This window comes from Lycorma delicatula, chromosome 1 (genome assembly GCF_047948215.1).
Source record: "Lycorma delicatula isolate Av1 chromosome 1, ASM4794821v1, whole genome shotgun sequence".
Lineage (NCBI taxonomy): Eukaryota > Metazoa > Arthropoda > Insecta > Hemiptera > Fulgoridae > Lycorma > Lycorma delicatula.
In genome coordinates, this window is record NC_134455.1 from 45,785,173 (window position 1) to 45,929,351 (window position 144,179).

At 32.6% G+C, this 144,179-nt stretch overlaps 2 protein-coding genes across 2 annotated transcripts; one reads left to right on the forward strand and one right to left on the reverse strand.

The window, feature by feature from the left end:
• Window positions 1–2,529: 2,529 nt before the first annotated feature.
• Window positions 2,530–41,384, forward strand: Chpf (Chondroitin polymerizing factor). The gene is made up of 9 exons (XM_075354405.1): window positions 2,530–3,316; window positions 7,357–7,508; window positions 8,059–8,211; window positions 11,640–11,882; window positions 20,225–20,391; window positions 22,276–22,456; window positions 28,359–28,643; window positions 36,425–36,611; window positions 40,773–41,384. The coding sequence occupies exons 1-9, from the start codon at window positions 2,662–2,664 to the stop codon at window positions 41,108–41,110; spliced, it is 2,361 nt and encodes a 786-aa protein (XP_075210520.1). The 5' UTR covers window positions 2,530–2,661; the 3' UTR covers window positions 41,111–41,384.
• Window positions 41,385–46,684: 5,300 nt separating this feature from the next.
• On the reverse strand, window positions 46,685–98,699 carry ND-49 (NADH dehydrogenase (ubiquinone) 49 kDa subunit). Its single transcript, XM_075354412.1, has 10 exons — window positions 98,561–98,699; window positions 88,995–89,232; window positions 88,286–88,487; window positions 84,277–84,464; window positions 75,815–75,978; window positions 63,688–63,807; window positions 58,189–58,318; window positions 52,914–53,010; window positions 50,010–50,150; window positions 46,685–46,990 (listed from the first exon to the last, which is right to left on the reverse strand). Exons 1-10 carry the CDS (start codon window positions 98,659–98,661, stop codon window positions 46,953–46,955), a joined length of 1,419 nt encoding a protein of 472 aa, XP_075210527.1. The 5' UTR covers window positions 98,662–98,699; the 3' UTR covers window positions 46,685–46,952.
• Between the last annotated feature and the right edge of the window lie 45,480 nt (window positions 98,700–144,179).

Here is a 144,179-nt window from a genome sequence, read left to right on the forward strand (position 1 = left end):
ATGAAAAAATAAACATTTTTAATATGTTTTAAAGAATGTATTTAAAAGTTATTTTTATAAGTTTTAGAATTTGTATGTAAATTGTTTGTTTAAAATCATCACTTTTCCAGACCAGTTTGTGTTTTGTTTCTAATTACAGTTTAACTTCTCAAATTTGTGTTTAATTTTAATAGACGTTATTTACATCAATTTTCTCAGAATTAAATTTTCTACAAAGTTAAGAAGAAATTTTTATCTGTTAAATGGTTTGGTAAATTAACAAAATTATTTTATTCCAAATCTTATTAGAAGTGAGTAGAAATCTGGGATCACTTTTATTCAATTTCTTAGATCAAAAACCCTAAGGAAGCACCAAATTTAATTTACTCCTTGATTTGTATTGCAAGAATGTTAGTATGGTTTAATTTCACAGAGGGAACAGAAAGCTAAATGTTTTGTGAGCTGAAACTTGCTAAAAAACTGTTCTCTGACCTATGCTTATACAACTTTTTTAGTTATTTTTTCAATAGAATCACCTCATGAGAGATTGTTATGCAATTTGAAATCATTCTACATACATGATTTAAAGATTATCCTTTACTTGTCCACTGACATCATTTCTAGGTATTACAATAATTTAGTGTCATATGCATAATGTCATTCCTGTATTAAATATTCAAATATATTCGCAAGAAAATTCATTGGAAAACATAAGAAAAAGAGCATGTATTCCTGTGTTCTTGTATCTTTTTTTTTGTAGAAGTGGAGGAACCTTATTTAGGGGTGTCGAAGCAGTGTTGGACTCGCCAACAGGGTCCGTAAGCTGTTACAGAAAATCCATATGTATTCCTGCGGACTACCAAGTAAACCTCCACCCCTGGCAACCCCAACTCCTGAGAAACCACTAATAAAGCACTACTTCAGGAGGGAGGTAAGTGCCCACACATATTCAGTCTCCATGTAAGCAAACATCATCCATACCAAACCACTACACACACACACAATATACACCACAAATACCTAAAGGAGGAAAACATCCAGGAACATAGCACACTTACAGATAGTAAGATGTAAGACGTACCAAACACATTCATACATTCATACAATCAAGCCAACACAAGACATGCACACAACAATCATGAAAACATAGACACAAGACATAACTTATCCACCAAAGCACACTCAACAGTTAATTTAATTTCCACAATCTTACACAAAGTGCAGAAACTCATACCCACCGTCTAACATACACACAACTCAAGTACTTAACCACATGACCGTCAGCCATAATTGTAAAAATGTGAGCAACACCATCAGGCACTGGGAGCAGAGTGTCCATGGCCTCACCACAACAAAGTGACCTCCATCATGCTTGAGAGGGCTCCCAAGTCACTTAGCCGCAGACTTGTCTAAACCAGCACCCTCTGATGCCTAAGTCCCTTGCAGGCCGCACCAATGCTTGCTGTCTCCTATGAGTTTTCTGTGTTTCTAAGTTGTTCTAAAACTTTTCTATTATAATTTGCAATAATAGTCCGCTGCTTCACACCCTGAAGCATTATCTGCTGAAAATCCTTAGGTCTGAACATGTCCACCCGACCCAGGGCATCCAGCATGCACCTCTGCGAATCCTGAAACCTTGTACAACAGAAGAAGACATGCTCTTGTGATACCTAGCACATGCTTAATACCAATTTATGTAAGTTTTTCTGAAGGCGTTATTTTACATAAAAGTAGAATAAAATATTTTTAAAAAAAACTTCAATAAGTAAAACTATATGGCTCTCCAAATCTTTATTGCCAGTTAAAAAGTAGTTTGTTTATGAAAAGCAATTTTATAAAACCTGTTTTTTTTTTTAAATATTACGATACTACAAACGATGTATAGAAAATGACAATGTTTTAAGTTTGTTTGTAACAGAGGCCAATGCATGCAAAATGCTGGTACACAGGCTTTTAATCCCTGCGCCAACATTATGTGCCGATACATTTGTTTTTAATTTAATACCGAGTTCAAACTGTTTATATTCAAAAAAAGAATTGGAAAAGTATCATTATCTAGCCCTTTGGTACGCTTTTTGAAGTTGGTTCTACATTTTCCTAAAGCTTGTTGTGATTTATTACAGAAAATGCGCTTTAAGAAATTTCAGATTGATGTTTTTTGCCTCATGTAGTTACGGTTTAGTAAAATCGATCCATTGGGTAATCACAAATTAATGATCCTCAAACTTGAGGATTGATTTTACTAAAAGTTTTTAATAATCACATATTATAATATACTTTTAACGATATTTTCTTAGGGAGTATATCTGGACTTTCGTCATGATTCTATTCTGGGTAACACGTAAGATATGATACTCAGAAGCGTAAGAACGCCAGATAATTCAGCTACAGAAAAAGTTATTTCTTAACTGAAAAACACGGTTTACTTCCAGTTTCTAGTAAAAATACAATCTAACTTTCAACATCCATATTCTAGAGTCCAAAGAGGTATGTAGATTCTTCAGAACTCTCATCGACTGAAAGAAAATTTGTTTTTCTTTGTGGTAACACTGCTAGGTATAAACAAAATACCTTGAATTGTTCTCAGGTTACATGTTATGATTCGTAATAATTTATTGTTTGAAATGGTATACTATTGTTAGGCTTAAAACTCATGTAGTGATTTAGTGTTCTGTTAAAATAATGTGTCGTTTTCTGTGGTCATTATTTCGACAAAACATTTATTTTGTAATCGGTGTTGTGTTAGGTTTAGGATTAAGTTTACTGTTAACTCCAGTTGTCGATAACGATTGTTTTTTCTCTGTTCATTTTAATAACGAGGAAAGTAGGATTTTAACATCTCATAAAGATGACGATTACGAACCAAGGATTAATTTGGCTGGTAAACCGCAAAAAGCTCAAAAGACTCCTCAAACTTTGATCAGACCACGATATTTTTCTACCGAACTCGGAATCAAAGATAAATTATTTATTGGGATTTTAACCAAAGCTGATACGTTAGTAGAGTACGCAGTAGCATTAAACAAAACTGTTGCCCATTTGGTTGATAAAATAATGTATTTTATTGATGCTCCAAGTGCCCAAAGGTTAAATGTGTCCTCTCTAAGGTTACCGGGAATAGTTGGATTTACTGATACCAGAGAGATATTGAAACCATTTCACGTACTAAAATATATCATTGACAATTTTCTTGAGGAGTTTGACTTCTTTTTTATTGTAAAAGATACCACTTACATTCGTGCAAGGGAGTTGTATAGTTTTGTTAAAAAAGTCAGTGTTAGCCAGGATGTGCACTTAGGTTCTCCTGCTGTAGGCCAGTCCGAATTTTGTTCTTTGGGTAAGTTAGTGTAGTGACAGAAATTGTTTGTGTTTTATGAAAATTAAATTTGTTATCATTAGTAATATTGAAATTGAATAGAATTTAATCAATTCCAGAAGATTAGTAGAATGAGCATCATCTTTATTAGATTACTGTGTCTACTGGCCAGCAAGATTACCAATGTCATAACACCTTGTAATGTTAAACATTTTTAGTGACTTCCAAATCAAATTACATGGAAATTATTACTAGCTGATAAAAATCAAAATCTTAGCACATCTTATTATCCAATGTGTATGTTGCAACCTGTTCATCTAGTCAACAGTAAGCAAATCCCCCTCCCCCTCCCCGGCAACCACAAAGTGATGTGGGTGATACATATGACATGTAAATGAGGTATAATCTTGTACAGACCCAAGCTAGCCATTCGTGAGACATGGTTAATTGAACCCCAACTACCAAAGTACACTGGTACTGTATTCAAATTTGTTTAAAAGGCAATTAAGTTGTGTACTAAATTTGAACTCAGATTCTTCAACTTTGAGAATCACTGTTAAACAACTGATATGTAACAAGTTAATCATCAGTGGTGGGCTTTAGTACATTTGAAAAAAGATGCCAAATTAAAAAAAATATTAATTTTACAGTTTCACTTAATGGATAAAACTAATATTAAACAAACAGTGATGATTGAATATACTGTTTAATTACATGTTAAAAAGGCTTTCTGTAATGGGTGGCATTAACATGAATGGTATTTGTGTTTACAGTGAAGGTTATGAGTGCTTATTAACTCAGAAATGCTGTTTGCAAGAACAAATTCCATAATATTTGAACGCAGTCATTTATAATTTTAAGGACTACTGTAATTATTAAATTTATAAAAATTAATGTGCTCTTGTCTTAACTACTTCAAAGGTTATGATTTACTTACAAGAATTCATAAATGACTAATCAAGGTTTTGTAAACTGAGTGCCATAAAGTAAATCAAAATAAAATTCATTGGTTAGATTAATAAACTACCTTTATTTATTTAACTTTGATGGAGTTTGTTAATCTTTGTTTCAAGACCATATTTTGTTAGGTTCATTAACAAACATTAGAAATTGGCAGTATTGTTAATTTATTTGCCAAAATTAGTGCATTTATAGAAATGCACAAGCGATTTGTTAAAATTACACCTATTGATTAAGTGTTTAAATTGCTTTATTTTCCTTGAGGCAAATAACATTTAATCTTATTTATCAACTACTACTATTTCTAAATTATAGTTATTGACCAAATTTCGAATTAAAAAAGTTGTTACTTTTCTTTTAATGATACACTTTATAAATTACTCTAACAAATAACCTATTTTTTTAAATTTTTATAACAACCCAAAAATTACTTTTTATGTGTTAATGACAGCTTTAATCTATCAGAAGAAACAGTTTGATTGGTGTTGAATGTATCTCTCTTTATCAACCTTTATTTGAATCAAAATAAACCTTCCATAAATAAAACATGTTGCAACTTTTCATCTATAAATGTAACAGGTGGCTGGAAACGACCCTGTTGCATAAGATGGTGCATACCATCTTATGTAACCATGTTACATACTATGCTATGCAACATATGCTATGAAGTGTGTAGACTTCGTAAGCTTAAGGATTAGTACAGTAAACCTCTTATTTTCTGGTGCTAGTTTCTTCTTTTCTCATGACTTTTATCCTTGTTATTGTATGTTTGGTGTGTGAAGAGCATTTGTTGTTAGTTGATTATTCAAAATATCTGTGGATTACAGTAGATTGCACGAGACCCTTATAAAGGGTCTAGAAGGGTCTGAAGGTAGCTCAGGAATAATCTGCACATATTGAAGGCAGTCAATGGAAGTTCAACTAAGGGGTCTTTAGTCAAAGTCCTTATCACGTTGCTAATCAATTGAAGAGTAAGCCTTTCCTGTATAGTAATATTTATGTTCATTAAAAAAAAAAAGAAAAAAAAGATTGTTTTTAAATGAAAGTTGAAAAAAATTGGTTGTCTGAGATTTGCTTCATTCTCAGTTACATGTGCTAGTAGCTTCATGTGCTATGTAATCAGGAAAGGAAAAATGGATTAGGAACTGGATTCTTGCTGTATGTAGTTTTATTTTTCAAACTGACAAATTTTGTGCTTGTGGAACAGTTAAATTATCATCTCTTGCTCAGTGATTCTGAGCCTTAAACACCTGTGAAAAGATGAATGTATTATTAGAAAATTGGATAAAGCACAAGAAAGCTTCCCTCCTGATGGTTATTTTATTTACATGAACTGAACTGTTCATATAGACTAGACAAAAGCTAAAAGGAGGAAAGGCAATTTTCAGAAGATAGTTTGATTGACAATTTAAATTTTAAGATCAGATTCATAGAGAAGGCATATACATAGACTTTGTAAAATTAAGATTAGGATAGAAAGCTTTATTTCCTATTTCATGATTTTTATTCTCATTATTGAATGTTATACCAAATTATCTAGAACCTTTCACGTCGTCAATTTCAATAATTCCCACCTGCAAGTTTTTGTACTCATCTTCTGCATTTTGTTACTGACACTTTCATTTACTTTGTCTTCTTTAGTATCAAGTTCAGCTTATTGATTCAATTATTTAATGCATTTAGATTAATGGCTACTAACTTGACATTCTCTGCTCAAGTGAAAACTTTTTTCCAGTTTATATATTACCACTAGTCTCCAAGGATCTCATAATTTTATCTAACACAACTTTAAACATTGTGGTAGACAATACATTTTTTAAAGCTATTTCTATTTCCAAAATCATAAGTCAGTCAGTAGTGTTGAGTATTAATGTGAAATTAACAAACAAGATAAAAGATAAGATTTAATGTAAAGGTATATTCAAAGTTCTTGTTAATTTGGTAAATAACAATACCTGGTTGATATTACCCCCTCTCACTATAGCCAAAGCCATGTTATATGTTTTAGTAAAACATTTCTCAGTATAGACATATTTTTTTTACTGAAATTGTTGTGAAAGGTACATAGATATTAACAAAGAAAGCTATTCCCGTGTAGTTATAATTTTTAGTTTAGTTCCATCTTGAATATTGACATATTGCTTTGATTTACTTGTCTTAACATCTTTTCTTTTGACCATATCCAAATTACTGAAGTCTGCTATGCTCCATACTTGAGTAATTAAGTGACTGTTGTGTCCTAGGATCTTTGTTGTTTTTGTTTTAAATGTATTCATTGTTTCTGTGTTTATTTTTACCTTACAAGTATTAAGTTTTGGTTTGAAACCTTTCCTTATATAACCCACTTCCTAATAAAATTTCCTGTCACCATTATATGTAATTGTTCAGCTTTTGTAAAAATACTTTCACATTGAAATTAAGTTTCCTTGTTTGAAAAAATAGTTTTTGTTATTAGGAATAAATCTTAAAAATTTTTGTTTCAAGTGCTTTTTTTCAGTGAAAAGTATCTGGTAGATTACCTGACCATAAAAGGTTAGATCATAAAATGTATAAATAAATTTGAAATGTTGTGTTTTTAAAGCATTTAATAGGTTAATGGGTTGACACAGTTACGAATGAAGACAATTTTAGTGAGAGAATGGAGAATTCTATAAGAAAAGACTTAATTAAAAATTAAGGACAATTCATTTGACTGTCATTAGTTTTAAGTCATTTGTTTTAAGACATTGTAGTATAGGTAGGTGAAAATAATATTAGGACAGAGATTTTTAGAATTATTTTTTTAGAGTTATATGAGTACGTGTTGATGTAAAAACTTCAATGCATAAATAAAATAAAGTAAAATTTTAGAGAAAAACAAAATTTTAAATAAAATTTTATTGGAGAAAAACATAAAAAAAATTTGAAAGTTGCTTTGGCTGTTGTTAACAAGGAGATCCTGGTTTAAAGAAATCTTTTCACTGTTTGTTCTCTTTTAGTATCTTTTTCTATCAAATTCAGAATTTATTTTTCAATTGTATTATATTACTTTTAGTTCGATAATTTATTGTTTTAAATTTGTTAAATGTACATGAAAACAGTTTTATGTTATTTTATTTTAGATGGAGGTATACTTCTCAGTAATTCAGTCCTAAGAAAGATTCAGTCAACTTTAGACTGGTGTGTTAAAAGTGCTTTCTCAGATTCAGATTCTGACAATATTGGACGATGTGTTCTTCACGCCACAAAAATTCCTTGTCAACAGAATATTCAGGTATTTTTTTTTTTTTTTTTTTTACATAAAATAACTTTATATGAGTACATAAAGAAATGCTATTTAGATAAACATTTAATTACATCTTTGAGTTTCACATTTACTAGGTAATGAACATAACATAAATAACATTAATTATGAACTTGAATAAAAAGTAATGTATATCATGTTCTGTATGTATATTTTAAAATTCTGATATTATTTCAGCATTAAAAGTTCTATTTATTATTTTTTTATTGTTAAGTTAAATTGGATGTTACAAATTAAGTAAATGCTAAAAGTCATAACCAGATTGATAAAACATGTTCTACATTTATTACTTTTAATGTGAGTAAATTCTATTTAGTTACAAAGTAATTTGGCTCATTTGCAAGTGCAAGAAAGTATTGCAAATGGGTTGCATACAAATATAACTATAATGTGTAAGTTCTGAGAAATCTTTTTGTGGAGCATTAGTTATGAAGTTCTTATTTTTTTAAATTGTGTTTATAATTAATATTAAACTAAATACTGATCACTGTTTTGACGCTTTCTAAATTTTTGTTTGTAGGGGCAATCATTTTATAGCTTTCATCTGGGCAATACACAGATCACAACTGATAATAAATATTTATTAAAAGATCCTACTTTTGAGAAGGCAGTTACATATTATCCTATAAGAGAACCCTCTGCATTTTATAAGCTACATTTATATTTGTGTAAGGTATGTAAATTATATATGTAAGTACATTTTTTTCTGTTTATTTTGATGTGGAAAGATTATTGGCACAGTGTTGAGATATTGTTTTTGTTTTGCTAAATTAGTTACTGTTAAAAATTTTAAATCAGTAATTTTAGATTTCATGAATGTATATTGATTATCCCTTGGATATACAAGGTCTGTTCAAAAAATAACCAAACTTTATTTTTATAATCTTTATTATTAATTAGCTGCAGTGGCGTGCTGTTGACAGCGACTCGGAATGGGATTATTAGGTGTCCAAAACCACCTAAGACCACCTTTTTTTTTGAATGATAAAAATTGATATAATGAAAGTTAAATTAAAAATTTAACTCTAGAAATTGATACTAATTAATCAGGATTTTCCATCAGTAATGGGTACATTCCGGTGCCTACTTTTTGGTTATTATTCATTATTTTATGAAGAAAAACATTCATGTAAATAAAAAAATATTTTATTAATATATATTTTGCATATATCCGATATATTGATATATAATAATATAACAAGTATACACTTGACTATCACGAGATACGTACTAACGAATCAGGATTTTCCGCTAGTGATTGTACATTCCAGTGTTAAGTTAAGGGGGATGGACACATACAGACCCACATACAAATGCCCTTTAGTAGGGTAGGATTTTACAGATTATTGGTCCTCCTTGTCCTCTTCAAAGTACCCCTTTCCATTATTCACTCACTTTTTCCAGCAGTGTTTCCACTTCGCAAAGCTGTCCAGGCTAGCTCTATCTGAAATGTTCATCAAGGTCCATGACGAATTTGCTTTAATGTCGTAAATAGTTTCAAAATGGCGTCCTTTCTTTATTGATTTTAATTTCAGAAAAAAAAAATCGCAAGGACCAAGGTCTGGCGAGTAGGGAGGATAGTCATCTGATTTTTGAGACAAAACTGATGAATTGACAAAGCTGAGTGTGCAGGCGAATTGTTGTGGTGAAGGAACTATGAGTTGTCTTGCCATAACTCTGGTCTCTTTTTATAGATTTTTTCATGTAACCGTTGTAAAACACCTTGATATTATGCACGGTTCATTGTTTTACCTTGAGGCAAGAATTCAAAATACAGAATTGCATTAAAATCGAAAAAAGAGAGCATCATGTTGAGAGACTGATGTGCTTTCTTGGGGGATGGACATACTTTGCCAATCCATTGTGATGGTTGAACTTTTGTCTCAGTGTTGTAGCCATAAACCCAGCTTTCATCTCCTGTTATGATCCTTTGCATGAATGTTTCATCATCATTGGCTTGTTCAAGAAGTTGCCAACAAACATCCACTTGCTGTTCTTTCTGCTGCTCGGTTGTCAAACAAGGAACAAACTTTGCTGTAACTTGATGCATGTTCAACTTTTCAGTCAAAATGTCATGGCATGATCCATTTGAAATGCTAACCTCTTCTGTAAGTTTTTTGACAGTCAATCTGTGTTTTTTATGCACTAAATTGTTGATGTTCTGAACGTGGATGTCATCAGTTGAAATCAAGGGCCTTCCTGGTTGAGGGTAATCTTCAAATGATGGATGACTACTTTTAATGTCTTTCAGACGTTAAAACCATCTGTAACATTACGTACTACCAAGAGCATCATTTCCATAAGTTTGTTTCATACGTTGAAACACTTCTGTGAGGGTTCCCTAGTTTCACACAAAATTTTACATTGTATCGTTGCTCCTGAAAGTCGCACATTACATGTAAGAACATGTGGTTACAGACGAGGTTATGCGAAACACATTGCTGCCAACTGCATGTCACGAAATATCTCTGCTGGCGCGTAATTAAAAATGTTCAGTTGTTTTCTGAATAAACCACATAAAAATATCAGGTTTATGAATTTCTACTTATGCTGTTTAAAAATTTATCTTCCAAATTGAAGACTGCTCTTGTGAAACATTTGTGTATAAAAATTCCCTAATAGTATCAGCACCAGTGTACTCTACCAGGCTGTTCTAAATTTTTCTGGAATTTTTTAAAATGGTTTCCACACCTTTTATTGTGGATATAGTGATTGAAAATTTAAAGAAAAGCATATATATAAACACTAAGAAGCAGTCTTATGTTTGACTTCATTTACTCATTTTATTTTGCTAGGAATTAATGTTTAAAAGAAAAACAGAAAAAAATATAAATAGTGTTTTGATATTTTTTTTGTTATTAACATTGTTAGGAGTTAAAAATATTTTTTATCCATATGTAGTTGTGTTGTACATTGCATAAAATGTTTTTAGCATATGTTATTTAAAACTCCACTTTCCACTTTTTTCCAAAAGTAACAAATCACAGAGTGATGCAGAAAATGTGTAGAATTTTTAGTTTTATGCACTTCACAAGTATGGAAACTAAATGCTTAATGTATAACTTTATGAAGCATTTTTATGGATGAACATCACACACAATCTTACTTTTACATATATATATAATAAACCTTAAACACCTATAAAATGTTAAGTGCAGGGACATACTATTTCCATTACGTTAGTCCATAACTCTTTGAATCAATTATAGTGATATTTTGTGTAATGGATAGCATTTAAAATTTACTTGCACAAATAAAATTTGCCCTTTTAGATGTGATGATAGTTTTGAAGGTTTCATCGTTGTATTTTTTAGACCACAATTTTTGAAAAATTTTATATATATATGTATATATAGATTTTTTTTAAACTATATTGTTTTGCCAAAAATTTTGTTATACACAAAAAAATTTCTTATGAAGAAATTGAAAAAATTTCAGAATAAGTTCTTTATTTGTGAATTCTGAACATAATGGTGAAATTGAGAGTTAATTAAAAAAAAAAAAATTATTAACAGAAGCGTAGTAGGATTGTTTTAATTGTAATATAATATTTTGTTTTGCTGATATCGTCTAATTTCTATCTTACTTGCTGATTACACTATTGATCTTAATTTTATTTAATTTGTATAATTGTTCTTTTGAATTAGTAAATATTTAAAAAATGATTAACAACTCAATTTCAAAATTATTTAAAAATTATACATTCAAAAGACCTTTTTGGAGTTAGTTATACAGCACCTGCTTCAGTAGAGTTATCAATAATCAGTCTACATTAATAACAGTGGCATTAAGGACAGCTGCCTGAAAGTGATTAGGAAATCCCCTCAGTTTGTAGTCAGAGTATCTGTTTGATCTATGTTGTCTTTATCAAATTTAATGTTTCCAGGTGTTTGTAAATTAGTAATCCCGATCACTTCAAGATTGGTGCTATTATCTGGGTACTATCAGTAACTCTACTGAAGAAGTTGCTATCTAATTAGTTCCCAAAAGAACTTCTGAAAGAATGATATCCTTGCAATTTTGAAAGGTATAATTTTAAATATTTTTATTTAGCGTTATTATATTTCATTGTGTTCATTTGTATATGCATGTTTTTTTTAGGTTGCAATGATGCATAAAAAAATGGATATTGCAAATCTGCGTCATTCTTTATTAAACATGTCCCATTTTGTTCCTGGGGGTAAAAAAAGTGTTTCTTGGCCTGTTGGTAACCAGCCTGGCAACAAACCAAGTAATAGATTTGATGTTCTTCGCTGGGATTACTTTACGGAGATGCATATCTATTTGGCTAATGATTTTACAAATATTAAAATTCTTTCGGGAGCTGAAAAATCTGATGTACAGGTAATTATCAATTTAACTTTAAAGTAGCAAAATACTCTTGTGTAGTTTATTTTCTATTAATGACAATGGTTTTTTTATCTTGATTGCTAGACAAGGTGCTTAAAACTTTGTTCTTGTAACATCTACTAGGTTTTTACCCTTTGAAAGTCTAACATTATGGAATTTGAAGTAGAAGTTGATATATGAAGAAAAAAATGTTAAGTGTAGGAACATTCTATTTCCGTTAAGTCAATCCATAACTCTTTTAGTCAATTATAGCGATATTTTGTAACATTTAAAATTTACTTAAATAAAAATAAATGATAAATTTGATTTAACAAATAAAATTTGCCCTTTTAGATGTGATGATGATTTTGAAGGTTTGATTGTTCTATTTTTTAGACCACAATTTTGGAAAAATTTTCTGTTTGTAATATATATATTTTTTTTTGTATAAAAATATATTTTTTTGTCGAAAATATTGTTATACACAAAAGTATCTCTTATGAAGAAATGGAAACAATTTCAGAATAAGTTCTAAAAATGAAAATTAAGAAAAGAGTTCATATAGACATGGGTAAGGAAACACTTCATTTTTGAGTTTAGCTTGTAAAATATTTTGGCCTGGTTTTTTATTTAAGGGTAAAATGAGGCACACTGAAATTTGTGGATTTAAATTAAGGGATAAATTTAATGGTTTCATAAGGTGATCTGAAAAGTTGAATAAATTAGGTCCAAGAACTATATTTTTATTAATTTTTTTGAAAATTATTGTAAAAAAAAAAGATTGTATTGCCAAACACAATTTTTTAAGTTAATGTACAATAGCTTTGTTAAATTGTTAGTAAATAAATAAAATTTTGGTATAAACTTTGTAGAGAATTTAATTTTGAGAAAATTCTCATAAGTAAAGTTAACATGATAAAGAATTTAAGAAATTTGATTTTTATTAAAAACAAAGCTAACAAATGTGGCAAAAAAATACTGCATTATAGTGTTAAACCAAAACAATAATTATTTCAATACTGAAATATATCTAGAAACAAAATCAATTATTAAAGTTAAATAACCAGACATATTACAAACCTATTTTTACAATTGTTCAAAAGTTCTTCATTGTCTACAAAATATTCTGCTTGATTTAAAATTCCTTGGGTGGTTCTAATTCATCAGTATTGTTTTTTATAATTTCAATTGCATAAATTGTCACTAATTCTTTTTTTCTAGTAATTTTTGTTTGCATATTAATAATTTCATATGACCCCATGCATAGTAGTCTATTGACAATACAATCTGTTGGTGTTAATTGGTTTGCTTAACCAGATCCAGTTATTAGTAAATCTTGTAATTAATTTATAATTTCATGACAAAAATGAGGAGGAACCTGTCATGTTGAAAAACTGTTTCTTGTGTTGTTGATTGTAGAAAATTATTTCCCATTCTTAAAAGAGGTGGAAGATTATTAAGAAATTAATAATCTTCTAAAGTATCCATTTCCCCTAAGGTGATCGTGAAATTCTTTTGAGATTTTTCTGGTACTGAGTCCTGGGACTCATTTGACTTGCTGAATTACATTCTGCTTTTCATTGGTACGACATTCAACTGAAAACTAATATCATGGAAAAGAACCAGTTGTATGTAAACACTGAAATATAGAAGCAAAGGTTTTCAGATTTTGAATGCTATTTGGGAATCTTTCTTGGTATTCACAATGTGCAGCTAGCATAATTCTATTGCAGTACCTGTAAAAAAAAATTATGTCTGCATACTCTTTATTTGAAAACTGAAAGGGTGATTTAGAAAGTGATATTTCAGCTCTAATTTTCTTCAATTTTGAGTGCATACAAAATTATTCAAATACAATTTATGAATTTCATAGCTAATACTATCGCCATAAAAAAATATAAAATTTCTCAATTAATTTTTGAAAACTATTTCTAATTAATGAATTTTCATTTCTTAGTAATTCTAGCATAACAATAAAATTTAAATAATGCAACTAAATTATCATCTTATTTAATTTTCTTTTTATTTATTTTTAATTATTGATTTTTTTTTACTAGATATTTCCCAGTGTTGAAATGATTCTTATTTTGATTTAAAATTATAATAAATTGTGTTTCTGCCATGTTTTGGTCTATTTTATTTTTAATAAAAATCAAATTTCTTTAACAGTTCTTAATGTTAAGTTGACAATAAATAAATTTTCTCAGGATTAAATTCTCTACAAATTTTGTTGGAACTGTTAAACATAGAAAAATGAGATTTAGCAGATCCTCCTTTCTCAAATTGATCTATTTTTCAGTATGAGATCACCATCTCCAAGTACCAAGGAGATCCCAGAGGGGATTACTAAAAGGTTATAATAGAAAGGACGTGATTATGAAGACTATTTTACAGGACATGGAAACAAATCTTGATATAAAAAAATTTGGTTATGACAAGCCAACCAAAATTGCTGTCTGTAGCCCTCTTAAATAACAAACAGTGAAATAGTAAAAAAAATTTAGCAAATATTTGTACCCTACAACAATCTACTTTTCAGTATGAGAGCATTATTTGTGGTGTACTGTAAGCTACTTTTTAAACTAGCTGGGAAACATATTAAGTGTTCCCCATTTTGATTACAGTTGACAGCCTGAAGTTTTTATAGTAAACGTTTCAGTGTCATTTAAAATGATTATCACAATCCTATCCTTTCCATTTAAAGTTCTTGAGTTGCCCCTGGATATTTGTGTTGTGATGGTCTCTTTCAAAAAGTAGATTTTTCTTGAGGTAGAAGCATTTGCTAAATCTCATATTTCTTAACAACTGAAAAATTATTTTTGAGTTTCTCTGTATTATAACATAGTGTGTGTATAGGAAGGTGGGATGAAAAGTTCCTGGCCTCACACAGAGATGGTGTTAGTATGCCTAATTTCTTGACAGCGCTGCATGATTCCATTCTTCATTAGTTTACTATAAGAGTTTCAAGTCGTTGCATCACTTAGTATAGTGTTTAGAACTTATAGCGTTTTTTTAAGGTTGGTAGACTGGAAAATTTAAAAACAGAAATGGATAGGATAAATGTGGATGTAGTAGGAATTAGTGAAGTTCGGTGGGAAGAGGAAGGCGACTTTTGATCAGGTGATTTTAGAATAATAAACTCAGCTTCAAATAATGGGCAGGCAGGAGTAGGTTTCATAATGAACAAGAAGATAGGAAAGAGAGTAGAATATTTTGAAACGCATAGCAATAGAATCATTGTAATAAGGATAAAATCAAAACCTAAACCGACAACGATTGTTATTGTCTATATGCCTACAAGCGGCCATGATGATGATGATGATGATGATGAGGTAGAGTGTGTATACGAAGAGATTGATGAAGCAATTAAACACGTAAAAGGAATTGAAAATTTAATAATAGTTGGAGATTGGAATGCAAGCATTGGAAAGGGCAAGGAAGCAAATATAGTAGGTGAATACGGGCTGGGCAAAAGGAATGAAAGAGGGAACAGACTTACAGACTTTTGCACAAAGTATAATTTAGTAATTGCCAACACCCAATTTAAAAATCATAATAGAAGAATATACACTTGGAAAAAGCCAGGCGATACTGCAAGGTATCAGATAGATTATATCATGGTTAAGCAAAGATTTAGGAATCAACTCGTTGACTGCAAAACTTACCCTGGAGCAGACATTAATAGCGACCATAATTTGGTGATAATGAAATGTAAATTGGGATTTAAAAACCTGAAGAAAAGATGTCAGATGAATCGGTGGAATTTAGAGAAGCTTGAGGAAGAGGAGGTAAAGAAGATTTTTGAGGAGGACATCGCAAGAGGTCTGAGTAAAAAAGATAAGGTAGAAAATGTAGAAGAAGAATGGGAGAATGTTAAAAAGGAAATTATGAAATCAGCAGAAGCGAACTGAGGCGGAACAAAGAGAACTGGTAGAAAACCTTGGGTTTCAGACGATATATTGCAGCTGATGGATGATAGAAAATATAAGAATGCTAGTGATGAAGAAAATAAAAGGAACTACCAACAATTAAGAAATGATATAAACAGGAAGTGCAAACTAGCGAAAGAAGAGTGGATTAAAGAAAAGTGTTCAGAAGTGGAAAGAGAAATGAACATTGGTAAAATAGACGAAGCATACAGGAAAGTTAAGGAAAATTTTGGGGTACATAAATTAAAACCTAATAATGTGTTAAACAAAGATGGTACACCAATATGTAATACGAAAGGTAAAGTCGATAGATGGGTGGAATATATTGAAGAGTTATACGGAGGAAATGAATTAGAAAATAGTGTTATAGAGGAAGAAGAGGAAGTTGAGGAGTATGAAATGGGAGAAACAATACTGAGATTCCACTCCTCTCAATTCTTCTGTATAGAATTCTAGTTCAGATTTTTATGCATGACTAGTTAAACTAATTGTTCTGTATTCTTTGCCTTTCTGCCATTTAAATCTTTTAATGCTCTCTTAAATTCGGATCTCAGTCTCCTGGAATAGACGGAATACCTGTAGAATTACTGCGCAGTGCAGGTGAGGAAGCGATTGATAGATTATACAAGCTGGTGTGTAATATTTATGAAAAAGGGGAAGTTCCGTCAGACTTCAACATACATACTGAAATGAAACGACTAGCACTAGATAGGGAATCTTGGAGAGCTGCATCAAACCAGTCAAATGACTGAAGACAAAAAAAAAGTGTTTTTTTGGAAAATGAAAGACTGGAAATTCATGCAGTGATTAAGTACTTTTTTCTGAAAAGCTTCAGTGCAAAGAAAATTAAAGAAGAACTTGATATGATATTGGGAGACTTCTCCATGACTTCTCAAATACAGCAGTTAAACACTGGGTTGTACAGTTTAAAATGGATCAAACACACACTAGTGATGAACCACGCAGTGGATGTGCTTCTGAAGCAACTGTGCCACACATCATTGAAGAAGTGCATAAATTTGTTGTGACAGATCAACAACTGACAGTGAATGAATCAGGAGAGTCTGCAGGCATGTCAACAGAATGTGTGGGCTATATTTTGCATGAACAAGATGGGAACCATGTTTGCTCAAGCTTGACCAAAAACAGTGCCTGATTGTCTCGAGCTCTTTCAATACAATCCAAAGGAATTTTTTTTTGTGTGGCTGTTGAAAAGACTGATCTGGCTCCTAGTAACTATCATTTGTTTTATCACTTAAAAAAAATGGCTTGGAGGGAAGAGATTCTCCATCAATAATGAAGTAATTGCTGCTATAGATGGTTATTTTAAGGAGTTTGATAAATTGAAGAACCGAATTGTTATAAATGCTTTTGTGGAATGCTGGGCGAAGTGTATAGACCTTAATGGTGTCAATGTTGAAAAATAAATTTACCCAGAAAAATATTGTTTTCTTATCCAGGGCCGGAACCTTTTACCCTATCCTCATACGTATTTATAATCTTATTTTTTAATTTTCTAGTTTTACAGTATTTAATATGTCAAATTTAAGTAACATTATAGTTAAAGGAATAAAGTCATTGTAACTATGTAAAAGAACATATTTTATTGCAATTTTTCACTGTCAAATTATATCAGTGAAATTTTTTATCTGTACCTGTAAAAATTATAGAAGGTCCCCCTTTAAAAAGTAACTTCACCAGATTTGGTGACCTTAGAGGTTACTGAAAACAAGCTCTGTCTGTCATTGGGTCCATATCAACCATTCAGCAATTGAGAAAAATGTAATTTAGTAGATACTGTATAGAGTTATGCCATTGAGGAGGTGTACCATCTTGTTGTGAAATAAAATTTTCTGGTCAATCTTACCGTTGCTTCAATGAAAAAGAATGTCCTGTAAACTTACAATTAGGATATCACACAGAAAAAATTTTGTACTGAAGAGTCCCTTATGCATTATAAGAGTTCATGGGGATTTTCTGACTCCCCCTCAGATTCGGATATTATGCATGTTAACTTTTCCACTAAGATAGAATGTTTACTCTTCATTAAACACAATACGATGAAGAAAGTTGTCATCTTCATGTTGCAATATTTTGATTGCAAAGTCGGCATGCAAGAGTAGTCAGAACTCTTCTTATATCTGTAACAAGGCCGAAAATATGGTGAGGAGTCTCAACATCATAATGTCAACACAGAACGCCCCTAGGGCATCCAAGCGCAGACTGTTAGCATCAACAATAATATCTTCACTCATGTATGCGGTACCTGTATGGCATCAGGCGATGCCATACAGGTTACATTGGTCGTAACAAGGAGAAAATTGTCAGAATACACAGGAGGATACTACTTGGCGTGGTGGCCGCTTATAGGACGGTGTCCTACCAAGCACTCTGTGTGCTTGCGAGGGTGCCACCGATCGATCTTATCACGAAATACAGGGTTGAGAGGTCTAAGGGAAAAATAGAACAAGAGGCCAAAGAGGAAATCAATACTTTGTGGCAAGAAAAATGGACCAATGATGGTGTGGGTAGATGGACGAGGCGGCTCATCCCTGAGATTACACCGTGGGTAAGAAGAGGATACGGTGAAATGGATTATTACTTGACACAATTTTTCTGTGGACACGGCGTATTTAATTATTATTTAAATAAAATAGGCAGAAGGGAAGAAACTACCTGTATGTATTGTGACCAACTTGACGATGCGGAGCACACCTTTTTCATGTGCGACAAGTGGGCCGTCTTGAGATTTAATCAGAACATCAATGGATTAACACCTGACAATATAGTGCAACTTATGACTAGCAGTGAATATAACTAGAACACAGTAGCAGGTTACGTTAGGCAGATTCTAATCCAGAAATATGTTGATGAAAGAAGCCAAGGATATTAGTATAGACTAGGGTAGGGAGGACAGCCTCAGCGGGGAGGGCCGACATGCCGAGGTGTGTCGGTTCCAATGGGCCCAATCGAACCTGTGTCGGTTCCAATGGGCTCTAAGTTAGGAATATTGAAAAGGAAGATCAGTGAAAAGACCCGACACCACGCCACGACAAACCAGGTATGGCGTGGTGTCAGAAATGGGCAAATCTAAATAAGGAACTCACAAAAGAGCTGAACCGGTGGGCCGACCTGTCATGCCGGACATACAGCCGGTAGGTGGGGAGGCCCATTAGAGTCAAAAGACACTCCCCTGGGTGGCGCAGTACCAACAAGTCGGTCCGGCCCAGGGGAGTTGAGAGGAAAAAAAGAAAAAGAGTAGTCAGAAGCCTGTAGTAGCTATAAATAGTATGGACGCTTATGTAAGCATTTCCGTGAAACATTCCCTCCTGTCCATACTGGCGTCACTAGTTTTTGACCATTTTTCTTAATATACTTTCCAGGACTATGCTGGACAGACTCTCTAACACACAATATTTTCTTCAGACACTCTTGGTTGTCCCATACTCTTTCCTTTATACAGACACCTGGTTGTTTCAAACCAATAATACCATCTATGATTGTTTTTTTTTTTTATGGAACAACTAAATTTTCTACGGAATGCATGTTGAACTGTAACTACAGCTTCACATTTAGCAAACTGCAAAACAGGCTTTCTGTTCATGAGTTGCCATCTTTATTAGTGGGGCTGTCAAACAGAAAGATAGGAAATCAATCTATGGTATATGTACAACTAAAACTGCCCTTTTTTTTTTCTTTGATTCTAGCCTTAAATTAATACTGTATACCTCATCCAAGAAATATTATAACAAATTTAAACCCTGATGTTCTTTTTTGTACATCCAGTTTACTGTTGTTGGCAATTATAAATTTTGTTAATTGATTTATTTCTACTAGTCACTCATTGAGTTTGTAATTCTCACATATAGACAAAACTTTTTAAGATATTAAACAGCTTATATTAATAAAAATAGATTTATATATATATATATATATATATATATATATATATATATATATATATATATATATATATATAATACTTTTTCAGCCTCCACAAAGTACAAAAATAATTATATAATAAATAGTTATTACCATACTTTTTCATTCTCTTGCCTGAACAAATATTGGCTCTGACATTTTTAAAATGCTTTAATTTTATTAAACTAGTTTTACAAAATAAAATGTAAAAAGCTAAAATTAATGTGTAAATGTAAACAAAGAAGAATTTATTAAAATAAAAAAAATATTGCTGAAGATGGATTTGGCTCGAAAATGTTTTGATGAACATAAAAAGTAAAGGTAAGAGTGTTCTCTAATTCTGTACTTTTTGGAGGCTGAAAACATATTATTGTATTATATAGTTATTTAACGTACAGAGGAAAAAAGAAAAAATGGACTAAGCTTAAATAAATTTTAAAGTCATTTCAATCTGTATCAGAAAATTACACTATTCCGAATTAATTTTTATGATTTTCTTTGTTTCAGTATGTTCTGAATAAGAGTATATCATTTATGGAGGATAAATATGAGGGTCAGATACAGTACAGAAGGCTAGTTAATGGTTATAGGAAATTTGATCCTTCTAGAGGAATGGATTATATATTAGATCTTGTTTTCAGAGACATGACAAGTGGAAAAGAAGTACACAAGAGGTACTAATTTAAACCCGCTTCTTTGTCATAATGGTGCATAATCAGTTTCTTTTCTTTACCTTCATTATTGTTAAAAGTACTGAGAAGTGTTTGATTTAAATCAGCAAAATTTTATAAATTGATTTTTTCCAGAAGTATATTTTTATAATTGACACTGCACTTCATCTAGTAATATGATTTTTATTAAGACAGGTACATTACTTTCTATTTATCTCCTTATCCAGTCTGAAGTAATATGCTCATTGAACTTCTTTTAAATACTAAACTAATTTTAATAATTAATTGATGATGCATGTGTTTTTCCCCAATTTGTTGTATCCTCTTCTTTTTTGAAGCTGACCCACACTGGTTCCAGTTTTTAAATCTTGAATGTGTTCCACTGCATGACAATTGTTTTTAACTACTTTATGGAAGGTGTACTTTAGAAGACAAAAAGGTGTAGTACTGTACTTTTTTTTAGTTTAAGGTGATTTCACCTTAAACTTCTTTTCTTTTGCTTGTTTCTGAAAATGTAAAAGAATTACTATTCTAACATTTGACTTTAATGCTTCCCAGCAGAAGTTCAGTTTTATAATTTTTGGTTTAACTAATCATTGATAGTATTACATTGAAGTAATGTATAGAATAGAATATAATTTATTTCATCCTGATTTTTCATAGTTTCTTAAATTCACAATTACAGTAATAATATTATAAATATAATACTTTGTGTTAATGCTTAAAATGATAATTACAAAAAATTACATGCATATTTGTAACAAATTAAAAAAAAAAGTCCAGCATGCTTGACATCCATTAGTAATCAGTAACTTGAAGGTGGAACTATGGACCTCACAACAACATAATGGTATGAAAATTTTGTTGCTGTTATGTATTTTTATTTTGAATTTCTGCTATCTATATTAAGTACAAAAAAGTACAATTTTACATAGTACATTGTTGCAGCTGTTAGTTTTATAATATTAACTGCTTATCTCAAACCACTTCATTATTGACACATCAATGTGTAGGATTAGGATTAGAAGAAAGATTCATGATAAAAATCTGTTGCTTTTGGCAAAGTCCCACCTATTATAAAAGGAATTTACTCACACATCCCAGAATTTTCTGTACTTTAATTTGATTTAAGCTGATGAGCTTGTTGTGCTTTAATTTTCAACTAAATATTCAAATGAGTGAACTAAAATGTATTCCTTGGCTCACAGTGACATTTAAGTAGCAAGAGAAAAGCTATTGCTCTATCTAGGTGATAGCAGATTCAGTATGTAAAACGTACTGAATTAGGTATGTGTTTGTGATGTTTTGCATGTATGAAGTATGTGGCCAATGTTCAATCTGTTTCGGAATGCTTCTGGGTATTCTTTGTATATATTTTAATTTTAATTGTCCAATTTAGCAAATTGTGCTGTAGGAGCAGTTTAACTTTTGTAATCCAAGGATATTGTGCTGTGTACCTGCAGTTTTGAATAGTACATCACGTTGAGCTATTTTAATTTGTGAGCTTATTCTGTGAAATTAAATTATTTTTACAAGTGTATGCTAGTATGAATTTTTTATGCTTATTTCCTAGGGTTAGATCAATGAGTATTACAAATTTGTTTGTGCTAGACATTTTTATAATGATATGTTCTATAGTTGTAATCTTTAGATGACATAGGCATGTTGAGTAAGTCTAAGGATCTTACTTCTAAAACCTGTGATTGAGAGTGGATGGTTTAAAATATGAATAAATGTTTGTCATTGTTGATTTTCTGTATATTTTGAAATTGTGCCTTGGTTGGTTTTTAAGATGTGAAAATTTATTTGTTTGAGTTAGTTTTTAAGAATGGCAATTCTTAATAATAATAATTCCCAATTATGGGTTGTAATGTTTTTTTTTTTCAGAATTGAACTTTGTAAGCCATTAGGTAAAGTAGAACTTTTACCTATGCCTTATGTCACTGAAAATACTCGTGTAAATCTAATTCTACCTGTTGATGCTTCTAATCGAAAAGATACTGTTACTTTTATTCAGCAGTATACTAAAGTGTGTATGGAGAAAAAGGATAAGACATTTTTAATGCTGGTAAGCCTTTTTCTGATAAACATATGTTTTTTTTTGTTATGTAGTAAGATGATTTATTATGTGGTACTTGCATGTATGTTTCCTTGCTTGTTTTCCATTTGTAGTGAATATTCTGCAGTTAAAAAAAAAAAAAACTTTATGAATTACCTTTTTAATTTGATTATTTATACATTTTTTTACTATTTTGTAAATTGGATATTAATTGTTTAAACTGTATAAGATTTTAAACTGACTTCAGTCAAACACTTATTTGAAATCTTATTATAAAGAATAGCAAGAAAGCATAAAGTACTTCAGCTTGAAGGCTTATTGTGAATGCCTAAATACTAGACTGACCTATCTATACAGTGTCAGTAAATGTCAGGTCTTTCCACACCTGGTCAGGAATGTCAGTACTCCTAGAAAGACAAGTAGTAAAGTGTGTAAATGTTTCATACTTTAGTATGTGTTGTGCAGCTTCTATGATGTGAGGGCACACTGATAAACTGAAAAATTTAAGTTCATTATGCTTTTAAAAAAAAATGAGTAATATAGAATAACATATTGCCTTGCAATTTTTTTATGGTAGTAAAACTATGTCAGGTACCTTAGAAAAGTCATTGATTAAAGCAAAATTGGAAATATGAGGGTAAATCAAATATAAACGGGATTTTATTTTTAAAAAAATTTGTTTATTTAAAAATATAAGGCAAATATAATTTATTTTTCTATATAGTTTCCTACTTTAGAAATACATTTTTCCTAATGAGAAGGAAGGTTTTTTTTCTATTGCAGCATTGTAGAATGAAGGTGGTTGCATCAGGAGCCAATTATACACGAATCCCTCCATGCCCACATCATCTTCAAATCATTGCCCTCCTAAAGCTTTTTTAAGTGGCCCAAACAAATGAAAATTGCAGAGCAATAGGTCCAGCTGTAGGGAGGATGATCCAAGTTGAATCTAGTGCATTTCTTCTAGTTTTGAGACCGTTAGAGCTGCAGTACGGGGCCTGGCATTGTCGTGGAGGAGGATGGCCTCTCGAATTGGTTTGTCTCGTATTTTGATAAGCCCTCGCCTCGTGATATGCAGCCCTCACCTCGTTCAACATCTCACAGTAGTAAGCAACATTGATTGTGTATTGCTCATGCAAAAAATCGATGTGAAAAATGCCTCGCCAGTTGAAAAAAAACATTTGAAAGAACCTTGCCAGCTGACAGTCAAGTCTTGGCTTTCACACGGGGTTGCCTCCCCTTTTTTTTGCTGCTCCATACTGACTTGTTTTGAGTGAGGAGTGTGGTGGTGGACCTATGTATTGTCGCATGTAAGGATCTGACTCAAAAATGCATCACCTTCTTTTGCAAACCTTGCTGTAAGCCTCTGACAGACTTCCAAATGCCTCAGCTTCTGATCTGCAGTCAAAAGGCGAGGGACCCATCTGGCACACACTTTATGGAACTATAGGTTGTTTGTGATGATCACTTACAGCTCCCATTACTTATTCTGACCTGTTCTGCAATTTTGGGTACTCTCACCCGTCAGTTGTCCTCATAATGTCTCAACCACGTGAATGTTTTTGTCTATAATGTTGGTCCGAGGAAGGCAATCGTGTACCTGATTTTCCACTTGTTCTCGTCCTTCCTTGAACTTTTTATGCCAGAAAACACATGAGTCCTTGACAGTGTTTGGTCCCCGAACTGTGCAGTCAATCTGAAAAATTTCTGTCGCTTGAACTCCTTCACAAGCAAGAAATTTTATAATTATGCGTTGTGCAGTGGAGGGGTGCATCTGTTGTTCCGACTTTGTGAGTGTTACTGACGAATTGATTGGAAGTGTGGAGAACCACAATACCTATTGACCCCACCCAAGCATACTAGAAGCGCGGGCCCACTCCTACCAATTGAAGATGCTCAGGAACAAAAATCCCGTTTATATTTGATTTACCCTTGTATAATACATTAAATTTATTTTTTATCTTCTTAACCTTAAAAGTGATGAATTTTTTCTGAAAAAAAAACAAAACAATTTTTTTGGTAAAAAAGTGAATTGATAATTTTAGATTAAAATTACAGGGTCGTCAAAAAGTTAGCAGCAATTTAAAAATATCATATCAGAAACTCAATTTTTAAAAAAATATTTTTAAAAAAATTTACACAAATTCAAAAAGTTTTTATATATACCTCAGACTGTTTTAATATGAGCTCTGTTGGTCCCTCTGCAAACATCCACCTGATAATTGACTTTTGTCCAGGTCTGCTGGATCATCGCAGGTGTAACTGTGGCAATAGCAGTGGTGATCTGTTGTCGTAAATTTCTACAGCCCTGATTTTTTTCATTGTAGATAATGTTTTTAATATATCCCTATAAAAAAAGGGTAGGGTGTCAAATTTGGGCTTCTTAGAGGCCAAAGCACAGGATCGGGGCCTTACCAATCCAACAATTAGAGAATTTTTTATTGAGAGTGCACTGAGAATGCCTAGGCTAAAGAGTGGAGGTGCACTATCTTGTTGAAACATTACAACAATGTTACTTTCTTGTTCAATTTGGTCAACTTGTGGGAAAATATACAGTTATATCATATCTAAATAAACATTCCCTATGATAGTAAGTTTAGAAAAAAGAATGGGCCAATCACATGATAAAAATGGAACCACATGTCTATGTGGTTATTATTTTTGAGGAATCTCTGACATACTTAATCATTTCATTAGGTTGCTGAGATTCCCATATCCTACAATTATGCCAAAAAATTACCACAATTATGCCTGTGATGATCCAGTTAATCTATACAGAGTTTGACTATTGGCTGGACGTTTGCAGAGTGACCAATGGAGCTCATATTGAAACATTCTAAGGTATGTAAAAAAACTTTTTGAATTGGTGAATTTTTAAAAAAATACTCTGATTATCTCTAGTAGTTTCTGGTCTAAATTTTTTAAATTGCTACAACCTCTTTTGATGGCCTGTATTTTGAGGTCAAGGAATAATATTTAGAATTACAGAGAAAACTGCATTATTCTATTAACAACACTGAACAAGTTTTTTTGTGGGCATTAGATGATTAGATAAAAAAATTAGTAAACATCTGTTTTAAAGAAAAGTATTTTTTGAAGAATTTATTTTTTGACTCGTCATGAATTATGTGCATTTGTTATAAAAATATCAGAGGGATAATGGAAAGATGTTTTGTAACATTGCACATTCTGTTTTTCAGTTATATGTGTAATCTTTATAACTTTTGCAGTTACTGTTTATATTTTATTAAAACTGTTTATATAGAATATATAATAAAGAAATTGAGTTTCACAATATGTTGTACAAATGAAAGTAAAAAAAAAAACTTTATATAAACATCGTCTAAAATGTTTAATTTTTGAATTATAGCTTGTGAACAATTTTTTCCTTGCTGCTCCAAAAGTAAACTGAACTGTACTGAGAGTTTTGCAAAAAAAATCTTGCAATAAAATTTATTGATAATTAGTTGTGAGAAAATATATGTAAGTAAAGTTAACTTTACTTACATTCTTTCAATGTCAATGTTCGTTAATGAAGAACATTAAAAAAAATTGACTTTTATTACAAAACAGACTAAAATTTGGTAGAGAAATTATAATTATAAACCAAGCCTGCATTATAATTCTAAACCAAAACAAGAATCATTTCGATGTTGAGAAATATATAAAAAAAAGTGTTATTAGAAATAAATAAATAAAAGTTTATTACAAACTTAATATTATATTTGTCCCAAAATCCCTCTTTGTTTACAAATATTCTGCTCAATTTAAAATTCCTTGGGTGGATCTTAATGTAACAAGATTGTTCCAAATGTGTTGAAAATTCTTGTCACCAATTCTTTTCTGTTTTCTTTTAGCTTAAATACTTGACATGCTTATAGACTGTGCTAACTTGTTCACTGTTGCTTGTTAATCTGTCAGAACAATTTTATGCTTTTTTTCTATCATTTCTGGTGAAGTCACTTCACAAGGGTGCCACTGCGTGGTTCATCATTAGTGCATGTTTGGTCCATTTTAAACTCTGCGACCCAGTGTTTAGATGGAGAAGTCTTCTAATGTCATATCAAGCTCTTTAATTTCCTTTGCACTTAAGCCTTTCAGAAAAAAGTACTTAATCACTTCATGAATTTCCAGTTTTCCATTTTCCAAAAAAAAACGCCCTAATTCTTCACTTTGACAGACTGTAAATACTATACTAAGCAATGCAGGGACTTGAAACTCATATAGTCAACTAATGTTGAATGGAATCATGTGATGCTGTCAAGAACTTGCACCATCTCTGAGGCTCGGAACTTTTTACCCCTCACTTGTATGCTTTCATGTGTTTGGGTGATTAGACTACTGTGTTGATATCTTTGTAACTCACAGTGTGTGACTTGCAGTGCACACATGGCATACTTACAGATATAAACTTTAGGAAATTTCCTGTAAAACCATGTCAGCAGTATCTCCATATTTGAAAAATAAATTTTTTACAAACCACCTAAAGTGTTTATTTCATTTGTAATCATGCTGTATATTTTTATACTTAATTACTAAACATCATGTTATATGAGGCATGGTTCAAAAGTAAAAGCCAATGAATTATAAATGGCGATTGGCAACACTGATTGGTTTGCGCATGCACAGTAGCTTTAAGTGGTCTGTTGAACAAGTTACTGCCACATTGCCGTCAGTACATTGTTGTTTACCTTTTCGAGATAGTGTGTTAAAAATAAGTGCAGCAATAAATCCTGCCAGTTATGAAGTTTGATTAGTGATTAGATTTTTAAACGCATGGGGATGTAATGCTGCTAAAATTCACGTACGTGTGTAACTTATGGGCCTACCACAACGAGTAGAGGAAAAGTGAGGCAATAGTGTCATGAATTTAAGGAAGGCCGTTCAAATTTTCGCAATGAACAGAGAGGACTAGTGTCCAGACTGAAAATCTTGTTGCACATGAGTGCAAAAGTGAGAGAAAATTGTCGCTTTACAATTAGGAATGTTTCTCTAGAATTTCCAGAAGTTTCAAAGATAACATTATTGAGAATCGTGACTGACACTCTAAGCTGTTATAAACTTGTGAACAATGGGTGCCAAAAATGTTGGCATGTGTTCACAAATATCACAGAATGACATCTGCATGTGCTTTTGACCACTTTAACCATGAAGGAGACAAATTTTTTTCCCAAATTGTCACTGTTGACAATACATGGATTTCATACACCAGTGCTGAGTTGAAACAACAATCCATGCAGTGGCATCATTCCAGTTCACGTAAATCGAAAGAATTCAGATAAGTCCAGTCTCGAAGGAAAATCATTGCAACTGTATTCTGGAACCAAAAGAGTATGCTTTTGATCGATTTCATGGAACCTGAAACATCCATCACATCACAAGTCTATAGTGAAACAGTTTCTAAACTGCATCATGCCATTCAAAACCAACGATGGGGAATGAGAATGAGATCAGGAATTGTTCTTCACGATAATGACTGTATGCATAATAGAAACAATTCAAAAATTGGATTAAAAAAAATAAAGTAAACATGTAAGTATTCAAAACCATTAGATTTTTCATTTTTCAACTATTCTAATCTTGTTACCAATCAGCTCTTACTTTTGAACTGCACCTTGTATCTGTATTTTAACTATATGTCTGTAAATGACTTGATTTATTTATTGATTGTTAGGAGTAGGAGGTCTGGCTTTACTGACTGGAACCTCAGTTACCAGTTGACTTTTTCTGTAATCCCAGGTAGTTACACAGTTCTCGTGTAGTTAACACAGGGTTGCTTCCATGCAATGCTGTAATAAAGAAATTATATAAATATTCAGTATAACACATGGATGATTATAAAATGATTCTAAGCAGTGAAAAAATTTTATTAATTAATTTTGAGTTATGTTATTTGCTTTTTAATTTTAAGGTCTTCTTTTATGATCCACATGCTCCTGGAAAAGGCAAATCTGATGATATATTTAAAGATATTAAAGATACTGCTATATCGCTAAGTAATCGTTTTCATAAAGATGGCAATAAAATAGCGTGGGTTTCAATCAAAGTTCCATCAGCATCTTCTCAATATACGATGGTTCACGAATCTTTATTGGATTTTGCTGCTGCAGATTTAGCTGTTAAGAAGCTGCCACTAGAATCATTGGTTCTCATCTGTCGAACAAACATGGAGATTCGACAAGATTATCTTAACAGGGTATGTTTTAAATTTTGTTTTATTGGTTTGACTTTATTCACATTATTTTTATTGGTTGATTTTTGTTAGTTACAATCTAGTTATTTATGTGTAAATGTGTGTTCAAAAAAAGACCATCTTGCGTAATAAAGACCTTATTAATGCATTTACAACTTTATGCTCGACTCCTTCCAAGTAGTCAAGTCAAGTAGTTCAGGTTTAAAATATTTATGTATTTATAATTTTGAGTCCTTAAAAAGTCATCTGTGATTTGTGGAAAAGCAAATGTAGTGGTGATTTTGCATCACCACTTACAGCAAAACTGTTAAGTTAAATATTACTATTTTGTATGGAAAACAACATTTTCTGGCTACAAAGGTCGTTTCAAAAAAGTAGTGCAGCTCACTGTTTACTGTTCAGCACAGTTCAGGCTTCAGATTCAGTTATGTTTGAAATTATATATAAGAGAGACTAGTACTAATGTTGATTTGTTTTTAATATAGAAATAAATTACAAATATTTGTTATTCTTATTTATTATTGTATTCTTAGCCATAACAAATTTTTGTTATGACTAAGAATGTTAAGTTTTTGACTGTTGTGGTCACTAACCATTTGTAAGCATGAGTAGTGTGCGGGAAATTTCACCTGTTGCTTTTAGAACAAAATGAACACCTTCACTCTCAGAACATATTCACTAAACAAACAGAGTGTTGTAGGATAATAAAGATTAAACTAATCCAACTTCACGTTGTTCTATAATGGGGAACAGAGCTTTAAACAGTAATGCTTGAAAGTTCTCTATAATATTACTAATGACCTCATTACAACAATAAAAAATACATGCAATACTTATCTCTGTGTTCATGCATGCATTGGTATCTCATCCACTAATTAGGCTTTTGAGCAACGCTGGTTACGAAAACAGTGTCTTTGGACAGCCACTCACTAACCTCCAATAAAGAAGTGGCTGCCATAATAACTATTAAAAGGTAATACTATGACTCTACTGATGGAATCATGGCAGTTGACTGAAGTCTTGTGGTTCTGGCTGAAATGAATGCGTAAAGTATAAGGAAAGTGGAGGGAAGAATTAGAGGACATCAACCCACAGAAGGATTGCTTTTTGAAAGCGGGAGGTGGTTTACTATCTTTCCCAGAACCTACAGACTAACTTAATATGATATCATTCATTCTTGCCCACCATTATAATGTCTAAAACATGTTATATCTCACCACATTTTCACCCAAATTTCACAAATCTTCTGTAAATTTTCTTATCTTCAATTTAAGTAATGGTAGACTATTCATGTTTAATATTTACAGAATTATAGTTTATCTCTGCTGGAATTGCAAAGTAATGTATGCAGTCACTAAAGTAATCATATCAAACACAATAATGCATTATGCAACTGCTATACATAATTAAACCTCTTCAGTACTTAATACGAATAATTAATTTCTAAGTTTACTGATGAACTGGCTGATAGAAGTATTATTATTCTTGAAGCTAGAATTGTATTAAAAAATGTATAGCTTAGAAAGACGGTACAACTAGGTACACTTACTTGTCAAACATAGCATTGGAATCTTTCCAAAGACATTAATTGTCTTCCATTTTCCATTACCTTCTGTCTAATAAAATAATTTGCAGAATCTTATGCAAATGTTAATTACATAATTCCATTTCTCTTGCTTAGAAGATATGAATTGATGTATTATCTTTCTGCATTCATTCTCCTCTATAATTATGTTAAATAGTAGAAATAAGTAGACGTTTGACCCTAGTGTTGGTTCATGGCTTAAGACTCTACTCCAGCTTTTTGAAAGTCAGTAAAAGTTAAACTAGCTTAGTTAAAGAGAGATTAGTAGGGAATGCAGACCTCAAGTAAAAAAAAATAATTTTTTAAATTTGTCACAAATACACTTTTATAATATTACTTCTTTTATGCAAAATACATTTTTTTCAGTCATTTACCTAAAGCCATGTTCAGATTTGCAACAAAACAGTTTGATGAATCTATGAATCTATATTACTGCCTTCACATCCTGTGCAAATTGTTGGTGAATACAGTTTTATAACATATGTTGCTGAACTTAGTTCTTGAGTTTTAAATACATACAAACTTGTAACATAATCCTTTGTTGAACAGTTTGTTAACCAGTTCAGCAAATCTATATTGACAAATTTGAAGGTAAATCATGAAATCAATACTCTGTAAATTTTAAATTTCTATCTCTTTGCAATATAAATTATTGAAGCTCCAAATGAGTAATATTTAACAGGGTAAACACTTTTCAGTAATTTCAATTTTTAAAAGAACTTTAGCTGAAGAAAACATGAATAAAACTTAAAAAAAATAGTTTTATATCCTCTACACTGTAAAACATATGTAGTAATATGTACTGTTTTATTAATACAAAATATGGTAGAAATAATTTAGTTATAAAAGTAATAAAGTATCATTACATTGTAATAACATTAGTTTTACGTTAAAAAATTTTTTTTTACACCTTAATATGTTTAAAACACGCAATAGGAGGTAAATGATCAAACATTTTTAAACTATATTAATTTGTAAAAGAATTGTTTACAAAAATGTAACTTTTTTATTATGCTTTTTCATAGCTAGCAATTAGAAGATTAGAAATTATTGCTAGAAGTTATAAATCTATATGATTTAGAAACATGATTTACCCTATTGATTGTTTTAAAATTTGAAATGGATTTGAAGGCTTGAAAAAACCTCCTATAACCAAAAAACTTAATGTACTTATGAGTGCAAATGTATCCTAAATATTTACAGCTTTTCTTACACGTGTATTCTTTTTAACTAATGAAGGCTCAGTGTTATTCATAATAATTTCAGACAGATGTGTTCTTGTAAAATTTTTGTAATATCTCTTAATTTATTAAAAATTGAATCAGTCATACACATTAAAAGTTGAATCAGGCATACACATGTTATATCTCAACATATACAACCTGTACATATACATACACTTGGGGACATTTTTAGTTGAAAAACGTAGGCTATGGATTTCTTATGGCAGCTATCTACTACTATTCATTATGTAAACTTTCTACTATCTTATTTTATATTTGCCATTACAATTAAATTCTACTCCATTTGTTTTTTATAAATTATGCAGAATAATAAATGCTTTATATTCATTTATTAAATTATTATGTTATAATTTTTAATATAATTGTTACATTTATTTTTAGTTCTTAGTGGATTTTAATTACAGTGAGAAAATATTAAAATTATCAAGTTCAAGTAATTTTACATAAATAAAATAATTATTAATAAAATTGTGATCAGTTGCTTACTTGGAATTCTCATTAACATAAAAAAAAAACTACAGATGTATTTTTGTTTGTTTCCAGAGTTTTCTATAAAGTTGTTTAGATTAGATTCTATACTCACAAGTTTACATAAAATAGATAAATACTGTAAAAAAGTTACACTATCTTATATTTTAAAGCCTTTCTTTATTAAATTTATATTCTGATTGTTAACTAGATAATTTTTTAAGTCAGAAACACTGACTAGTAAATGCTCCTCTGGCGATTTGTGTTCATAAGTTCTGAATGCATTTTAAATATATTATGAACCTATTTTAAAAAGATACAGGATTCAATTGTCAGTCCTTATCAAACCGTATTATATTGTTCTGTCCAATTGATTTTGAAGATTTTTTTTACATTTTTAATACATATTAAAAAGTGTATAATTTAATTTTAAACATTTATCAAGCTAAATTATTATCTGCTGTTCTTCTGGGTACTAGCATTTATGTGTTGTTCAGAAGCAAACCTCTGTCAAGCTTCCAAAATGATTTTTATTTCAGAAATCTTTCCAAATCTGATTTGCTTTAATACTTATTCCCTGAAATAAATTACTGCAATACCTCTCAAAGTAAATCAGAAAAAAATGGTTGTGCCAAAAGGAGGATGGAATGATCATTACCAATTTTAAATGATAAAGAAAACTTGTTTAAAATTGTTTTCATTCATTGAGTTGTTTTCTAAAATTAATCATTATATGCGTAAATTAAAAACAAATTTCACCGAAAGGGAACTGAGACTGAATTTTTTTTACTCTACCACTTTTTATTTGTAAAGTACATCTTTACTGAATAAATGCCTCAACCTTTTTTCATAAGAAGACGGCAGCTCACTCACTGGTAATTATTTCAGATGAAAATCTAGCATCAAAGCTAAACTTAAAGTAAACTTCTATAACTGGTTAAAATAAATTTATTTATTTTTAAAACAAGGAATGTTAATAATAAAAGTTTGTTAATTCAGATCTTGTATTTCTTATGTAAACCCATAAAAAATGAAGAGGCACATTGCACATTGAGGTAATGGGTTAATCATTAATCATAATAATGAGAGCAAATTGAAATAACAGACTGAAATTGTAATTTGTGAATTATTGTAGTTTTGAGTAAAATTGAAAGATATGAAAATAGACACACACTTTAAGCAACTTACAGATAAAACATTTTCATCTTTCAGCATTAGATTGTAGACAAAGTGAATTATTTATAATATTAGCAGAGACAGATTGCAATGAAAGATTATGTTCTTATCTTCTTGATAAATATGAAACAATTCAATTTTCTATGTAAATAGAATTTTTCTCTGAAATCTTTGGTAACTCAAGAACAGTTAATCTAATTTTGATAAGTGAAGTAAAAAATAAAATAATTAAGTCTCTCAAATGATTTATAAAAACTTTTAGCCATGTATTAAAGAAAATGATTTATTCAGCGACTCAGAATAATGTTATATGAAAAAGGAAGCTATCAAATATAGCACAGTCAAATATGGCAAAACATTACATTGATCTGGATAAAATTTATCCCTGAAGTCTTGCCTAAGTTCATTGAGTACAGTAGTTAAAGAATCAATCAATCAGATCAACCAAAAAATTCTCAATAAGTATCTACAAGTGTGATTTGATTGATGCAAAATACAGTTTGCATTATAATCTTTTCCAGTGAGTTTGAAGCTTAATAAGACAAAAGATCACGGGCGACCAAATTGTATCCTGTATCTGACTTCTGTTAACTTTTTACTTCTGTTAAAAGTGTTTCTTAAGAATAGAAGAAACACTGAAGAGAAGTACTCTTTTTGCGGTATGTTAACCTCGATGTATGCAAGGGATATGTTGCGCAAATTCTTCATGTAATGTGAAATTCATGTAACTTGGGTTGTTCAGCTTAACCTTAAAACACCTGGTAATTACATAAAAATTGGATGTAATAAATGTACAGTACAGTACTATACTGTACTTTTCAGTACTATAACATGGAAGGAAGGCCCTAATATAAGTGAAATAATCAGTCTTAAAAATATAAAGCAGTAATAGAATAAAAATTTATTTTTAATTGTAAAAGCATGCATCGATGTTAACCTTAATAATACATACTGTACATACTTAATAATATAATAATAAAATTAGTGAAAAAAATAACTTAAAACATCATTATGGTTTAAATAAATAAAAAAATCATTACCACTAGTTTATTGAACTGTTTCTTCTGATAAAATCATTCACAATCTAGATTTAAAGAACATTATTTTTCGCTTAAATTTTCATCATAATAAGCATTCACTTCTTTCATTAACCTTGAAAGTTTTGCACCTCTTTTTACGTTGAGGTAAAAAGAGGTTTCTTCACTATTAAACAACTACAAGATCTTCATTACATAATTCTTGAATGTGGGATTCAATTAGTTCATCAACATTTTCTTGAGGTACATCATCAAACCCAAATGATTGGCTAATCCAACAATTTCATTAACTACTGGATTTGTTATACATTCCCTTGATTAAATTCTTTTCCGAACTCCATTCAAGCAACTCTTTGTTACCTCATCCCAGGATTCTGTTATAATATCAACAGCCATTTTAATGTTAAAAGTTTTGCAGAAATGTATAACATTTTATTTTTCCTTTGAATCGAGTTCTCGGATCATTTTCTTAAATGTTCTACGAAGGTAATAACTTTTGAAGGCTTTTATAACACCCTGATCTGGAGGTTGAATTAGAGATGTAATGTTGAAGGGGCTTAATGTTATTGATATTTTCAAGTGTTTGTGGATGGCCAGGCGCGTTTTCAATTAAAATTAATATTTAGAAGGTATTTGTTCTCTCTCATGGTATGCTTTCAGTTTAAGAATGAGTATATTAGTAAAATAATCTTGAAATAAAACATTAACATTTAAAAAATAACAGTAACATTTTATTAGGTTCTCAGCATTAGAGTCTAATAAAATCGTACACTGATCTGTTGCTGCTTTGAAACCTGAAGCAAATTTCTCTTCGACTGAAACAAGCATATGAGTGGGCATACGTTTCCCAAAGAGCCCAGTTTCAACTAGATTAAACACTTGACTGGGTTTGTAATTTTCTTCATTAATAATTTTCTTAAAATTATCAGAAAATTTTTAGCGGCTGCAACTTCTTCAGTTAATTTAAAACTGTGGAAACCACGACAATTTTAAAATTTTTGGAACCATTTGTTGCCAGCAGTAATCATTTTTCTTCTGCATCACATTTTAACAATTCATAAATGCTAATATCTTTTTCTGTAGAAACGTCCTCGTTTCTCTATAGAAATGGGGACTTTCTGTTGATTTTGATGTTCAATACATGTAACATCCTTTCTATTTTCTCCATAATCACAGGTTGAATCACTGAAACTCTTGCAGTCTTTATTTCCGTAGCACTTTTACAGGCTTCTTTTATTTTTTTTGGAATTGTCCCTAATTGTCTGAAGTGTTGATTCACTAAGCCAGTCATTACATATAGGTCCTTTGTTTTTCATCCCTTTTGCATCTTTTAACAACATCCAAGTTTTCTTCTAGAGTATTCGCTTTCCTTTTTTTAAAAGTTTTATTTGAACTCATTGTACGCACAGTAACAAAAAAACAAGAAATAAAAGACTGGAAAATTATAATTTTGTAGCACAATTAAACTTTATGAAGGAACCTTCCAGTATAAAAATACAGAAGGGAATTGGTTTATTCGAGAGCATTGAATAAGATGGTGTTATGTAAACATCTGTAAGGTAAGCGATAGAAGTAATGATTCTTGGAATCATTGTGTAACATGTATGTGCAGTAATAAACAACCACAATTCCTTTAAGTTTAGTAACTGTACATACATATTAGTGATGGATGTAGTAGAAATAAATTTGGCAATCGTATAGTAGGCCTACAGTACATGTACAAAATCATGTTTATGTGAATTCGCATAAGGTGAGGCCTTACTGAACTTTTCAATGTGATATGAATTTATGCTTGTCTGAAATCTAAAAAAGAAATTCTGAAAATATGACCTTTAACATTTATTAGCTGCTAATGAACTATCTTTTAGATGAAAAAAAAAAGTAATATTCTGATGCGGGATAGATAAAAATAATTGCATTTTTATTAAGGTGTTTTCCTAGACTGTTAAATTATTATTGCTTTATCTGTAAACAGTTCAGATCGAATAATTCTAGTGAGTAGTGAGTGAAGTTCTTTTTTCTTAAAATCTTTTTTTGTAATATCCAAATTTAAATAAGCTTACTGCTGCTCTATTCTTCAAGTAAATGAACTAAAATTTGCATGGGCAATAAATACTAAATAATAATTTTAATAAACCTCAATGATTTTAATGTGTGAACTACTGTCTGTTTATTTTTATTGTGTATATTAATTTCCTACTATTCATGTGCATTGGGTGGAGTTTCTATTGCCACTGAGTGTAAGTAATGCATCAATTTGTCTATTTTTTCTAGGTACGCATGAACACTATACTTCAGTGGCAAGTTTTTAGTCCTATTCCTTTTACAGAGATGAATCCTTCGGTTGTTTACAATTATGAGCTTCCCCAACCATCTGAGCTTGATATCAATAAAAATTATGGCCACTTTGATCCTTTAAATAGTAGACATATATCATTTTATGCTAAGGATTATTGGAAAGGTAATTCAATTTAATATTTTAGTATGATTATTTTTGTCTCAGTCAATGTGTTCTTCTTTTTACATCATTTCTCAAAGAGGTATAGACTATATAACTAGGTCATGATCAGTAAAGGTTGCTAAGTGCACTAAAAATAAGCTGCAACATATGGTAGGAGTAAGAAATGTGTTCATGAAATATCATGTATTTACATGCTTTGCTCAATTGAAATGAGTCTCTTGATTTTCTAATTGTGCTTCTATTAGGGCCCTATTTTAACATTATTGAAATAATTTATAGTAGGTCATTCAAAGAAAGATAAACAAATACTCAAATTATTTCTGACAATTTTGTTTTGGAGACAAAATGTCAGTCTAGACCATATGGCCTGCAAATGTGATTCCATTGCTAGACACAAAAATGTTATCTTTTATTAAAAAATGTTATGTTATTCTGTAATTTGTTTTTTATAATTTATTAAAAATGTTTAATTGTCATTTTAATACTGTACTCACATTATTTTTAGAAGATAAGTAACAAAATATATTCATAGGAATTGAAGTAGTTGCATTTTATAGATTAATAAAATGCTTTAATGTAAAGCCATGTCAAAAAGCAATTTTTCATTTTTGTCTCATTTTATTTGGAGTGTTATAAAATCATAAGAAAAATTTATTTTAGCTAAGCATGTTTAAATGTCAAAAAAGAAAAGACAGTGCATTTAAATTGATACAAAGTGTCTTATGTTTACAAAAAGCAGATCCTAGGAGCTGTTTTTTGAAATATTTAATTAAATGATTACGTTGCAACAGTCATCATTATTACTAATAAAAATTAATCCGATTTTTAGTTGTAAAGAAAATAAGGAATAATGTGCCTTTCCAAAAACAAAATTTATTTATTTAGTAATTGATTGTGCCTTTAGATCTAGTAAATGATAGTTAATCAGCTTACATAATGTATTTTGTCTTATATTTTTGTTTTGTAATGAATGAGCCATGGTATGACAGATGCTGGCAGTGCACCGAAGGTATAGTATACAATAATATGGAATATTTTTTCTTGAATCTGTTCATAAATTACATATCTTTCATTCCAGTATCTGTAGACAGTAAACTTTCAACAGTTTGAATTGGAATTTGTCACCTTGTACCATAAATTCTTTATATATTTATGTTGAGGTTCAGTAGTCTGTAGACTACCTTCTAAGAAGTCATTCGATGCATTTTCATAGATGTTGATAATAGGTGGATTTGTAATTTAGAATTCTTTTCATTGTTACTTTGCTATCACTGTTTTGGTGCTTTAAATTAGTTTATTATTATATATTTTATAGTAAAATATTTTTGTAATTTATTTTTATAGTTTATTTTTCTAATGACTTTTGGTGTATTTAATTAAATCATAAACTTTTTCTCTTTAGTGTTCGATATATTTGCATTTGTATTTCTTTAATTAGAAAAGTAAATGTTGAAAATCTTGTTTACTGGAGTAGATAGTGTTGTTAACAAAGTAGCCCAATCAGAACTCAAAATAAAAAAATTATAAAATGGAATTCAAAAATTGTACTGAAAATCTTTGAGTTTTCAATTTTATTTAATTTTTGTAAAAGATATTTGTCTCAATTTTTTGATGAGAATTGATGTCTCTACAGATATAACAGTTAATACTGTAGTATAGCAAACCTAAAAATACCTAATTTTTGCATAGAGCTTTAGATCTGGACCTGCCTCACAGTATTATATAACCTCATCTATCCTCATAACATAATTACCGTAAACAACACTATCTTTACCAATCTCTCTTTTTGTAGTGTACAGCAGTGATTCTCAACCTTAGCTTCACGACACACAAAAAGTAAAAAGAATATGTAATGAATATTTTATGACCCCCCAACCCAATGAAACCTAATTAAAACTATTTAGCTTTGATAGCTAGTTATGAACATGCACATATGAAGTGTACAGACATGACCAATTTACAGGTTCCAATTTGTTATGTACAACTTGTAGTGTGTTCTGCTGGTATATTATGTTCTGTGAGACTGTCACATTTGAACATGCATATGATAATTGTCGTGCACACTCAACCGTATAAAAGAGACATAAGGGATTGCAGAATGTCAGTTTAGTTTTGAATGCGAAGTGTGCATCTGGTGCCTTTATTTAAGTTTATAAAATTGTAGTTTTATTGAAAATAGTAATAATTGAGGTTTTGGTTGCATTTCTTTAACAAACAAAATTTTTTTTCATGTTTGTCCTCAAATCTTGCATCCTTAATTTAACATACTTCCTAACATTGCCTATTGTTGAAATTTTGCACAGTTACTAAGGTCAGGTGACAATACAATATTCAACCATTACTTTTGCAAACATCCTGTATGGGGGTAAATTAAGAGTGCGGGTGTAAAAATTGCAAAATCTGCAAAACAGCTATGCAGGGTTTTTAGGATTGTAGATGACAATTCCGATAGCCGTTTGACATAAAAATATGACAATTTCAATATATGATGTTTTCTTTCGAAATCCAAATTAACCTACTAATTAAACTTATGCAATTCTTGATAATAATTGGATTAAAGTATGACTAAAAAATATAAAGCAAGTTTTTAAAAATTTTTATATTATTTTTCAATTAAATTCTTATGCAAAATGGATAAATTTGTTAAAAAAACAAAGTGAGATCTCACATTCAGTGAATAGGTTGAAAGCCACAGTATATTGTTTGCTTTCAAGTCCTCTGTGATGAAAGCATGAAGTCATCAGAATTAACATGAAACTAAAAATTTGACCATAAAAGCAGATTTGTAAATCAAGCCATACTGATAAAAGTTTGTTTGAAGTATCATATCTCATAGCATTAAGAGTAGCTTAGATGTCCAAACTCCATACAATTACAGAAAACATCATATTGCCTGCTGCAGTTAATATCGTCTGTGTTTTAATAGGTGTGGTAAAGCAAAAAAATTGTGTTTTCTAATCACAATAACAAGGCAAATCGATGATATGGCTGCTGATGTTCACAATCATATAATTCAGAAAGTGAGTTCAAGTGAATTTTTTACTATTCAGTTTGATGAATCAACAGATATGGCAAACATAGGGACAGATCAGTAAAAAAAAAAAATTGTTTTGCAAATCAATACCTGGTCATGCAACAGGATCATGTCTTTTTGATGTTTTTTATGAAGCTACTGAAAACTGTAACTTTGATTGGAAAATGTATTGCAGTATGTAATATGATGGTACAAAGGTGATAACAGGAAAGAATAGTGATTTCTGAAAAAAAAAAAGATCGTCTTATACCTTTGGTAGAATGGATGCACTGCTTCCTTCACAGACATGCTCTTGCTTCAAAAAGTATGCCGGAAAATCTAAAACATATTTGTAAAACTGGTTAACTTTATTAAAAGCTGACTGTTACATAATGGCCGTTTGCTAAACTATGAGATGAAATGAGTGAAAAAATCTCTTCTTTTTCAAACAGAAGTCAGATATTTATTGTGGGGGAAAGTGTTTGATAGTATTTTTCCATGATAAACAAATGGATACTGAATCCATTTAGAAAAAATATTGCTGCAGCTGCTAAGTTGAGATTCATGACCAGCTCATTGAAATTTCTGCTGATAAAACGCTATCACTACTAGAATTCACATCTGAAAATTTAGATACGTTTTGGCTTGCTTGTCAAAAGTGAATATGGAAATTTAGTCACAGAATTGAAAATATTAATATCTTTTGCCGCATCTTACCTCTCTGAAAAGGGTTGTTTATGGTTGCGCTAAAGACTAATTGTCTTTTATGGCTTGAAAACAATTTGCTTTTTTATGTTTCTAACATAGATTCACGTATGGAGAAAATTTTAAATGAAAAACAAATGCAACCAACTCATTAATTTATTTTCTTTACATGTGCACTTTCATTATTATATACATATAATTTTTTCACATCCCCCTTTCATATCACTGCAACCCTCAGGTTGAGAACTGCTGCTTTTAGTGCTGGTCTATCCCCATGTTTATGTGTAGATGTCTTATTATATTAATAATAAAGTTATTCATATAATAAGAAAAGATGTCATATTTTCATGTTTTGAAAATATTTTGTTAGTTGATAATTGATTGTTAATGATTTTGTTTTTGTTAATTGATTTTAAGTATTGATTGCACTTTTTTCATTTCAGCTCGAAAGTCTATGGAAAGTATAATACCCATAGTAAGAAATGACAAAGACATTTTAAATTTTATTAAAAATCAGGAAGCAAATATAACTAACTTTGCATTGCACACAGTTTACTCAATGTTTGTACGAATGAGTAATTTACATGTGTTAAGAGGCATTGAGCCTGGTTTGAGGTTGAGATATGAAGAAAAATCATGCCAGTATCCAGAAACTGTCAGTGGTCATATTGCAGCTGGTATTTACCACAGTTGTATTGCATCACAAGCTTTCAGTCTTGGGTCAAGGAGTCAACTAGCAAAACTTATTTTGGAATATCAGTCAGCATCGTCTGTTTCATAGCTTTTGGTGTATAATAGAACTATAATTAAACATTTTTGTTGTGTTGTACTCTAATAAATACAATTACAATTTATACATTGTAATCTAATAAATATTCAATAAGTATATTGAAATTAATTCAGACGTTACTGAATTAATGGGTGCAGATTTTCAGTGCCTTTAATGATAGAAGATTATATTTAATAGAAATGCACATTTAATTGAATTTCAGGACTTTTATATATGTTTTTTTATCTTATTTTACAGAATAAAATTATTTATCTACTTTTTTAAATTGTGCTATTTATCTCCACCATTTAATGATACATTTATTTATTTAATGAGTACAATAACATAAGGTCAGCAGTGATTTTTCCTGACTGGGTTATCATTTTAGTGTAAATAAGGTATGACCAAAAGGTAACCAACCGATCTTGGCTCGTAGAAACAAAAATACTTACTAGTTCAGTGACTTGTTGTCCCCTTTAAATTAGGTTCCTTCTGATAATTCAGAATCTTGTCATCGTTTAATACTTTATTATGAAACTAAGTTTATTCAGCTGTTTGTATTACCACTTGTATGCAATAGATGTATTGTTTTCTTCTTTAGGGTACAGTTCCATTGCAGTAAAAAGACCAGACCAGTGCATATGTAATTCTGCTGGCTGTTTTATGGTCTAATGGAGATTGAACATACCCTTGGGCAGACATTAAATAAGATAAGCAGCATCTTATTAAATAAGATTTTATACTACTTTAGTTCACTTCAGGTTTTGATTGATTCAGGGCTTTAGGTTCACTAGTTCTTTTGATGAGTGGGAAGACCCTTATAGGTCCTCATGTTATAACATTGATTATAACTATAAAAGAAACTGAACAAAAATTATACCTACAGTTAAAAGAAGACCCTGAAAATTTTAAAATTTAATTTTTGAAAGATGCTCCCAGTTTCTTTTTGATTTTAATGGCATTGTGCATTTTGAATTCTTGCCTGAAGGTGAAACGGTGAACCATGCATACTACAAGGTGGTTTTATGGTTGCATGGAAAAAATTCGCAAAAAGAGACCGCAGTTGTGGCGAAGACAACTCATCGTTCCTTCAGCACAATAATGTGTCTGCACACTCATCTTGTCAGTTCGTCAGTTCTATGCCAAAATCCTTCCTACTCGCCAGACCTGGCTTCTTGTGATTTTTTCATAGTTTCAAAATCAGTGACGAAAGGATGCCATTTTGTGATTATTGATGACATTAAAGCATATTCGTCACAAACCTTAAAGGTCATTTTAAATAAAGCTATCCAGGACTGCTTTGTGAAGTGTAAACATCACTGGGAAAATTGAGTGAATGCAGGTGGGGACAAGGACCAATATTCTGTAAAATTAAAAAAAAATAAAGTTCAGTTATTTTCTGAACAGATGTACCACTGACTGAAGGTATATTGTTTCTATAGACTTTTGGAACTGATGTCACTACAAATATATGAAGGTGAAGGAAACTAGTCTTGATATAGGCTGTAATTAAAATGAAAATAAAAATAATATAAATAGCTTAAGCATACCTTACACTTATTAGCATTCATTATTTTTAATCTCAAGAGAAGTTTATTCTGGAATAATCTGAATGTATTCACTGAAATATTTCTTCCAAGAATGCTCTGGCAAGCTTCTAAGGTGGTTTCTTAACCACCTAAGTAAAAGTACAAAAATGTATTGCATAACTCATCAGAACATTATGTTTTAATCATTAAAGCAGGGTGTGCTGGTTTACCTTTATATCGTTCGCTGGCAAGAGTTGTGTTAAAAAAAAAATGTTTTATAATCTGGTGATTTGAGCCAGTGGCTTAATTCTAATTCAAGAAACTGCAGATTTTATGATTTTTATTTGCATGTCTAACAAAGTTATACTTTTGAAAATTATGCAGTGGATTTAAATTGCTGTGTAATCATTACAACACTTATAGATCTTCAGTTATTATTACTAAGACTACCTAATTTGTCACGTAGAAGTATATGTTTAATTTATAAACTCATTACTGTAAATCCATGTTCTACACAACTCATTCTTCAGCTCATTTTATTTTGTTACAATTATTGTTTGGATGATTTTTTCCACTGCTTGAGTGTCACGGATGTTTCCAGTAACTTATTCAATGTATGAAGTATTAACATGCTCTCACAAGCCAATAACTTCTTTTTGTGTTCAACTAAAATCGAAAAATGTTATCTCTGCTTCTAAAAAAGATATATAGATTTGTTAAACCAAAAGATGTTTTCAGATTTGTTAACTTCTTATATCTCCCTCTTAATAAGCTTTTTTTCAGGTGGTTTTCATCATGACAAATACCTTGAAAATTAATTGTTGCAAATCTCATCTAAAATTCTTGGTTTTTTTTTTGTACGATCATTAAAATTTAACCACCGTGTGTTTTTAATTATTTTAATATTTTACGCTCTTAAGATTAGGAATAAGATTATCTTCCTGTAACAATATTTTTTACTTTCCAATACTTCTATACTTACTGAAGCAGTAACTAAACTACACTGAAGCCAGTATAGTTAAAAAAAAAAAAAACTATTTCTTTTCCTAAAGAAAAATTCCTCTGTACACATTTATTAACATTATTGGTGTCTATAATTTTTAATTAACTTTAACTATTTCTGGTTTCACTTCTCATAAATCACTGTTTCAAAAAAACTTAAATTTTCACAAAAATGGAAATCTTTTGTAAATAATACAAACGCCAAGAACTACCATACCAAATCAATCCTTGGCAATAAGTAAAATAAATTAATCAATTTGTACGTTTTCATCAATGAAATATTTCAGTCCATTAAATCAAAATTGCCTAGTGTATGTGTGAAGTTTTATTGTTAACTTCATAGAGCATGCCAATTATGTATTAATTTATACATAAGATTGTATGCTGAATATAGTTGGTTGTATCAAATTCTGCCAAAGGCTTCTTAAATGTTAAATTATTCAAGAGTTGTATGACATTGAAAGCATCATAATTTTGACAGCTGGAAGCATAATGACTGCGAAAGCGCAGCTGGTAGCAATTACTAAAAAGGACCAAGGGATTGGTGGGTTTTCCACCAATGAAGGAATGCTGGGAGTTAATTGTATGTTAATTTAATACTTCAGATGAAAAGCCAATAGGTAAGCTATTTTTTTTCATGGTCTATGTTCTTCACATCTTTTTTGAATAGACTTAAGAGTTCTAAGAAGTTTTAAAGCAGTTATTTTAATAGTTGACAAATTCTTATTATATAGAGGAGTTAAAACAAATCCAGTCTTCCAGTGAAAATTCTAGACTATTGGAAAATCGAGACATTTTCAATCAGCACCATTCATCTGTTAATAATTAATTATTTACAATTGATCATTGGTATGATTAAAATCTGTTGTGTTAACAGATTTGCAGCTGCTAAGAATAATGGAATATTTAGTTGAATGGCAAGACCAGGTAGATGATAAGATTCCAAAAAAGGGTTAATTAACTGTATTTTACTTAATTATTCCTGATATAAAGATACTTTAAAATTCATAATAAAGTGATTTACCTAATAGCATTATCCTAACGGCTAACTGCAGTAGTGCAGGAAGGGTTTGCAGACTTCAAAAGAAAACAATTTTTGATCGATTTTGAATTATTTTAAGTTATGAAAGTATGTTATTCAGTCTTATTTACATTATTGCCTATTGAAACCCTTTGGGAAATTGCTAAAACAACCTGTTGTTCCTACTTAATTAAATTAAGTTATTTTCATTGGTTCTGGTAGAATTGCATTTTTTCAACCTTCCTTAGCTCCTCTTTTTCATCCTTTCAATTAGTAATTAAAGCAGTTAGATCAAGACAAAAAGTAAAAGACAGATGGTATCTACTGTATGGACTTTGTGAAAATGTCAAAATCGACTTCATTATTTTGTTCTGTATTTTCCTGTAATAATTACAAATCAAACAGGTTTTATAATTAAATATTACTTTCTTTTCAAGTATAAATGGATTGCAATGAAAAAAGCTTTTGAAGATTAACTAAAAAAGCAGCTGTCTTATTAGTCTAAAGGAAAACTAAGATTGTCATGTTTTAAGATAATAAAATACTTTAAAAATGTTCATTTAGTTTAATTTAATAATGTCTCTGAAAATAATTAACTATAGATTTATGATACAAAGCCTGGTTTGCTAAGTAAAAAAACCCGATACACAACTGCTAAATTTTATTTGCTTTTCTTAATTTCTTATTTTATTGAAACATTTTATTTTATTCTATGTCAATTATAAGGAAACATTAACTAATTTAAATACATTTAATTTTTAAATAAACCTTTGCAGCAAATTTCTTTAGTTTAAAATGTTTGAAAATCAACAAGCAATACAGCTGATATTTTATGAAGATAACATGAGTGCCAATAATTCACACAATTACAGTTTAACAATATTAAAAGTATAAAAAATAACTCATTTTTATTAGTAGGACATGTGCGACTTAACTTGTAGCATTGTGTATTATTCGCCCAGCTTTGGTGCAATTTTATTTTATTAATCATTTAAATTTACTGTTAAATTCATTTTTTTTTCAACTGAAGCTAATGTAAAGTAGAAAGAAGAAACTTAAGGTACGGTAATTTTTTATTCTTATTTAATTATAATGGGAAGAAAATTTACATATTTTATGAAACTGTACGCATAGCACTTCCTCTTAATGACTCCCTATTTGTATTTTAGAAAGAATTAAGTTAATCTACTATAGTTCTTTAGTTATAGATAAAGTTAACTTTTCCCATAATGAAAATGTGTCTAAGGCACGTTTTGTAATAAAATAAGTTTTATTTTTTTTATTCATACTAGGAGGTCTGATAGTAGTGTCAGACTGTCACCAACTAGAAACCCCTCTATGACATGCAAAGGCCAGATCCTTTTAGCAAGGACTAATTAATAATGTGGAGTCAGTCCCCCACAGGCACTGATGGAATATGTTTCTCTGTGTGGACCTAACCTAAGTTAATCAGACCTAACTGACGCAGGATGGATTGCCCACTACCACTGCAGGCTGGTTTCCCTATCCTATTCTTCAGCTTCCTTTTCTGTGATGATGCTCCTCACTACCTTCGAGACATTCCATTTTTAAGCGCTAATGAGCATGATGCCAATTATGTTATTTGCATCTAGCGGACACAATCGCACATACTGCACCCTTCTAATTCATCCACCTATTGCACATGAAAATCACTTGACATCATCATCAAGGGCACCCTTTTACAACAGTAATTTTCACTGTGTCCCCTAGTGTATGATCTAAAGCAGCCATGACCCAACAGGAACTGAGTGAGAAATAATCTACCTCTCCAAATCCCCGACCAACCCACTGCATGACACGTTTAATTAGCTGTGGGTAATTTAATACTATAGTATTAAAAATCGTTATTTGTGTAATAGAAAGGAGAAAGGATTTTAATGTTACAAAGGAGATATTTTCTTACTGATATGCTGATTTGTCAACATCTTGTCTTACAATTTTTTGAGTATTTAGTCAAATATGCTTTAAATTTATGAAGAAAAATTTTTATATTAAATAAAATAGAATTACCAGTTTTATTACTATATTATATTTTAATAATTGAAAGATATCATTAGCTGGTACATAAAAATACATTGAACAGTAAAAACTTGTTTGTAATTTTGCCTGATATCTTGAAAAAAGTTATAATTTTTATTCCAATTATCATTTACAATAGATTACGTAAACAATAACAAAGCTTTAACAACTGAAGATAAATAAGTTATGGAATCCACACTTAAAATAGATGTATATTTGATAATAACTATAATTATACAAATATAACTATAATTATGCTAACTTAACGATCAATTTCTCCAAACACAACATCAAGAGTACCTAAAATCAAACAAAAAAAGAAGAATTAGAAAACAGTAAAAAGCCCTGTTTGTGTTAACATCATAAGTGTGATTGTAGTTGAACATCTGGGCAGTGCGACTACTAATATTTTGAAGGAATTAGCTATTTGCATATATCTCCTATATATTTTCACAAATGGAATGTTTTTTTGTTGCCTACCTTATGTGAAAAATTTAATGTAGCTTTTTCTTTGAAATCCTATTAAGTCAAGAAAAATGGCACAATTAATATTAATACTTATTCTACAATTGTAATTAATGGTGGCTGCATGAGTGGGTGACAAGTGTTTTCTATCATTACTATAGTGTATTACCCCACACTTTATAAAACTTCATAGAAATTATTTGGACGTAATCCAGACATTTTTTTATTTTGTTCAATTTTGGAAACCTGGAAAATTATACCAATCGTGCATTATACATTTACATAATATACATTGTAATCACTTAATCATTCTTGGGTAATGGGTGGGTCAATAAAGGTAGTTCTGTGAAAAACAGAATTTAAAGTTCTAGACATGACTAGGTATTCTAATAATATCTTGCTCTGGCTAGGTGTAGAAACTTTCCTCAGTTTCTATACCTAGCCAGACCAAGATATTATTAGAATAAATTACATGAGAATAAAGGATTTATTTATTAGAATAAAGGACATGGGTGGATATTGCTTCAAGGTTTTTACACAGAAATAAATTTTAAGTGAGATAAATAGCAAATAATATAAATCATCCATTACAATAAACTAATTACCTTCTTTTTCTTCAATATAACAATTACCTTCTTTTTCTTCAATATAACATTTATCATATATATATATATATATAAGAGGGGTATTAAGGTGTATTGCAGTCATTCATAACTTGCAATTGAAAGGAGATAGTCAAATATGGTATAAAAGTAAATTTCATTTGCTACAAAAATTTGCATGTATTTCAACGTGTAGTCAGCATTTACAACTAGACAATTATCCCAATGGTGAAAAAATTTTTTATTTTCCATCAAAGAACTAGTGATCTTTCCCTGATCCAATACCTCATTGTATCTTCAGTTTATCATCCTTCATGAAATAAACACCCTTAATATCCTGCTTTAATGGCAGAAAAAAGTGAAAATCACAGAGTGCCAAATCTCGTAAGTATGTAGGGTGTGGAATAGTATAAAATTTTAACTTTACAAGGGCTTTGGCAGTTGCATATGATGTCCAACATTATTTATTATGTTGTACAATTAAAGAGGGCATGGACTGTTGAACACAACATATATCTCTTAGTATTCTAACATCACTATGTATCACACAAAATTTAAAGTCAATCCAGCTTCCAGGTAGAACTCTGTCAATTTTTTCACACAGTATTTTGATCTTTGTGGTTATAGCAACCTGTAGTACTGTTTTCCATTCTAAGGCATTTTTCTTCTGGGTTGTAATGATTTACCCAAGTTTCATCTTCTGTCACAATATTGAAAAGGAAGTCATCTCCCTTGTCACGATAATGTTTTTGAAGCTGTTCACAACATTACTTTTGTTTGTTTTTTCAGTAAGTTTGCATGGCATCCACCGTAAACAGATTTTACAGTAGCTAATTTGTGCAATAATGTGTTTTACTTCTTTTGATATGCCTGTCTGGTGTGGGGGAGTACACATGATGTGTTATGTGGTGGGGGTTATTTTGAATCAATTCATCTACCTCCTTTTGGTGCTTCTCATCACAGAGAATGGTTAACTACTGCGAGGTTCATTATCAGTATAGTCATAATCAACAGATTCGTCATAATAAACAACTTTTAGATGATGATGATAAATGCCACTACTGTTATGATGATGAATGCCATCACTGTATAACTTGTTGACATAGCAGTGTAAACTTGACTCCATAAGAATGGCAACTAATATAAAATGAAAGGGCATGGATTAGTTTTGGAATATTACTAGAAGGGAAAATAAACTAAAGATACAGCACCTTGTAAAAATGCACATTATGTAACTTTTTTCCCCGGTTTGCATTGTATTTCAGCTGTCTGCTGCCCCCTCGTACTTCATGAAATCTTTTTTTTTATTAAAAAAATTTTTAATAAATTTTCTTTAAATTTTCTATCTTTTCTATAGATTTTTCTTGGCATATAAATCTGCAACAATGTTAAAAACTATAATATCTATAAAAGTTGAAAGTTATAACTGGCTTAAAATAATATTCTTTCTTGTTACAATCTTTCATTATAGTGATTATAAAATCATACTACTATTTTTAATTTCTTATTCAGTACCATTTCTGCTAGTCCCATAATCTGATGTTGCATAAAATAATATGAATCTCTGACTGAAATCTTCCTATTCTTTCAATCTTATTTAATTTTCAGATCTACCTTCTTTAAAGTGCATATCTTACTCCTGTTGATTTAAATTTCTAACATTACATATTCTAATTAAAAAAGTCAAGATTCTTTCTTAGATTAAAAAAAAAGATATTGGTTCCTTCTAAAAATGTAATTTGGGGGACTAGTAGTTGGAGAACCTCTTATCTAAGAGGTGTGAATACAAAGAAAACAGAAATGAGAAAAACATTTACTTAAAAGGTAGATAGATATAGTTTTCCATTGATTTTATCTGTACAATATAAAAAACCATTTGAAATGTGGTAATTCTAGGCGAATGTTCAGGTAATATCATTTCAGAAGAATTAGAATAGAAATTTAAAAAAATTAATTTCAGTAAGTTTGTGTCAATGACAAAAAAAAGGCTAACTCTCTCTTAAAATTATGCCTAGTATATATGAATTATTCCTTGTCTAGCCATTTGCCTATAACCCTCTCATTACAGAAAAATTGTGTAACTTCTGATAACGCATCTATTTCTTCAAAGCTCACAAGTTCCTCCACAGACATCTAAATTGATTGATTACTAAATGTAGTAATGTTAAGAGATTTTAAAGAACCTCCCAACTTCCTGTTGGACTCTGTAACACATTATACTGCGTGTAATTTAAAATAAAAAAAAGAATTACCAATAATTGCAACAACATCAGCTAAGAACGTATGCTTTCCAATCTTTTCTATAGCAGCTAAATGTGCAAATCCAGGAGCTTTTATCTTGCATCGGTATGGCTTGCTGCTTCCATCGGACACCAAGTAAACACCAAATTCACCTGCAATTTAATTTTTCATTGATAAACTGTAAAAAAGTTAAATATATAAAAGTGAAAAAAGTAAACATATTTGGCAATACAGGTGTTTATTTCAATGTTATAATAACCACTCAATGTTTAGAAAATTCAAATTGTAACTGCTGATCACGCTGGACTGTAATATATAAAGAATTATAATGAATGAACTGGAAAATGTGAGATGTATACTGTGCTAACAGTATACACTCTGTGCTGTGAAGAAAATTAAACTTAGGATAAATTTGGCCAACAAATATTGTATGCTATTTTGTATAACGTAAATAAGACTTACTGGGTCCACAATGACTAATTGCTATTCAAATAAATTCATCTTATTTACTTGAATAGAATGTTTTATTTGATTTAAGAGCTAATGATATCACTTTGTTTTTGAGTTGTAGCTTGCAAAAACTTTCAACTTAATTTCTGTTTTAAGGATAAAATGAAGTCATACCGAAATTCTTGAAACTTAATTTAAGGAGTAAATATGTAGCTAACATATGGATTTTGACCTGAAAAGCCGGATAAAACGATCTCAGAACTGTATATATAGATTTTGAGTAAGTGATAGTAAAATACAAATGTTACCAAACAAATTTTTTAGGTCTGACGTGTTAACAGAATTTTATTTTTTTACAGTTAACTGTAATTTCAATTTTATTTTTTTACAGTTAACTGTAAAAAAATAAAATGTTGTACAAAAGTTTCAAAGAATTTAATTTTGAGAAAAATCTGTATAAATGTAAATTGAACATGAAGAAAAGTTTAAGAAGTATAACGTTTACTAAAAACAAAAACTGATCCACGGCAGAAAAATAATTAATGAATATATTTTTAATAATTGATTTTGTTTCTAGATATTGAAATGATTCTTACATTTGGTAAAAATATTATATCTCAATATCTAGAAATAAAATCAATTATTAAAAATAAATAAAAACAGTTGTTAGCAATAGCATTATTTAAATTTCAATGTGTTCTATTAAAAAATATTAAGATACAACAATATATTATTTTGAAATAAGTTAGAAAAAATAAACGAGAAATTGTTATTTTGTAAGCTGGCAATATTAACAACAGATCAACAATGAAATTATGTGTTCCTGCATTTGAATAGTTGTATATGCTTTCAAAGTTGAAGAAAATTACAATGCTCACTTTATAAAAAATGCCTTTTTAGTTTTCAAATTAAGAATATGCAATATGACTATAATAATATAATTTATAATACTAGAGAATAAAAAATAAAAATAAATAGGTGCATGAAATTATAAAATGATACCCATGTAATATGCTAAGCTTTAAAAAGTAAAAGTGAAAAGTATCCTGAGGATAAGTAAGTTATTTACAGTCAGACACTTAGTTTACTTTGTTTTCAATTCAACAATAGTCATAAAAATAATAGCATGGCAAAATCAAATACCCAAACATCAGATTGGAGAATTATACTTCAATAACAGCAGTCCTAATGGAGTTGTATTAAGTTTTTATATTATTAATGAACTAGAAGCCTTAAAATCAACTGGCATGAGAACTTTTAGGAACAGGATAAATTATTTTCATTACATTTAAGAAAGAGGTATATATACTTAATGTAAATCTTCATCGCAGTAAGAAACATCAACAAATGTATATAAAGGGATTTCTCAACAAAAACTTTACCGTCAATAAAAGGATAAATAATAATCCACTTGCCAATAGTTGGATATCATCCCTGTGAAAAAAATCATCAAGCAAAATGGAATTGTTTTTTTTAGATGAATTTTCTCTAGGGATATCACAATCATGGAAATTGGTTCTAACATGTAAGAATGGAATATAGAGAGAGATTTGTTCTATTCATCTATTGCCAGACACCTAGAACCTTTTACTTATTAAAAAATGTGATAACTTGATGTGATTTACCATGAAAAGTGGCAACCATCTGCTGGTTGAAATGAATTGCAACTGGCATAATGATAGTTGGTAATATTGGATGATACAGACACTTTAAACAAGTCTCTTTTATCCTTACTTTACAGCCTTCTATCTTGAGGATATACTTACTACTTGCATCAGTTGTATTCTTGCAGTAATGTATACTCCACTTGTATCACTTGTATACTTTACTACTTAGCGAGGTATTACATGAGTAGTAAAGTGCAAGGGATGCTGTAATACAGTCTTCCTCAGAATCAGGAATTCTTTAAATTATTCTTATACAGTTTTGGTTAATTGACAAATAAAATTTCTTTATTTCAAGAAAAATCTTAAGCATTAATACCCAGGTTTTGTAATAAAACCTGCAAATTTCTGAGAATACAAAAACTGATGCTAACAAGAATTCTGGTAAAAGTAAAATTTTTTCTCATAGTTGCCTTAGTAGATGGATCTAAAATATCACATATCTTATAATTAAGCCAGAATGTAAGTTTAGAAAATTGCAAACTTTTTGAAATTTACCAACTTCACATTTATTAAGGCTATTTCCTAGTTTCAATTATATAGTCATAAAAGAACAGTTGTAGAAAGTTTAGACCATATCTAAGAGCTAATATTTAAAACCTAAAAATCATGAATAATAGATGTGATAGATCAAACTGAATATAACTATTAAACAAAATTATAAAATAGTTTACTGTAACAACTAAGATTAATTAAGCAAAAACAAAAATTTTAAGAACTTAAAATACAATATATATATAATATATATATATATTTTGTAAACATTTGACAAAAAAAATACTGGCTAGTAGATTTATTTACCTTTAGGTGCTTCAACTGCTGTGTAGGTAGAACCAGCAGGGACTTGGTATCCCTGAGTGAATAATTTGAAATGATGAATAAGAGCTTCCATTGATGTCTGTAAGAAAAAGAACATCTCTGCAATTATATGTAAAAAGAGAGAACAATATCTAATTGAAGCTGTATTATATGCAATATTATGTATAGCTATACAAACTCTCATAAATTTAAGTAAGAAAATGACTGACTTATTTATTATAGTAATAAAAAAATTATAATCCAAGTTTAGCATGGAGCAATAAGTATGACTAACGTGTCATTTAGGTTGAAAACTATGCTTTTAATTGATAATCATAAAAGGACAGATAGGAATGGTTTATTTTATGAGTTTATTTAAATTTATATTCTGTGTTAAATAAATTGATGACATAAAAAATATGATTATTCATCCTAGATTTTTTCACATGGACAACCTGAAAGTTCATCCTTCTTATATTTAAACACATCCTGGTTAGTTATATAATTTTAAAGAACTTAAGTCAAGCAACTAGATAACAAGTAAGGTTACATACTTGCACTGACCAAGTAATAACAAATATTAACTCACTTAATTCATGTAGTATTTTTGACTATGCAGCTCAGCCAGTCTGTTTTAGCAGTAATATGTTAAAATTGGACAATAAAATTCTAAGACTAGATTATTTAAAATTTCTATTTTTAAAAAGAGCTTCTTTTTTCAATGAAACTTGGTTGTCTGTTTTGTTGAAATTAAATGGGATATATGTCTACAATATTTTTCAGAGCACTTAAATATAACTTATCTTTTTGTGAACAGAATATATAACTACTTTGCACAATCAAGTAAAGTTAGGTAACCAGCTGATGAGTAAAGCTGAAATAAGATATAAGTGTATAGGTTTATAGAGAATTTAAAGATTTTTAATAGCGAAGGAATATGTTACCAAAAATAAGAACACTGTTAAAAGGTTAAAGCTCCGACTTATGATTAACAATTAGCTAAATCAAGTAATATTAATGAAACATACTGGAGCATTGTTGTTTATGTAAAATCAAGTAATTCAAAAATTACTAAAAATACACCAACAATAAACATATAAATATAGCAAGATTAATAGGCTCTCACCACTTTATGCAGTAAGCCTTTTGAATAGATTTATCACTGTTATGAAATGCACATAAATTACATTACATTTATGTATGGACTCATTCATATTATATATCAGCTGTTTTGAAGATCATAAGTGGTTTTTATTAATTATTACCAGCACACTAAATTAAATAAAAATAATAGTTTTTGTTTGTTTTTTTCGTGCAACAGAACAGCTATACAAAACCTTAGTATGTTACACAATTATACAAAATCATATACAACAATCACAATATCATAATAGTTATAAGTCAACAACTCACATATTAATATTAATATGATATATTAATATAATAATAATAACAATTATAAATTCAAATGCAACAATTAGTTTTAATTATGGTAGTTATGATGGAGTGATAATAAAAACACAGATGAAAATATACAAAATCAAGACCTATTAATACAATACATTTCAAACATAACAATAATTTATAAGTAGTAATCTATTAAAAATAACAAGAATTTCAAAATCATAAAAGTGAATATTACTACCAGGGTTATAATTTCAAAGAAAGTCAAAGAACAGGCTTAAGAAATTTTTAACTATATTTTCATGTTTCGCCTCTACTATTACTCCTAAGAATAATAATCCATTGCTATGTAACCCTCTCAAATTTTTAATGAAGGTCTTATCTTCCCAAAAGCTTAGCTTATCCTGGAACTTCACTGCAATGCTGGTACACTGCTCAATCGGAGACACTATAGAACCAACTAGTGTCACAAATTGTCTAAGACCTCACTGACCTGGCCTGGATATGCAAGACAACTTGGTAATGCGTCGGAAGTTTATTGTGTAGAACTTTATAAAAGAAAACCATATCAAAGTATGTTCTTCTATCAGACAATCTGGAAAGGTCTAATTGTCTCAACATATCTTCTTTACCAGAGTCAACAAAACATCTCTAAACTTAAAACGCATCCAGTTCAAGAATCTATTCTGAACACCCTTAACCAGATCAGAGGTAAAAACTCGTGTATTATTCCACACTACGATTGAGTACTTCGACTCCTCAGCAAAGATTTGTATAGCAGGTTACAAGTGGAAATATTGTTAAACCATCCACAAATCCAAATCCAAAGGACAAGACCACAGTCCCGGCGTGCTTTATTGACAATCTGAGTAACATAATCGTGATAATACAGTTTTGTGTCAAATAAAAACCCGAGATCCTCAACCAATGTTTCAGCGACAACAATGTGTGTACCAATTCTATAGCTGAAAACGGAGTTTGACATTTTATGAGATAAAGTCAAATGTTTGGTCTTCCGAAAATTTAAAGGCATACAATTGCGGTAGCCCATTCAACAACTCTGTTAATATTTAATTGTAGCAACAGGTGATCCATACTATTCCTGATCGGACAATATATTTTGATGTCATCTGGAAACATCTGAAAATTGCATGTCAAAAGATCCCTGATATCATTTATAAAAATAGTAATAAAAAGAAAGGGACCCAAAAGAGCCCTGGGGCACTCCAGATGTAGCCAAGAAAGATTCCTCAGACATCTGTCCACCAAAACGCACCGAAAAACACCTGTTATGAAGATAAGAGGACAGCCAATCATTAAGATGATTGCTGAAACCGAAGTTCTTGGTCTTTGATAACAACAAGTGATGGGGCATCTTGTCAAAAGCTTTGGTAAAATCAAAATATATCACATCTACTTGAACCTAACGTTCAATTACATTAACTGAATCCTGGAAAAAGGCGGTCACAAATTAGAAGCCGATGAGCGATCTTTAATAAATCCATGCTGAAATGACAATAACATCGGGAGAACATGGTTATATAAATATGTCCAAATAGAATACTCTCAAAGATTTGAAAAAGGTACCAAGGACAGAAATAGGTCTGAAATTATCTAGAGAAGGGACACCAGGATTAGCTACAGGAGTAATAACCGCATGCTTCTATAGGGAAGGATAAGAAGATGACAAGCTCCAACTAAACGGGGAAGCCAGGATAGGAGAAACAATCTCATTTAAACCTTTGATAACAAACGCGGGAATCTGCTCCAAGCTGAACGTCAATCTAGCGTTAAGATTGTTTATAGCACTTGATATATCAGAAGATGAAACCATCGGAATGTCAAGAATCTGATAGTTGTTGATACAGGCGTTACTAGATGTAGTTTGCGTAGGAAAATCTTTGTATACTGATTGAAAATATTCACCAAAATGCAGGCAAATCAACCAAGGATCAGAGATAGTCCGTCCATCAACAATAGGGGCTGGAGTCCTCACGGAGTTAGACTTCTGTCGAGAAATTTATTTCCAAAGACTCCTCGGATTAGAAAGGTCAGATTCACATTTCCAAGCCCAAACCACACTGGCATCCGCTATTGCCTACTTAACATCTCTACACAGCCGAGAAAATAAGAAATAATCATCTGACAGACCAGACGATTTAAACCTGCAATGAGCTGCCTTCTTTCTCTTGAGGAGATTAACAATGTTTCTATTGAACCAAGGTGGAAATTTGGTTGACTTAGAACGAAAGGCAGGAACAGTTTATCAATCGCTGCAGTAATTATTTTCTGTAAACCCAAAACCAATTCTCCCAGATCATTGGTGGTTAAGAGAACATTACACCAATCAGCAAACCTCACATCATATAATACACGATAGTCACCACGATCATAGTGAAAAACCAGGCTCGTTTCCACTAATCAACGATTGCGACTTCAAGGAACCCAATTTCAAATGAAGGATGGAACTTATCAGGGTAAACAAGAGAGCCTCAGCATAGGGGTTAGTCTCTGCGTAATAATATCATCATCAACAGCAACAATAAAAAAAAATAATACAGGGTTTCCCCAAAAGTTTTAAAGTGATTTTCCCTGACTTTCACTGAATATTTTCAGAATTTTCCCTGACTCTAAAATAACCATGATATATGAAGTTTGCAACTAGTTTTTTTTGGCAGCCAAAGTGGCAACACTGTAAAGTTACTAGTAAATATACTGTTATATGAACAGCTGATTTGTATTAAGTATTAATATTTTTAGCCTATTGTTGCTACATCAAATGTGAACAAAATTTTTGTGAAACGAGTTTTGGTATTGTGCAATCATGTTTTGTGTTAAACTCATTGAGAATGCTACTGAAACTTTTTAAAAATTGAAAAGGGTGTAATGGGAGATGATGCTCTGTCACTAGCCCAAGTTTAATTGAATTTGAACCGTACCACAGTCCATCAAATTCTGACAAATGAAATGGACATGAAAAAATTTTGTGCAAAATTGGTCCCACAAAACCTCACTGTTGAACAGAAAAACAACAGGGTGGAGTGTGCCGCGATTTTCTAAAAAATGTTATTTCTAGTGATGAATCTTGGATATTTGAGAACAACACAAAAACAAAACACCAGAGCAAGGAATGACACACTTCAAACTCACCATATCCCAAAAAAGCAAAAATGAGCAAAATGGCAATTTGTTTCTTCAATAGTAATGGCATTGTTCATAAGGAGTTTTTGTCTACAGGAAAGACTGTAAAACTGTTTACTGAGAAATTCTTTAAAGGCTGCGTAAAAGAGTTGCCCGCATGATACCAGCCATCAAAGACAACTGGATACTGCATCATGACAATGCACCTTGTCACACTGCACTCTCAATTAATGAGTTTTCACATTTAATGAGAACACTTCTGTAGTTCCTTAACCACCTTATTTACCTGGCTAGAGTCCCTGCAAAGTTGTCTTGTTCCCAACTTTAAAAAAACACCTTTAAAAAGGATACCATTTTGGAACAGTAGAAAACATAAAAATATAATGTAATGACCATCTGAAGGATATTCTGGTTTCTGAGCTCCAGTACTGCTATGAAAAGTGGGAAAACTGTTTGAAGTGTTGCGTGGCTTCACAAAGGAACTATTTCGAAGGCGATACGAGTCCACGTATAATTGGATTGTAAATAAAATCCTAACAATATTTTCCAAACAATGTTCAAAATAGTTCATAATTATGATTTTTCAACTTGCAAATTCAAAAACTGGTGATATTTTCCAATATTATCAATAAAAAATCTCAATGAAATATTATATTAATTAACTTTTAAGCTAAAAGTGTGCCACAAAAACTAAATGAGCAATAGGCTAAGGAAATAACATTGTTTACATTACCTTCATTTCAGCTCTAGATGGATAGGATATTTTATTATCATCTGTTTTAACTTCACCTGCTGGCATGTGATTGATACACTGTTCAATAATTCTCAATGACTGACGCATTTCTTGAACTCTGCATAAGTATCTAAATCCAATAAAGGAATTAATTAAAAAATAATAATACACAATTATTTAAAAAATTTAAAACAACTGAAAATACAACACAGTAGAGTTAAAAATAAACTAATTCTATTAGTTTATTTAACACAGAAATGGCAAGTATAATACAGAAATAAGTTAATTCTCTTCTTTATTAGAGCTGAAATGAGAGCACAAAAAACAATGGACTTTCATATTTTATACTAAAGTTGTGCAACAACAAAATGATACATATTTTATCCCATTTAATAATAATTTGGGAAACTACTTACTCCTACACACTTAAGTTATTATTCAGCTTAGGTGCTTCACACTAGTTCATTACAATCTTTGTACTCTACATTAAAACTGATAACCTCTTTTCCTCTTTTGGAGGAAAAGGAAATAGTCACATAAGCTTGGATCAGGTAAGGTCAATCTGGTTTGGCTCAGAATTTGTGCTCTTTAATAAGTTTTTGTTTGGTTTTTTGGTTATGTGTGGTCTAGTGTGTTGAGAAGTCTGTTAGTGTATATTTAATACAACCATTACCGTAGAACTTATTTATTCCGTTTTTTTCTTATTAGTGACTAGTGTGTGTGATAATATGGGTAAAGTTGTTTTCAACTTTGTCCATTTGTTGTACGAAAACTAACCTCAAAGTTTTTGAGGTTGTTTTAAGTGGAAACACTTTCCCCAGATTTTCCTGTGGCAGCCATTTTTGGTCCACCATCTTTTTGAACTGAAATTAGCTTCCTATAATTGAGGTTAATTTTAAGGCGGGAACTTCTTCCTGTGTTGAGAGCCATGTTGTGTTTATTCCAACACACTTTTGCTTATCCCAACTAAGTTTGCATAAAAATGCGCGTTTGGTCATCCCAAACAACTGTGCGTATTTCGATATATTTTTGCATTAGGGTAGATTTGGGAATATATTAAGTCATGGATGATTCCAATTCTGTTAAGGTGAGTCCGAAGTCGTCTTTGGACGACTTCATTGGAGGTGACCCCAATGAGTTGACTTCTTGATGTGTTACTGGAAACAGGGTGGCAAATCAGGACTTTCGTTGTTGAGGCGAGTGGGATTTCAGACTTAGGTAACAGTTCAGTCCGACTCCGTAGAGAACTGGCAGGCAATTAAACAGCCTGATAGGGTATCTGTATTTGATGGGCTTGTCAGTAGGATTGTGGAAATTGCAAAGATGATCCACAGACATGTGGACAGGAACACCAAACGGGAATTAAAGCAGACCAGAACTGGGTAGGCTTGTTGCAGAGCTTAGCAGTTTAAAAGGCAACAAGTTGGGGGACAGTGATCATGTTATCAAGCTGCGTCAGTCTATGTCTGTGGCAGTTCGACCGAAATGAAGGCTGGTGTAGAGGACTTGGAGCTTTCTCAAAGAGGGGGTTTCTGATGATGAGGTTACCTGGCTACTTATAAGGAGATGGTCCTCACAGTTGTATAAGAAGCCAACTGAGATGAAGAGTTGGCTTTCTCTGTGAATGAAAGACACCTTTCTCACATATGATTTGGCCAATGATATGGGCTATTCCAGGAAGGCAAAGGAGAGATCCCATGCCTTGTGAAACTACTTAAGGATGGAAGAATTAAGGCAGGGCATCTCATTAGGAAGGTTAACGATGCGTCAATTCTAATGGGGGACGACCTTGATCTTGGGAGCTTGTCTTCCTACATAGTGGTAGTAAATACAGCAGAAAGTGAGGAGAGGTCTATTCTAGCTGAGAGGCAGGCAGGTGGTGATAAAGTTGGATCACCACCAACAATCAAGTGATCGTTGATGATGATCGCTTGGAGTACAGCTGGTACAGAGAGAGTTGGGAAGCTCTCAGACAATCATGTAGTTGTTCAGAACTTTCTTCTTAATGCTGAGTTCATACTTTCAGTACAGAGTCCTGTTGAACATTAGGAGGTGTGGGATAAAATTCTTAAGATTTTCAAGACATAGTCCAATTGTAACTGGTGCAGATGTAAATGCAAAATCACTAATGTAACATAATGATTTTACTGATGAGAGTGGTAAAATAGTCAAAGAATTTATTGCCAGTAATTTAGAAATTTTCAGTGTTTCTGGTGAGCTGCCCACTTACACTGGGAGGTGGATGGTAGAAGGTTGTTCGGTGGTACAAACATTGATGTCACTGTTGGGCAGGCACATTCCTGGGAAAGTCTATGGCTAGAAGGTAGTGAACAATTGTTCTACCAGTCATCGGCTGATTAATTCGTGTTTCAAGAGATGCCTGCAGGTGTCTACTAAAATATGGCACCATTTCTGCATTAATAGATAAATTATAATGATATTTAAATAGATAAAACATAATGACAGGGTATGAAATAAAAATAATTAAAATAGCAGACAATAAGGCAATGAATGTCTGTACAAAAGAAGGAATAACTAAACAATATAAATGCTTAGGTACAATATACGGAGAATATTGCAAAACTGAAAACAAAAGAATAGTAATGGATAAAGAAGCATTTTACAAAAATTAATAGTTATAGATTCTGTAAATTAAAATGGAGTTACAGATGAAGAAATGTCTTGTAAAATGTAAGGAATGTAGTTTTGTATGGATGTGAAGCAAGAAATTAAGAAAAAGAGAAACAGAAAGCTAGATCCATTTGAAATAATTGAAGGAAATTTTAGAATGTTATATGGACAGATTAAGTGAAAAATGAGGAAATAATGTATAGAGTTAAGAATAGAAGCTTGATAAGAACAATTCAAGAATAAGAAGGCTAACTGAATTCACTTCTGCCAAATTATGCGAAGAGAAGGATAGATTAAAACAATGCTAGAAAAATCAGTAGAAGGCGTAAAAAGAATAAAAAACATATACAATAAAATAAAAGATGATCTAAAAGAGAAACTGGGAAGCATCAGGATCTTAAATGCTTAATTGGGGAAGAGAAGAGAATGGAGAAGCAAACGGTGCAAGGGTGCTTGAAGCCATATGCTTTCAAGCATATGGTTATCATCAGATACATACATGATGATAATTTTTATACACTCATACTATGAGTATATTATTTTACATTACTACTGAAAGAACAATTTAATAATAATGCATGTGCACTTAGTACCTTCTAAAATTACTGGACTGCAATTATCATAATGCAAAATACTAACTTGAAATAGTGAAATTATCTTAATTTATTGTAATATAAATTAAGATAAAATATGTTATTCAAATAAGAATTTTTTTAACATTTCTACAGCATTAAAAATATATCATAATAAACCTGTAATTTTGAGCTGAAAATGGTATTCACCTCATTCCAGTACCGTAAGTTGTTGATTTCAAAGACAACTTCATGAATAAGAAGAAATTCATAAGATTCATCCAGAATTAAAAAAAAACTTATTTAAATATGAAAAGAATCCCATTCTTTGAGTGATTTCAAATGAAATGACTCAAAGAAAAGTATGTCTAAAGGAAGATCAAGTAACTACTAACATGCTTTTGAATTGGATTCAGTAAGGAAATGTAATGAACAAAGAGAATAACATAATAAAATGTACAGCAAGGAACAATAATAACCTTCTAATTAAATTCTGATACTGATCTAGACCTCCATTTTTCCAACAAAGGCAACAGGAAATTTAGATGTAAAATTGATAGTACCCCGTATTTTGTTAAAATAAATATAAAAAAATTAAAATAAACACATTTTGTATAACAGTTTAGTTCATATTATAGTTTTTAAATGATTGCATAAATCAGCAAATCTTAGCAATTATAAAAAGTGCTCTCAGATCACATCCTGTACCAACACAATACTACTTCAAGACACAAATTGTTTTTGATTATAAATAGAAATATATTCCATCTGTAATTACAGGTAGAGTATTATATTTGTACCATGAAAACAAACAAAAAAATTCAATGTCAAGAAATGTTGAAAAATAGCTATTGTTAACACTTCACCACTGGATTAAAAATATTAAATGTGAGAAATGACAGTTTCAGGAAAAAAATTACACAAGCAGAAATTTATTAAAAGAAATAATACCAAAAATGATTTATAAGCCAAAAATGGGCATTTTTTCTAATGAAAATCAAAAAATGAATTTGTTCTATGAAGGCAATCTAGGAAATTGAAACTATCAATAATCAATCTAGTACAACTGCATCAAACATCAGTGTTCTAACATATCATAGCTGCAAAGAAACTAACTATAACTGAAAACTATGGTGCTAATTTCAATGCAGAAAAAATATCTAATTTTTCACTTACAAATACATGTTACTCTGTCAAAAAGTAAAAATAAGTAACAAAAATAAATTATAGAAGAAAAAATGGTTAATTTCAGTTTACGTTAGAGAGGGTAGCATCACATCCCTGACTTTTTTTTAATGTTGTTTGATTAAAATATAAAAATGTAAACAACAGAACAATGAAAAAATGTCAAAAATTAAGAAAATTGATATCAACATTAATGGAATAAATGTAGTAGATGTATATGTGGGCGTGCAAAAGAGGAGGGAGAGCTAAGTAGGTAAAATTATCAGAAAAATCTTAAGTTTACAATGCATCAAAGGAACATGGCATTTATATGTAATTTAAAAAGTAAGATGAATAAGAAGGAGTAATGGTATGGTATAATGTAAGGTAGTATCAAAAAATTCTCAAACAATAAAGTAAGAATCTGTATATCGATAAAAGAAATCTGAAAGTGATTTAGAAGCATGAAAATTAAAGTGCTGAGGAAAACAACTGAAAAAAAAAAAAAAAAAAACAGAGGGACAGAATATTATCAGTTATAAAACAGCAACTAAGAATCATGAAATAAATATTAATATAATTACAAGATGAATAACTGAAATGACATTGGCAAGTTAAAAGAATGGACTAAATTTAATTGAGTAGTTCCTTTGACAACTATTTTTTAGAGAACAAAAAATTTAAGTGAAAATATGTAAGATGAAACTGAGAACACCTTAGATGTCAATCTCAAAAGGGATCACAAATTAAGATAGTTATCAAAAAAAGACATTATCCTGATACTTCTTGCTTCTATACAGTTTTTAATGATAAAAAAAAAAAATATACAATTTTAGAAACTCACAATGGTTTTATTAATTTTGCAATTATGTTTTTCATTCTTAACTTCTTATTTGATGTTTATTGCTGATTATTTACTAGAGTTAGAAAAAAAGTGTCTTTCGGTTTTGGTCAAAGGTATGTTAATTTGAATTTTATGTGATCACTTAGTACAGTGCTGTTCTCCATTATTTCATAAAGAATGAATAAATAAGATGTAAGCTGATATACTACTCAGTATGTGATTAAGTTATGAACCTTAAATTTACATGCCAGAACATCAAAAGTTAAAATATTATTAATCAATTATTACCTATCATAACAATCTCCTTTGACACCAATTGGAACATCGAAATCCACAAGATCATAAGCATCATAAGGTTGAACTTTACGAAGATCCCACTTAATACCAGAACCTCGCAACATTACTCCGCTGTAAATCAGATAAACTTAATAAAATAAATAAATATTTTCAGTGAATATAATTTAGTTTATGAGTAATATTAATTAAAGAAATAATAACACATTACACACTGTTTAATATATCATGCCTTACTGTTAATTTTCACACAAAAAAGCATGTAAGATCCATTCTCTCTATTATAAAAAAGGACTAGTAATTAAGATTTTAGGACTACTAAATCCTTTAACTTCAAATGTACTATTAATTTACATTTCCAGTTCAAATAAAATGACTTCATATTTAATTTACTGAATTTCACATTTAGTTACAGTTTGTTGCGTGTAAAACTTGCTCAGAGCTATTTTTGCAAGCAACATTACTGTTTCTTGAAAAGTATATGGTGAAATGACAATGGAAACATTTATAAATGGTGAATGTGTTTCAGTGAATGACATGTTAATGCAATGAATCACTTTTTCTGACATCCAGTCTTTTTAATAATTTGTTTTACAGATTTTAATTTTTCTTGTTTCTATAAAAATAAGTTTTTCAGCCTTCACCAGTAAAATAAATTATTTCTTTCTTTGTTGCAGCATTTTTACACAGCTATAACTTTTGAATTCATGCATTATTTTGCAAAAACCAAGTTTACTTTTTCTTACAAAAAGGGAGTTTTCCCCTGATGTGACAAGAATTTGAAATGTTTGGATATTTTCCTTTTAATTTTTTTTGTAATGTATGTAATTTACTGATATTTAAAATTTAATTTACAATCACTATTTCCAAAGTATATTTCAAAAGAAAAGTTTTGAAGTAAATAAAGAAAAGTTTTTTTGGTGTGCTTTCTGAGAAAAAATGTTTTCTAATTTTCTTTCAAACTTTAAAGTTTGGTAAATACTGGATTGATATTAACCATTCAAGACTAATTCCTTTTAAATTATTTTGTATAGTAATCTGATATTTTTCTTTGATCTGAATTGTGGACTTTTACCCTTTTAAATATTTTTTAGCCTGATTATAGCATACTGTAAATGATAACGAATATTGAACCACACTAAACTTTATTTAGTATAGATTATTAGATCTGTTGGTGGCACTGACTAATTCAGTCTTTGACTTGAATAAATATTTAAAATTTAATATTATATTATCATTATTTTCTATCACTGTCACACCTAAAGTTGTAAAATCATTCTATACTAGAAAATTTTTATTCTCTTTTATAATTTGAACAGCTAGTTGTTTTAAACATGTTTTTTTATTTCTACACTTTTGCAAATTCTCAGTTCCCAAGAACTTCACCAGGTTAGTGTTAATCTATAAAGAACCATCAGTCTGTAAAGCATCAATTTGTCAGCTAACATCACCACTTTATTTAAGGTGTGAACTTAAAATTATTTTTTTTTTATAAAGATTTTTCCAGTACATTATGTGTGGTGGATAATTCATTACTGTTTTATTTTAATAACAAATTGTAAATAAGAGGAAATTCATGTCTAATAACTGCAATATAATAGTTATATAAGTGTTTATGTATGAATAAGGTAGGCAAAATTGAAGACCTACAGAAGAAAGAGAGGCAAATATTAGGGCCAATTGAAGGAAATAAATGAAGAATTAGAAAAAATGAAGTGCTTTATAAATTTAAAGAGACATTCAGATATTGTAAGGAAAACAAGACTGATGTTTTTTGTACAAATTTTCAGAAAAAAAAGACTGCTAAAAGAATTTTTAATTCTGTCTATAATCAAAAAACTAAAAACGCCTGTTTTTAGGTGAGAGAACTAAATATCATGAAAGAATCTGAAATAGAAATAAATTTAGAATATAATATAATTTTATAAATATAAATATAATTTTAGAAAACAAGGATTTCCAGGAAAAAAGAATGAAAAAAAATATTGGGAAGAGCGGAAGTCAAAAGAGAAAAATGATTAAGAAATTTATGTGGACCAAGGTGGCAAATTCAAGAAGAAAAGGAAACTGTCAAAATCATTATATGAAATTTTCATATTTTATATCTCTGCTAGGATTATTATAATTGATTTGAGTGTTATTTTCTGCCCTTCCTAGCAAGGTCACTCGTTTAATATTCATAGTATGTGCATTTCAGAGTACCTACATTCTTAAAACTCTTAGCACTAAATCTTTCTAAGTTGGGATTGTTGAAAAATAGCAATGTTAAGCTCCTCCCACTCCACATCCCTACTGATCATCAGGCTTCTTCTGTTGTCCTTCCCCCTCTTAATGGTTCTACAATTTCTTGGAACTAATTCTTGTGATTCTATATTTTAACAACTTTAGATTTGTAAACATTACATTGGATTGAATGTTTATTTGTTCATTAATTACGTATTGCCTTTTTAACAATAGGTTGAATATATAGGTTAAATGTCATTTTTCTGCATAGTGTACTATTTTCATAAGATTTTACCATTTTAATGGAATACATCCTTTTTCTATCAAATGTGTTGCATATTTTGAATCTTTTTTCTTGTATTTATATGACTTTATATGCTCATTAAATCTTGTTTAAAATTTTTGCCCCTTTCATGAAATATATATTACATTACATTCACATTTTATTTGGTATACTCCATCTTTGTTGCAATTGTCTTTTTCTTATATATCATTTATAAATTTATTCCTGATGGTATTATTTGTGGTAAATCAGTATGTTAAAAAGTCCTTTGGTTTTTATATTTCTTTTCCCATGAACAAAAATTTTACTTTTTGTTTTTATTCTTTTGCTTTTGGTCTATTGTCATTCCTTTTTTGCTTTTTATCTTTTGAGTTTTTTTTATTATTCTGTTTCATAATCATTTTTGCTGCTATTTGAAAAGATAATATCTAGATCTATTTTGTATTCTACTTAACTTATTGGTAAACTGATTACTCCGTTGAATATATTAACAGTACTAGTATAATGGATTTCTTCCTACTAAGAAGAGAGAATGAGAAAATAGTAATGGAAAGAAGAATCCAGAAGGAACTAAAAGGGATTTTTTCTCAGACTATCAAGTCCAATTGACAATCTGTTCTTTGTAAAACAGAAAATGGCAACTCCTAAAGCTGTTTTACCAGAAGGGTTAAGAATTTATGGGGAAACATAAATGCGTGTGGATGATTTACGCTTCAACAGTTAAGTAATGAGGTGGGTACTGGTCTGTAGACCAGGAGATATAAAAACTGCCAGGAACCAGCAGTACATCATGAGCATTCCATTGTGGGCAGAGGGTGAGTGCAGAAAGTTGTTTGGGGGGTACTGGTAAACAATTGTGAAAGTGTTAAGGTAGTTATATTTTAGACAGTAAAAGCATATTTGCAGAAATTGAGATGTATGAACTTTAGACTTTTCTAGTGTTATCTTGTTAATGCAATTTAGGTATTAATATTGGCAGTCATTATAACTGTTTTGTTTATGTTAAGTGGACTGTAAATAAAACGAATACTGATTTTAATTAACAATCATATATTAACATGTTCATCATTTAATTTGATTTGTATTACATTGTTGAAAAAAACATAATTTAATGTATGTATATGTCTACTGTATGATGTAATGTCTAACAATATGAGTCTTCAAATGATAGATCAAGACTAGACTAGATGAGTCAAGAGTGACTGACTGATGAGATGTAACTGATGGAGCAAAGTGAATTGCCATGAACTGTGTGTGGTATGAAGCCGAGTGAACCGCCAGGAGCTGTGTGAATTGTCAGGAGCCAAGTGAATTGTACAAAGCTGTGTCTCAACATACTGTCCACCATAATTTAACACATCTTATGATAATATAATAAGATTGAATCCAACAAGCCTGGCAACTAGGCCGTATTGTATGGTTGCATGTTACGCAATAATTATTAATGAATAAAAACACATGTTTAATAAAATACAAACAAATTATGTTGAAAAGAAGGAAAACTAATATTTAACATCACATGGTGCCAGACAGAAGTGCTACCTGAACATACAGATGTCTGTCCACCAGAAATCTGTATAATTTCTCAAAGTTCAAAAACAGAAAACAGAATATAAAAAAATAAACAGAATAATTAATAAATTAAACAATAATAAAAAATGTCTCAATCACTGGTGGGTAATGGACATAGCTTGGTCACAGATTTTTTACAAGTTCCTGTTTGTGTTCGAATAGTAGCAACTCAAACGAGGTTGTCTGACCCATGCTGTTTCCACTGCAGTGGTGGCGTGTTATTTTCTTTTAATAAAGCTAGAGTTCCAGGTTGAAGTGACGGATGCTCAGCTCTCCATTTGGAACATTGTTGAAGCTGAGATAGGTAATCGGAAGACCATTGGTGCCAGATGGTCTAAATATTTTGCTGAACTAACTGTCATCTGTTAAGCCTGTTTAAAGTTACAGGAATACCAATGAAGAAGTGCTCTGGAGTTAAAGGTTGGGATCAGAGGAATTTGAAGATAATGTACTAAGGGGATGAGAATTATGACAAACTTCTATTTGGCTCAATGTAGTAAAGAGTTCCTCAAAGGTTAAGCTAAATTTCCTAAATGTCTTAAATGATATTTCATTGACTTTATCATGGCTTTCCATAAGCCTCCACGAAATATGGTGAATTTGGTGGAATAAAGTACCATTGAATCCCCTTTTTGGAGGAAGTTTGCTTTTCTTCTTACATTCTCATTATTTAAAGATTTATACATTGAGTGAAGTGAATTATTGGCTTTGATGAAATTCATCCATTATCACTGTAGGGGTTAGAACACAGACCTCTTCTTGAGAGGTATCTTTTTAATGCAGCTATAAATGCATCGGTTGATAAATCGCTGACTAATTCTAAATGTATAGCTTTGGTAGACAGGCAAACAAATAATGCAACATAACATTTTATCCTAATGTTTGAGCGCTGCCCACCTTGACATATTAATAATGGTCCTGCGTCTATTCAGCAATTACTAAATGGCTTGTTAAGTAATTTCAGTGTGACATTTTGGTAGCTGTCCCATTAATTGCTGTGATTGCTTAGCCTTGAATTGAAAACGTCAGACATTTGTGTAGAATTGATCTGATTATGCTATTACCATTGATTATCCAATATTTCTCACAAAGTTGAGAATGGAGTAATTGAGGTTCTGCATGTAAGAGTCAAAGATTTTCATTTTTTATTATTAGCTTAATTAAATTAGATTTAGGTAGAAGAATGATAGGATGTTTATTGTCAAAATTCAAATTGGATAATTGCAATCTTCCTACCACTCTTAGACAATAGTTTCCATCTATGAATCGATGGATCAAATATAATTTGCTTACTTTAGACATAGACGGAATGTGTAATTCTTTAATTTCAGTTTGAAAATGAACATTTTGAGTCTGAATAATACATCACATTAAAATAAGTTTTTTCTCTTTAACAGATAAAACATGCTTATAATTAATTTTATTTCGCTAGTTTTTAATTTTTAATAAATCTCATACAACACAATGCATTTATCATTTTTGTCAATGAGAAAAATAAATCAAATACTATCTGTCAAGCTAGTATTTATAATTAGTGATGTTGGTACATTATGAAGTTAATTTAAACAATCCGATGATTCAAAATTAATTTCTTGAGCAGTTTTCTTATTTCAATTTTCTGTTTGCTGGCCTAACCAAAACGAACCTTTCCACCATTAATGATTATTTTGAAATTCGATTGCACTCATTCCTCAAGAAAGTATATCAGAAGGTGTTTGTTTAGGATAAACATGTCTCCACATTTATAAATTTCAATAAGTTCTTGAATCTCTGACACTCTGTTGGCTACAAAGGATTTCCATTTTGCTGGTGAGACTGCTATACAAGAAAGTACAACTGTCCATAAATAATTACTATTTATATTTAAACAAAGTGCAAGAGCAATGTTTTTGAATCATTTTGATAAAAGTGCAACGTATAATTCTAATCTTGGTATGGAAATCTGTTTTACTGGTGACACTTGATTTTGAGCAAAGAAGACTGACTGTGAGAATTCCCTGATCATCAACAGAATGTAGGTATTCACAAGCACCACAGCCATTCTTTTAGGCATTAACGAATCTGTGTAATTGTAAATCAACTATTTTTCCTATTCCTTTGATTAATCTTTGAACAAGAATTTGCTTTGTAAATGGTAGCTTTTCATAGAGATCAGACCAAACATGAAGGAGATTTCCAGAAAGAATATCATTCCACTCCAGTTTCTGAAGCCATAATTTTTGCATAAATATCTTGTATAGCATAAAAGATTTAACAGGCCTAATGAAACGAATTTGGATGATATGATTAAAACTATTCTTTTAGTGAATGGACCATTGTGATTTTTATCATTTATTTGAAAACAAAACATATCCTTCTGATAATCCCAGATTAAACCTGAAGTATTAATATTGTGATTAGAGAAATTAAATGTGTGATTGGCACTGTCCAATTCAGCCACAAAATTTAGAAGTGCAGGCTCATTTGAACATAATTTGCATAAATCACATCCAGCTTGTTTAAGGATTGAAATTATTTCACCTTGTAATTGGTATTGCTTCACTTAAATTATTGCAACCAGTTTGTAGGTCATCCATCACTCACGTAAAATTCTCTGGAGACTATTTTCAAGGTGTTTGGAAACTTTTCTGAATTTTCATTGGCTAATTGAATAATACATCTAGTTGAAAGGAATGAAGCAGATGCGTTTCTGTATGTGAAGTGATCAATTGATAGTGTTTGATTTCTTCATTGCTTAAGCTTTGCCACAAAATCTGATGCAAGTCAGTCTTTCTGGTCAACATGCACTTGCCGGTCCATCTTCACAACATCCGCAGTCATTACATAAACATGTGTTCTAAATCATAAAACAATTGATATGTTAAGTCTTGTTGGACAACAGATACTCCTCTCATCAAGGTATCATTGAGTGATATTCGATTTTCCTCCTGGGCAAATGCATCAATGACTACTTGTATTTTTGTTGTAGTACTATTTTCTTTAAACGCTGCATGATCTGGTAGATGGTATGGATTCTTCATATCATTGCTACATATCGAATAATCCTTTTGTATTGATGGTGGAATCATCCGCATAAGACCAAGTTGAAGGTATTCATTCATGAAATTGTTGTAATCAGTTCATAGGATACTGGCTTTGTTCAGTTTTCTCTACTGCCAGGAATCTATGTTGGGCTTGTTAAGAGAGTTGCCTGGAGGAACAAGATTCAGATTTCTTGGTAATTGCACAATATATCTTCCATCTTTGCCTTTCTCAAGTTTTCTAAAAACTGCTGTTCATTTAAGTTTTCTTCTTTGGTGCAAGTTTTAGTGATAATCTCTTCTAATTCCCACAACTTCAACTGATTTTGAATGTTCATTTCAGAACCGACTGATAATGTTATGCAAGGGGGTTTTTCTTCTGTATTTGCGGGTAACCTTCCCAGCAACTATCCAACCTAATTTAGTTTCTTGAATAACTGGAAAATTTTCACCTTTCTTGATTTGACCCTTTTTAATTAAAATGCAAGTATAATTCAGATCCAACTAACATGTCTACATTATCAGGTGTATTAAAATTACTCTCCGCATCACAAACTTCAGAAATTTCCATGTGTTTGTATTTATACAAACCTGTAATACACTGTAGAACAAAACATTTAATAGAAGTAGAATAATACTCAGTTTGAGTACAATAAAATATTTACACTATATACTGTTGTTGTGGAAATGTTATTTATTCCGAGGATCAGTAAATATTTTTGTTGTAGTTTTAGTCTTAAGTGTTGCACCATGTTTTCTGTAATAAAATTGGCCTGACAGTCGGCATCAAGTAACAGATGGCAGGATTGCAATCGATTGTCCGAATCTTTAACCTTAATGACAGCCATAGCAAGTAAAATCTGAGTTACACTTTGAGTTTTTAAACTACAATAATTGCTACTTTCATTTGTATTAAAATTAAGAGTGTCATTTTCAACAGTGTATGTGTTGTCAATTTCATTTCTGCCTTTTGAATTACTTTCAGTAGCGTTACAATTAGACTATATTTCAAATTTTTGCATATCATGTAAAACTGATGCAGTTTTTGTTTACAATATTTACAACAATGAGAATTATAACAATCCTTAACATTGTGATTGCTATTAAAGCATAGCTTGTGCTTTTTGACAAATGATATTCTACAGTTAGTAGGTAACTTAAGAAAATTTACTCATTTATTATACAATGGGCGAGATTGTTTGCAATATGGACATTACAAATTAGCTGTAATAGCATAAACATACACCTGATAAGAATTATTTTTATCCCACTCAGATTGATTAGAACGTTTCAAAGATGAGCATTCCAAGTATTTCTGCTGTGGTTTTTTTTGAAATACTAAGGCAGAGCTTTCTAACATTTGTCTGTTTTTCAAGAAAAAATAAATTCATTGATAGATGGAAAAGAATCAGCTGTCAAAGTTGATTCTCAAGATTGTTCAGTTGATTGATCTGAGCGTTGTGTAAATAATTGAATATAAATTCTGCATAGTTTGTATCGATTTTTAATGACTTTAAAGCACTTATATTACTAGAAATTGTGTCGATGAAATTACCCAAGCCAGTGGCAGATTCTTTGGGAATACTCTGATATCCAATATTTCACGAGCATGTTTTGATGCTATGAGACGTTTGTTTGCATATCTAGTTTCAAGTAAGCTCCATGTAAACATATAATTGTCAGCTGTAAGGGATGGATTTTTAATTAACTACTGAGCAGAATCTGTCACTGATGATGCTAAATAGAATTTTTGGACTAATGATCATTGTTATGAACAATTGTGCAGAAAAACTCACTAAAAGCTAACCATTTCTCATAAGAACCATTAAATTTTGATAAGTCAATTGAGAAAGAGTGATCTCGATTGATACTTTTTTGAAAAATATTACTGTTTTTAAGTGAATTAGACCCTTTTGAGGGTAATGACCATTCACAATTAGAATAATATTTTTTTGAATTTTCACATGAATATTATGGAATATGTCTTCCATTTCTTTCCTGTCTACTTCTTCATTTTCAGCATTACATTATAAAAATGTTTAGACCTCATCGTATTTATACCAGGTCGAGATTTAAACGATCAAATTTGACTTTGTAACAGTTCAATATCTTGATTTTTCCATACTGAACGACTACATAAACTTTTTCAATTGCATGATGGGACGCTTAAGTGTGTACCCCTTGATTTTTTTTTGTTTTATTTGGGCTTGAAGCACATCTGTTGCACATTTGCTTTCACTAACTAGCTCCTTCATCCATATCAAACATTTTGTTTAATTATAAAAATAAAACTGTTAATTATGATTAGATTTTCATAAAGGATGTGTTTCAAAGAACAATGCTAAAAGATATAACATGATTGAAGTAAATACTATCTAGATTATAGTATTAGGCTTGAATTATGAAATGATAATCTGAGAATAGGATACATGTCAATAACTGGGTAATTAAGGACAAAATATTGACAGAGATAAACAGGCTTTAACAGCAGTACAAGTATTATTGCTTTATACAGGCAGTTAGCTTACCATATTGGAATCAAAGACGTCTAGCGATGATGAAGATACATATTTTACTTATGAACTGCAGTGAGCATATAGCAAATTAATTGTTAGCATATGAATTATCACAAAGGCAGCACCAATTAATAAAACACACATTTTCACGTTTACAAATTCAGTTTTGTTCTTATGAGTACGCAGAATAGTTTACATTTGATTGCTTCTGACACCAAGATACTTAAACAATGTTATATTACACTCACAATTACAAATTTAGTTGATTTCACTATGCAATAAATTCCAAATATCCGACGTGTAGGACCAAATTATGTTTGTTTATGTTAAGTGGACTGTAAATAAAACAAATACCGATTCGAATTAACAATTGTATATTAATATGTTCATGATTTAATTTTATTTGTATTACATTGTTGAAAAATATATATGATTTACTGTATTGCAAATGTTTACTGTATGATGCGCTAATTCTGACTGAACAATATGAGTCTTCAAATGACAGATCAAGACTAGACGAGACTGACTGACTGACGAGATGAGACTGGCAGATTCTTGTGCTGAGTTGGCTTATATAGTGTAGATGAAGCTGAGTGAATTGCCAGGAGCTGTGTGTGGTACAGAGCCGAATGAACCAACAGGAGTGAATCATCAAGAGCTATGTCTCAACATACTGCCTGCCATAATTTAACACATCTTACAATAATATAATAAGATTGAATCCAACAATCTTGGCGACTAGGCTGTATCGTATAGTTGCGTGTTACGCACTAACAATTAATGAATAAAAATACATGTTTAATAACATACAAACAAATTATGTTGAAAAGAAGGAAAAACTAATATTTAACATAACATGGTGCCCGACAGCAGTGCTCCTGAACAATAATATTTTTAGTAAATTTGACTGGTTTGGTTTTTATAATTTAACTGTTTTTAAACAAATCTAATCCTTATTTAAATTATTAGTTTGCAAATCATATATTCATTATTATTATTGTTATTTTTGTTAATATTATTATTTCTGTTTTTACAATAACTTGTCGCCCGGCTCCTTAGTCGTACATAACAGTTGTGCGAAAATTTTTTAATTTTTCAATCCATTCATAGACACTCCGTTGTGACAACACACTGTTCCCGTACTGTACCTAAAGTCTTTGATAAATTTCAGACCCTGATACACCTTCCGACCACAAAAAACAGATCACTGAACGTTGCCCTTCTTTGGTGTAAACAGAAAGTGGAGCAGTCATGGTTAACGGCAGGGCAGCAATAATGGAACAAACCTAGCAGCATCAAACCTGCACAGACATAACAATTAAACCACGCATGCGTCATCTACGCAACGCGATAGTACTGCCAATATAAACAAAAATGTAACTAAATTGTGGATAATAATTATCTTACCCTCATAATTAAGGAACAAAAAAATGCTCAATCACTGGATTGAGTAATAATACTCAATAAAAGAAGGAAAAACATTACATCGGTAATGTTTAAAAACCTAAAATTGTTAAAATAAAAAAAATCACAAGGATTAGTTTTAAGAACTTGTAGAACTATTAGAGAGGGAAGGACAAAACAGAAGAGGCCACGATAGCAGGGATGTGGAGAGGGAAGAGCTTAACATTCAATGATCCCAACTCAGGATAATTCAGTACTAAAAGTAATTTTAAGAACGTAGGTACTCTGAAATGTATCAACTACAAATATTAGAGTGGCAATGCTAGTAACGGCAGACACTCAAATCAATCCTTATATAAAATTTAAAAGTAACTTTAAAAATATGAAAGTATATTTAAGTTTTTTAAAGTACAACACTTTCAAATAGTAAGTTGAAAATTAAAGTCTTAATTTCAAATTTGTTATCAGTGAGTATCTTTGAAACATGGAAGGAGATATGTGGAGGTAAAAGCATAAGATAAGTTAATGAAATAGTAATGGAATATCAACGGAAAGTTGGAAGAGTATTCTATAAGATCTTAAAACTTGTGTTCATTGCATATATTGCATTTATTGTATATATTGCATCAAAATTGGAAATCCAGTTATTACATTATTGCACAAGCAGCTAATGAAGAAAGTTTTTAGAAATAGGCACCAGAAATGATTCCAAAATTTTTATGAAGCTGTAGCTGGCAAGGGAATCTCATTTCAGAAAAAAAAAATTATGCACAGTTTTTTAAAACAAAACAATGTATGTAAGAAATGCTTTGAAGCTACTGTGTATATATAACAGCCTAACATAACAGATAATCTATACATAACAGTATAGATTAACATGATATTTGTATATTACTTAATTTAAGATTATTATGTATGCATAAAAAGAACAGTAAAATTGTTAAAATTGTGGGCATTTAATAAATAGCTTGTATAGTAGTAATGCATAACTACTAAATACACAACAGTAATTATTACTATTGCTTAAATGATTGTCCAGGCTACTTGAATATTATGATAAGACAATTAAAACCAATTAAATACAAATTAAACTTATCAATTACCTAAAACCTAAATTCAAAGCATCCTCAGCATTAACAACACCAATATCAACAGTTCGCTGTACCCAAATTCTGTTTGCATTCAGCACATCTTCTGTTTCATCTATACGCTGACCAAACTTTGAAATAAATTCATAAATATCATCTAGTAATCCCAGTGGTAAGTCCTGTAGAGAGAAAAATGATTAATAGTCAACATTTGTTTGAATAAAAGTCGTATATACCAACAACTGTTTTGAGTTATCAGCAGTTCTACAATCTGCAGTACGTTGATTTAAATTTTATTAATGCAGAGTAATAAACATTCAATTACTAACAATTGTATTTTCACTTAAATTTGAGTAGCCAAATATTGGAGTAAAAAACTGAGTGTTGGATTAATAGTACTTCTAAGAATTGAAATAAATCTTTTGTGAAACTCTCATACTAAAAAACTTAATATTTTTCTCATTTTATGTCAAGTAGCACAACTGTAACAGTTACAGGTGATGTGTGCTCACTTAGAAATCTCTCCTGGAAAAAATATAGCCATCATGAAGAATAACAATTCCATGCTATGCTTATTATAAAAATTAAGAATGAAATGGTTTCCTGAAGTTTTTTTAATATAATGTTGCCTCAGTACAACAAGCCCATAAAAAGCAAATAATATTCAGTTCTTCATGTAAAATATACACTCTGTTCACCATAGTAACAGGGTTTATGTGAACATTACTATACTTACAAAAAGATCTCAGGCTGATTTTCATTACCTCAGGAGTTTTTCATGTATCACCACAGTTTTAAGGCAAACTAGGACAAATGTGTAAAACAATAAATTAATGTATCCTTTTCTGTAGTGAAACACTGTGCTATTTACACTATTTTAATTCAGTAAGGGAAATTTTCTAAATAAAATTATTGTGTATGTGTAATATTGAGCTGTAACAGTTTTATAATATAAAGGATTTGAAATAATGTCACATGACATACAAACATTATTCTCCCATCCTATAATGGTGATGGCACCAGGAATACAACTATTTCTAGTCCAAGGTTGAGATAGTTGAATTGAAAAAGAAACACACTTAGGTTATACTGCAGCCAAGAATGAATATAAAAGAGGAAAGAAAGGTGATTTCAGAGAGGGAAAGACAGGCAAGGTCTGAAAGGATGAAGAAATATTGGGAAAATAAAAGACTAAAAAATCCTTCTTGTAACTGACATTATGGTAACTTAAAATTATCTTGTACACATAACTAACACCAGATTGCACAGGATTCCTTATGCTAAGTAATTTCTTGTATTCTCAATATGCCAAAGGAAAGGCTACTCTTTCTGCTCAGTACAGATTTTCAAAATTGCTTTTTCTTTATAAATGGGGCATTCAAGACCTTGCTGGGTATGAACCTTTACAATTTATACATTTTTCTGCCTCAGCGCATGCAATATTGTGTTGTGTACAGCAGCACATGCACAAACTTGTTCCTTTGTGCAACCAATTTTTATGTGACCGAAACCATGATACTGAAAATAGCATCTGGAGTTTGGTACATATGGTCGCACAAGGAGAGAAAGATAGGAGAGCAGAGGACATGGTGATAACATTTGTAAACTTCAAGAAAACATCAACACCTCGGAAAAAACTGACTTTCACAAAGACTAAGTCAAAAGTGAAATTCAGAGATGAACTTTCAAAATCAATTGAAACCAAAACAAGACTGGACTGGACTGGACAGGCAATGGACTCTTCAACACTACTATTCAATTGTGTTTTGTAAATGGTAATGAGGGGATGGCTCAATAGGTGTCACCCTAAAATTAAAATAAACCAAAAAATCAAACTGCCTTGCTTTTGCAAACGACTTGACTTGGCACTGCTAGCAAACAACATCGGCAAAGCTAAAACACAGTTATTAGAACTTCAAAACACTGCAAATAAAATTAACCTCAAAATATCATTTGAAAAGACAGAAAGTATGCTCAAAAAACCAACACAATTAAAAGAAGTAAACAAACAGAAATAAAGTCAAAATAGTAATCCAATTTAAAAATACCTGAGAAATGACAATCAAACAAACAAAATGAAAAACCTAAATCAAAACCTAGCTAAAGCAAAAAAAATTAACTTGGTACAGTTACAATAAAAAAATCATAAACATAAGAAGACACTACAACACAGTAATAAAACCAGAAGCCACTCATGCAGCAGAAACACTCTTCCACTTGAATGAACAATCAGAGACAGACAGGCAGACTACAGAAAATGATGACTGTAATTAGACTATAATATCTGTAAGAATAGTGTATAAGTCTTGCTATTAATTGTTAATTTCAATGGTAATTCTTATGGAACTGAGTTGAAGAAACATCATTTGCTAAGATGTTGTAACACTTCTTATAAACAACCACTTGGGGGTAATGTTTATGATACAATATTTAACTTTTCTCCAAAATAACATTAATAAAAGTCACATTGAGCCTCCACAAGGTGTGCCTGGATGTAATTGAAATTTGTCCGGTGAACTGAATCTAAACAAACTCCACAACCTCATCTATTATCAAGTCATACCCCACTATCTTCTCACTAGATCCAAGCAACACCACAGTTCAGAGAAGGCATGGTGGACATAGTGGGCTGCCAATTAAAAGATAACACGCAATTGGAAATATTGGGAAAAAAATGCTGTAACACTGCACACATGAACCAGAACAATATAAAATCCAAAATCAAACTGAAGCAAAACATCTACATTTCCACATACAATGTAAACTCACTCATACAGACTGGTAAACTAAAAATAATAACCGACCTAATGGATCAATACAAAATGCTAAAATTCTCATTATGGGACTGCAGGAAATAAACACCGACCAGGTGCCATGGAATCTCAAGGATATAGGGTCTACAAAAGTATACCTGGGAAGAGAGTGATAAAAAGTGTTCCACAGTTTGTGGAACACTTTTGGTCAGCCTCAAAATAATGAACTTTGTACAAGAATTCAAATCACAATCCGCAAGAATCTCAACGCACCCTAAAAGCATCTAATAAAATCTACACCATAATAAATGCCCACACCCCTACTAATAAAAACAAATCTCCAAAAGACTGTTAATCTCCAAAACTCTGTTAAGACTTCAATGCTCTACTAGACGAAATATAGATAGATATATTTTTAAACAAATGATCATCAAATTTGCCAAAGTAAATGATTAAAAATTAAACTGATTAAATTAAATGATTATTAAACAACTGAAAACGCCTATGCGTTTTCTGTCATAAAGCAGAAACATTAAAGTTTTAATCAAAGGTTTGAATCCAGATGCACAGCCTTACGAAATTGTAACAAATTAGACAACATCCATACATTGTTGCCCTAGTTTAAACTTCTGACACAATGCTGCACAACAGACAGTCTAGATGTGGTGCAACATTAGTTGGCAGTCACACAAATGGGTGCATCAGTCTGAGCCATAAGATATCCATGAGTGAACTTTGTAGGCCCTATTTGCAAATGGGAAATAATAACCTCCTCACAACAGTTAATTCCAATATGAAGAGCCTCATGGTGACACATGTTCTTAACTGGATGAAGTTTATTCTTAATGGTAGCATTCCAATCACTTTGCCACTCATCATGAACCACCCTCTTTAGAAAACAGACAAGATTCATTCAAAACATAATTAGTGAAAGCGAACTGCAAACAATCCTCATGTGCCACATTATCAGCATGCTCATTGCCTGAAATTCCAATATATCTACGGATCCAGCAGAAGCTCACAGTTGTGTTACACACAGTCATTTCAGAGATAACATAACAGACTGTATGTATATCACAGACAATAGGGTGTCTGGAGTAAATTTCACTAATTGCCTGCAAAGCACTCATGGAATCTGAAAGACAAGTATGTGCTGGAATGTTAGGCTAAGTATATTTATGGGCTTAATAGAATACTGCTCCATAACAAAAACACTGGCAATGCTGGGAAGGCCAAACATACATGTACTCTACTGACAACCACAAAAGCACAACCAACAGAATTATCATGTCTAGAGCCATCTATATAAACTAATCTGTATAGCATCGGGATTCACTCTATTCAGAATAATGAAAAATATTTCTCATAAGTTAACTGGATTTGAGTACTTTTTTTGGTATCAACTGAGACTAAGGCAATAATTCACAAGGGAGGGCTGTCAAGGGGGATAATAACATTGAGTAATAGGACATAATAGTATATTTAGAGATAAGAAATGCCAATGAGTTCTGATGGCTAGAGGAACAGTAGATCTTGTCCGTGACACATTGATTAGCATGCTGTTTAGAGAATACTACAGCAAAGGTAGGAATGATTTGGTGGTTCTTTAACTTTTGGCTGTGGTGACTATACCAATCTACACATGGCCTCAACCTTTCTCCAAAGAACTGATGGAGTTGTTTGAGAAATGGTACCGCCAAAATTCATCCATGATTTCCATTTAGTACACCGAAACACTCAATAGCAAACAGCCCTTGTGTTGTAGAAGGCACAGAGCAATTTAGTCATAGGTCTTTGATTAAAATTATGTGAAGCCCTGTGCTGATCCCTTGGTGCATTCCTGTAGTCTTCATCCCACCACGGAACAGCAGGCTGCCTTGGCTTTCCAGATTCTAAAGGGATAAATTCATTTGCACTACTGAGTATCAGGTGTGTAAACATGACGAGTTGGTGAATCGCACTACCACTCGTCATACTGGCTAAAGGAATCATTGAATCCGATCCAGTCTGCTTTCCAAACCACCCATCTGTGTGGCTGACTCTGAGGGAAATCACTATTACTGATAGAGATAATAACTGGTTTGTGATTGCTTCCAAAGAAGGTTTTGGAAATGCGCCAGGTTAAGAGATGGGTTGCTGAACATAAGGGCAGGTTCATGCATGAAAATGTACCTGATGATGACAAAACACGTATGACCCATCGTACAATAAGCAAAGATCTAAGTTCTGCCTCAGTCAATCAACTACAATGCCTTTGAGAAGAACATAATGATGAGTCCCATGAATAGTGATGGGGTCTGAAATCACAATTACTAAGCAGGGCAAAGGAATCTGTGAAAATAGACTGGACAGATCATCCTCACTGATATTGGAAATTGAAGGAAAGTATAAGTTGCAGATATTCATTTTAAATGGCACCAAAATCTTCACTGAGACTGCAGGGATGTTTGTCACTAGCAGAATAAGGGCAGCTATAAAGATTTCAGGAAAACAGCCACAGCTTTATGCTCATACCTTTCACAGACATAACCACGAAAGTATACATCATTCTGTGGATCGAGGTGAGTCTCCTACAGACACAGTATTGAAGGATCTTCTTTGTTTATTAAGATTTCAATATCCGCATGACTAGAATGGAGACCGCAAATATTCCACTAAATAATATTCATAACAATAGGAAATACTTTTTTCTTATATTTACATCTCTGTGTGCAAATTACTTATCAAATATTGTCAGATTCTTCTTTTTGGATTTTATGACCTTTAAGAAGTGCTTTACTGTTTTGGGCATTTCATGCACCACCATATCCTCATAGAAACCTTGATATGGTTGGAAGGGACTTGGAAGCCTGGGAGGATAGTATGCCAAACCAAGCGATGATGTTTTAGTACATCCCTTTACAGGGATTTTAGTTGTTTGCTGTGTAATTGGTGCAGCAGGAACTTTATGTGATGGTGTAATGACTGAAGTGAATTTAGATAAATCCCATCAGTTTTTCCAGCAGAAGTCACCTTCTTGCCACTACTGAACGCTGTAACAGCAGCCACGAGGGACTTTATTCTGACAAGACCAATTTGGTTACATTTGGTTTACATGATGTGCATCCTTCTCTTTCTAGAAGTTTGAGACATCTTGTACACATAACTAACACCAGATTGCACAGGATTCCTTATGCTAAGTAATTTCTTGTATTCTCAATATGCCAAAGGAAAGGCTACTCTTTCTGCTCAGTACAGATTTTCAAAATTGCTTTTTCTTTATAAATGGGGCATTCAAGACCTTGCTGGGTATGAACCTTTACAATTTATACATTTTTCTGCCTCAGCGCATGCAATATTGTGTTGTGTACAGCAGCACATGCACAAACTTGTTCCTTTGTGCAACCAATTTTTATGTGACCGAAACCATGATACTGAAAATAGCATCTGGAGTTTGGTACATATGGTCGCACAAGGAGAGAAAGATAGGAGAGCAGAGGACATGGTGATAACATTTGTAAACTTCAAGAAAACATCAACACCTCGGAAAAAACTGACTTTCACAAAGACTAAGTCAAAAGTGAAATTCAGAGATGAACTTTCAAAATCAATTGAAACCAAAACAAGACTGGACTGGACTGGACAGGCAATGGACTCTTCAACACTACTATTCAATTGTGTTTTGTAAATGGTAATGAGGGGATGGCTCAATAGGTGTCACCCTAAAATTAAAATAAACCAAAAAATCAAACTGCCTTGCTTTTGCAAACGACTTGACTTGGCACTGCTAGCAAACAACATCGGCAAAGCTAAAACACAGTTATTAGAACTTCAAAACACTGCAAATAAAATTAACCTCAAAATATCATTTGAAAAGACAGAAAGTATGCTCAAAAAACCAACACAATTAAAAGAAGTAAACAAACAGAAATAAAGTCAAAATAGTAATCCAATTTAAAAATACCTGAGAAATGACAATCAAACAAACAAAATGAAAAACCTAAATCAAAACCTAGCTAAAGCAAAAAAAATTAACTTGGTACAGTTACAATAAAAAAATCATAAACATAAGAAGACACTACAACACAGTAATAAAACCAGAAGCCACTCATGCAGCAGAAACACTCTTCCACTTGAATGAACAATCAGAAACAGACAGGCAGACTACAGAAAATAAAAGAATTGGAAGAACCTGCATCAAAAAGGACCAGAAAAATGGCATTAGTGGATCGTGCCCAACAAAGACATGTACAAAGAGTTAGAAGTCATCACTGATGCGATGCATAAGAGGAGACTACAATTCTTTGGACACATCATTAGGAGGCAAGATTAGAGATTACTGGAACAGCTAGTATAGTACAATCTCAACTCGAAAAACACAAAGTCAGAATGCAGATGGATCAGAGAAATAAGAGAAAATGTGAAGGAAATTGACCTTACACCAGAAGATGCCACAGACAAGATAAAATTTAAAAAAAAATAAATAACACAAACATTTTCAACACCAGAAAGGGCACGGATATCAGAACATATGGAAAAGTACTGGGAAGACCATAAGGCCCCAGCAGTCCCTTTAAAAAGACTTGGATAACGGACTGACTAAGGTGATCCTATGCGGACATAAAGATAAAAAAACCTCTTTTGATCAGTGTACACAATAGCTGACAAATAGACTGCAAAAATTTCATTAACATGCCACCTTATCATAGAAAAAATTTGAAGGAAACAAAATATAGGAAATGGAATATTATTTGATGACCTAAAGTTGTTACACAGATGAAAACGGGGTTTATTTATGTCTTAATCAGCTGATTTGCCAAATTGTAGTTGCTTTTTTTCTTTATAACAGATATTTAATTCTGGTTAAGGGTATATACTTCTACATTTGTCTTGAATATACTTTTTAATTTAAGAAGAGGGGAGGAGGGAGACCAGCTTGATGGGATCTGAAGGAATTTTATGACAGTGGACCTAAAATAATTTAGTTGGATATGCACACATTCTTTTTATTTTTGGTTGTAAGAAAACTAAAAAGTAACAGGATAACACAAACAGGATAAGTGAAGGTAACAGGAACTATTTAAATTCAGTATTCTAATGAAAAAAAAACCTGGTGTTAGCTGAATTTATAAAGTAGTAGATGCAATTATCATTTTATAAAATTATAGATGTATTCACAAATATATTTTAGAGGTTAGTAGAGCCTTACAGATATTTTCTTGCTAAGGTCCAATGAAATTTAGGTGTGATCTAGCAAAGAAATCACAATGTAGGCTTTCACTGTATTAGTAAGAACTAAAATTGGCAGAATTTTTTTAACAAAAAAAAATCCTTGTTTCATCATATTTTCCTTTTTTAAAATAACTTATTTCCCAGTCATAGTTTAATGGTTGACCACTATGGTTAAACTGAATTCTGACTGACAAAAGCTCTTTTTAACTGTATTACTCAAAATGATAATATAAAACTGGTATCAAAGATTTACTGTTTAAAGCAAGTGATTAAAATTTAATTAAAAAAGAAATCTATAAATACCTACATTATTGGAAGAGAAGATTCACAAATAAATATATTAACAAAATTTGCCAAAAATGATGAAGAGTATGATAATGAGAAGCATGACAAAAATTTATGTTCTTAAGCTAAGGAATACATTTTCCACTAAATACACAAAATATAACAATAAAATACGAAAGAACATAAAAATAACAGTACAAAATTTCTGGTTAGATAGTATGGTTTTACCTGAGATACACCACCAGGACGAATATAAGCAGCATGCATTCGAGCACCTGATACTCTTTCATAAAACTCCATTAACTTTTCACGTTCTTCAAAAAGCCAAAAGAAGGGCGTCATAGCACCTATATCTAATGCATGAGTTCCTACTGCCATAATGTGATTCAAAATTCTGGTGATCTCAGCAAATAAAGCTGGAAAGCAAATTCAATTTGTCAAAAATTTCCAAAACAAAACTTCCCAACAGAAATCCAATCTAAATAAAATTTTTCTATTTAAACACATAAAATTTCTACTTGAACCCATTCAAAGCCCTTGTAGGAAAGAAGCCCTTGTAGGATGTGTAGGAAAGAAACAGCTACTTATCCACCAGAATTCAAGGCATCAGTGACATTATCAGTGAATTTAACAATAGGTCTAGATTTTAATTTTAGTTCCCTTTTCCTTGCCTTCTTTATTAAGTGGGGTTGGCAATATGAAAACAGTATTTAGATTCTCATTTGTTTTGGACATTACAAGTCCCAAATACATCCATTACTTGTCTTCTGACTAGAAACTGTCAACTATAGTCAATTTAGTTGATTTATTATAATAAAAATCAAACTAATTCTCATCTAAAAAGTAGAGTCTAAAAATTTAATTTAACTGTTAAAAACATTTTTCAAAAATGTTAAATGAAGTTGAAAGTTAAATGAATTACAATTATCTGTAAGTTTGTAATCTCTTTTCTGAAATCACAGAATCACTTTGATAATTCAAAACACGAAAGATTCTTTGAAAGAAAAATCCCTGCAATAAGGAGAACTTTTTCAATAAAAAAAGAGGTTAAGTTTTACAATAAAAAAATTAACCTAATCATGATAGAATATTTTTTTTTACTTCACATCTTTGATGACAATAACCTGTATAGTGTCAACAGTTGTGAAGCAGTTACAAACTAATGGCCTGCAATGTACCTAATGCATTCTGTTTTGATGTATAATGTGGAATTTTGAAGAGGAACAGTTTCTGTCTTAACATATTCACAAAAATATTAAATTTAGCTATTCTTGGGGATGTTTCAATTTATGGTCAATCTGGTTTAGATATTACCAAATCTTAATTAACCTCTGAATATTTAACTTTCAAACTAATCTGCAAATATTTTTAGAACTGAAATTACTTAAGAGTATAATAATGAAAATAATTAATTTTGGTTTCTTTAATTTCCCTTACTCTTTCTTTTCAAGAAGCCTATCATTTAGAGACTAATCTGAGAATTTTTTATATTGTAACAAATATCCCTTATCAGGTTCTTTTAAGTTGCAACTCAATAGAATACAAAGTTATTCTAATGTATGGTATGAAAAGCTAATAACGTTTTCCTCTTTTGAAAGTACATGTTATAAAATAATAGGAAAAATATTATATTTAGTTTTAATAGTAATAGATTAACGTTAAATATTAATTTATTAATAAATGACAAAAAATTATAAAACTGAAACCTTTGAACATCCCTACTTTATTAGAAAAACAACTTTTAACTTTTTGTACATAATCATCTTAGAAAAAAATGCTTCTTTGAAAGGTTAACATATGGTTATAATATATATATATAAAAATGAATGTCTCGTATGCGCTCCTGTACCATTCATCAGACTGCAATGAAACTGTCAGTTGTGTGCATGCCTGCGAAGGTTTCTAATTAGTTTGGTCCTGCTATGTGGTGCTGGGGGTCAATACTTCAAAAAATTGTTTTATGGTCAATTTGGCTCATATTCAGGATATGTCTTACTTATATGGAAAGAAATACCTCTGTAAAAAATGGATCTGCTAGATGGCTTTGGGGTTGAGATATTTGGAAAAACTGCATTTATGGCCTGATTTGGCTCATTTTCAGAGTATATATTAGTTAGAAGTATTTTTGAGAAAAAACAGAATATATATTATTTACGTGAAAAGAAACATTTTTGCAAAAACTATACCTGCTAGGTGGCGCTGGTGTCAGTCTTTCTACTGTTCTTACGTGTGTCCGCTATAGACTAAAAAGCTAGCTATTCAACCGATTTATGCATGGATTTTTGCAAAATGGTCTGTTGTCCGGAGAAGGTTTAAAGCTATTGAAATCCTTGATATGACCAGTAGAAAGAAAGTGAATTAAATCCGACAGGTAGTGCTATTTTTTTTGGTAGAGTGGGAGTTTTGGTAGCATTAAGGCGTGTTCTTGTTGCTCTGTGTGGTTTTTGAATTTTGATTGGTTTTTGATTGGATTGTACATTCACAGGTGTGTTGGATAATTTACTGGACGTGATTTTTTTATATATTGGATGATTTTGGACAATGGGCGACTTCTTTACAGTGATTTTGAGTTTTTATTGCCTGTTGGCAATAAGGGTTAAATTCACTTGGTTGTATTGTTTGTAGGTGTGTGTGTATTTGGAAGTACAAAATAAGATTTATTTCTTATCTAGTTGTATAATATGTTGTTATCCAAGTTATAACATTATCATTTTAGTTACATTAATTTTAATTGTAAATAAGATAGCAGGTGGTTGGTTATCTCTGATAACAGAGAGTATTATTTCGCTTAGGTAGGTTTGTGCCTAAAGCTATTGTTGCTTAGTAAATTTTTCAATAAATTACTTAGAATTGGAGGTTGCTGAGCTTTCATCTATCTTCTGGTGTCGAGGAAATTGAACAATATGGATGGAAACCCATTTAAACCCGGGAATGTCCTGGATTACTCTCCGATAAGAGGAGGCATCGACCAGCAAGGAGAGTACAGAGGTTGCATCTGAAGTCACATTACTGTTGGCCATGGAAGCTATGCCAATAGTGGATACTGGTGATAATAGACCTCTGGAAGACTGGAAGAGACGGCGTCCTCATAGTACTGAGGAAAAAGACCTGGATAACGAGCTAGTGGAGTAGATTTGTAAATTGGAGACTGCAGCTCGTATTCTGCACAAGTCAATTGTTAAAAAATACCAAGAGGGAAATTAAAGAAGTTGAATTAGATATGTATAATATAATCAAGCAGGCTAACTAAGAAATCATTGGAGATAAGCACTAAGGAGACTACAACACAGACTGATGCTAAGTTAGATAATGATGAGATTTTACGGCAGCTTGACAATGGATTCAAGGATGATGTGGTGGGTCTGATAGTTAAACGCTGACCTACAGCTGCTTATAGTTATGTTGAAACAAGAGGGGTTTCTCTTTTGATAGTGTTGATAAGGATATAGCAGTTGTGGTCGACCTGGCAGGTCTTGATGACCTTTTAATGTTGTCAGTTCTTAGAAGGGTTTTTGACATTAGAAGCCTGGCAGAAAGGGGCAGATTGAAAGTGGAACAGCTGTTCGCATTTAAACCGCAGACGGAGGTTCTAACTGGTGAAGAAATTGAGCTGGAATTTCACATGGTGTTTGTGGTGGTGGCTGACTCCACACAGAGCGACAATAAGATGGCTGAGGATTTGAAAGGTGGCATTGGTAGAATATTTGAACTATCAAACAAGACTGTTTTTGTTGCTTCAGATGGTAGAACTGGCCCTACCCTGAAGAAGAAGAAGCTACTTGAGTATGCCAGTAAGAGGAAGTTGTTAAAGATGAGGTATTTCTCGATCAAGGTGTGAGCCAGGCAAAATCATCTGAACGTGTTTAGGGCCCACCCTCAAAGACTGTAGCGGTAACGGCTCAAAGTATAACATATGCTGACTTGTTAAACAAGTGAAGGATGAAGTGGATGGTGAACTTCCAGCGACTTTGTCACTAAGGAAGGGCCAAGCTGGTGAAGTGCTCATCAGGGTGAAAGACGATGGACGAGGTGCGGAGGATCTGCAGAGGAAAATAGTTGCAGGGATAGGTGTTTCAATTGCAATCATTTAATCTATATATATTTATATATATATAATCTATATATATAGATTATACTCAAACCTAGCAATAGCAAAGCATTGCTGGGTCTCCAAGTAATAAAATAAAAAACTGCATTTTTATGATGTGTTATTGGAAAAAAGGAAGAACATGCTTACTTCGAATATATTTTGCTCGTAGTGGTATGTCTATATTTAATAATTTTTCAACAGCAAGTGAATAACACTGTTCATTACACATCATTGAGACATAGTCCAATCTATCAAAGTATGGTAAGGCTTGAGTGTATGTCTTATATTCAATTAACTTTTCTGTACCACGATGAAGCAATCCAATGTGAGGATCAGCTTTCACAATCATCTGTAAAATACAAGAAAATAACTACTTAGAATTGTGAGGTAACATAAAAATTTTGACATTTATATTAAATTTCTCAATATTGATTTAATAATTACCATAATAAATAATATCAATTTCTTTTATAATGTTAAAATTGTTTCAAAACAATTACACATAATTAGTATTTGGCAGACTGTAGGGCTTAACTTAAGTTATATAAAATAAGAATGTGTAAGAATATGAAAATGTGTAACAGAATAGTAAGAATTATGTTCTAATCTTCTCAAGAAGACAAAGTTGAACACAATGTCAATAATGTGTTTAACCATTTGAAATTGTGTTACCTTCCACACTTCATTATTCTTGTTAAATTATTATAAAAAAAGTAACATAATAAAAATGAATGATTTTAGGCAAATAATATTTATAAAATAAAAGTAAAATATTTAATGTATAAACATCTATGAACTGGTATTATTTTATAATAAAAAAATATGGCATAATAAAATCTGTAATGTATAATCTGACCTCTCCATCAAGTTCTAAGACCATGCGTAAAACTCCATGAGCAGCTGGATGCTGAGGTCCAAAATTGACATTAATGTTCTGAACTGACTTATCTATTCGGGGTAAAGCTGCTTCAGTGTAAGGTAAATCAACTTTCCATTTATTATAAACATCATGATAAGGAGCTAGTACTGGTCCAGATCTTTCTTTAAAAAATTCCAAATCAGGGTACCATCTAGTAGCATATCCATGTTTTGAGCTGTAATAAAACATTTACAAGATTCATAAAAAAAGAACTGCACAACAGATTTTTACTAAAAACATCAGAAATTTTTGACTAGACCACCATTACTAATTTCAACTCCGGTTACCTAATTGTTCCTGGAAGAGTGATCTGTTTGAATTACAGTTGTCTTACATCAGTTTAATAGTGTTCATACTACTTTTTAATAGATATTGCATGTGTTAACATAAATACATTTATACTTACCTACTTATTTTATATTATTACTTATTTATTTATATTTTCCTATGTATATATAACAAAGAAAAACTCTTAGAACACGCTTAGTGACATTTAAAAGCATACAAACAAATACAATTTATTAATGAAGTATAATTGTGCTGATCATATTAAATAAAATCAACAAATATTTTCAAGTGTAGAAAACGTCAATTTTAAAAAAGAAGTAAAAAATCTAATTCTTTACACCTGAAAAAGTAGACAATAAAAACAATGAAAATATAATTCATGAAAAAGGAAAATTGGAAAAGTGGCTAAGGGGAAAAATAAATTTCAGTAATTAAAAAAATTATTATTAACATTTAAAAATATATTTAAATATACAACCATACCAACAGTTTGATAACTGATAGACAAAAAAAAATTTTTTTATGTGTTTCTAAGTGTGATACCATATCTTGAATTACTTTTTTGCATAACATTACAGATCTGTAAATACAATTTTTCTATCACCTTTAGTTTCAAATAAATTAAGCTTCAAAAAAAATTAAGGGAAAATATAGTTAAAATCCATAATTTTGCATGGGCATACCTGTGTTAGGATTATTTCACTGATGCTTTTTTTATAAATAACCTCAGTCAGGCACATCTCGAATTAATGTCCACCAGTAATCAGCTAGCATATTAGTATTTCCACTTCCCTTTACAGCAGCATTCCCTTAAGTCTTTGTAGAAAGATTCACTGTGTTTGTCAACTAAGGGCTTATGATGTTTATCCCTAGCTCGGGTGTCCCATTCACAAAGAAAACACATGTACTTTTTTATACCGTAACTGCATGGCTAACAAAATAGCTATAATAACTTTCAAATCACCACATATGTTCCAGCTACATTTTTATAATTTATTTTTCAAGAATGTCTTTCACCACATCGTGTCTCTTTCAAATTAATAAAATAAGCGATTAGTATCAAAGGATATTTGTTAGTGTTATGTAGTACAATCACTTTTAAACTATACTTGGACAAATCTATGAAAAGGACTGGTTCTCAGATTTATGAACTTGTTAAGTGCAACATAAGCTCATCAATATTTGTGCAAGAAACAAAATTATTTTCATCAATAAAATACTGAGAAAGTTTTTTTTGTCGGCTTCGAAAGCCTGAAATTTTTGTATTTTTTTTAAAAAGTTAATTCCAACCTTGCAGTCTTGATCCTAACAGTTCAACTTGATATTTTGATCAATTTAAATCTCTAACCAAGTCATTTAATTCACCTTGTGATATAAGATGTGGCTTATTGGAAGATAATGTGAAATCAAAATCATTGTTGTCTTCTTCAGTACTGCCAGATTCTTCATCGCTGCTTTCAAAACATACATTCATAGGTGGCTCAGGAACTAGAATAATTTCAATGTCGGGTACAGGCCTGATTGCAGATTGTAATGAAGGATATTTTACAGTATGTTTAGATTTTTTAGAAATTCCCAACACACTTGTTAAACAAAAGTAACAATCTATTACATGATCCTTTGGTACTTTTTTAATTAAAGGTGTAATGTTTTTTCTATTTGATTTTACGGTAAACTCACCACATACATACCAAAGGCATCCACATCATTTACACAATTTAGAGGCATTATGACACGACACTGCACTTAAGACAGCAATAAGACTTAACAAAATTAATTCATTCAAAATTAAATCCAGTGCTTAATATAAACACCACAAGTTGCGTTTTCAGCTACATGTTTGACCTGCACAGACATGATTAATCTTGTCCATGAAGGCTCACTCTTCAATATTAATTATGATGTCATAATATGCGACTATGATATGATTTAATTCTTTGTCTAGTATTGTTTACTTTATAGCTTAAAAATTATGTTAACAAGTTAAACAATAAAAAATGAGCTAACAAAATACAATATAGGAGCTTAAAATGCTAACTGTACGTTGAAAAATTAAAAAATCCTTTAATTAAAATTTAAAAATTTTTCAGAAATGGCAGGTGATAGAAAGATTCTGAGTTCATATTCTTTTTCAGCATAAAAAAACAGATTAAAATCATGTATTGCATGTTAGGAAACAAACATTATGTTTATCAGTGTAATCAACAAATTACAAAATTTAAATTTTAAATTGTAATAATACCATTTAAATTTATAATTTAATTTTTAAATTGTAATAATACCAGAATAATGTTATTTCAATAACCGATAAAGAAAATATATCAAAATTTAAGTTTCAAAATTTTCAATTAATCTTTCATAAGAAATCCATTCCTTAGAAGCACAAACTCTGTGGTACTCAGTGAAGATTATAAAAATCGGAAATATAATTATTAAGAATAATTTAAAAAAATTATACATATATTTATTTGATACTTATACAAAAGGGGCTAACTGCTTTTACTCAATTCTGATTTATTGAGGCTAACTATTTGGCAAACAAATAACAACAGGAGCATCTATGATGGAACCGTAATTCCTATTCTTAGGGCTGGTTAAACAGATCCTCTCTCTTCATAATTTTTTATTTAGAATCTTATTTTCTGGTGGTTTGCTATTTGGTGTATGGTTAGAATGCTGGCTACTAGACCTACTGGTTACCCACCGGGTTGGTGTAGTGGTGAACGCGTCTTCCCAAATCAGCTGATTTGGAAGTCGAGAGTTCCAGCGTTCAAGTCAAGCTAGTAAAGCCAGCTATTTTTACACGGACTTGAATACTAGATCGTGGATATCGGTGTTCTTTGGTGGTGGTTGGGTTTCAATTAACCACACATCTCAGGTATGGTCGAACTGAGAATGTACAAGACTACACTTCATTCACACTCATACATATCATCCTCAGAAGTATTATCTGAACGGTAGTTACCAGAGGCTAAACAGGAAAAAGAAAGACCTACTGGTTGGTTAAAATAAAAAACAGGCATTGATTTATATCCAAAGGCAAAACTTTTTCAGAAAATTAAGCAAATCATCTTCTCATTTTCCACTTAAACATAGTCTCAGCTATGTATTTCACAGAGTATAATAGAGTATACCATAACTATAGGTATAGGCTATACTATGTCATTCATTTTCCAAGTAATAGGCATTTCAGACAAGAATAATCTTAAAAAAAAAAACATCCAAATTTGATGAGGGTAAGGAATAATAACTACTAGCAAAGTTAAGTCGAACATATTTTAGAATTTTTCTTTGTTGTATTTTCACATGGTTTACAGTTGAGTAAAAAGAAATTAAAAAGGTTATGTTGTTTAGTTTTGGTTTTTTCAAAGTTAAATTTCAGTGAAGAAATGAAATTTCATAGTTTGCAGAAAAGTAAATGGGCAGTAAAATAAGATCTTGACTGATTATTATTACTAAGCCTCAAATTTATGTCACTATATGTATGATGTAGTGCAACAAGTAAAAGTATATGGGACATGTTAGATATTTAACTTAAAGGCTATGGCCAGCTATACAGGCAAATGGCAAGTGGCAGGGCGGTGAGCGTCAAGAAAATATTTCAAACTGGTACATGCTTTCAGCACTGGCCATATGAGGCACAGTGTGCCTCATATGGCCAGTGCTGAAAGCGCTGGCCAGAAAGTGCTGAAAGCGAGTGACAGAGTTGCCACTCAGACGCAGGTTCTGTTTGATATTTTAGTTCATTCGCGAGTGACAAACGGTGAACATGTGTGACGAAAGTTTGATTGTGGTGTTAGAAAATAATAAAAACCTTTAGTTATAAAAAAAAAGTTTGATTAATTCTGTGTCGAATTAGTTTAGTTTTTAGTCATGTCGAATAGTGAACATGTGTAACAAAAGTTACTTATAGAAGGTCTGATTGTGCTGTTCAATAATGACCAATTTTGTGGCAAAGTAATAGAAAAGAATACAAAAACAAAAATTGTGGGATGAACTGAGAAATGAAGCCAATACAGGTTGTAAAGGTGAATTGATTTACTTTTTATCTATGTTATATTTACTTTACATCATACCATTATTTCAGTCTTTATGATTATGTACGAAACATAATTAATGCAATATTGCATAGAGTGGATATTATTGTAAAATAAATTCTGTACTATAGGCTAAGTTTTTTTTTTAGTTAATTACAGTGATTCCAAAATTACTTATTAAATTCATTTCTAATGGCAGATACTGGCTTGACTATACTCGGCTGATTGGCCATCTGCCATCGCTATTCATCATTTTTGTAACTTCAATGTAATAGGCGTTTTTTTCACAATCTCTTTTTCTCTCTTACACAAAATTGTGCAGAATGCAAGCACATTTAACATAAATACTTCCAACATAAATACTTCCTCTTTCAGGCAAAATTTCTATTTCTTTTGCTAGGAAGCACAATTTACTGTACAAAATTTTGAATGCACATTCAATGCATTTCCTGGCAGAAGAGTTTATTATTATTGAAATTTTTTCTGAGCAGTTAAAACTTTTCTTTGGATATAGATGGATCGAATACGGCTTAAGCAGAAAAGCCTCATCACCTATTAAAACACTGGATAGGCTATGGCGGCAGATCCTGGTAAAATTTGTGCAGGGGGAACATTAAACTTGAACTGCTCTCCAATAGTTGATGCAATAAATGTACCCTCCATCGCTTTGCTTTCCTTTTCCACCAGTTCTACAGCAATAAATTTCTTATTTGCATCTGCTACAGCTTGTAGAATAATCGAACAATAATGCAAGTAGTTGAGACATTCTGATCCGGTATTTGGTTTGACAATGCTTGCCGTCAATACTTCCAAAGCAATTTGGGAATTTCTATCACTTGTAGTAGCTGTTAATAGTATTTTGCAGGTGTTCTGTCATTGGTTTGAGGTATTAATTCATCCCAAACAACAGTACAGTCTCCAGTACAATGTCACTTACTGTAGTTTTACAAACTCAAAAAGCAAAACCTAGAAAACAAATGCCAATCCAGTTGCAAGATACCTGTAATAGAACAACAAAAAATGGAATCAACAAATAAAATAAATTCAATTTTATAAAAATATTTCTTTTTTAAAAAACTGAAATATGTAATAAGGTAAGAACAAAATGGTATATTGTAGCCTACATTAAATGAATTAAAACAGGATACTTTTTATATTTGTTCCACGAAAGGAAATAAAAGAAAATGGAAAAATATTTAACAGACCTACAGAAATTACCAGTAACCAAAAGTGGGTCTGCAGCTGAACAAGTTACAACAAAATGGGTCTTACATTGATGTCATTTGTTCGAGACTATGTTCTCCTATCCATGGTAAAGGAAATTTACAAGAATTGAAATTGCCCAATGATTGTGACATTTCATTATCTGATGAAGTTTCCAATTTTGCAGAAATAATGGGATGAAAATAAGTAGTTCAGCATCAACGTTTCCCGTAATGACCATTTCTATTCAACAAGGACAAAGGAGAATTAAAAAGTTAAATACCAGGGAAACAGATATTAAAAAATTTTTAGAACTAGAAGAAAAGCAATTACTGTTATTACAGTATGATACAGAAAGAGGAGTTGAGAAATCAGACTTGCAGCTTTTTTTAAGAGTTTACTTAAGAAAGTTTGAGTTACAAGCCAAAATTAAACTATTCATACATAAACTAAAATATAAACAAATGCACTTGAACAGCAATAATGCTACTTGAATGAACGAAGAAACTACATCATATTATGCAAATGAACCAATGGATTCATTTTTACCATAATACATAAATATTCAATTTGCTTTCTGATTTTGTGTATTTTACTTTCATATTGAAAACTTATTACTGCATACTGAATACTTATTTGTAATTACCTGTTTTGAATAAAGTTATTTTTCAGTTCTTTCAAAGCAACACAACAAAAATACAATCTAAAAATAATTCAAATGTGTTTTTTATAATTGTTTTACCTACCTTAACATTATAACTAGTTTTCTTCAGGGCAGATTGGTCTTTTCTAGTTTGTGTGCAGTTTCTCAACTTTTCTTTTCACTTTTTCTGGCAGTGAATTGAAGCTTTCTGACATATCTATGTAAAGGAAAAATTCCACCAATAAATTACAGTAAAGATGGTGGTATTCTCCATAAATAAAGCAACTGTTATTTACGGGATGAAATCAATGTTTTCTTTTATTTTCAGGATGTATTAACTTAAAATATTTCAAATGATTTTCATATAGAAGCTCTCTTCTAATGACCTTGTTAATAGCATGATGGCAACTGAATGAAAATGCTGCTTACAAACTATCACTCTGTCGCTTATCAATATGTTTATAAGGCCACTTACATTTTGCCTCTTGATGATCGCCGCTCTTCTATATGTCCACAGCCAAAGAGGCCCCATTGCTTGGTTTAAGTCTATAAATAATAGTTACTGGCAAAAAACACTTGCATAATAATTTGCAGAAGGTGTTGAGAATGATTTCCATCTACTTCTATGCACTTCTCAGTACGTTTGACTATGTTCCTGACTACTCTTGTTATCTGTACCTGTCTATGTCCTGGATGGTGCACTGGTAATGTTTGTCAATTCCTGCAGGGTGTGTGGATTGCTCCTATAAACAATTTCTTTAAGTAAACTCACAGAAGGAAATCTGGTTTAGTTGGATCAGCGAATCTTGGTGACTACAATCCACAGAAAAAATCTTGTAGCAAATCCATAGTAGAACAAGCTGTGTGGCAAGTGGTGCTGTCCTGTTGCAACACGCTCAACTTCTTGCAGTAGTGCCATGAACTGGTGGATAATTTTTTGGTTGATAGCAATAAACAAGGATCCTATTATTTTCTGTCTTTAAACCGTGCACCATAAGCTTATTTTTTGTAGGTGTAGGAGAGATTCAAAGAAAATGTGCAGGTAACCCGGGTCCAGTAGTTCTGACTATTTAACATAGCCACAAAGGTGGAAACTATGCTTCATCTATGAAAAATGATCTAAAATGCCAATGTTGCCTCTAATGAAGTTCTTGAACCATTGGCAGTGAACCCTTTTAGCATAATCAGCATTAGTTAGCTCATGTTGTAGTCAATATATCATTTCAGCATTCTCTTCACTGTAGTGTGCATTGAACCTAATGAAATGCTCTTTTACAAACTCATTCTCCGCAAAAATTTATGAGGAAATCTTGCAAATTGCCACTTTAATGTCCTGTATGAACTGTGTCGAGCATGTCTATGGTCTACTGTAACACTGAACTTGTTTTTTTAATTAATTTCTGTGTAACATTTTCACTGGTGCTTCCTTCTCAAATATCTCCATGAACTTTTGCAACACACAACATGAGATTTAATTTTTAAATAAGTATCAATCACGAATACATGTTCAACAGTTAATCAGATTTTAACAAACAACACACGATTACATAACCTTGTTCAAAAGTCAATGCTAGACTCAAATGTACACGCAATAAACATTCCTCTCCACTCCAGCTCCAATGATACCAATATCTTCCACATTATTTTACCAATTTCACATCAATATATGCAGCTTAATAAAAATGTGGTACTTTTTTGGAATCCAACAGTCACTTTTTTCAACTTTTTCCTCCAAATCAGTGGGTATTTGCAGAGAAATTACAAATATAATCCAAACTTAACCTACTCTTGCTAGTTAAGATTAGCAAGCGAGGCGAGTGTAGTTAAGTTTGGTTAAAGCATATATGTAATTTCTCTGTAAATACCTGCAAGTATTCACTAATTTGGAAGAAAAAGAGTGGCTGTCTGATTCCAAAAAAAGAACCAAATATGCATTTAATATAAAATACCGCCCCTTTTAAGTTTGACATCCTGTAGAAGTGGGGCTTTTCCATTCAGTGAAATGCTTCTTTTATTGCTGAATTGTTTGAGAGTTTGTTCGAAACCTAAACCCCATTTTATGTGTTTACCAATGTTTAAAGTCAATATATTATCCTGCCGTACCCATACCAAGAATTTTACCAAACTTTTAAGTATTTATAAGAGGGATTTCGGTATAATTTTCATAAGCTTTTGTTTCCAATTGTAAATTGTAATGCTTTTGAATAAAAAATAATTTTAAGTGGACTATATGAAATTAATTTTTTAAATGTAATTAAAAAAAATATTTTTCTAATAAAAATTATTTTATTTTTCTTTAAGGTTTTATTTAAGATTCATTCGCTTGCAAATTATTTGTTAAATTTAACCACCTAAATAAAAAAAAAAAAATGAAAACCATGTCACAGACATTTAGTTTAACAACTTTTATTGTATTCAAGTTTTTAAACTTGCACATAATCTACATTTGTTCTCCATTTAAAATTATGTGCGAAACAAATGTTTTTTTGCTTAAAATTTTTTTTAAGCAAAAAAAAAAAATGGCAATTTTTATACAGGTAAAAGTTTTTTTACAGGGTAAAAGTGCCAATGTTTACAAATAAAAATTTCAGGTTCTGAAGTTTGAAAAAAAAATTATCTACAAACACTTATTACTAATATTAATGAGTGAAAAAAAAAAAATAGTCAAGTAACGTTAGTGGAATGATCAAACGGTTTTAAGATGAACTTTATTTTCACTAAATCTTACTTTATTGGGTAATAAAACACAAATTTCCTACAAGCAACTATTTTATTATTGTATGTGGAAAGCCAAATTCCAGTACACCATGATTTAATAACGGCTGAAGTAAAGAGTAAAATAAAATACAATAGTAACAGAAGAGAGTAAAGAGTAAAATATAAGTAATTTTGGCACAAGGGTAATTATTAGCAAAAGTATAATTTTTTTTAATACTGATTGAACACTTAAAGATGCAACCTTTTTATGTTACCCACCATTCATGATTATGGATCACAGTCCACAGGGAAAAGTTTCTGGGCAGCAGTCTTATAAAACACGTTTGCGTGTTTTTGGTTTGAGTACAATATTTTTAAAAGCATGTTTGTAGATAACTATATAAATATTCCTTCAGCCTTATAACTTTTAGTCTAATTCGAAAAACCAGTTAAGGATTGCACAGTGAAAAATCTAGATAGATCATTAACGAAGAACATTCATTACATGATAAAAAATGTAGCAATTCATTAAACATATTAAAAATAATAGTAATTATATGCCATCAACATAACCTTACCACAAAATTATTATACATAAAATTCACAAATTGACATATTAATAAATAAATATTTACTTAGCGTAATAAATAACTCCTTGATTCTGCACCAAACATCTGCTACAACTAAATACTAAATTATTATTAGCTCGTAAGACGAAACCTAATGGGCCAGCCATTTCGGACTGTGTAGGTCACAAACAGTATTGCCATCTTTACCTAACATATGATTAAAATGTTATATTGTTGAAATAATATTTTTAAGTTTATCACATTTCTTCACATGCTTTTTTTATTTTTTTAAAACTATTTTATATATATAGTTATATAATATATAATATATATATATATATATATATATATATATACTTTTAAAGATTATTTTTATAATATTTATAAAAAAATTGTTTCATTTATAATGGAAACTAATCAACAATGATAAAATTCATTTATAACGGCGAGAAAAATTCAATGTGGATTAAGTATCGACAGACAACTTATTTCGATTGGAGAAAATAAGAAATTTGTTAATAAATAAATGAAAAGTAAATGACTGATTTGAGAATTTATCAAACAGTCTTAATGTTAAAAATCTTTAATTATACATTAACTGAGCAAAGATTTAACTTACGAGAGCGTTTTGCTGTATGAGATCTGTTGAAATTAAATACACTGAGGAGTTTCCTTGCTGTACTGTACTGTATCAAAAGTGTGCCCGTGGCTTATAAAATAATCCTAATATGATTTATTTATATTAATACCTATGCTGAATTAAAAATTCTATCCATTGCTGTTGGTGATCCACAAAAAAAACTGTATGTTTGTATAATTTGCTTACAACGTTGTTTTAATGTTTAAATTAATCGTTCCTTCTATTCATTTGAGTCAGGATGCAAAAGAACAAAATCAGAATATATCACGAAATTTTATCCGGACTTTCATAATATATTCTACTTGTGAAAATTATGAAAAAAGTGTTTTTAAAAAATTAAGTGCTGTTTAAAAAATAATGAAATATTTTGCGAAATTGCGAAAAATATGTCCTAAAATGCTTTGCGAGTTACGGCTAATGAAAGATTTCGCTCACATTTAGCTAACCCGGTGAAGTGAGCTCGTAGTGAAATTTTTAGGATGCTAAGTAACAGAATTAGTTATTTGTTATGGTTTTAGATCTGGAAAATCGAATAAAATAGATCCCAGAACCGTATCTACCGCAGTTTTTTTTTTAAATTTTGGGTGAAAACTAATAATTTGGAGTTAAAAGGCTCATTTTGTTTGAAGTACAATAACTTTGTTAAATGGGTAATAAACGCATTAAACATTTAAATAAAACTTGTGGAGAATTTAATTCTGAACAAAATAATGTAAGATAAGTTAAATAAAACAAAGAAAAGTTAGAAAAATTCGAATTTTATTTAGTCTTTTCTGCCCTTATTTAGTCTTTTGCAGCCTATTCCGCAGGCGGGAGATGGACAAATGAACGAAATTTTGATCCGGTGCATTGTGATCACCGTTCTGCTTCGGTACTGGCCTGGCTCGAAACCGCATCTCAAATATATCGGCCTCCCGACCTCTTCGAAATCTCCACATGGCTGCCCGAACTATCACCACTAAATCGATTGGGAGAGCCTTTCCCATTACGGTGGTAGTCTCGTAGGAGGTTGTTTTAAAAATAACAGTGCATACAATTAAGGTTCTGCGCTGGGGACTCCTTAAATTTTGAAGAAGGATTTTTGGTTGCATAGGTTGGATATGAATCCAACCTATGCAACCAAACGGGCTCCGGCTAAGAGGTCATGCTTTCAAAGACACCTTTTTGTTTAGGAGGAGGAACCCCATTTACGGGCGCCTAAGCAGTGTCGGGCTCGCTAACAAGTTCCGCCAGTTATAACCAAGGGCGTATGTAAATCTGCGCACTACCGACTAAACCTCCATCCCTGGCTTTCCCCTTCATCTTGTAAAAACATTTCATCAGAAGAAGGGGGAACCGCCCACACACACAGTCATAACAATCCAAGAATGTCACACACCATACAAACAACAGTGGAAGCAACACGTACAGCACGTCAAATACATACGCCGACAACAACAACACACAAGAACCTGCAGAAAACAGGACACGCTACTAACATCCACAACACACACGTGTTACACACTCACACAGCCGTCAAGCCAGAAAACTTAATTAATCACACCATTTACCAGTAGCCACCATCAGACGCACGAGCAGAGTGTCTCCGGCCTCGTCGTACCGAGGCAACCCCCACACGTAAGGGGAGTCCCCTAGGCACTCATCCGAGGACTTGTCCGCCCAGGGCCCTCCAGCGCCATTCTCCTCTGCGGACTCCTCATATAATCGGAGCTTCCTCATGACCGTCCTCACGAATTTTTTCACAGTCTTCCACTGTGCCTCATCTTGTAATAGGACTCGTAGGGTATCTTCAGGACGAAACATGTGCTCACGTCTCAGGTTACCGAGCATCTCTCTACGCTCTACGGCGAATCGCGGACACAAAAAGAAAACATGCTGGGGGTTCTGTTCCACCTCGCACTCCGGACAATTTTCAGATTGATCGAGCCCGAATCTATACAAATAAGACCTGAATCCCCCATGACCCGCCAGGAATTGCATTAACTCAAAACTCAGCGTGTCATGGCTCCTCCAGCATCACGCCCTGATTTCCCCAATAAGGCGGTAGGTCCACCTACCCTTCGTGGCCCGATGCCACCGCTTCTGCCATGTTTGTGCGATCTCTTCTTCTAGTTCTTCAGCAGATCGGTTCCTTTCCTCTAATGGGAGTGTTCTCAGTTCCCTAGTTCTGCTACGCCGCATTATCATCAAGTCTACAGGCAGGAATCCAGCAATCACCTCAACCGACTCCCTGGACACCGTCCAATAGGCGGCCGCTATTCTGATGTAACACCTCCTATGGATGGATCCCAATTTACCCCTGTATTTGGCAAATCTAACACGGCGCCCACAACATTTGGCCTACAACACGGCGCCATATAGCAGGGCTGAATAGATCACACCAGTAAGCAATTGCCTCCTATGTTGGGAGGGCCCTCTTGTATTCCGAAGTAAGCTAGCAATAAGCCTCCTCATTTTCTCCGCCTTCTCACGAGCCCGGAGTACGTGAGTACTAAATTTTAGTCTGGAGTCAAACCAGATTCCCAAGTATTTTATAGCCACCTCAGACACAATCTCTGCTATCAAGTAGAACTTTATGTCTGATCAGACGTAAAGTTGGCCTCCTCCTGGCGGCAGAGGTCACCACCATCTCCGTCTTTTCAGGAGCCAACTCCAGTCCTACCCCAGCCATCCACTCACTAATCCTTGTATACAGCTCAGTTATTTTGCCTACAGCCTCATACCTTGTTTTCACCTTCACTAGCAATGCTATATCAAATGCGTAGCCAAATAATGTAACCGTTTGTGGGAGAACAACCCGAAACATTCCATTATAAGCCATGTTCCAGAGGGGTTCTTATCAACATACCCATCATAGAGTCTAAAGATCATTTGACGCCCAATGAGGTAATTTCGCATCATCCGTCGCAGGTAAGAAGGGACACGAAGGTCCTCCATTGCTCCCATTATTGCTGAGTGGTGAATGCAATCAAACGCGTTTCGTACGTCCAGTGTAACTAGGACACAGATCCTACTATCACCTCTCCTCAAGGGTCTTCACGCCAAGTCGCAGACAACAGCCACAGCATCGGGGACGGATTTACCCCGGCGAAATCCATACTGATTCGCAGAGAGCCCGCCCTGCTCTTCCAGTACACCAACTATCCTTTGCTAGAGCTCACGTTCCAGTACCTTTGTTAGCGCATCAGTCATCGCCAGCGGCCGGTACAAGGAGGAAAGTGCCAATTCCCTACCCGGTTTAGGAACCAGCACTAGTCGCTTCCATCTGGCAGAAAAATCTGTCTCGTTAAGACAGGCGTTGTATGTCTCTAAAAACGCCTCTGGCTCAGCCCGAGCCACCACCTTGATAACCATATTAGGCAGGAAATCCGGGCCAGACGCCCTGGCCGACGATATTCGTGTGATCGCGGCCTCCAGTTCTGCATCGGTAAACAGCGGTGCGCCTCTTACTCTGGGAGTAATTCGTTCCCCGAGGGGAAGAGCCCATCAACTATGTTCAGCACTTCTTGCGAACACCTCATAACTGTAGCTCTAGGCCTTACTGCTTTCTTCACTAGAACTGCATAGGGCCTCCCCCACGGGTCCGTCTCCACCTCCTCAATTAATGAAGCCTAACATTTTCTCTTTGACTGTACGATGTGCTTAGAAAGCTCTCTCCTTTTTTCCTTATACAGCTCAGCGTACACGACTTTAATCGAATGCAAGAACGCCCTTGTCATACGCCTTCTAGCCCGATGGCATTCTTCTCTCTTCCTTGCTATATCGGCAGTTCATCAATATGCAGGTGGATAACCCCTCCTGCAGACTTACTTACGTGGGAGAATTTCGTAGGCATCTTCAAGACAATCGGCAAAACATGTGGCCTTTCACTCTGCCGTGGAGACTCGACGTACTGCACGTAGGTCAAGCCGTTCGGTAAAATGCTTTCAAAGATACCTTGGTACATCATGTACATTTGAGGGCCCGACAACTCATAGTCTTTCCGAGTAATCCTCCTAAGTTTGTGCATCACTGAGACGGCGTCCGCCGCTACTTGCTTAATGTGGTTGCTAAACAGCAACTTCTCATGAAACAAAACACCTAGGTACTTATGAAGTACCTTAAGTACTCTCACTCGGCTGATTACACAGTCGAGTGAGAGTACTTAATGTGGTACCGACTGAACGATAATTTGTCTGCAATCTTGAGAAGCATGTACTTCGTCTTGGGCACAGATCTCTTAAATTTTGCATGTCCATCCAGCCCTCTGCGGTTGACAAAGCCGCTTGCGCTCGATCTTCTAGCTGCCGTCGTGGGTTCCCACGAACTAATAGGGGACAGACATCGGCGAAAGCCTGGGCTGTGACCTCTTCTGGGAATGTCAATCCCAGAAATCCGTTAAAGACCAGGTTTCACAGCAAGGAGCCAAGAACGGAACCCTAAAAACTTCCCCTGGTCACAGATTTTTCTATAACTAGGTACACATCTTTAAACAGAGCCGTGCGGTTAGACAAGTAGTCACGTACTACAACAAAGATTGCCATAACATATTTACAGTCGGCGCTTTCCACCTCGACAAGAACATTTAAGAAGCAATCCTCGGTGCCAATCCCTTTCATGAAGCCATACTGGTGTCGATTTAGAAAACAGCGCATATCAATATTTTCCCAGAGCCGTTCTACAACCAGCCCTTCCAGTAACTTACCGATAACCGGCAGGAGATGGGTCGATAACTACCGATCTCTCTATTATCCTTTTCTGATTTTAAGAGCACTCTCACCAAAGACACTTTCCAGCCAGCCGGAAAGCAGTCCCAGCTAAGGTACCCTGAAGACAGCCTGCCAAGCGGCTCTCTTATGACAGGCAGCAGATAGAAAATATCCGGGTCAAGTTGGTCAATCCCCGTTGCTTTCTATAGACCGAGAAACCACTCGGTCTATATCTACGGAATCCACAGCCCGCACATCAGAGAATGGCGTCTCACCCGCCCTGAAGTCGACTTCTGCTTCACCATCCGGAGCATCTGGAAACAGAGTATCCAGGAACGCCTGGTAAGTCGCCACAGATGTTAAAGTTTGGTCTCGACCACCAAACCACAGGACACAGCATGGAACACAGGACCATGTGAAATGGCTTTGGCCGACATCTGAAGTAAATATGTAGGAGGCTCTCCTCTCCACATTCCGGCCAGAGGTCGGCGTGGCCTAGACCGAATCGGAACAGGTATGCCCTAAATCTGACATGGTCCGCCAGAAACTGAGTGAAACTGTAATCCAGCAAGCCATGCGATCTCCGATCTATTGGCAGAAATACTGGGTCACCATGTTAGATGCTATGACATACATGCGTAAACGTGGGCGTCCAGCTTTATTTATAATTTTTGCGTGCAGTCTTGAATGGCCAGAGATAGAAAAACGAATTATTCGCTCGTCAAAAATCTACTGATAGACACTCTGGGTAAAATATATATCCAGAGTTTTGCATTTGAAAATGAAAAACTTCTAGACCTTAACAAAAAAAAAAAAAAAAAATTGGTTCGGGTAATGCTATGCGCTGAGTGTCGAGTGGCGAAAACGAGGTTACCTCATTGTAATATATTGGTTTGGGGTTAGTAACTAAAATATGACCTAACGAAATTGATCTTATCATATCTGCTGAACTCCTTGACAAAGTTATTGACTCATTATTGTTGACATTTTTTTTAACCATATGTGTCACGGATCATGTGGTGATATAAATAGGTCATCACCATGCAAGATAATTAGGAAAATGTTCAGTATATCGATATATCTGCAAATATATTACCAAAATTTCAGATCAGCACGATCACGTGCTGAAAAAAAAACATGGTAACTGACATCGAAGAATTTCCTGGAATCAAAAATGGATGCTGCTCTGGGTAGAGCATATACAATTCATCCAAACCGAAGTGAACTTTCAACTGCGTATGTTATTATACAATGTTAAAGATCTACATCTTTTGATTTCTTGCAAACTGTTGGTGGTGTACTACACCAAACTTATAAAGCCGTTTGAGCTGCATTTTGCTTATTGGAAAATGATAATCACTGGAGAGACACGCTTGCTGATGCTTCTATCGGTCAGTATTCGCTTAAATTGAGATTATTATTTGCAATTATATTAGTTTTTTGTAATCCTGTCCAACCGAACGTATTGTGGGAAATGTTCCAAAAAGATTTCCATAAAGATATTTTATATCAAATCCGACGTCAAAAAAATAACTTTCACATTACAATTTTAGATCGGATATTGAATAGAAGTCTTATTGAGATTGAAGATATTGTCATTACGTTAAGTGAGAAATACTTATGCGATTTCGGTTTACCAACACCAACATGTAAAGAAGCTATTAATGTTTATGATACAATATTAAGACTTTTCTTTAGAAAAAAGAATTTGTAATCTTCCTAAATTAGTACCAGATCAACCTCAGGCGTTTGATGATATAAATGACAATGTTGCTAGCAACAACCCTAAAATTTTTTTCCTAGATGCTCCTGGAGGCACTGGGAAAACTTTCTTAATCAATCTGCTTCTTTCTCGAGTTCGCTCAACTAAAAACGTTGTAATCCGTGTAGTATCATCAGGAATAGCTGCTACAATCATAAATGGTGGGAGAACTGCACTTCCACTTTTCCTACGCTTATGGAAATTTGTCTACACAATTAACTTAAAAAATAATATGAGAGTTCTTCTTGAGAGTGGTAATGCTAACTTTACCTTACAACTACTAAATACTGGAAATGGGACTCTTCATCACAATGATGGTTATATTTTTGTCGATGAAAACATTGCATCTTTGTGCATGCAATGGATGATCTCATTTTCAATATTTATTCAGGGACTTGTAAACTTTTACAAAAACCGTACGAGTGGCTTTGCGAAAGATCTATCATAACTCCTCGAAATATTTCTGCATTTGAAATTAATAATATGATTTTAGAAAAAGTTGAAGGACAAAGCAAATATATCGATCTATAGATTCTGTAATCAATACTGAAGATTCAGTCCACTATCCGCGACAACTTTTGAATTCTCTTAATCCTGCAGGTTTTTCAGCTCATAGTCTCAATCTTAAAATGGGAGTTCCGAAAATTTAACTACGAAATCTCTCCAAGGTTATTAAAAGCACGAGGTTGTAAATCAAAACTATGCGAAATCACATCATTGGGACTACTATTTTAACAGGTTCAGCTCCAGGAGAGCTTGCTCTTATATCCTGCATCACAATGATCTCAATAGATTTACCATTTCAATTCAAGATGCTGCAATTCCCTTTAAAACTTTCATTTGTTATAACAATCAATAAAGCTCAAGGCCAGACATTCAAACACATTAGTATTGATTTAAGATCAGACTGTTTTTCTCATTGACAATTATATGTTGGACTTTCCAAAACTACTAATTCGGAAGTCAATACATTCTCCTACTAGAAAATCAAAACGCCACAGAAAATTATACACTTCGAAGTTCTATCAATTTAGTACTGTTAGAAAATGGGTTGGGTACAATATATACTTGGGTGAAGCCGAGTCGGGGGATATATATGTGTATAGTATATACATATATATAAAATAATATTGCAAAAATATTTTTTAATTTGTAATCAAATTATTATTATACACATTGCACGAGTTTAATTAATAGATTAATTTGGATTTGATTTCAAAAGATAACATCATATATTGAAATTTCCTAATATTTTTATAAAATATCAAAAAAATGTTCAATCAAACATTTACCATACAAAGTAACGAAATAGATTTTGCATAGTGCATTTTTGAATGAAAATTTAATCATTAGGCAATGTCAAGAAGTATGTTAAGTTATTACACCTGCACCCTTAATTTACCCCCATACGGGGGGAAGGTTGCAAAAGTAATGGTGGAATATTGTATTGTCACCCGACCTTAGTAACTGTCCAAAATTTCATCACTATGTCAGGAAGTATGTTAAATTAAGGATTCAAGATTTGAGGACAAACAAAAAAAAACATTGTGAGTTAAAGAAAAGCAAGTAATAATAACATGTGAGTCGAATGGTGGATGTCTTGGTGAATACACGTATCGCATATCGCTCCGTGTTTACAACAAGTTTTTGATTTTTTGTGGATTTGGTAGATCAGTTATTGAAGGTGGATAACGGATTGTATGATAGTGAAGTTTTATGAGTTTTGGTAAATGGACTTACAAGATATTTAGTTTTTTCCATTGCTCGGTTTTTTCTCCGTAAGAACCAATGTATTTGTGTAGATCATAGACTGCAAATTATTCTAAATCAATTTGTAAGTTCTGTGTAGTTGAGTGACGTCAGTTGTTTACAAATTTTAAGACTTGGAAAAATTTTTGTGAATCTTTTACTGGTGAGTTTATTTTCTAAATGTTGTCAGTGATATACATAATTAATTCTTTCCCTAATAAAATAAAATAAAAGGGGGATTCTTCTTTCCCTAATATCTCCCCAATTTTTTATCCTCCAAAATTTTTTATTGTTTTTTTTTTGGGGGGTGGATACATTTTCCTTGAAACCCCAAAATCTTTTCTCAGTTATTCGAACAGATAAATTTTACCTCATTTTCAATGACACATTTTCACACTGTACTCTGTTTTTTGGGGAGGAAAAGATACTTTTTTCTTGGAAGTGGAAGAGGCTAATGACCAAATAGTCGATGCCTCTTAAACCTCAAAAAAAAAAAACAAAAAAAAAATAATAATGATAATGCCTTTTTTTAACCACCGAGTAATTTTCTCGGAAATATGATCATTTTTGACTTGTTCTCCATTTTCAGGCCACTATTTTGGATTGGAATTATTCGACTGCAGATCACGGACTTCTGGAAGTGATTTGGAAATTAATTTATACTATTTTTAGAGCTGGTGATGTGGCGGCCAGGGTCAATGTTATTGCAGGTGTATCGGAGCCCCTTCCGTCATCTACATACTTCCTGCGATGACAAATATGTAACTAAGTGCTGCCCATGTACTCGTATGGGAGCCCTGAAAGCTTCGGTGAGTAGAGCCTAGATTGCGCATCCGGGCTCTACCAGTACATATACCGGTTCCACCAGAGTACTGGATTGGATCTCCAGGGTTGGCAGCTCTGAAGTGGGGGTGTATTCGGCGGCTAGCCTTGCTACAAAAGGAATTAACTTATCATATAAGTTTAACAATATATCATGGAAAAGGGTTACGTAAACACCCTAGTTTAGAACCAGCCGTGTCGCCGGAAGCGAAACGCAAGCAGAGTACTGAGTCAGGAAGAATTCGACATAAAGGAAGGAGTCTGCAGAGAAAATTACTATCTGCAGGAAAATTACCATCTTCCTTCGTGATCACAAGGTAGGTTTGGGTGAACTGTTTTCAAGAACTGTTCATCCAGACAACAGGAAGGGAGTAATTTCACGAGCGTAAGCACTTTTTTTTATCGCTTATGAAATAACTAATTGAATTGGAGGCCCAGTAAAGGAAATAAGAAAAACTTTCAAGTCTTTATGACGAGACGACCAACGACTTCCAGTTGTAGAAGATTATTGGATTAAAGAAAATGGGTGAGTTTGCTGTATGCGTCGATCCTCACAGAATTCTCAGTACGTCAAAGGGAGTTGGGGTTTGTCGTGATCTATTAAATTGATCAAAGCAAAAAATTTTGGAGGAGTTGTCCACGCAGGAAACAATAGTGTCGAGGGATGACTGTGGTAAGGAATGTGTATACACTGGTATACACTGCCTGGATGTGCAAGCTTTCGTGCTGCAACCCATGCAGTGCTTCAGGTGACAGCGATTTGGCCTCATCGCGGTTCGATGCGAGAGACCTCAAGTGTGTGTGTGTATGTGGAGAAAAAACTCATGAAGGGGAACTATGTAAGGATTCTCCCATCGATATTAACCGCAAAGGACAGCATTCATGTTGATCAAGAGGCTGTTCTGTTTACAAAGTAGCTGTTCAAGAAGTGAAAACCTTAAAAAACTTTACATACCTTGAGAAGTGAAAATTTTTTCAGTTATTTCGAAGTCAAAGAATTGTAAACAGCTACAAAACCAGAGCAACAACAACACATACTCAGGCAGCAGCCACTATTCCTATACAAAGTGTTGATGCATATTAGCTCCTAAGAAACCTTGCTCCAATTTTGACTACTATTTTAGAGAGAGTAATCTACAATAAAATGAAATCTCTCACAAAAGGAAACTACGAAACTGTCCAAGTTACACTCATGAGTAAATGTTCTGCGTAAAAGCAAAACCTCATCACAAAACAGCATCAAAGCAGAACAAAAAGGAAGACAAACTCTAGGTTGAGGTACAGTTACACAGTCTGGCAATGAACTAGTCAAGAAGACTTCGTAACCCCTGTGGAGGCTTTGAAGCCATGTTCTTCTCAGGTGATCTCACAATCTAATCCATAGAGACTGCCTAAAGCCATGTAGGGGGGGCTTGCTTCCCTCTTTCCAAGGGGGCGGTTGGTGCAAAGTGGGAGCCTGTTTCCCCCTTTTCAAGGCGGCAGTTGGTGCTGGTGCGACCCTTGTCAACGGTTCTCTTGTGCACTCGCTTCGTCAAAGAAGTTTTCCAATTCTCTTCCCTGGGGATGTACTTGATCCGATTCCCAAATAGGATTGCGTTGAAGTCACCTCTTAGTAGTACGGGTGGGGGAAGCTGAGAAATTAATTGTATTATATCATTCTCCTTTCAATTAAAAGTTCGGTAAGTATATGCTAAGTGATAGTAATCTGCAGTGGGTGCTTCATTCTGATTGCGATCGCTCCTGAATCGGCGTCAAAGCCGATGCCGAGCCAGGCCTGTCCTCGTCCGCCGCTTCTTTGGTCTGCAGCTTGGAGGTTGATAGCTACACGGGCGATGACATAATTCTAGAACTCGAATCAGTTTGGAAGATGGAAAAGAAGAGAACAAAGAGCTGGCTAAAAGGCTGATCCAGAAATTAATCTTCTACTATAAACTAATCTTTTTTGCAGTGTAACACTAGTGGATGTTTACCAAATATCTTTGAAATTGAACGTTTGCTATTTGACGTGGACCCTATTTGAATATGTCTGCAAGAAACACGTCTTGTAAATTTCAATTTAAGAAGATTTTATAGGCGAGGTCAACCGGCAAATATAAGAGTTAGAGGTGGAGTAGTCCTATTAGCGTTGAGCTACCTCCAAAGCGGTTGAAATAAACACAATTCTGCAAGCGATTGCAATCAGAATTAAGCAACCGCTGCAGATTACTATCTAAAGCATATACGAGTTTTGACTGGATGGAGGATGACATAATATGATTAATTGCCCTGCTTTCCCCACCCATACTACTAACGGGTATCTTCAACGCACATAATCTTATTTGGGGGTTGGATCGAGTAGATTCCTGGGGAAGAGAATTGGAAAAGTTCCATTCTGACTATTATTTTAAATGACGGCTCAGGAACTCATTTTAATGCCAGAGACAGATTGACATGTTTTATAGATTTAACTTTTACAAGAGCTTCAGTTGCGCTGAAATGGTCTTTGAGTTTTACAAGATCTTCACAGAAGTGATCATTTTCTGGTGAAAATCTCAACCGATGTTTCAATGAAAATACATCCCATTCCATAAAGATGGTTATGTAATAAGGCAGATTGTACTAGCTTCATTGTTGATATGAAACTCCTGAAGCAACTCAAGTTATCGTAAATGATGTTAGTGCTACAACCAGTGTTATATTTAATTTGGCATCAAGATATATTCCCCCAGAACATCTGGGAAACTCAAGAAGCTACTCATTCTGTGTTGGGATGATAAATGAAGCAACAAAAAGAAAAAAGCATACAAATCTTTCAAGGAACGTCCAACATCAGAAAATCTAATTGCTTTTAAAAAATACAAAGTGTATGACATAAGATTTATGATCGATTCAAAGAAATGATCCTGGTGACAGTAGGTGTCATTTATTAGATAATCTACTATTAGATATAGATGCTGGGAAGAAAGGGAACCCTACAGATGGGTTACAAACTTTACTCTTATAACTTGTCTTGATGATGATGATTTATTGAATTTGCCAAATGAAATTGCTGAATTATTTGGCAGTCTATTTGAAGGAGCCAGTGGAACAGCTAATTGTCATGAATTTTTTTTTAAAAGAGTGACGGTCGTCTAAACCTTGGAAACAAAAAGAATTTTTCATACAATGTACTTTTCAAAATAGGTAACCTGTGGAAGCATTGGAAAACATTGGCAATACAGCATCTGGTCTGGATGAAGTATATTACATCATAATCAAACAGCAAAACTTAGACTGCTAAAATTATATAATCAGATATGGTGGAATGGAATATAGCCGCAGAACTGGAAGAAAGCATAAATTGTTCCAATTACAAAAAATAAATAAAAAAAATAAAAATCTGATTGATCCCAGTAGTTATGCTTTTGAAAAATGATAAATAATCAACTTGTTTGGATTTTAAAAAGAGAAGGTCTTTTATCCAAACATCAAGCAGGATTCTGACAATACCATTCAACTACTGACCAAATGATCAATTTAGAAAATATGCAACTGTTAGATCACTAGGAAAGACTGTGTTGGAAGTCTTCTTTGATCTGTAGAAGTCGTTTGATATGACCTGGTGTCATAGAATAATGCTTCAACTACATGAATGGAGCATTTGCGGCAATCTGATGGTTTTAGTTGGGAACTATCTGACCATACTTTTGAAGTATAGAAAAAAAATGGAAAATGGCAAACCTCATGGGTCACTATTGATACCTTGTTTACAAATGCCATCAATAAACTGATATTAGCCATTCCAGAAGAAATCAACAAAACCATTGACATAGATGATCTGGGAATCATATATGCCAATAACAATACAGTTATGATGGAGTATAAATTTCAACAAGTGATAAACGCCCTTAATGAAGTTGCAAGGAATCAAATTTTCACCAGAGAAAATGTGCTGTGTACACTTCTGTAGGAAGAGAAGTCCTCATCTTAATCCTGTTTTGACCATTCTATTCAGTACAAATATAATGTATTTGTTTATATCTATCATTAGATAAATCCCTTATTTGGGGACTATACATATAAAATTTGAGTTTTAGATGCAAGAAAGTTTTAAACATTATTTAATGTTTATCAAACATAAACTGGAGCTCAGAACAAGAGACATTACTGCGATTATCTAATTCTACTGGTGGTCTACTAGGAGCGCTAGTCGCAGCCGCCAGCTCAACCTTAGGCCATGTTCGTCAGTTGTTCTTTAGTCGCGCGTCACACTTCGCACTGTTAACAACTCGTGCTGCTATGTCAACGCACCCACGTGAACACACACGCACCTGCAGTCGCTTCCTGGTGAACGAGCTATCTCCGGGTGCTGGAGTAGCGCGTGAAGCCTCTCGGTGCAACGGCCACGACGACCAGGATCATCCTCAATGTACGTCCATACTTACTTAATTGTGGTGGCTGCAGTAACGGTCTACGTGATGCGCATGTGCGGTCGCTTTGAATCCGGCCTGGTATGTATTTATACCTCAAATTTTTTTTCCGATCTATAAAATTTAAAGAAATAATTTTTTTTTAGTGCTACCATTTATTTATTGCAAATAAATTTGTAAGATAATTCTATTATATATAAATGTGTTTTTCATACAATCATTTAAATAAACTCAAGGTTTTTTAGTTTTTATTCGATTAAATAAAATTAAAAAAAAGAGTATAAACTATACATTTTTCTTCTATTACAATGATACATGTTATATATATCACGTTTATATTTGATGTGGGGGCGTTGAAAGAGACATTTTTTTGCTTAACAGATATCAATTAATTGTTGTAAATTTTTTGATCAGCATTTATATTTAGTTCCTAATTTACTACCTGGGTGTAAATTTACTAATTTATTTGTAATAATACAAAGTTAGAGTATTGTGTGTGAGTGTGTGTTTTGCGTGACGCTACTGTCGATCGTATTTATTATTTATATAGACATCATATAAACAATGTCTTAATGCTGAATGAATGTTTATGCGATATATTACTGGAAGTTTATGAATACACACACACACACACACACAAAGAGAGAGATAGATAGAGAGAGAGAGAGAGAGAGAGAGAGAGAGAGAGAGAGAGAGAGAGAGAGAGAGTGAGAGAGAGAGATTGAGAGAGAGAGAGAGAGTTTTGCATTACGATAATTTAGCACATTCCTATGTTTGTGATTAGTGTTAAGTTTTATGTAGGCTCGTGTCTGCAGCGGTGGTGGTGGTGGTAGCTGCAGTAACGGTCTACGTGTTGCGTATGCGCAACCGCTTTGAATCCGGCGCTGTAATTGGTCGGTAGGGTGTGGTGCTTTTGCGCCTACCACTGTAACGGCTGTTCAAAATAGGACGCTCAACCTTAGACCACGTTCGTCAGCTGTTCATCGGTCGCGCGCCACACTTCACTGTCAACAACACCGCGCCGCTACATCAACGCACGCACTCGAACACACACGCAGCCGCCGCCGCCTCCTGGTGAATGAGCCACGTCCGGGTGCTGGAGTAGCGGGTGACGCCTCCCGGTGCAACGGCCACGACGACCAGGATCATCCTCGTGGTTTTTATTCTCACACACACACACACACACACACAAACAGAGAAAGAGAGATAATATATTTAATTTTTTACAACACTTTTCACTGAATACATAAAAAACGGGAAAAGGGAAATTTCCATGGGAAGAAAAGGGAAATTCCAAGATGGCGGATGGCGCCATAGTGTGGGTGTGTGTGTACAGACTAATTTGACTTTAAAATTCACAATTCATCATTTCACCGCTTATGTAGAAAAATATTCACTCATTAAATCAGGGAGCCGCTGTAGCTGATTGGTTTAAGGCGTCATTCAGTCGCGTTTCGTCATGACACGATTCGGGTCCTAGGCGACCAAATTTTTTTTTCATTTCAAATATAATTTATTTATATAATTCAAACTGACCGCTACACAACAGCTGTTCCTCAGCCGTACCAACCGTTGAATTAATTATTACAAATAATATTCAAAGCGAATATATTACTGAAGTTAGTATCCCTGCGGAATTTCAAATATCCCTCTAAGGGAAAAGGGAAATTCCCACAGGGAAAAAACAAAAATGACGTACGCTGACACTAGCGCTCCCTGCGGAAGCAAGGCGTGCTATTGGCGCCGCACTTCTATTTTGCTACTACTCACCTACCATGTTAATCTGAAACAATATCTGTGTAGGTTGCGCCTTGCAACTGATGAGCTGTGTGTCTGCAGGTAGGTCCAGTCAAACGAACATGTGATGTTCGACTGCTCCGCTCTTGGGGGACCGACTCGGGTCACCCAGGAACTAAAAGGTCAAGGGGAAAATTGGCGGCTACCACAATGTTGCAATTAGTCAAAAAATGGGATATGGTTTTTTTTTGTATTTCTCAAAGTTTCATGACCCAGGGTCCCCAAAAAACAAAAAGGTGGGGCATAATGTTTGTATGTGTGCACATGTGTTGGTGTGTTTGAAGCTTAATACTTTTGATAGGCAACACTGAATTTAATGAAATTTAGTACAGAGATTAATGTATATAGGGAAATTTGTTGGTAAAAGTTTGGAGACAATATTTCCAGTGAGTGGATTGATAGATAATTTTTTTGGGGTAAATTTTTCCAAAATGTTGCAAACATAACTTTATATTAAGCTCAGTACATACATTATTTAAAAAAAATTGCCCCTTAACTCTTTCTTCTTTTGATGAGAAAGCTTTGACTAAATGATGAGGTTGCATAATCTATCCAATTTACTGGTTTCATTATTGCAAGTATTTATTTGGACAAGGTTTGCGAGTACCTGGTTAAAAGAAGTGTTTATAATAACAATAGAATATTATTTATTGCAAAATTATCATAATTAACTCGCTTCATACAGAGTGATGTCAGTAGGGAGCTTGTTGTATGGCTAATTATTTAATTGCCAAATTAGAATTTATTATTAAATATTAAATTATTATTAATTTATATTATAATTAATATTTATATTATTATATTATAATATTATATTATTTATAATATTGTATTATTAATATTTATATTATAATTTTGCAATTAGGTATAATACATTTTTTCATCATATGTAGGTTTAATATTTATGTGGAGGTTAGAGTAAAGTAGCCAAGGTAAAAAAGGAATGATTGTTTAAGGAAGAAAAGTAGAGAAAAATGCCATGAATATTTCCACAAAGACTTCACAATGATAATATAGACTGTTATTGATATCTTAGTCACACAGTGCATAGAGCAATGTGGTACTGGTGCGAGTAGTCAGCGGCTAAGGATATCAAGGTGTTCGATTTTTTGGTATTTTTCCTAAGATTTGGATTTGGATTTGGGATTATTTTTTTTTCTAAGATTTGATTAAGATTAATATGGGACCATTCCAAAAGTATACTTTTGATTACAAAAAAAAAAAAAAAATATTAAAATCAGATAACTAACGTCGAAGATATTGCTTAACATACATTAAAATTCTTTAATTGATAACCTCCTCCTTTTTTGAAGTCAGTTAATAATAGAAAGAACAAGAAGATATATGAAGTTAGATATTTATACATAATCAACAAAAAAGGTTGCAGCAATTTAAAAAATATTGTATCTTAGAAACTACTAGGGATTATCAAACGGGTATTTTTAAAAAAATTCAACTCAATAAGTTTTTTACATACCTTATAATGTTTCAATATGAGCTCCGTTGGTCACTCTGCAAACATCCAGCCAATAATTGACTTCTGTCCAGGTCTGTTGGATCATCTCAGGTGTAACACTGTTAAAACCTGTTATGTTTACAGATGAAGTGACTTTCCATGACAGTGGTTGTGTCATCCGGCATAATTGTAGGATATGAGGATCTCAGCAACCCAATGAAATTATTGACTATGTCAGAAATCTCCTAAAAATAAATGTGTGGTGCGGTTTACATATCACTTTCCATTACATGAAAGTTATATGTGAGGGGATATTACATGTTACTTAAATCCATACTTAATTTTATATACACGGTCTATTTGACTTGTTTTTGTAACCTTGCAATTGTGTTAGTACACTATTGAAAGCCATCAACTGGAAGTACTGCTGTTTAGTTATTTATCTTGCCGTTTAGTCTGCCTGTTACATCAATGTTCATGTCTCCTATTATTGTGTTTATGTTAGTATTTTGATTAGCTTTAGTCCAGTTCTCTATTTCCTCCATACATTTTATTATACCTCTACTGGGACTTTATAAATTAAAAAAAAACCTATACTATAATTATTCGTCAAACGTTCTATACAGAGTGCATAAGCATGTCTTGCATTACATTCCAAAGTGGTGCAGTTTATTTCATTGTAAATGAATAGGAAAACTCTCTCAGATTTATTTTGATCTTTATTTGTGAAAAATAATATATTTTTTTGGAATTCTCAATGCTGCAGAGAATAAGATATCTGGTAGGCAGAGAGGTAGGTAGAGGGATGAGTTCCAGTGCATTAATATATTTATGCTCCCTCTATGAATCATGAGACCTTGCTGTTGGTGAGGGAGCTGGAGTACTCAGTGATACAGAGTAGCTGGACCGAAGGTGCAACCATATTGGAGAGGTATCTGTTGAGAGCCAGACTAAGGAATGATTCCTGAAAGAGGGCAGCAGCTCTTTCAGTAGTTGTTAAGGGCGTACGACTTAAATGGCCATATCAACATCACTCAGTCCTCTGAGTACTGCGCAACTGAAAGCAATGGAAAACTACAGCTGCTTTTTTTCCAAGAAAATGAAGCTCTCTGCATTTTCATATTGCAAATATGGCGCCTTCCTTGGTAAAATATTCCAGAGGTAAACTAGTCCCCCGTTCAGATCTCCGGGTGGGGACTACTAAGGAAGTGGTCACCAGAAAATTAAAAAATAACATTCTATAAATCAGGGCGTGGAATTTTAGAAGTCTGAAAAACGTTGGTAGGTTAGAAAATTTAAAGAGGGAAATGGATAGGAAAAATGTGAATGTAGTAGGAATTAGCGAGGTTCGGTGGGAAGAGGAAAACGACTTTTGGTCAGGTGATTTTAGAATAATTAACTCAGCTTCAAATAATGGGCAGGCAGGAGTAGGTTTCGTATAATGAACAAGAAGATAGGGAAGAGACTAGAGTATTTCAAAATACATAGCGATAGAGTCATTGTAATAAGGATATAATCGAAACCTAAACTGACAACGACGGTTAACATCTATATGCCTACAAGCGCCCATGACAACCATGTGCTAGAGTGTGTATACGAAGAAATTGACGAAGTAATTTAAACACATAAAAGGAGATGAAAATTTAATAGTAGTTGGAGATTGGAGTGCAAGCATTGGAAAAGGCAAAGAAGAAAATATAGTGGGTGAATACGGGCTGGGCAAAAGGAATGAAAGAGAGAGGGGACCGACTTATAGAGTTTTGCACAATGTACAATTTAGTATTTGCCAACACCCAGTTTAAGAATCATAATAGAAGAATATACACATGGAAAAAGCCAGGCAATACTGCAAGGTATCAGATAGATTATATCATGGAAAAGCAAAGATTTAGAAATCAACTGCAACGTCGACTGCAAAACTTACCCTGGAGCAGATATTGATAGCGACCATAATTTAGTGATAATGAAATGTAGACTGGGGTTTAAAAACCTGAAGAAAAGGTGTCAGATGAATTGGTGGAATTTAGAGAAGCTTGAGAAAGAGGGGGTAAAGAAGATTTTTGAGGAGGACATTGCAAGAGGTCTGAGTAAAAAGGATAAGGCAGAAAATGTAGAAGAAGAATGGGAGAATGTTAAAAAGGAGATTCTTAAATCAGCAGAAGTGAACTTATGCGGAAAAAAGAGAACGACAGAAAACCTTGGATTTCAGATGATATATTGCAGATGATGGATGAATGTAGAAAATATAAAAATGCTAGTGATGAAGAAAGTAAAAGGAACTATCGAAAATTAAGAAATACTATAAACAGGAAGTGCAAACTAGCAAAAGAAGAGTGGATTAAAAAACAGTGTTCAGAAGTGGAAAGAGAAATGAACATTGGTAAAATAGACGGAGCATACAGGAAAGTTAAGGAAAATTTTGGTGTACATAAATTAAAACCTAATAATGTGTTAAACAAAGATGTTACACCAATATGTAATACGAAAGGTAAAGTTGATAGATGGGTGGAATATATTGAAGAGTTATACGGAGGAAATGAATTAGAAAATGGTGTTATAGAGGAAGAAGAGGATGAAAGGGGAGAAATAATACTGAGATCTGAATTTAAGAGAGCATTAAAAGATCTGAATGGCAGGAAGGTTCCTGGAATAGACAGAATACCCGTAGAATTAATGTACAGTGCAGGTGAGGAAGTGATTGATAGATTATACAAACTGGTGTATAATATTTATGAAAAAGGGGAAGTTCTGTCGGACTTCAAAAAGAGTGTTATAGTCATGATACCAAAGAAAGCAGGAGCAGATAAATGTGAAAAATACAGAACAATTAGCTTAACTAGTCATACATAAAAGATCTTAACTAGAATTCTGTACAGAAGAATTCAGAGGAGAGTGGAAGAAGTGTTAGGAGAAGACCAATTTGGTTTCAGAAAAAGTATAGGGACAAGGGAAACAATTTTAGGCCTCAGATTAATATTAGAAGGAAGATTAAAGAAACACAAACCAATATACTTGGCATTTTATATCTAGAAAAGGCATTCGATAACATAGACCGGAATAAAATGTTCAGCATTTTAAAAATATTAGGATTCAAATATAGAGATAAAAGAATGACTGCTAACATTTACAGGAACCAAACAGCAACAGTAATAATGTGGAAGAACATAAGAAAGAAGCAGTAATAAGAAAGGGAGTCCGACAAGGATGTTTCCTATCCCCGTTACTTTTTAATCTTTATGTGGAACTAGCAGTTAATGATGTTAAAGAACAATTTAGATCCGGAGTAACAGTACAATGTGAAAAGATAAAGATGCTACGATTTGCTGATGATATACTAATTCTAGCTGAGAGTAAAAAGGATTTAGAAGAAACAATGAACAGCATAGATGCAGTCCTACCCAAGAAATACGACATGAAAATAAACAAGAACAAAATGAAAGTAATGAAATGTAGTAGAAATAACAAAGATGGACCACTGAATGTGAAAATAGGAGGAGAAAAGATTATGGAGGTAGAAGAATTGTTATTTAGGAAGTAGAATTACTAAAGATGGACGAAGCAGGAGTGACATAAAATGCCGAATAGCACAGGCGAAATGAGCTTTCAGTAAGAAATATAATTTGTTTACATCAAAAATTAATTTAAATGTCAGGAAAAGATTTTTGAAAATATATGTATGGAGCATCGCTTTATATGGAAGTGAAACTTGGATGATTGGAGTAACTGAGAAGAAAAGATTAGAAGCTTTTGAAATGTGGTGCTATAGGAGAATGTTAAAATTCAGTTGGGTGGATAAAGTGACAAATGAAGAGGTGTTGCGGCAAATCGATGAAGAAAGAAGCATTTGTAAAAATATAGTTAAAAGACGAGACAGACTTATAGGCCACGTATTAAGGCATCCTGGAATAGTCGATTTGATATTATATATGAGACTCTGGTCGAAGGAAAAAATTGTGTAGCCAGGCAACATTTGGGATTTGTAAAACAAATTGTTAGGGATGTGGGATGTAAGGGGTATACCGAAATGAAATGACTAGCACTAGATAGGGCATCTTGGAGAGCTGCATCAAACCAGTCAAATGACTGAAGACAAAAAAAATATATATTTATTGTAATATATGGTGTTAACAAAAATCGTTTATTAGATATCTTCTTCAATGTATGCTTGGACGCTTAGAATGTTTAAACATTAAATAATTAATTTTGAATTCTGCTGTATATTTTCTGTCTATTGTACCTAACAAGCAAATGCTACTATGGGTGGTTCCCAATCATCTATTTATTTCATGAAATAATTGTACAAGTAATTTATAATTTTGATAATATTTGTAGATTTTCTTCAGAATTTATTGATTTTATTATATTCTGAGTACTTCCTTCCATTTAATAAAGGAATTCTTTAAGGATGACCTAAACCCAATTTTCACTGGTGCACTAGCTTCATCTTTCCTCCTTCCGAAAAGATGGTCCTGCAGGGAAAAGGAACTTCCTTCCTTTTCCCTGGTTAGGATTCCCAGGAGAATCCTAACTTCTCCTTCCCAGGAGAAGTTAGCTGGTTGCTGATGGTGAATCTTCCTGCTTGAAGTGATCTGCTGAGAGTGGTCCTAAGATCTAGTTCAAACCCTTTTCCAACTATCTCATTTTCTTCTTTTTTTTCCTTCTCATCAGGACTTTTCCATTTGCTTCTCTTTTGTCATAACCTAATCACTACGGACAAATTAATTTGTCATATTGTCTCTTAGGTTTTTATTACTCTTCATAGAAAGTATGTGATCTTAAACTTCTGTACTTGCTTAACTATAAGTTTGATTTTTGTTGGGTTTGCTCATTTAATACATTGTTTTTGTTACACTCAGTGTAAAATTTTCTAGAATCATGTATTCTGGATTTACCCTTAAATTTGTCAAAGCTGTCATATATAAACTATATGGATGTTTATAATTCCTGAATATCAGTTTTTTATCTAATTTTTTTAATGTTTGGTTTGATTACATTATTTCAGATTTAACTGACTGCACATGTCCTGAAATTTGTTTTTCCATGTTTACTCATTAATTAATTCTGCTGACCTCTCTCTGTCATCTTGAATATAACAAGATTATGCATGTTTTTTGTCATACTTAGTGCATCAAATTTCATAATTTCACAGTAATCCCTTTATGGATATATCAAATACTGTAATTCTATGGTCTTAGAGATGAAATATATAAAAAAAAATTGACGTGCATTTTCCATTTATTTACAAATAAATGTTTAAAACTTTCAATGTATTTGTATTTAGTGATCATTACAGCAGAAAAATAAATATTTGAAACCTGTTCATTGATTAGCTAAACAGAGTATGATAAAATTGAAAAAAAATTGCTTTTTAAACAGATGGAAATGTGAAATCAGGAAATATTTTTGGATCTGTTGCATAGTTCTTTTGTCATGAGCTTGTCTTGAAGTGATAAGGAGATTTCTTCTCCATGGTCAAGTAGTATGTTTGATTTGTGTTGATTTTGGTCATTTAATAAATTGTTTTTGTAAAACTTAGATAGTTTTGCCATACAGTGTACAGTTTGACTGAGAATATCCTTACAATTTGTCCAATTCAAACTGGGGGATGGCATTAAATTGCTGTACAGTTGTTCAGAACACATTATGTAAACTTTGCATAAACATACAAATACTCAATACCACATAAATCTGTCTATATTTAAAATCCTTTTCTACAAATTATACATCTTCCAGGTTAAAATAACAATTTAAAAATATTTCATAAAATCTAAGATAATTAATAATTTTGCTTAAAAAAAAAATTAGTTCTATAACATTGAAATACAGTACTACCAATTAGTTTTTTAGAAGTTCTGCTTTTGAAGACCTCACTGAACGTTTATTTTATTCAGCATTTTATACAAAATTATCCAAAAATGAACTTCTAATTATTTGTTTAGTATGTTTCTCTTTGCCAAAGATATGGCAAAGTAATTTTAATTTCACCAAGATTCCAAGAGACATTAGTATAGATTGTAAAGAGGCAGTGGATGCTGCTACAAAAGTTGTTAGTTCAAACTGGTATGTTGATGATTTTGCTGTTCAGTTGGGTGATCCAATAGGAATGTAGCAGATGAAAGTTGGTAGAACTAGTGGAATTCAGGAAGAGTGAAATTTCTCACTGTAAACCTGTGAACGGGTTGTCCCAGTATTCAGCTGAGTTAATTCATAGAGATCAAGTAGTCTATGTTCACAGCTTTGCACAAGGCACACCAGTGTAATCTTACTTTATCTACTGAAAGGCAAACAACAATATTGATGTCATGCTTAAAACACATCCCTGAATATTGTACACGTACTAGATTAATCATCTGCAATGATATTTACTAGTGCAAATTAATCATGACATCCAATACCATTCAGACTCAAAAAAATAAAATATATGTTTTGTAAAAATGGCTGAGCTGTTCCAAATAATCTTATAGATTCCTGTGTTTTATACATTGTTTGGGACATAACTCGCATACATAATGTATAACACTTTTGATTGGCGTACTGGCAATATTAGTTCTTATTCAATTCTTTAGGCAATGTAATAGAGGTGTTCAAGATAATGTTTACAGAAAAAAAAAACACACAAGCAATCTTAAATTTACCATCTGGGATAAAAGTCTACTTGGCCAGTGATCCTAGCAGTTGTAATACAAAAAAAAAGTAAAATTATGGAAGGTAATTTAATATCTTTTACAATACTGGCTTTTCCTGGAGATCTATCTTAAGAAATATAAGGGTATAAACGAATAAATGAAATATTAAAATTTGATTACTGCATACTTGAATTGAAGATTTTCTTTTTTTTACTTTTCTACAAACTTTTAAGTTCAAGAAATATTTATTTCAGATACAAATTTCTTGTTATTGTATACTGTATCCCATAAAATTAGTATAATTATCATAAAGTATAACAACTGTACCTAATACAGGTACAAATATGTTTAGCTATATTTTAGTTTTTTACATTTGTTAGTAGCAAAACAAATGTAATACTTTAAAACTTAAAAAGAATTTAAAATAACTCAGTTACAAGTTAATGAAAATTTTTCTTTCAAAGGAAATTTTGAGCTAATTATAATTCTTTCTAATGTGAAAATCACAAAACAAACAAACATAAGATCATACAGCAAACAAACAAAACATAAATTAAATACAGCAACCCAGGAGTATGAAAATTGCACTGATTGCACTATACAAGGTCTGTTAAGAAAATAACAGACTTTATTTTCTTTTTTGTTTTTTTAATTTTATTATCTTTAGTAATCTTAGTTTACTTGTTAATCAGGCTTGTTTTTTTTGTAACTACCATTCATATTTTCAGGAAGTATCATGCATGAACTCCATAAGCATAGCATTTTGTGAATGTATTTTATTATATAATTTATCAAGTTTTGTTTTCGTTTATCAATTAATAAATGTTGTCTATCAATAGCTTTTGTTTATTTATTACAGTCCCTTAATTTTTGTCAATTAAGGGACTTGTTAGGCGTCAGTCATCATGTTTATTATTTACACATTAATTAAAATGAACAAGAATGTGACTCATTGTAACTATTTCCATCTTACTATAAACATATCATCCACTCAGTTATTTCTGTCGTTATTATATTTACTTATAAACTGTCATGCCGACTAGAGAAATATTTTAAATTCTCATTCAAGTACCAGTTCTCATGTTTGTAACATTCAGTTTTGTAGCTGGCTTTCATATTTGTGGGTATATGTTGTTCAGTAAAGCATGTGTATGTCTATTAAATTAGTGTGTTTATAAAGTTTCTTTTTAAACAATATTAGTTATTGTAATGTATTAACAATGCCTCACAGTTAATCATCCAAACAATTTCTGCTACGTTTGTGGTGAGGTAACATTGAAGTCTCAGAAAAAATATAACACTTCACTGATAAAAAAGTCATATGACCTGTGTTTTGGATGTAAATTAGATGATCAGGATAAATCTTGGGCTTCTAATATTTGCTATGCTTCTTGTGTAACATTGTTGACTGGTTGGCTAAATGGTCTCCATTTAGCCATTCCAATGTTTTGGAGAGAACTGTAGGATCACATCACAGAGACTGTTATTTTTGTGTAATAAAGATATCCGGGATAACAGCTAAAAGTAGACATACTGTTAAATATCCTGATATTCCCTCTGCTATACGACCAGTGCCAAATAGCCAAGAGCTTCCAATTCCAGTACCAACAGAAACATGGATCTTAAAGTTGAATCTTGTGCTGACTTATCAGATGATGAAGAAAACTTTTTAGAAAATAGATATACTGAACCCCATTAAATTATCAATCAGAATTAAATGATCTGGTTCATGATCTAAATTTATCAAAGAATCCAGCATTAATACTAGCATCAAGATTGAAAGGACATTTTTTGCTACCAAACACTAAAATAAGTGCTTTCCATGATAGGTAGTCAGAATTTGAACATTTTTTCTCTCAGTACAAAAAACTTAGTATACTGTAATGATGTGGACTCTTTACTGGAAGCTTTGGGACACATATGCACCATCCTGATGAATGGTGACTTTTTATTGACTCATCAAAGCTTAGTTTGAAAGCTGTTCTATGTCACATTGGAAATAAATACCCATCAATACCATTAGCATATGGTGTTCACATGAAGTAGTCTTATGAAAATATGAAACTTGTATTGAGCAGGTTTCAGTATGAGAAGTATTTATGTCATATTTGTGGAGATCTGAAAGTAATAGCACTTTTACTTGGACTGCCAATTGAATACACTGTTCTGTTACTTTTTGTGCAAGTGGAACAGCAGGGATGGGAAAAATCATTTCATAAAAGAGCAGTGCCCATAGAGAGAGGTACTGACTTAGGAGAGAAGAATGTTGTTAGTCAGGCATTAGTAAAACCAGAAAAAGTTTATCTTCCACCATTACACATTTAGCTTGGTTTATTCAAAAATTTTGTTAAATAATGGATTGTATTGGTGCAGGGTTTCAGTTTGTAAAAAACAAATTCTCTATTATAAGCGATGCTAAACTAAAGGAAGATATATTTATTGGACCACAAATGAGAAAACTAATGAGTGATCTGGTGTTTGAATGACTTGAAGGTTGCTGCATGGAAATCATTTCAAAATGTGGTAAACAACTTCCTTGAAAACCATAAGGCTGGTAACTACAGAAAACTTGTGAGTGAACTCCTTCAAAATCAGAAGAATTTGGGTGTAACATGTGACTCAAAATCCATTCCTTATATTCACATTTGGATTTTTTCCTAACAATCTTGGTGCTATCAGTGATGTAAATGGAGAATGCTTTCGCCAGGAGATATTTACAATGGAAATATGATACCGGGAAAAATAAACCCAATAATGTTAACTGACTGCTGTTAGAATCTAAAGAGGGATCTACCTACAGCAAATTACAGCAGAAAATCCAAAAGAAATAGATTTTAGGTGAGTACAAAATGGATGCAATGTATTTTCACTACGTTCAACCATAAATTTTTGGTTTCAAAAGAAATTTCAATTACAAAAAAAACTGAGCCTGATAGAAAAAAAATCTGTTAACATATATGAAATCGGCATAAAAAATACTATAAGAATCAGCCATTCACTCTCATTTAACATACAAAAAATTAAATTTTGTTGACTATTTTTATTGGTCTGTCATTGAAATTACTGCTCTCCCTATTCACACACTTTTTCCAGCGGTGTTTCCACTTCGCGAAGCAGTTGTGGATAGCTTCACTTGAAATGGCCTTTAAGGTCTGTGACGAATTTCTTTAATATCATCAATAGTCTCAAAACAGCGTCCTTTCATTACCGATTTTAATTTCGAAAAAATCGCAAGAGCGAGGTTTAGCGAGTAGGTAGGCTGATGTGAACAGTTATCTGATGTTTGGCACAAAACTGAGTGCGCAGGAGCATTGTTGTGGTGAAGAAACCATGAGTTATCTCGCCATAACTCTGGTCTCTTTCAGCAGATTTTTTCACGTAACCGTTGTAAAACGCCTTGATAGTATGCACGGTTCACTGTTTCACCTTGAGGTAAGAATTCAAAATGCTTAATTCCATTAAAATAAAAAAACAGAGCATCACTTTGAAATTGGATTGAGACTGACGTGCTTTCATGGGGCGTGGAAGATCCTTTGCCAATCTATTGTGATGATTGAACTTTTGTCTCAATATCGTAGCCGTAAACCCAGCTTTCGTTTCTCGTTATGATCCTTTGCACAAATGTCCACTCGATGTTCTTTTTGCTGTTCGGTCATCAAACGAGGAACAAACTTTGCTGCAACTTGATGCATGTTCAATTCTTCAGTCAAAATCTCATGGCGTGATCCAATCGAGATGCTAACCTCTTATGCAAATTCTCTTACAGTTAATCGGCGATTTGCACGCGCCAGATCGTTGGTTTTCTGAACGTGGGTGTCATCAGTTGAAGTCGAAGGCCTTCCTGGTTGAGGGTAATCATCAATTGACTGATGACCATTTTTACCGTCTGAAAACCATTTGTAACATTGCATACGATGAACAGCATGATCACTGCAAGCTTGTTTCAAAAGTTGAAACGTTTCTGTGAGGGTTCCCCAGTTTCACGCAAAATTGTACTTTGTATCATTGCTCCCGAAAATCGTACATTACAAAAATCGCTACTAACACTTAAACACGTTTCACTCAAATAATAATAACACGAAAACTAAACAAGTTATCAATAATCCAAGAACATGTGTTTACAAAGGAGGTTATGCGAAACACAATACTGCCAACCGCATGTCACTGTTATCTCCGTTGGCGCGTAATTAAAAATGATCCGTTATTTTATGAGCAGACATCGTATAGTACATTTGACTAAAAGTTTATTCACTCACATACAGACTGAATAAACAAAATATTCAGATTAAATATATATTAATCAATTTTACAAATTTCACAGAACATAACAAATGTACAAAGATATTGACCACTAAATGCAAATTTTACACATATTACATCAAATTTGAGATTTCCAATTTAGCAAAATTAAATTTATAAACATAATAAATCTAATAAAAACAACACATTAAATGAATAAAGAACTTAGATCAAATATGTAATTCAATCATATCATATTAAAAGGGTTTTCTAACCTTTTTAACTGGTCATCATTTCAACTGTAAAGGACTGATAAAGGTGCTCTGATAGTTTCAAAAGGTCCTGAGGAAGAACAAGTTTCATGGTTTTGAATTTAGTTTTTATAACATTTAGTAATTTTAATATCTTTGATGGTTTAAAAAGCATAGCCTTTCATTAGAATCTTAACTAAAATATTATGCTTTATTTGTGGTATACATTACAAATATTCAAATACAATAGATATTTGTAGACTAAATATTACGTTATTCTCCCCTGAATCAATCAGTGCACTATAATAATAGATTACTACAACTGGATAATAATGGATTCAAGGAATTGATTATATCAATATTATTATAAGAATTGACAAATAAACTGAATTTTATCTTTTTTTTTATTTTTATGCGTCATATGAAGCAAAACAATTATTCATTCCCTTGTTGCTGTGAGTGTAGACATAGCTACTGCAATTTCTCTTCTCCAATCCTCTCCATCTACCACCCTTTTTTCTTAGACTCTCATCATCTCCCTGTTTTTTCTTTCATCTCTCTTGTTTGTCCAGTTTATTCAATCCTTTGTCTTTTATTTTTATGCTTCACTGTTCCTCATTATTATAAAGAAAACTTGAGATGATGTTTTTTCTTGAATTATGCTGAGAGCTCTTTTACTCAACAAATAATTCTCATTTTATTTTTTTTAATCTTTTTTCTTCCTTTCCAATGTGGTTATTAAAATTTTTTATTTTATTATTTTTCTTGTTAAATAATAATAAAAAAAATATTGATAAAATATATTTTAAAGTCATTTCAAATACATTCTTTATTGAACAATTTATTATATATGGTCATAGAATGCTAGGTTTTTAAGTGCATTATGAATGAATTTATTACAACTAGAAGATACTTCATAACTTGTTTTGTAGAAAATTGTCTAAGAGGAAAAAAGAAACATAAAGTTTAACTTATATACAATTTCTTACAAACAGTGAGATAACATTCATTTATAAAACACATAAAATTGTATGTTACATTTAAATAAATGAAATATTTGCAGTATAATAAGATTTGATGATTTTCTATCAAGTTTTTTAAATCATATTATGTAAAATATTAGTAAGGATACAAAATAAAATTTTAATAAAAATGTGATGGTCTCAGATGTTTGTCAAATTCTTATTCTTCTAAAAAACTATTTTTGCTTATAACTAAAAAACAAGATTTTATGTTTTATTTTCAACGCCACTTGGCTTTTGGGACTTTCTGGCCAACATTCTAAATATTTTCTTAAAGTCTGTGTCTATCTAATGGTTTTGACTTCTATATTAGGGCAATATTTTATCAAATTGTGTATGAAATCCCGATTTCATACCCCCCCAGGGCTCTTATCCTCGGGTAAGAGCCCTGGGGCTCTATAAAATTCAATTTAGAAGCAAGGTAAAAATTAAAAAAAAATTTAAGTTTTGTTGAATATAACTAGTATGATTTTGATTTGGTTTGCAAAAGTTGTTTCTGCCCAAGGCAGTGAGTTTTAGGCCCATAATTTGATATGTCTTCAATAACTGAACTTATTCATAGTAAAGATTCTTGAAACTGAAGGACTGAACGACTATAATTTACAATTATAGTTATTCAAGCCCTTCATTTCATATTTATAACCTTCAATATCAGTCACATATAATAAACTTTTGCTGTGATTTACCAAACTTAAATAGTACTGAATGCATCATTCTTTTGGGTGGAAATAACATGGTGCCGGCATTTGCACAGAGAAATAGTATTAAGATTTCACAGATTAGAGGTATTATCAGTAGTATCTATTTTATCATTTATGTGTAAATGACAGGACTAATAAAAAATATGGTAGGTAATCTCCTTTAATTTTTGAAAATAAAATCGTGATCCGGAAGATCTGGACCTTTTCTTTCTGCAGGTCCAGGATCCGTCATTGCAGATAAAGCCCTTGGACCAGGCATTACTGGGACCACCTTTACGGTGGCCCGCTTAATTTTGTTAACGACGCCTGAACTGGCAACGGGGGATTAACACGCTTAGGCCCAGGTGTGGTTATTGCTGCAGCAAAGGATACAGGCTTTTTTACCTTCTCCTCCACCTATTTTAAAGAGGTGTGGTTTTCGCCAAAGACCCTCCCCGTTATCGGTTTGAAGTCCCTTACTCCTTTCACTACCTTGTCAATCTTGCCTGATAGTCTATCAACGATCAAATCTAGGGCTCAGTTAGCGCCCTGGAGGTTTTCGCATTTCAATGCCACCTCAGAAAACATCAAGGCACACTCGGAAAGGTACGAGTCGACTAACTGTCGAAACTCCACCAAAATTCGTGATTCCTTCTTGAAAGATATTTTGACCCAAGCGGACCGCATATTCTCGATCCGCCCGATCCCTTCAGATCGCGAGCTACACCTCTGTAAAGGAGGCTTTGCCCCAGAATTATCCGGAACACAGCCGACTATCTCACTGCTGTGTTCCGCCACTCTCGACTGCCGGGAGCTGCCTGTCAGCCTTGGTTCGCCCTCCACTGCCTTGCTCTCCCTGCATGGTTCCGAACGAAGTCTTCCCCGCATAGTTCAACGCAGAGGTATTGTCAGGATTTTCCGTGCAATCCGCCGGTACACGAGAGGTAGGGCCTCCCCTCTCGTGGAGATCTCTGTGACCTCCTTAGAGGATCGTGACCTCGGAAGAGACCTGCTCAGTGACCTTCTCGGCAGAAAGTGGTCCCTGGTAACTAAATCCTTGGCTAAACCAACCAAGTCCTCGAGGTAATCTCCCTCGGATTGCTCCATAACAGGTTACCAACAAGAAAATATACCAACTGCACTACCAGGCACTACATCTGCAGTTTGAAAGACTCCTATCACCAATCACAAAACAGGTCAGCATTCGGCTTAGTTATTCCGAGCAAAGCCGCCTGCTCTTAAGCAATCGCGCTGGAAACAGTCAAAGCTTAAAAGCTTCTACTACAGACCACCGGCGGGTTGGAGCGAATTCGCTTTCCGAACCTGCCAGAGGACCTGAAACTTTCCTTGGCCTCACGAATTACGAAGATGGGGACACCAACACAAAAAGAAAACGTCCTTACTTAGCCGACGGTAGCCCTCCTGCAACACACTACGCCGCTGTTCGGTATAACACTTCGCAGCAACACAGGTTGACCCACTGCCACTGATTGTTGTACAGCCCCGACGACGTATTGCAAAGCAAGTTTACAGTACGGGGCCAGAGGCCGAGAAGCGATCACCTTTGGGAAGAAAGACAAGCAACCCTTCCTTCCAAAAGGCTGGGAATGTTCCATCTTCCATTTCTTTATTGAAAATGTCTACTATGGCCCATGGCACCCTACCGATTAGGCCCTTTAGCACCTTGGCAGGGATTCCGTCTTTTCTCATTCCCCAGCTTGTTTATTGCCATGGTAATTTCATTAACAGTATATTTTCTTCTCTCAAAAACTGGAGGGTAAACTATCTTTCGTTCGGAGCAAGGGAAAAGTCTTTCCACCTCACACTTCACCCTATCCATCGTCAATAAAGGGAGGCGCCTACTAAATCTCACCACAATCTGATAGGTGATCCCTTAGGAATCTCTATACAAATCCTTGCACATCTCCAACCATCGCTTTACTGCATGCGCTTTACTGTCTTAATTTCATAATTGAGGGCCCGTCTGCGATCTCTATAATCTCGAGCAGCCTCATCATACTCCGCTCTATAATTTAGGGGCAACCGCTGCATACGTCTATGGCTGGATTGTAACTCCCTTCGCATCTGCGCAATTCTTGGGGTCCACCAATATAGCGGCTTGAAACCCTGATACTTCATTTTAAACCGTGTAATCTCATCTTTGATAATCTGTTGAAGTCCCTCTGGAGTTAAATTCAATTGAACAATCACTCTCTCTATTTACAAGGATGTCCAGTGCTAGTTAGACAGACGGAACGCGGGCCACTGACCCTCACTTTCAATAACGGATCTTGCAAGTCAATTTATGGGGCTAGATGATCGCTAGTAATATCCTCCGTAAGCACCTTCAAGAAGCAATTCCGATCCCACCGAACATCCAGTGTAACGAGATCGAGGATTGAAGAGTGTCCCCTAGCCGTGAATGAGGAATACAATCATTTAAGCAATACTGTCCATGCAGATGCATCAAATCCCCAAGGATTTCTCTCCGCCTGTTAGTGACAGTGCAGTCAGTTTCTATTATCTTGCAATGGAAGTCGCCGAGTATTATGACCCTTAATCTTGCTCGAGCGACCAGTTCATGCAACCTATTCATGATCTCGGCATAACGTGGAATGTCACAATTTGGGGTAATGTACATCCCCAACAAATACAGCCGGAGCTAACTCCATGGGTATCAAGCCGTCTGCTCTCTGTGCCAGTTTCCAAAGAAATCTACCACCAACATCACCGATGGTAACATCACCATTTTTATCTGTACACCAGCCATTACCAGACGCGACATACTTGTTTGACTCGGACGTGATAACAAAACCAACATCTATCCGTTTAAACAACTCCACGGTCAAAACATGCAAGAGGGCTACGATTAGCATTCGTTAAAAGTAATTTAATCATCTTTTCCTGATTGGCAGCCTAAGCCTCCGCTGCAAAGTTCAATACCTCTAACATTCAATCGACAGTCGCCCTTAAAATGACCGTCACTGCTACATTTAAAACACGCCCTGAGTCTATCAGGACCTGTACAGCCAGCAGCTCTGTGACCCACCGACCAACACCTATAACATCTTCTGTCTTCACTGAGGGAAATTCTACATGAGACCCATCCAATTTTCAATCTCAGTTTCTGCATTAAGTGATCGGCCAGCTTAGCAGGAATCAATATAGAGGTCCCCTGGATGCTGTCTTCATACAGAACTGCTGGAGTTGTACCAGCTCCGGACCTGCAGCCGTCGTGAGGGCCGTAGTAACGTCCTCTTCCGTGGAGAGCTCATCAATGTCCCAAATAATGATTTTCTTTGAGCGCACCCTAGTCGTGCAGCTCACCTTAACACCTATCCCTGCAACTATTTTCCTCTGCACCTCGTCCATCGTCTTTCACCCTGATGAGCACTTCACCAGCTTGGCCCTTCCTTAGTGACAAAGTTGCTGGAAGTTCACCATCCACTTCATCCTTCACTTGTTTAACAAATCAGCATATGTTATACTTTGAGCCGTTACTGCTACAGTCTTTGTGAGTGGGCCCTAAACACGTTCAGATGATTTTGCCTGGCTCACACCTTGATCGAGAAATACCTCATCTTTAACAAATTCCTCTTACTGGCATACTCAAGTAGCTTCTTCTTCTTCAGGGTAGGGCCAGTTCTACCACCTGAAGCATCAAAAACAGTCTTGTTTGATAGTTCAAATATTCGACCAATGCCACCTTTCAAATCCTCAGCCATCTTATTGTCGCTCTGTGTGGAGTCAGCCACCACCACAAACACCGTGTGAAATTCCAGCTCAATTTCTTCACCAGTTAGAACCTCCGTCTGCAGTTTAAATGCGAACAGCTGTTCCACTTTCATTCTGCCCCTTTCTGCCAGGCTTCTAATGTCAGAAACCCTTCTAAGATCTGACAACGTAAAAGGGTCATCGAGAGCCGCCAGATTAACCACAACCGCTATGTCCTTATCAACACTATCAAAAGAGGAACCACTCTTGTCTTCAACATAACTATAAACAGCTGTAGGCCAGCGTTTAACTATCAGACCCACCACCTCATCATTCTCGACTCCATTGTCAAGCTGCCCTAAAATCTCATCATTATCTGACTTTAGATCAATTTGTGTTGTAGTCTCCTGAGTGCTTATCTCCAGTAATATCTTAGACAATGATCTCTTAATCAATCTGCTTGAATGTATTATACATATCTAATTCAACTTGATTAATTTACCTCTTTGTATTTTTACAAAGATTTTGTGCAGAATACAAGCTGCAGTCTCCAATTTACAAACCCACTCCACTAGCTCGTTGTCTGGGTCTCTTTCCTCAGTACTAGGAGGACGCCTTCTCTTCCGGTCTTTCCTAGGTCTATTATCACCGGTATTCACTATTGACGTAGCCTCTATGGCCAGCGGTAATGTGACTTCCGGTGCGACCTCTGCATTCTCCTTGCTGGTCGACGCCTCTCCTCTCACCGGAGAATGATCCAGGACCTTCCAGGGTTAAATGGGTTTCTATCCATACTATTCGACTTCCTCGGCTCCAGAAGGTAGGTGGAAACTCGACAACCTCAGATTCTAAGTAAATTATTTAAAAACTTACTAAGCAACAATAGCTTTAGGCACAAGCTACACAATACCTTATCTACCTAAGCGAAATACCAGTCTCTGTTATCAGAAAGATAACTACCACCTGGTATCTTTTTTATAATTAAAATTAATGTAACTCTAAAATTTTTCGATGTTATCATTGTGATAACAAGTTACTATACAACTAGATAAGAAATAATTCTTATTTTATACTTCTAATACACACACACGCAAACAGTACTACCAAGCGAATTTAACCCTTATTGCCATCAGGCAAGAAAGCAATAAAAACTTAAAATCACTGTAAAATAGTTTTCCGTTGTCGAAAATCATCCAGTATATAAAAAAGTCCTGTAAATTATCCACCACACCCTTTAACGTACAATCCATGCTAAAACCGTAAACACCAATTAAAATGAAAAAAACCACACACAGCGACAAGAACACGTCTTAACGGAACAAAAACTTCCATTCGAATAACCTTTCTTTTTTTTAAAGTGGTATTCGTATAAGTTCGGTTAGATGTTGTTATTAGAGCCTATGTATTCCCGTACCCTACCGATTAAAACTCCTATTTAACCGTATCTCCCCACCCGAGGCCGGATCGATAGTCAAGCATAGCACAACCTCGGGGTAACGTTGAGCTCAGGGGATCATAAGTCCCCGTGCCTCATCACCAGCACCCATCCGCTCAGGTGCAGACGAGTGATGGCTCCGCAGAGGGCTGTCCTTCACTCGTTCGATCTCTGGTTAGTTTTCGTCTTGGTGTCGCAGGAGATGCTGGCTTCCCATCCACCAACAGTGTATGTTACAGATCAGTTCTCTCTTCGGCTGTTTACCTTTAGCTTCTAAAGTGAGGTGGCCAGGTCCAACTATGTCATCCCTGTGCCCCACCCCCGGAGCCGGAGCTCAGTCTTTGTGTATTCTTACCTCCACCTTGTGCGTCCTGAAGGGACGCTAACCCAACCTAATCTAACCTAATATATATAAATAAATAATAAATAATATATATAAATAAATAATAAATAATATATATAAATAAATAATAAATAATATATATAAATAAATATGGAAGTATATATAATTAATTTCGTATTACAAATATAAAATATATAATAATTAATTTTTATATTTTATAATTATTTGAAATAATAATCGTAATTGTCCAGACAGCATGATGTAATTTTGTTTCCCTTGTTATATGACTTTATACTCATGCTTATAGATAAATATTTAAATATATATATATATATCTGTATATATATAAAAATGTTAAGTTCGTTTGTGTACGGCTTCAAAAACTCAAAATGTTCTACACCGATTGGGCTCAAATTTTAGCAGATATATAACCCGCATCAAAGATTGTTTCCATCTATTTTTAATAAATCTATCTATCTATTTTTAATTTGGAAATGTAAACAAAGGAAAACCAATCAGAACAATCCAAGATGGCCGCTGTCAAACAAAACGACCAAATTTCTCTGAATTATATTTAACAGCTAAAACATCTGTATTTTATTAAAAAAAAAAAAAATACCAAAACAAAAAGAAACGCCACCAAGAAGGATGACTTACAGTAAATAAATTAAAAAACCCAACTTTGGAAGACTGACTTGGAAGTCGAGAGTTCCAGCGTTCAAGTCCTAGTAAAGCCAGTTATTTTTACACGGATTTGAATACTAGATCGTGGATACCGGTGTTCTTTGGTGGTTGGGTTTCAATTAACCACACATCTCATAATTGGTCGAACTGAGAATGTACACTTCATTTACACTCATACATATCATCCTCATTCATCCTTTGAAGTATTATCTAAACGGTAGTTACCGGAGGCTAAACAGGAAAAAAAAGCAAAAGTTAGAAAGCAAAAAAAAAAAAAAATGTAGAGAATAACTAAGGTGCCTTATCATTTATAAAAAAACAAGAAGTTCTGTAGACATGAATTTTAAATTTGCGTTTATTTTTGATAATTACTTTTCAGTGATATTTTTATTTATTTATTAATATTTAGTTAAATTATCTTGCTAAGATATAAGTTATGTTTTTTATTCTAAAATATCTTGTAAAAGGAATGAAGATTACTGAATTTCAAATCAATATATACATGTGTAATTTTTATTTTGTTATTTAATAGTGTTAAGTAAAAGAAAATTAGTTAAAAGAAATGTAAGATAATATATCTATACATTAAATTTATATAACCTTTTCTTATTGATTAAAAGTAGTTAAGACACTATTTTTTTATTATGTTTACTTTATATTTTCTCAATTTATTTAAAAGCATCACTTGAAATACCATATATCAAATTTATTTTGGGTACAGTAATTGTCTGTGCATTACTTTTTTAGACTCTGCTCGGATTTCGGTGCATTACAAAACGTTGATTTCTTCTCTAAACATATTAATTTCTATTTACTTTAGTGGAAATCGTTTCTTAAAGATGCTTGTCTACATATCGTTTACAAAAAATAATCTATAAATGTAACTTAACTTTAGGGACTATAAGAGTTGGAAATGGGTGTATAATAGATTGAAGAATAAATTTACGCTTATATATTTTACTTGGCCCTTTAAACAGGAAATTAAAAAAGCCTAAAATTTGTTAAATAGAGAAGATATCAGACGAACTAACAAAAAAAAGAAGCAATCTTGATTTTAAGATGTTCGGTACAGTTAAACCACGGAGATAACTACAAAAGATGTAAATAAAGTTTTAGGAAACATAATTGGCTGATACACTTGTTTAAAGTTGATATTTTTATTAAAAACAATGGGATCCCTATTTATGGAAGTCTTGTGATGAAATAGTAAAAAGCAATAAAAAATGATTAAAATGAAATACTAATTTAGCAGATATTTGTTCACGCGTCGCCAATTAATAATGTTGGTAGCTGATTAGCATTCATGAGTAAATTATCTATGTGTTTGTGTGTGCGCGTGCGCTTAATATTGGACGCCTTTTTACCAACAATGAAAATACTAAATATAAGGAAAAAAATTGTAATTTTGATTGTGGTTTGTTTATTTTAATAGCTGTACGAGTTTTAGATTTAAAATCAAAGACAGAATTCAAAATTATCCTCTTTTATGCCTGTAATACGAAATCTGAAATGATTATACATTACTTATATTGTGTTAGCAATAAAGATTATATTTACTAAGACAAGAGATTATCTTTCCTTTAAGTATTTTAGAAAATGAAGTATGCAGAATTTCATAATCCTCTGTGAATTATTAATAAAATTTTAGACAGATGTCTTGTTTCGTAGTAATTATTACCTATGCGATGAGAGAGATTGTTAGTTGAATATAATTGAGTTGAGGTTATGAATTCGGAATTGCAAAGTGTCTGTGTGTCGCCTTAATAAATGAAGACAAATTTAGCTATTAAGTACAAAAAGGATCTTGCAAAACGATGTTCGAGTTAAGAAAGTGAAGAAGTAAAAGAAAAGTTTTAGGATGGCGTTGCAGCAGACTGTCTAACAAGGTGGGAATGAGAACAATGCTGGGGGAAGAACAGTCGGAAATAAAATGTTAATGAGTTGAACAAGTGACGTGCGATTTGAAATTGTAATGGGCCGTCAGTCCCAACACATTGCAATATCAAACCGAGTTCACCTCCACATGAACAAGTCGCTGCACCCACCATTCCGTGATTGTCGGTTTGAATGTTGGGAGCAGTTTACTTGGTTAGTCATAAATCTGTATTAGATACATACACGTAGACCCGTGCGTTATTGCTACACACCCGCACGCACGCACTCGCAGAGAGAGAGAGAGAGAGTGTGTTAGGGAGGTAGAGACAGCGCATGCAGCGCTATATTGCGATACTCTTTAACTGACAAATCCGCTTCATATTTATTTAAACTTTCTACTCAAACCAAAATTTAAAAACTGTATATAAAATATGGGCAAGGTTATTTACAAGCCCGCTGCAAGCAAATTCTTTGTACATTCAAGTAATATGCACGCACACGCTGTTTAACTTTGCATCTGACGTTTCACATTTTAATTTAAAAACACACATATATATATATCGCCTACATTTTTTACGTATGTGTGTACATATATATATATATATATATATATGTGTGTGTGTGTGAGATCATAAGACAATGGTAGAAAAATTTTAAAAACAAAGATATGATTTTTTTTTTTAGAAAAAGTAGTTAACTAAAAAAAATATGTTCAGAGTAGTTAGGCAAAAAAAAAAAAAAAAAAAAAAAAACATGGGTGTATATGAGCCAGAAGTTATTATAATGGGCCAATTATGTAATAACTCTTAACTCAATATTCTTCTCCTACCAGTGTTCGACATCTGTGGAATATATATCCAAAGTACTCAAGTTAATATACAACCCATAATATTTCTAAATGCTACAACTTCATCTACATTTAATACCTATTCTGCAAATGTGACATTATACTGAATAATTCTAAACATACCCGCTACACAAGAGGTATACCTTTTTTTAAACAATATTATATCGCTTTGACTATAAGTTTCGAGCTGTAACCGTTACCCTAAGTAGGAAATTATGTTGATGGGTGAATCGTTCGAGACTCATGGAGTCTCGAATCAATCGTTTTTGTACTGTGAGTAATGATTTGTTACGAGTACTAGCTCTTGTATGTGCTCTGCTGTATGGGTTCTTCGCTACACCGCGAACTCACGGGAACAAACTTCATTCTTAAATTATACATAACGAGCTTCATCTAATACAGTAAAAATTCCCCGGTCAACTCATATCAGGTGGTAATAACATTGAAATTATTTCAAGCGATTTCTCGTTTTGTTTCGATCAGGTACGATGAGTAGGGGTAAGACTAATAATATTCTTCAGTTTGTTGTGATGAAAGTAATTAAGGGATACTATGGAATTCCCAAGTCAGTTAATATCAGTTCTGTTGTTAATTGAAATTTCATATTGGAAAATATGAGTTATTTTCAAAACATCAGCTAGAAGAATACTGTACAACTACGAGGTGTGTGAAAAAAGTAATGAGATTGGTAACACTGCGAGCGATCTGGCAACTCTGTGTCTGGTAACACTGCGAGCTAGACCGGTTTGTTCTTCCCTTCCGGAAGGGAAGTACGAGTTTCAGTACGAGTTTCAATTCCGTTCAGTCAACACATTATTTTTGACAGCGCCATCAGTGAAGTTGTGTGGTACGAAAATGGAGCATCGGAATTTAGAGCGACGTTGTGCAATCAAGTTTTGGGTTAAACTTCGGGAATCCGCGAGTGTGACCTTTGAAAAGTTGAGACAGGCCTATGGGGAACATTGCTTATCAAGAGCACAAGTTTTTCGCTGGCACAAATCATTTTTGGAAGGCCGAGAACACGTTGAAGATCATCTCGCTCAGGGAGATCTTCAACTTCAAAATCTGACGAAAACATTGAGCGTGTGAGGGCTCTTGTAAGATTAGACCGTCGTTTCACAATCAGGATGATGAGTGAACAGTTAAATTTAAACACTTTCACCGTACATCAAATTTTGACAGATGATTTGGACATGCGACAGGTTTGTGCAAAATTGGTGCCGAAAAACCTCACAACGGAACAGAAGGACAATCGAAGAAACGTGTACGTTGATCTCCCGAGAGGATTAACAATGACCAAAAATTCTTTAATCGTGTGATCACAGGTGATGAAACCTGGAGATTTGAATACGATCGTGAAACAAAGCGGCAAAGCGAATAGTGGAACACTCCGTCATCTCCTCGATCGAAAAAATGTCGAATGATCAAATCAAAGATCAAAACCATGCTGATTTGCTTTTTTGACAGTAGGGTTATCGTGCATAAAGAATTTGTTCCTCCAGGACAAACTGTCAACCAAGTGTTTTACAAAGGTGTCCAAAGAGTGACTCGCGTGAGACCAGACACTGCAGACAAGTGGATGTTTCATCATGACAATGCCCCGTGTCACACGGCCATTTCCATCAGGGAATTTTTGACCTCAAAACGCATTCCTACGGTTTCTCAACCCCCTATTCACCTGATTTGAGTCCTTCTGACTTTTTCCTTTTCCGAAATTGAAACATGTCTTAAAAGGACGTCTTTTTGAAACTCTGGAGAACATTCAAAAGACCATTCAAAAGACCGACCAGTTAAAAGCCCTACCAGTTGAAGCCTTCCAGCGCTGCTACCAGGAGTGGGAACAACGACTTCGCCGGTCTATAGCCGCCGAAGGGAACTACTTTGAAGGGAATAATATTGTTGTTTGAAAAAAATAAAAACTTTGGTAAGTAAAAAGTCAGTCTCATTAATTTTCTCACACACCTCGTATGATGACAATGATTTCAAAATATTTGTTACAATTATTCGTAGATTGCATGTAATGCATAAATTTTTTATGTGGATATTCAGTGTTAATGGAGATGATGTTGATGTTGATGTTAATAAGAATGAAATGATGAAGTATAAACATTCCTTATTAACATCGAAATGGATTACATTTTTACCTCAAAATTTAAAAAAATTAAAGATATTTAATTTAATTAAATAATTAAATACTGTTCATCAATGACCGATTAATGAAACGGTTACGGTAATCGACACTTTGATGTCGATTTCGGATAACCCAAAGACTATACTCCGTTTCATTACTCTTGTATTGTTTTATAGTATTCAGTTGCCTTGTGTACTAATTATATTAAGCAAATTTCTATTATGTTTTTGTAATATATTATAATTAAGCGGAAAGTACAAATTTATTTTTTTAGTAAATTAAATTGAAATATAGATTTTTTTAATCTGATTTTGAAAATTGCTAAGGAAAAGACAAACTTACTGTAAGAATGTTTGTTGAAAACTGTTGAATGTTTGAACTGTTGAAAAGGTAAGTTAGAATTATATCGAGTGCGATGGCAGTTTTAAAACATATAATTCTTTTTTTTTTCTGTAATGAGTTTGTCTTATTATTACTTTTAACGGAAGTGTGTGGTAGTTGACAAGGCATCTGTAAATCACAGATAACTGTATAATTTTTGATAAATTTTTTTTCTTACAAGAAAAAAATATCTATCTTGTTTTTGATTAATGTATTAAGAAGTTTTTAAAACTTATCTCGTTTTAATTTATACATTGGGTTAGTGGTAACCGGGCCCGCATCAAGTGTGTTATTCTGTGCCGACTATGCAGTACAATATTCACGTGGGTGTTGACATATTTTTTAGTAAATTTCTATGTTCTAATATTTTGCATTAAATTAAAGAATAATATAAGTTTATTTGCACTGGAAATTATTTTTCAATTTAAACAAAAAAATATATATGCATATTACTATATACTAAATCATATTTACATCCCATAAATATAAATTATCATATTTATGTATATATACTCATAAAAACAGACCGCTTAAAAAATGGATAACTCCAGGTATAGCCAATTCTGTTGGAAAGAGGGACAGAATATTTACCAACTAATTAAACAACCGTTCAGATTGAAAGGGAATTATAAAAAATACACAAATATTTTGATAATAAAATTAAAAAAATCTGATGTGAGCGCCACATGACTTCCTTGTACGCCTATTAAATTACATATACAAATGAAAAGTACATAAAATATTATTTCATTAATAACTTTTGATATTTTTTCACATTTCTTTTTGTTGGATTATTATTTATTCTAAAACTTTTTTTACAATCAGAGGTTAAAAAACTTAAAAAATCAATATATTTTAATTAAAAGAAAAGGCTAAAAAACAAAAAAGAGATGTGAAGTCGGATTCCCCTTGTAAGATGCGAACCTTTCACTAATTAAAAGTTTATTTGGCTATAACTCTGAAACCAATGAAAATAAGTATCACTTAAGATATGTTGATGAAAAGCTCTCAATGAGAGCTTATTACTGCAGTTAAGAAAAAGTCCAAAATCCAAAGTTTTAGAATTTTGGATGTTTTTTGGACACTTTTGGTCCAGTTGATTGCAGGGTGTGCAACTAGATGTTACAACAGTCTTAAATCCAAAATTTCAACATTTTACTCCTAATCGTTTTTAAGGTATGTGAGATGCATACGTACATACGTAAGTATGTACAAAATTTCGCGATTACAATACTTTGTTGTACTTTTTGCTTTTTATTTCCTTGTACTTCATAAAAGGAAGTAAAAAGCAAAAATTGACTATTTCAATAGTAATAAATTTGAACAAAACAAGGGAAATAGAAAGAAAACTTGGAAATATATTACCGAAATGATAAACGCAAAAAAGATGAACGTCAATCGAAAATCAACTCGTAAATTTTACTCTCTCTCACTCTCTAAATATGCTAAAATATTTTTAAATGATAATATAAATAATATTAAAATTCCAATATCAATATCAATTCCAATATCCTGCAGATAGCTTCGCTCTAGAACCAGCTGATACTAATGAAATTTATAAATATTATTCATAATTTAAACAAATATTTTATCTCTAGGAATAGATAATTTCATTGGAATCTGTCTAAAAAAAGTTTTAACATTTATTATAAATCTATCGGAATTTATTATAAATAAATTTTTCTTGAAGACTATTTTCAATAACAAGTCAATGGTGCTATACCACAACCGATACCAAAATCTTGTGATCTAAATAAGCCAGAAAATTATACACCTATTAGTTTTGTTAGTAATTTTTCCAAAATAATATAGAAGATAATGAAAAACAGATTGCTAAGTAAAATCAATTTCATTGAAAAATAAATTTGGCTTTCAATCGGGAAAAACTACTAGAGATGCAATCGTACATCTAATTGAAATTGTAAGTAAAAAATTTCAGTAATGGTAGAAAAAATTTGGCGATTTTTTTAGTCGCAGCCAAATCAATAGGACTACAGTTGACTTTTAAACTGGTGGTAACGAAAAATTCCACGTTGTTATAAAATGATGTCGTTTCTATTTATCTCTAAAAAAAAGCCTCGATATGATAAGAATAGGTGTGACGTAATAGAGCTATTTCTCAAATGATAATGCTTGCAGGGATCTTATAAACCAGACACGGCATTAATGTGATACAAGAGATGCTCAATTGCTACAAGTTACAATGAAACGAGTAATGTATTGTTAAAACAAATGTTTGACAATACCACCATTCAAGACATATCAATTTAATTTTTAAATTTTACTTAACGGTTGATGAAATTAAAACGTTCTTAGAGTAAAGTAAGGGAGAATGGGCACACTGCATCAAGATGGCGGCCGTCCGCCATATTGGATCTACCATATTGGAATTTCCCTTTTTCCCTTTGGGAATTTCCCTTTTCTCTTAGCGGGATATTTGAAATTCTGCAGGGATACCAACGTGCGTAATATATTAGCTTTGAGTATTATTTATTTATTTAATTTAAACCGACCGGTACACAACAGCTGATGAACAGCGGTACCAACCTTTGAATTAATTATTATTGTGAAAAAAACTTGGTTGCCTAGGACTCGAACCCGGTCATGACGGGACGCGACTGACTGACGCCTTAAACCAATCGGCTGCAGTGACTCCCTGACGTAAAGACTGAAAAATGTTCTATATAAGACTGAAAGATGTGAATCTTAGCGCGTCATATCAGTCTGTACATTAACACACACACACACACACACACACACACAAATACATATACAAACATACATACCCTACCTACCTCTTTTCTTTCTTTTTCCTGTTTAGCCTCCGGTAACTACCGTTTAGATAATTCTTCAGAGGATGAATGAGGATGATATGTATGAGTGTAAATGAAGTGTAGTCTTGTACATTCTCAGTTCGACCATTCCTGAGATGTGTGGTTAATTAAAACCCAACCACCAAAGAACACCGGTATCCACGATCTAGTATTCAAATCCGTGTAAAAATAACTGGGTTTACTGGGACTTGAACGCTGGAACTCTCGACTTCCAAATCAGCTGATTTGGGAAGACGCGTTCACCACTAGACCAACCCGGTGGTCTTACCCTACCTACCTATACACACCTACACACATCTACATCAACCCCTCCCCCCACCACCACCTGCACCTACCATCTACATCACCAAAAAAAACAACAACATCGTCGTCGTTTCCAATAAAGGGAATACCAGTGCATCCGCTATCGAATATAGAACTGATGTAGTACGCGAGAAAACTAAATATAGCCGATTTTCGAGGAGTCTTCATGTTGGACGCATTACCCAAAAAACCGAACACTAATGAGTCTGCGATAGTTAATCTTGGTCACAGTACCGGTCGTGGAACACACTGGGTATGTTATAGAAAACGTGGACGAATGGTGGATTATTTTGACAGTTTCGGTAATTTGCGTTCACCTAACGAATTGATGCGTTATTTTCCATTCGATTCGATTATTAATTTCAACTACAAAGCCAGACGGAATATAAACACGGTTATCTGCGGACATTTATGTCTTGAATTTCTCAGTCGTGGTTCGTCAGTCTACAAGTAAACATCATCATCAACATCATCATCATGTTCTGCATAAGTGGGAAATACGTCGTTATTACACGCTACATTCTTTCCATCATTGGATTTGTCTGATGGCGAATGGGAATTGGCGTTGATAATCCTAACATCATATAACTCGATTCCGAATGTCAAAGAGGGCATCAACAACACAATTATTGTCGTTTAAAATAAATTTCCAAAAACGATTAAGCTGACACTACCGACCGGATCGTACGAAGTGGATGATATCGCTAAACGTTTGAGCGATGAACTAAAAGACAAACACCAAATAGATTTACTTATGCAACCGAATAACAATACGTTAAAATGCATTTAAATGCAGTGCTGAGATCGATCTACCATCAAGAGATAGTTTGGCACTGCTGTTGGGGTTTGATAAAACTAATCTAGCGGCGAATATATGGCACGAGTCATCGAAGCCGGTTGCCATTAACAACGTGAACACCGTGCGGGTCGAATGCAGCCTTATACGAGGCTCCTATACGAATGGATCAGAAGGACATGTGTTGCATGAATTTACGATAACCGTACCACCTGGTTTCAA

What these genes read in the sequence shown, in the direction of transcription:
- Chpf (XM_075354405.1), top strand. Translation starts at nt 2,662, where the DNA reads ATGTGTCGTTTTCTGTGGTCATTATTTCGACAAAACATTTATTTTGTA. An exon ending in CTGAAAAATCTGATGTACAG is followed by an intron (nt 11,883 to 20,224) that starts GTAATTATCAAT and finishes TCTTTGTTTCAG; the next exon opens with TATGTTCTGAATAAGAGTAT. An exon ending in GGAAAAGAAGTACACAAGAG is followed by an intron (nt 20,392 to 22,275) that starts GTACTAATTTAA and finishes TTTTTTTTTCAG; the next exon opens with AATTGAACTTTGTAAGCCAT.
- ND-49 (XM_075354412.1), bottom strand. Translation starts at nt 98,661, where the DNA reads ATGGCTGGCCCATTAGGTTTCGTCTTACGAGCTAATAATAATTTAGTA. An exon ending in GTCCTGGTGGTGTATCTCAG is followed by an intron (nt 75,979 to 84,276) that starts GTAAAACCATAC and finishes TTCTCTCTACAG; the next exon opens with GACTTACCACTGGGATTACT. An exon ending in GCTTTGAATTTAGGTTTTAG is followed by an intron (nt 63,808 to 75,814) that starts GTAATTGATAAG and finishes TCTGATTTACAG; the next exon opens with CGGAGTAATGTTGCGAGGTT.